The sequence below is a fragment of the Quercus robur genome, chromosome 2 (genome assembly GCF_932294415.1).
Source record: "Quercus robur chromosome 2, dhQueRobu3.1, whole genome shotgun sequence".
In the NCBI taxonomy this organism is placed as follows: Eukaryota; Viridiplantae; Streptophyta; class Magnoliopsida; order Fagales; family Fagaceae; genus Quercus; species Quercus robur.
The window spans coordinates 53,956,920-54,101,098 of record NC_065535.1 but is presented as its reverse complement, the minus strand read 5'-3'; the positions used below and the strand labels follow the sequence as shown (position 1 = coordinate 54,101,098).

The window sequence follows — 144,179 nt, the reverse complement described above, 5'->3', positions numbered from 1 at the left end:
AAAATGTTACTAAAATTAAAATGTAGAAGGTTTAAGAAAAATAATAATTGGAAAAAATATTTTGTGATCTTAAATTCAAATTCAAATTAGGTATCCAAACAATGGAATTTCAAACCCTTCTTTGTATAAGAAGACCCAAACAAGGAATTTTAAAATCAATAGATTGCAAACCATGGCATTTTAAATCCATTGGTTCAAAATAATCCAAATCCAAATGTTGCTATCCAAATGAATTTCAAATATTTCAGTCATATTTTAGGTTCTAAAGGTAATTTGGTCATTTTTTAGGTTTTAGGGGTTTTCGGTAATTTTTTAGGTTTCAAGGGCATTACGGTCATTTTTTAGATTCTAAGGACTTTTTTTTTTTGTCATTTTTTATGTTCTATTGGTATTTCGGTCATTTTAAGGTTTCAAGAGGTACTTTGATCATTTTTTATGTTTTAGGGTCATTCAGTCATTTTCTAGGTTCTAAAGGTATTTTGATCATCTTTTAGGTTCTAAGAGTATTCTGGAAATTTTAAGGTTTCTAGTCATTTCGGTCATTTGTGGCAAAAGTACTACCATATGTGATGTTGGTACTACTTAATTTGATAATGGAAACCTCAAATGTGAGGAAAAAAAAGAGAGAACTATGGAATGTGACAAAAGTACAATCACATGTGATGTTCGTACTGCCTAATGTGATGATGAAACTATTAAATGTGAGTAGAAAAAAAATTAAAGTACCATCGAATATGAGAAAAGTACGGTCAAATAAGATGTTAGTACTGCTTAATGTAACAATGGAACCAGCAAATGTGAGGAAAAAAAATAAAGGAACCACTGAATGTGACAAAAGTACAATCTCATGTCATGTTGGTACTACACAATTTGAGGATGGTACTATCGAATGCGAGAAAAAATACGACTACAACTGAATGTGGCAAAAGTACAGTCAAATGTGATATTAGTATAACCGAATGTGACACAGGAACAATCACATGTGATGTTGGTACTGCACAACATGAGGATGGTATCATCAAATATGAGAAAAAAAATAAGGGAACTATCAAATGTGACAAAATTACAGTCACATGTGATGCTGGTACTGTACAATGTGAGGATGGTACCATCAAATGTGAGAAAAAATAAGAGATCTACCGAATGTGAAAAAAGTACAGCCACATGTGATGTTGGTATTGCATAATGTAAGAATGCTACCATGAAACGTGAGAAAAAAAAAAAAAAGAGAACCACCAAATATGACAAAAGTACAGTCATATGTGATGTTGGTACTACACAATGTAAGGATGATACCATCAAAGGGGAATCTGGCTGGGATCTCTCAGAGGGGAATCCTCGGGAACCCCTAAAACTTGCAGAGCAGCAAACCACCCGGCCTCAAAACCCAACCTTCGAGCTTGGTTAACCACTGGTTCCGCGAAATTCTCGGCATCGGCAAACCCTTCGTTGTACCATTTTTCTTTGTAAGCCTCCAAAGCTGCCTTCAGGTCGGCAAGTTCCTCAGCTTGGGCCGTGTTTAAGCTAATTGCTTGAGCCAGCTTGACATCTGTTTCATTCTGCTTAGCCAGGAGTTCTACGCACCTCTTCTCCGCCAAAGCTCTATTCCTCAACTACCTTTAGTTTTTCCTTAGCCGTTTTGGCAGTTGTCTCCCGTGCCTCCCTCTCTCGATCAACCTCCTCGGCAAGATCATTTGCACGACCATCCAGAATATGGGCCAATTGAGCAGCCTAACAATGACAGAAATTAGTATGGCAACGAAATGAAGAGGATGATAAGTAATTGACAAATAGAGAGTTACCGTGATAGTATGCCACTGTAACCTGCACCCCACGGACTCTTCCAACCCTTCTTCGAAGGCATGTACATCATCGGGCAGAAGGAGACCCATGGCCAAGGTCTGAGTAATGCGGCCCCCCTCACCTTTCTCCCACATTCACACATAGGCAGTTGAAAGCAGAGGCTTGCTGTCTAGCAGAAACTTAGGCTTCCACGCCGGCACGGCTTGTGAGGAGGACGCAACACCTGATCCGACCTAGGTTTACGGCTCCTGAATGACGATACCTCCTGTTGGTCGGGGAGGAGTTTGAGTGGCTACATCTCCCAGACCCGTGGACAGCTGATTGGCGGCCCTCTGCCTTTTCCGGGCTCGTCCAGCTTGAGGAGGGTGGGGGCTGAATGGCTTGCCACGCACCGGGTACAAAATGATCAATGGTCATGGTCTTCCTGGTCATCATGTCTTTGCCGAGAAAGGAATCGGTGGCCGATAAGTTTGTTATGTTAACTGCAAGATGCTCGGCTTCCTCTACAGGGGCCTCAGGTTCAACAGGGTTCTTGGGGTAAGCGGGTCCTTGAACAAGAGCTTTTTCTTGGACAGCCTCGTGAGCTAACTCTCGGAGACGCCGAGACACGCGCTCCGTAGACTCGTCCCGTAGAGGCGCTAGCTCATCCAAGCAGGTGTAACGCTTTCCAAATTCCCTTGCCTCGCCAATCGTAAGTTTCGGCGGTAGAAAATTCGCATACCGAACATCTATATACGACAAAAGTGGGCTGTCAACTAACAGCGCCTGTTTGAAGGACTGCCAGGTAGAATAAACAAGTTCTACCCCGAGGATTAGATGTAAGGCTCGGAGCTGTCCATACTAATGCACAAATATCTTGGAACGAAGGATGAAATTCAAGTCTCTGTCGTGGACTGCTCTAATGTCCGGGACGAACAATTTACCCTTTGCAAAGGAACGAGATACGATATCAACAACTAGTAATAAAAAGTTACTTCAATAAAAAGAAAAGAAAAAGAGAAACAGTTAAGTTAGAGATTGGTACGAACCCACTTCACGCTGTGAAAGGGGGGCAGGGGATCTCCCCGGCAAACCAGTTGTTGCACACCCGGATAAACTCCTCAGCGGAGTTCCTATTCGAATCAGGTAGGCATGATATCAGCCGTACCCGATTATCCCTAGTTTTTAAGTAATAGTTGGAAGTTTTATTCGCACGAAGATTGTACATGTGGTTTATGTCATGGTGATCCAACTGTAAATCAAAGGTGTGGTTCAACTTATTAACGTAGCTAACTACCTGGTAAAAATTGGGAGAGAGCTAGTCGGGGCACAGCCCGTAGTACCTAAGTGTGCTGGTCAAAAGAGGGTCCATGGGGAACCTAACCCCACTTTCTAGAACTGCCATTAAAGGGAAAAAAGCTGTACCATGCCCTTTGTGGAGAGCGATTTCGCTCTCGTGGCAGTAAACCACTTCTACGTCACCGGGGATATCAAACTTTTGCCTAAAGGTGGCCAAAGCCGCCGAGGCCTCCAGGAGAAAAGAATAACCCATTTTTGAAACTAATACTGAGAAAGGGAACTCATAGAAAGAAGTTGAAGAAAAAGGAAAGGGAAGAGAACTTATTTTGGGCTCTAAGGAAGAAAGGGACTCTGGGCTGGTGAGTAAGCGCTCAAAGAAGTGATCGGCAGAGAGTATGCTCAAGAAATAAGAAGTGAAAAAGTGAAAGAATGTTCTAAAGAGAACTATTTATAGGAGTGGAAGAGGACATGGGAACATTTAATCAGCAATAAATAGGCACGATTCACGAAATACCCTACGAATGCCAATGATAACTGACACGCGCGCCGCTTTGATTCACGAACCGTCAGGCAATAATGACAACTGAACCTGGTGCTCCGGAATAGTGTGTATTTTGAGAAGAGCATTAATGGGAAGCCATAACCACATGAGTCCCTAGCTGTAGGGCTTTCGAAACAAGAGGGCCTAGTCGGTTCCTTGATTCATCCCGGCAGCCGGGCATGAATCAAGGGGGGGCTAATGTACGGCACCGAGGTACCCAGACTCAATTAGGCCCTGGGTTCAGACCCAATAGCACGGCCCATTTTTCAAATCTCTGCTTTAAACTACCTTCATAAACTGCGAGTTTTAATCTCGTCCCCTAACCGGTGCTCGGCATAAATTTCCCGAACAACTAAGAAAGTCTTTTATTCAGAAGTACCATAGGGTGCTCGGCAGTTCCCAGGAAACATCACTACCGGGCATATTAGCTTGAGTTGGAACCAAGTTCCAAAGCCATAATCTCAGCATTCCACTTTCACCGAAACACCCACTTACAATAGATAATATTGGACCTTTGATTGCATTAACAGTGGCAGTAATCATGACCTCCTCACTAACTTAGAGCTATAAATAGTAGAAGTTGGGGAAGAAAAGGGGGTGGAGAAAAAAGGAGGAAAAAACAAGAGAAAGGGAAAGAGAGAGAAGGAATATCACTTTGAGTCTCTGTGCCGAGAACGACCTAAAGTAGGAAATCCTAAAACCCACCTCATAAATAAGTTGTGAGCCCAAGTGAAGTTAGGCCCAATAATTTCATTTCTGGCACGCACATATATATATATATATATATTTCATATCATTAAAATAAAGAAACGTAAATAACCATTTCATAGTTACTAACAATCAAAGTAAGAAATTATCTAAATACTTAAATTTTAGAAATCTAATTTGTTGGTCAAAATAAATTGAGAAAATAAATCAATCTAAAAATATTCAAAGTTGTATAGTTTCACTGTATTGTTCGCTTTTAAAAAAGGATAAAACTTAGGTACAGTACCCTAAGTGTTGCTCCTTAGGTTCCCCTTTTAAGATTCAGCCATGTGGTTGCTTAACTAAAAAATACGCTTCCATCCCATGAGAAAAATCCATATGGTAGAATTTTAAAAGGGGAACCTAAGGAACTACACATAATTACTGTACCTAAGTCTTGCCATTTCAAAAATATATAGAATTCAACATTTGTTTCTCTATTTTTCTAAGTTCTTAAATGACAAAAACCCCGGGGGGGGGGGGGGGGTGGGGGAGTTAAAACAAAACCTACCCTTTAAAATTGTTATAAAGTCAAGAAATGGGTGAACAAGTAGAAAAAAGAGTGGAGGCGTTAGGGTTATAATACATTATCATGGACATTAAGTATTTATTATTATTATTTTCTATCAAATGTAAGATAGATTGTTATGAGAAAAAGGAAAATTTTGGGATAGTAAGGGAGAAGAACTCAAAAAAGTGTTATGAATGCTGAATAATGGTGAAAAGTGAAAATTGAGATAAAGTAAGCTTTAAAAAAAAATTGAGAGATTGGTGTGTTAGGAGTCTTTTCCTTGTTATTTTAGTGATAAACTGGTTTGTTACTCTTTAGAGAGAAAAGTTATGGATACAATAAAACGTCACAATATTTTCACAAAACTGAAGTCTCTTGTTATGAAAATGTTGTGATAATTTGTCGTTTACATAAAAACAACTCTTATCTCAATTTGCAACTTAGTCAGTGGCATCCATCAGAAGTGTGTGCAGCTACATCCCATCCCAACAAGTAGGGATATGGATCCATTAAGAGCCTAAAACTCAACCTCACCAAATTTTGCAACTTGGCACTGTCTCACAATATAGGGATGGACTCATCACTAATCTCCTTACCGAGATAGTGGAAAAAACATAACAAATAACAGTGCCCACATGGACCACTAATGACCTTTACTCATTTAACATCTTACGTGGAATCACCCATCATAGAGGTTGGGCATTAGCCACAGTGTCACAACTTGGGTATCAATCCAATCCCCCAAGATGTCTCACTTATTAGCCTTCTTGCTAGTGGTTTGGTTAAAGGATCAGCCAAGCTCCTTACAAACCTCACAAAGTCCAAGGACATAATACCATTATCAATAAGCTGCCTCAGAACTTTATGCCTTAATCGGATATGTCAACTTTTTCCATTATAAATTTTGCTTTTAGCACGTGCTATAACGGCCTTGCAATCACAATGAATGCAAATAGAGGCAATAGAGTTAATAAATAGAGGCATATCAATAAATAGACTCCTAAACCACACAACTTTGAAGCTAGTCTTCTCTAAGGCCCCTAACTCTGCTTCCATGGTGGATCTCACTATGCAAGTTTGCTTGGATGACTTCGAAGAGACAACCCCTCCAACTAGTGTGAACAAATATCCACCTGTTGGCTTTACCTCATCTGTATCAAAGATCCAATTAGCATCAAAATATCCTTCTAAAATAGGATAACCACAATATGACAAACCAAAATCAAGAGTCCCTTTTAAATATCTCAACAATATAAATATTGCATCCCAATGCTCAATACTAGGATAATGAGTGTATCTACTCAATCTACCAACATCATATGCAATATCAGGAAGACTACAATTTGTCAAAAATAATAAATTTACGAATAATTTGTGCATATTTATCTTGTGAAACATTAGCACCACAATTTTTGACCAAGTGCACCTTTGAGTCATACATTATAGACATAGCTCACATATCAAAGTGTTCAATTTTTTTTTCTCCACATAATAAGATTGTGATAGTACAATGCAATCATTGCCCTTAAGAATCTTGACGCCTAAAATAACATTTGTCTCAACCAAAATATTCATATCAAATTTAGAGGCAAGAAAAGATTTAGTATCATACACAACATTGTGGCTAGTTCCAAATATAAGTAAGTCATCAACATATAAATAAATAATAACACCTTCATTATTATTAAACTTATTATATATGCATTTATCCTCACCATAAATCACATATCCATGTGTAAGCATCATATATCAAAAATTTCATGTCATTGTATAGGTGCTTATTTTAATCCATACAATGATTTAACCAATTTACAAATTTTATGTTATTGTCCAAGGACAACACAACCCTCAGATTGCTCCTTATAATTTTTCTTTTTCTTTCGAAATCAACTATTAGAAAAATAGTTTTAACATCCATATGATGTATAATAGGTTTGTAAATAGATACAATGACAAACAACATTCTTATAGATACAATTCTAATAACCGAAGAATAAGTATCAAATAATCAACATGATACTTTTGCTTATAGCCCTTAGCTACCGAGCATGACTTATACTTATCTATGATCCTATTTGGTTATTAATTTTTTTTAAACACCCACTTGCAACCAATAGGCTTATTAACCTTAGATGGAAGCTCAACTCATTCCAAATATGATTAGACATAATCTAATAATTTGTTAAAAGCGTCTAACCATGATAGTTCATCAACAAATTTAATTGCATCATAATAACTTACATGTTCATCTTCAACAATATAGGTAAATAAATTTTTACCATAATTCTTTTTCTTTCTAGCTCGCTTACTTTTTCTCAATTCTTGCACATCACAACAAGATCATTAGAAGTATCAATAGTTCATGAAACATATTTTCCATATATTCCCAAGGAAACATGTAATTAAAGAAAGTATTTTTAAGATTTAATAATAGTATTAAATTCTAAATACATCACTCTTGATGAAAATAATTCTATATCATGAACTATAACAAACATAACCAATAAACACACAATCACATATTTGAGAATCGAGTTTTCTCCTCTTAGGTTCATGTAGCATGATGTTAGGCAAGTACTCCCACACTTTGATGTATTCTCCTTTTTAGATTTTGGTAACATCTTAGCCAACTACCCCCACAATTTGAGGTATAAAAAGTTAGGCTCACGTCATTCTCAACTTCATTTTTATATTTTATAAAAATTTCCAAAACTTCATCTTTGGTTCTTAATAAACAAAGCTAAGTAAATATAGAATGTTCATCAACAAATATTACATAAAATCTCTTACTACCTCTAGTCATTGAGTGTTTTAAATCATCCAAATTAATATGTACAAAAGTAAGTTGTTTGGTACCTCTTGTTATGGATTTGCAAGGTTTTTATTTTTTTATTTATTTATTTTAATTTTAATTTTTCTTATTTATTTCAAATTTACAAAAACATATCCACCATCTCAAAACAACACATGTAGCCAATAAAAATACGTATATATATATTTTCAATATCACTCTTGCATTTGGTGGTTAAAAGGAATATTTATTCCCACTAAATCTTATCCACTAGCCCAAAATACTTGCTGGATCTTTATATATATAAAGAAAATTTTAATTATTTTCCATAATTTCTCAGTTCATATATATGTGTCAAGAGATATAAAAATGATAGCACTTATACATAGAGCCGATAGCCTCTAGCTACTAGAAACCACTCTTAGGAATATTTGTTGTGGGGTGGTGAAGTTCGAGCAGTTTGGGCTGTGGGCCATGCCGAGGACGATAATGTGCCCGAGGATGACCAATGGGATTGTTGGGCTTGGGTTAATGGGCCGAGCATAAAGGAAAGGAATGATGGGTCAGCTCTAATTTCCAAAGACCAGGCCACCTCGGGAGAGCTTCAGGGAAGTAGCAAGAAACTCAGTCAATCATGAAAGACGAAATATCTGGGAAGAAGGCTACCACCACCACATTAAATACATTGCACCTAATGAACTAACTGCATTTATGGAGAAATGATACCTGAATAGTGGCAACTCAGCTTCCAGCTACTAACAAAGCTTCTAGGAGGTCCTGATGGGACAAGCATCCAAATGACTTTCTGCTAAATCAACAGGTGGAGGGCTGAGATGAAGGGTGGTCAGACTATATAAGGAAGGGATCACCATGAAAAGTGGGCATGTAATCTGAGAAGCAAGAAAAAAAGAAGAACACATTGTATGGAGATAAGCTTGATTTAATATAAGAAAATCTCATCCTTAGACTTGACCGAGGAGCTCTATTTCCATTATTTTTTCTTATTGTCTTGAATCTAATCAACTGTGATCTACTCTTTTTGTAAAACTGTTCCCTGATTTAACCTATTCTCTTACAAATATATTGTTTTGGGCTTGTTGGGCCATCATCCATTGTTCTTGGTGGGTTGTGGTTCAAATCTCAGTCCTTAGATCTGTAATTTCAAAAGAATAAGACACATGATATTTTGTAACCACAATTGTATAATAAGAATGTTTAATCATTCACAATTTCTTTTTCGCACAATCATAAATGATTACTTGAATATTTTGGCACGAAATATAATATTAATTAAATTGTGGTATCATTGTATCTTCATTATGCAATAGGAATACAAGGTTGATACGACACCATTGTTCTCACTTAACAATAGGATTCCTTTTCCATAAGTCTACACTATTTCTTTTTCTTTCACAATTGTGCCAAATAATTAAGTTTTATCTCATTTCTCATAAAAATTATTGTTATCAATTTTTTATGAATTCCTAAAAACATTTCTCAAAGCACATACATTTTTCTTCAATCTCATGTTCCTCATATTTCAATAGACATAAAACAATTTTACAAAATATAATAAACATATAGTATAACATAATTTATCACACAAATTGCAAATGCAATAAGTTAGTATTCACATTTCAAGACAATGTTACATAATATTATTCACATATTAATGAATCAAAAATCATGTTTGGATGGACATCATTATTTTTTCTTTTCAAATTCTTAGTCCACCAAATTGTTTAGACTAAACATATAGCAAAAGAAACTCCACAAAAAGATATAAGTAATTATATCTAAGAATATAACTACTAAGATTTTTTCTCTACAAACATAATATCATATGAAAGTGTTGAGGTCTAAAAAAGATCACAGTACCCAAGCCCAAAGAAATAAGTGCAAGGGGGCTACGAAAGAGAAGAAATGGCAGGCCCAAGAGGTTTGAAGCATAAAGAAGGAAAAAGGGAGGCCCAGAAGCTTATGAGAAAAAGAAGAAAGAAAAGGAAGAGAAGCCCATGTCAGGGGATTGAAGAAGAAAGCTGAGCCGGGATCCTCAACAACCACCAAAAGGCTCGGATCCTCCTAGGCGTATAAACACAGTCAACGACAGATTAAGACAGTTCGAAAGAAAAGGACAAAAAAGAAACACAAACAGAGGAGAAGCCACAAGCGCCAAACGACCCAGCAAGAAAAGAAGAAAGAATCAGCGACCTCTCATGGCGCAAGTGGGAAGCGCCTCGGGGAACCAGAATGGAGAAGTATAAAGAAGGGAATAGCAGCGGACGACTTTTAAACCGGCAGAATGGGATTCCGCCCGTCTGAGAAAAAAGGTAAAGAAGAAGAACTGCCAAAAGTGGGATTGAGAAAGGCGTGACCTCAACATGTCCCGAAATAGGTAGTTAGCCATAGACTTTCAAAGAAATCGAAACTAAAGGAAGGAAAGGATGAAAAAACAGGGAATAGAACCTGCTGAGTGATGGGCACGATACTTGCCCTGTTAACTAAAGGACAAAATAAGGGAACCAATGGTTTCCCTGGGACTTCAGAATATCACTATAAAAAGGGGGGAAAGGTTGCGAAGAAGGGCAGAGATTTTTGGAGTGAAAGAACTATTGATAAAAATTCTCAAAGAAGAGAAAACTCAGGGAAAATTAGTAACATTACTTCCCAGTATCCTAAAAAAGCCACATTGCACATACTCAAATTTAAAAAGAATCAAACTTTGCAAGTCTTGAAGGTTGGAATAACTATTCAAGACTGTAATTTTTGAGCTTGCTTGAGCCTTGTATCACGTCTTAGTGAGCGTATTGTAACCATAATAAAGAAAATTCAATGAAATAATTTCTACTGATTTAAGGATCCTTATAATGTTACTTTGTGCTTTGTTATTTTATTCTCTGCATTGAATTTGCTGTTTTGATTTGTTGTTCAATACAAATATCCTTGTTTGTCAATTTATGTGTATTGTAGGAAGCATGCCATGTGCACTACTTGATTCTTAAACAGCCTATTAGCTGCGGTGAATCAAAGCCCGGTCCACCAAACCACAACTATTCGGCCTGGGATCCTTGGGCCTGAGTGTTAAGAAAAAGGCACTCTCACAGAAAGTTCAAATAGTGTCTAAAACATTAATGAATGTTTAGACCCCCAATTTTAATAATACCAACACAAGCTTATACACAAACAATATATGTGCGGAATAATGAATATAAGCTATAACCAAATAGGTAAAACACTCTATACCATAATTAATCACAAACACAGCAACAATTAAATATAAAGAGTAAGGGAAGAGAGATGCAAACACAAAGATAATATTGGCACATGTTATTGAAGAGGAAACCAAAAAACTCGGCGAAAAACCTCTCTGATGCCCTTCAAGCAGTCAAATGATCCACTAAAGAATAAAATTGGGATACATGAATAGCAGAAGACCCTCCAAGCATAATCTACCTAATGCACCTAAGCCTTCCAAGCTTCTTGTTTTAATAGGGTTACGCCTAACCTTGTTTTCTTTAGCTTCTCGGATCCTGCAATAAGCTCATTGCATCAACCAAACAATTTGGTTATCTCCGAACTGCTTCCCAAGCACCAAAATACCTCCTCACTAATATGGGTATGGTGAGATAAGGATTTGGCAAAATGTACCTCTCAAGGATATGTCAATGGAGATGGTGAGAGTAGAGGAATTTGGAGAATCAAATGACAAAGATTGTGGATGAGTCAATCTTGTTTTTCTCTAGGGTTTCTCTCTCAAAATTCTCTCTAGAAGTTTTCTACATTTTGTGGGTATAAGGGTATTTATAGTAGTGTATGTGAGGAATGTGAAAAGTCAGTTTTCATCCAAACAGGGCATTCTGGTGACTCAGCCTCGTGAGTGGAACGAGTGGCGAGCTAACTGCCTGGCCAAACTGTACATTTTGTTCTGTAGTGCTCTAGCTGTCATGACCCTTCAGTTCCCTACATGCTTCACACGTGTGCCACTTTGACAACTTGCAAGTCGTGAGTCAATCGCAAGATCTAGTCATGAGACTCCTTTGATTGCACACATCTTGAGTTTTCTTCATACTCTCTCACACACAACCCTTACATAAATCTCACCTAAATACAGGGTATCTAATTGCTAAAATACAAGCAAATTTGGCACAGAATAAAGCCAACACTTGATTAAATAAATTCAACCTTACATCATACCACAATATAAAATTTCATAATCAATGACTTGTTTATCCACTTTGAAACACAAAAATCAACCTTTAAGATTGTTGGGAATATTTTAGTGAATAAACAAGTTTTGATACGACAAATAATATCCTAAATAATTAGCAAGAATATAAAATAAGAATAGATTAGAACAATCTCACAATGCTATACAATCACACTACGAAAACGTTGCCCTTAAAGGTTGATTCATACCACCCGAAGGAAAACTTTGTGTGACTGGTTCTCTTGGCCAAACAACCTCCCAAGATTATACTATAGCAATAACCTTCATGATGGACAAACTTCCACTCACGAAGATTCAAGAACAACCCTCCATTGCCTTTCCTTTAAACAAAAATATAATTGTCGAAAAATATGTGGAAGAGTAATATAATAGAATTGTGTATATCTAAATATAGAGTAGTAAAATATGACTTATAGGAAAGGGTGTGATGATGGGTATTATATAGGCTATTCATGACAATAATGGTCTACAGTTATTGGTTACTAATAACCCATAAAAGCCCAACGACTATATTATTTATTATTGCCCAACGGCTATTTTACTTAAAAATTCGCAATGGCTTGAAAATAAATAATAATAAAAGTGTTTGAAACACACACACCCACATCAACACAAAACACATCCACTTAGTTTATTTTTACCATTAGCATCCAAAGTCAGTGTTTTAATACATGTTAAGAATTCTTAGAATGAGCCAGCAATTATGAACCATCGCATGATAACAAAGTAAATGTTTAATACATGTTAAGAATAAAAGAATTGAAAGTCAAAGATTTCAATTTTTGCATATCTCCTCTTTGATGAGAAAAACCTTTTATTGTGACAGTTTTTGGTTCTCATTAAAATGATAAAATATGTAGATTGAAGTGGCTTTTCATTCTTCTTCTCATAGTCATGCTCCAGTTCCTCCATCGCATAAATACCTAATGATTAAATAAAACCTAAAAAGCAACAAATGATTAGAAATCTAAATGGGAAACAGATACATATCTACAATTGTACAAAAGAACCATAACTTGTTCGATAGGTTATAAAGAACTTTCAGAATTGAAAAGATGGCTTTAGGAATCGGATCTTGCTAATTTGCTCTACTCAGGAGATTGGCTTCAACAAAAACTTTTTGTATTTGACAGTGAAAGAGAGCCTGGGAAACAGAAGAGAGAGATTGGCTGAAATGGTAAGAATGAAGATAGCCAGAGAGAAGAGAATGAGTCACATAATACCATAGGTCAGGTATAAAATTATTTTTGGGCAAATTACACTCCTCTCCCTTGAGATTTGAAGAAATGACACCCCCCTCCAAACTTGAAGGGAAAAATATATTTTCCCCCTTGCAATTCATTTGACCAAACTAACATAAATTAGAGTTAAAAATGTTGTATTAAACTGCCCTTTGATTAAGGGCGAATTTGAAAAACTATTCTCCACTTATCCTTAAATTTACCCATTATTTTTTTCATGAATCAGTCGGGTATTAAATCAAAATAAATAAATCCAATTAAAAATGAAAAAATAAAAATGTTGATGAGGTAAATTGTGAGAGCTCCAAATCTTATGTGTTAAACTCTAATGAGGTAAAAAATAAGTCAAAAGCTTTGGTTTTATAATGTGTGTGTCTATATATATATATATATATATATATATATATATTATGGGAAATGTTAATCAATACCCTAAAAGCATTGGTTTAGAAACTATTTTTAGAAATATTTTATGAGAAAATTATAAAGCAATTAATTTTTTGTTGACATCTTTTTATATTTCTCATAAAAGTGGTGTCAAAACTCTCCAAGTGTGGTTTATTAACAATTTTCTTAGGGCATCCATTAACATGACCCATAAATTATAGATAAAAAATCAATAGCTACCTCATTTATAAGAGTATTAGCATTAGTTCGTGCAAAAATTTATGTCTATTTTAGCATAAAAAATTATTTTTTCTATTGTACACACTCATTTTTCAAAATACCACACATCAGATTCACTTGTACACTATATTTCATTAAAATAACAAATATTTTTAATTGTTTCTCTTTCTTCACACACAACAATCACTATTCATTTTCTTCCTTCATCCTTGGGATATGTAAAGAAAAAAAATAAAAAAATAAAAAACTAAATGCAAAAATGAATAGTGTCAATATAAATTTATATAGTTACTGTAGCAAATTTGTAAATTTATATAATTATACAATAACTAATGTGGGTCAATTTTAGGCAAAACTAGGTAAATTTTACACATTTTTATATTATATACTAACTAATGTAAGTACTCTAAAATGTTTAAATTTTGAGTTTTTTATACTTAAATTATGCGTAAAAGATGAGCTTATGGATCAAAAAGCAAATAACATCTGATTGATAAGAAATTTGACATGAGTATTAGGAATATTGAGAAAATATAATTTAGTGATGAAAATTTTAAAATATTAATTCGATAAAAAATTAGTAGGTGGCGTAACATTATTTAATGTTAAATTAGATGTAACTTGATCTAACCTAAATAGAACATTAATTATTTAAAGTATTCTAAAAAAGATAATGAAGTAAACCTTTCCTTAAGGTTTACACCACATACTGCTTTATAATTAAGTACTGCGAATACTAATGATAATATTTTGAGAACAGTGGATGAAAGTGATGATTGAAACAATTCCGAATCAAACAATTCTTATTAGAATAATTGTAAGGTTGAATTTAATCAACCATGTGTTGGCTTTATTCCATGACAAATTTGCTTGTAATATAGCACTTAGAAACCTTGTATTTAGGTGGGAATCATGTAAGGGTAGTGTGTGAGAGAGTGTGAAGAAATGCTCAAGACAGTGCAGTGAAGCAGAGACTCGCGGCTAGGACTCGCGGGTGGCTCGCGGCTTGCAAGCCGCCAAAAGTTGCTCACGTGCAGAGCATGCAGGGGAGCTGAACAGTCACGCCACCTGGAGCACTACACGACAAAAATCCAGACTGGTCATTAAGTTAGCTCGCGACTTGAACTCGCGACTCAGTCAAGTCGCGAGGTCAAGTCGCCAGCCAGCCCTGTTTTTGGAAAAACTGACTCTTCGTATTCCATTCTCACACCAGTATAAATACCCTTCATTCCCACAAGATATGGGTGGCCATTCAGAAAGAAAAACCCTAAGAGAGGTTTCTTCAAAACACCCACCCAATTAGAGAGAGCTACTCATTCTTAGAGAGAAATCTTTGTAGTCTCTTCTCATTCCCTCTCTCATTGTCATACCTATTGAGAGGAGATTTCTATCCAAACACTACCCACACCCATTCAGAGTGTTGAGTGTTTTTGGAGCTTTGGGAAGCATTGGAGGATGCCAAGGATGGTGGATGCTACGGTCTAGTAGCGGAATCTGGTAAGCTAGAAAAGAAAAAGGTTCGGCGCAACCTCGTTGGAGCAAGAAGCTTGGAGGGCTTAGGTACATCGGGTAGATTAGGTTTGGAGGGTCTATTGCTGTTCATGTATCCCAACTACATTTTCTAGTGGATTATTGACCGCTTGGAGGACGGCGGAGAGGTTTTACGCCGAGGGCTTCGGTTTCCTCTTCGATAACACATCGTGTGTTGTCCTTGTGTTTGCATCTCTCTTCCCTTTATCTTTGCCTTTTATTTTCTGCTGTGGATGTGATTTATAATTGGTTTAGATTGATTTCCAATTCTGTTTATAGCTTATGTTCATTTTCCGCACACTAGTTGTTTGTCATAAAGTTTGAATTGGTTATTTTGTATTTGGGGGTCTAAATGTTCAAGGGTGTTTATACACGTTTTTGAACTTTCAATTGGTATCAGAGCGGGTACACTTGTTGTGGTTTAAATACCTAAGTGTGATCCTTGACCCCTTGTGTTTATTTGCCATGGATTGTGCTTTGTATGACTCTTTGCATGATTTGGTTGGTGATGAATGTAACATGCCACATGTTTGTGAAAATGCCTCTATGAGTGTTAATTCTCATAAGTGTGATGACATGTTATTTGAATCTATGGGTGTTATTGACAAACTCTTGAAGAAAAATGCTAAGAAGTTTCAAAAGAATTTGAGCAAGTTATTTTGTGAAAAGGATGATTTGATTGCTAAGCTCAATGAATCCAACAAATTGGTTGAGAAATATAAAAAACTTGCTGAAATTTCTCTTGAAAAGCTGAAAGAGTTTGAATGTTTGAATATGGACTTGGATGCTAAACTTGTTTTGTCTAACAAACTTGTTGATGATCTTAAATGTGAAAATGAATCTCTTAAGATGCATGCCAAGTGTTTGATTGCTGAACCCATTGATAAAATGGATGATAATATTTGTTGCAATCATGTTGTGGTACCCGATTTTGTGCCTAGTGTGTGTTCTACCTTAAAGGACAAATCGGCGTACATTCCTCCACATAAAAGAAATCAAAAGGTGGAGAGAAAGACTGTTAAGTCAAAACCTTCATTTAGGTCTCAACCTAAGGCTTTGGATGGATCTAAGTTTGTTCCAAATTGCCACCATTGTGGTGTGATTGGTCATATAAGACCTCAATGTCATAAGTTGAAGAGGGAACAAAACCATGTTGCTAGATCCATTCCCAAAAAGCCTAGTGGACCTAAACACATTGTTTGTCACCATTGTGGTGCCTTTGGTCATCTAAGACCTCATTGATCTAAGTTTCATGCTTTTAAAAGAATCAAAAGAAAAGAGAAACTTGAGCTTTTTGGAAGTGCTAAAAAGAGTAAACCGGTTTTGAGTGAAAATAGCATGTTGTTAAAGAAAATGTTTAATGCTCTTAACTCCTTGACTATGTGCATCTCCGGTTCTCATTCTTCCAACCCTCGTCTTGCTTCTCTTGAAACACTCATTCTAAACAATCGTTCCTTTTGGATGAGGAAGGGTTCATATGGTTGAGCTTGTGCTCTTTTTGGTCCTTGATCTAATTCTTTCGATCTTTGTAGGACCCTTCTTGCATTAAATGTCATATCATCATGCATTTTGTGCATCTTGCATTTATTTGTATGCATTGTTTTGTTTTTGATCTTACTTTTATATTTCAGTTTTGTGTGAGTAAAAAATCCAAAATCACATAAAAAGTGAAAAATTCAAAAAGCTTGATCGTATATGTTTGAGCACATATCACATGTGAGTTTGGCCTTGTACCTTTGTACAAATGGCTTTGTGCATTTACGAGCTTAGCTTGTTATTTTTGCACTTATATCTTTGTGGGAAAAATCTTGACATCTTTGTGTGATTGTTGTAAATCGATCTTCAAGCTTGTCATGAATGATTAGTCAATAGTCATGTTGGTTTTGATACATGCGTAGACTTGTGCTTATATCTCTTCCCACTCTTTTATTTTTATTGCTTAAAGAGCTCAATAAATCTAAATCTCAAAATGAAAAGAGATAATGAGCTGCAAAAGCCGTCGCACATACTAGTATTCGACTAGGAAAAAGGGAAAGCGACTTAAATGAAATTGTATGATGCCCAAAAAGCCAAAGGCTTGTTCATCAAATTGAAATATCACAAATTTCAGGCATCGATCTCAAAATGAGATGTTTTGATTCAAATTGATCAAATGTTATGAATTGTAAAGAAGCCAAATGAAAAGCTTCATCATATGTAATCATTTTCTTGTGGGAGGTCATATATGTTCATTTCTATAATTGAGATAGACCACTTGACTTAGCACTAGTTGTGTATGACTTGATTGAATTGATCATTGAAGCTTCACTCTAGACTAAGGACTATTCCACATTTGATACACACACACAACACACATGTCTAATGTTCAATGAATGTCTTATTCATTTGTTAGATTGTACTTGTCTAAATGTGATGTGTGTGTGCTCAATCTTATATGGATTAATCCAAAAATATTTTTGATCATTTTATATGTTTTTGGAAGTGATTTTTATCACTTTTTGTGTTTATGTTTAGTGCTTACTTTGTTTTTCAATGTTTAAACATGTTCTGAATTGAAAAACAGGTGTCAGAGTTTTTCGCGGCTCAGCTGGCGACTCGCCAGTCGCGAGCTCATCCAGAAGCTTTTGGCGACTCACTCGCGGCTCACTCGCGACTCGCGAAAATTTTCGCGGCTGAAACTCGCGGCTCGCGGCTTGCTCGCGACTGAACCTCGCGACTCCCCCAGTCGCGAAATGCCCAGAAACAGCTTTTTAAAGGTCTTTTTGTGGGAAACTTGTTTTAAACCTCTCCCATCCTCTCTAAAACCCCTCTTTCAATATTTTTACATCAAAATCCAACCAATTTGAATGGTTTTTCATTCCATTAACATTTCTAAGGTAATTATAAATTCTTTTCATTATTTTTGATCCTTGGATTATGTTTTGGAGAGTTTTGTGCTCTTGGTTGGGATTTTTATCATTGGGGTTGGGAAAACTTAATTTTTGTCAAATTTCTTTATGGGATTGGTTTCTTTTGTTGATATGCATTGGATGTTGGCCCCTTGTGGCAGAAAGAACATGTATTAAGGGTGGATTTCATGATGTTCATGCATTGTTTCACATTATTGTTCATAGTGTGCATGCTAGGTGTTTGATAAAATGCCTCTTAGACATTTTCTCGCTTGTTTGGACTCCGATGAGTACCAAACTTTGGGGTTTCTCATGTTTCCTCATTAGGAACATGTTTGGTTCATTAGTTGTGTATTTTGCACACTTTGCCCCACATGTGCATTTTTCATGCATTGGTCATGCATTGCACTTAGCCAACTCTTGCACACACTTTTGTTACCCTTGTCATGCATTGGTCTTTACCTTATTTCTTCATCCTAGCATGTCATGTTTACCTTATGCTTTGTAGCATGTTACTTTGTCTTAGTTTTGAGCTTCATTTTCTCATTCATCTTGCACCCCTCATGCATCATTATCATTGTTCGTTCATTCATCTCTTACCCTCTTTTCTCCTTGACCCTTTGTCTATTCCTGACAAAAAGGGGGAGAGTATACTCTAGAGAGTATTCCGGAGTGTTTTGTCATTTCTATATGACTCTTGTTATGACTCTTGTGCACATCCTTAGGGGGAGAAATTCTATTTCTCGTGCACATTTGTAGGGGGAGAGATTTTCCATAGTGGAGATGCATATACCAAGGGGGAGAAGACATTGTGTTAACTAGAAAACTTTGTTATGTTTGTTTTCTTGTTGGCTTTATGGTGCTTTGAGTTATGCTTTGTTGTTCTCATTGCATCATGTTTGTGCTTTGGACATGCATACTTCCTTATGCTATTGTGCTTCATTGAATGCATGTTCGGATGATCAATTGCTTTGCTATGTGATCATTGTAGTCATTTCTATATGACTGTTTTGGTGTTTGATCAAGTTGCTCATATGTTTTACATCATGTTTACTTGATCGCAATTTGCTTGTTACATTATACTTGTCCTTTTATTACTTGCTTTACCTTGAGGGTCTAATGTGTTTTGTGCAAGTGTTTCAGGTTACAAGTATATATGTTCCAAGTGCATCACAGCTTCTCATCACTTTGAAGGGGAGAAACTTTATGCACTTTTAGTTTATATTGTTTAAGTTTTTATTCAATATAATGTGTTTGTACCCATGTGCTTTTGTAAGCTTTTAGGGTTATTGTTTTATGCATAGTTTGTAGGCTTTATGGTATGTACCTTGCTTAATGCTGCCTTTATGCTATGTTGAAATCAGTACTTTAATCTAAATGTTCTGCATTTTGGTTTATGTACTGTCACTCTTGTGCCCTTGTAGGATTGTTCCTAGATGCATATGTCTTGTGTGTTATGCATTGGTTGAGTGTTGAGCATACAAGTGTCTTGCCTTGTGCTTGTTAACTTGTATGTCCTTGTGTTCATTCCAAGTGTGAATGAGCACTGTGATCACTACCTTGTGGTGTTCACTTGGTTGATCAAGCCATGGTTTGTTTCTTAACTCCATCTTTGCTTGATCACATATTGCCTGTTTCATATGCATTTATAATTTTCTGCTTACAATGATCATGGTGTATTGTTGTGTTTCAGGAGTATTATGTTCATATGATTCAAGTGCTTCACAGCTTCCAGATTTAGGTGTGAGTGAGTTTTGCCATTGTTTCCAAACTCACGTTTAAGTCTAGAGTCTGTTTTAGGGTGTTTTGTCATGGAATAGCCAAAAGGGGAGATTGTAAGGTTGAATTTAATCAACCATGTGTTGGCTTTATTCCATGACAAATTTTCTTGTAATATAGCACTTAGAAACCTTGTATTTAGGTGAGAATCATGTAAGGGTAGTGTGTGAGAGAGTGTGAAGAAATGCTCAAGACAGTGCAGTGAAGCAGAGACTCGCGGCTAGGACTCGCGGGTGGCTCGCGGCTTGCAAGCCGCCAAAAGTTGCTCACGTGCAGAGCATGCAGGGGAGCTGAACAGTCACGCCACCTGGAGCACTACACGACAAAAATCCAGACTGGCCATTAAGTTAGCTCGTGACTTGAACTCGCGACTCAGTCAAGTCGCGAGGTCAAGTCGCCAGCCAGCCCTGTTTTTGGAAAAACTGACTCTTCGTATTCCATTCTCACACCAGTATAAATACCCTTCATTCCCATAAGATATGGGTGGCCATTCAGAAAGAAAAACCCTAAGAGAGGTTTCTTCAAAACACCCACCCAATTAGAGAGAGCTACTCATTCTTAGAGAGAAATATTTGTAGTCTCTTCTCATTCCCTCTCTCATTGTCATACCTATTGAGAGGAGATTTCTATCCAAACACTACCCACACCCATTCAGAGTGTTGAGTGTTTTTGGAGCTTTGGGAAGCATTGGAGGATGCCAAGGATGGCGGATGCTACGGTCTAGTAGCGGAATCCGGTAAGCTAGAAAAGAAAAAGGTTCGGCGCAACCTCGTTGGAGCAAGAAGCTTGGAGGGCTTAGGTACATCGGGTAGATTAGGTTTGGAGGGTCTATTACTGTTCATGTATCCCAACTACATTTTCTAGTGGATTATTGACCGCTTGGAGGGCGGCGGAGAGGTTTTACGCCGAGGGCTTCGGTTTCCTCTTCGATAACACATCGTGTGTTGTCCTTGTGTTTGCATCTCTCTTCCCTTTATCTTTGCCTTTTATTTTCTGCTGTGGATGTGATTTATAATTGGCTTAGATTGATTTCCAATTCTGTTTATAGCTTATGTTCATTTTCCGCACACTAGTTGTTTGTCATAAAGCTTGAATTGGTTATTTTGTATTTGGGGGTCTAAATGTTCAAGGGTTTTTATACACGTTTTTGAACTTTCAATAATATTAAAACACAAGTGTGATTAGAAAATACTAAAAGTTGGAACAATGTACGTATATTTTTCATAATTTATTATATACATTTAAATATTATTCAAAGAGGATTTTCTAAGAATAATTATAATATATTGTAAACAATTTAACAAAGCAATTCAATATGATTAGTTTTAAAATATACTTTATGTTGAGAATAGTTATCTTATAATTTTGTAATATTTATTCTTTTTAAATGTAAAATAATTTTGATTTCATTCATAATAGACATATACATATTAATAGACATTCCATTCATAATTCCATTTTGATTCCATTCGTGACGGTGCCATCGCAGCATAAGCAATCAGCTATGCAAGGTTGGTCAATGCCTCAATAACTGAACCTGGCTTGTCGTTGGGTAGGCCCCTGTTGATTAAGAATGGGATGTGGAGTTCTAAGTCAAATCACAACTACGATGTGAATTGCTATTTTTGGGGGTGGGTAATATGGGAAATTATGAGGTGGTTTGTGGTTAATGGCAGTGATAGCTGGGGCTGTTGGTTAAGGGATTGTCATGAGTCTGGCCCATATGGGTCAAGTTTGATACGGGTTTCGAGCATGGGGTTTATTGGCCATAATGGGTTTCGGATTGGCATGGGCTTGGTTAGTTTGAGTAAATTGGATTAGATGAGGGTTGAAAGTTCAAAAACGTGTACAAAACACCTTTGAACGTTTAGACCCCCAAAAAATAACTTAACCAATACAAGTAATATGTCAAACAACTAGTGTGCGGAAACTTAACATATGCTATAATACGAAATTGGTTAAATACTATCTAAACCATAACAAAATAAAACCACAGCAGATAATATAAAGGCAAAGATAGAGAGGAAGGAAGATGCAAACACAAAGACAACACCCGATGTGTTATCGAAGAGGAAACCGAAGTTCTCGGCGAAAAACCTCTCCGCCGCCCTCCAAGCGGTAATCAATCCACTAGAAAATACAGTTGGGATACAAGGACAGCAATAGACCCTCCAAGCCTAATCTACCCAGTGCACCTAAGCCCTCCAAGCTTCTTGCTCCAACGAGGTTGCGCCGAACCTTTTTCTTTTCTAGCTTCCCGGATTCCGCTACTAGACCATAGCATCAACCAATGAAGATTGGTTCCTTCCTAACTGCTTCCCAGAAATCCAAACAACTGTCTCACAGTGAAGATGATGGTGAGAACCAGGTTTGGTATAATGCCTCTCAAGGATTTGACAATGGAGAGGAAGAGAGTAGGGGAATTTGAAGAGACTCTAAGGTATAGATTGTGGGTGAAACAATCTGGTTTTTCTTTAGGGTTTCTCTCTCAAAATTCTCTCTGGAAGCTCTCTTTCAATCGTGGGTAAAAGGGGTATTTATACTGGAGTGGGAGAGGAATGTGAAACGTCAGGTTTTACAAAACAGGGGTGGCTCGCGGCTTGACTAAGTCGCGAGATCCAGTCGCGAGTTAACCGTATGGCCAGTTGTCCTGTTTTGTCCTGTAGTGCTCCAGCTAGCATGACTGTTCATCTTCCAGCATGCTTGGCACGTGTGCTGCTACTGGCGACTTGCAGCCGCGAGTCACCCGCGAGTCCCAGCCGCGAATCTCTGTTTTCTTGCACACTCTTGAGCAATCTTCACTCTATCTCACTCACTACCCTTACAACAAACCCACCTAAATACAGGGTTACTAAATGTTGAATTACAAGCAAATTTGGCACGGAATAAAGCCAATTAGATGGTTGAATAAATTCAACCTTACAATCTCCCCCTTTGGCTATTCCGTGACAAAACCCTAAAACAGACTCTAGACTTAACATGTGAGTTGGGAACAGTTGAACAAAACTCACTCACACCTAACTCTAGAAGCTGTGAAGCACTTGAATCATATGAACATAATACTCCTGAAACACAACAATACACCATGATCATTGTAAGCAGAAAATTATAAATGCATATGAAACAGGCAATATGTGATCAAGCAAAGATGGAGTTAATAAACAAACCATGGCTTGATCAACCAAGTGAACACCACAAGGTAGTGATCACAGTGCTCATTCACACTTGGAATGAACACAAGGACATACAAGTTAACAAGCACAAGGCAAGACACTTGTATGCTCAACACTCAACCAATGCATAACACACAAGGCATATGCATCTAGGAAAAATCCTACAAGGGCACAAGAGTGATAGTACATAAACCAAAATGCAGAACATTTAGATTAAAGTACTGATTTCAACATAGCATAAGGGCTGCATTAAGCAAGGTACATACCATAAAGCCTACAAACTATGCATAAAACATTAACCCTAAAAGCTTACAAAAGCACATGGGTACAAACACAAAAACATCCTGAATAACATCATCAAAATATATTAAAGTTTAAACCAAGAGTATAAGTAATGAGTTAGAAACAACTATACACAAAATACCCAAAAACATAAGCATATATAAACAAAGTTTCTGAATTTGATAACTTTGACAACTCCCCCTCAACACATTACTCCCCCTTAAGATTTTCTTTTCTGCTTTTCATCATCAATGACATCTCCCCCTTTTTGACCGGAATGGCCAAAGGGTCACTGGTTATGCTGAGTGGTGAAGCTGTCAAGTTTTGCAGACAAGACATCAATCTGGTCCTGCATGGCTCTCATCCGCTCAGAGTGCTCCGTCTGGACTTCCCTGATCCCATCAAGTCTTTCCAGAATGATTTGGAAAGCATCTGGAGGTGTATCTGAAGAAGTTGAAGCTCTAGACCTTTTGCCACTCCTCCTGGGTGTTGAGGTTGATGCATGCCCTGCAGCCTCTGCTTCAGTCTCCATTGGGACACCCTCTCCTTCATCACCTTCATCTTCTTCTCCTGGAAGCCTAACACTTATCCTTTTGCAGGTAAGCTTGTTAATTACAGAGGGTGTGGACATGGGATTGATGTCTTGAGGGATTGGAACACCCTTCCTTCTAAAAATCCTCATTAGCAAACTGGGGAAGATCAATTTAGGCCTAGAGGTGCTTCTTGTCTCATCCACAATGGTGTCATATATGTGGGAACTTATGTCTATGAAATTCTTTTCTTTGAGATCCATCAGAAAAACTGCTCTAGCACAATTGATTGTAGGCAATTTCTTAATGGGATAGAGGTTAAACATCATGATTATTGTTAGACACCTCATGTCCACTAGAAAGGCAGTGGTATTCAAACATTTCCCTTCTCTCTGCCCACCTATCCTTTGTTGAACTGTTTCAATAGAAACACTCCTATCCTTGTAATTGATAAATTCTTCATCATCTAATCCTTCAAGCCCTAATGCATCATCTATGACATGAGCATCCAAAACGAATTCTTTACCTCTCACCCAGCAACTTAATTCATTCTCCTTTATCATAGCATTTGAGTAAAATTCCCTAATTAGGGGTTCACACACAACAGGGAAACCACTCAGAAGCTTTTCCCATCCTCTTCCTTCAAAACAGCTGGGAATAAAGGTTTGTCTTAAGTCCTCCAAATCTACAAATCTTTCTTGAATAATTCCTGCATTCAAGAAGTTATCCTTGTATCTCTCAAAGTGATGAACTGACCTAAACAGTTTAGAATCCATTTTTAATCTTTTGTCAGCCTTCTTTGCAGTAGATTTCTTCTTCTGAGGTGAGGGAGCCATCTGTGAACAATCAGAAAAGGCCATAACAGCATAGAACAATATATGTGCAGAACTAGTCAGTACCATGTAATTAACAAAGAGATATCATCCATACAAATGAACTTTGAACACTTAAACAATAAGCTACTTAATCAATCACATGGATAAACCAAGCCTAAGATAGGAAACACATGAACAACATGGAGAAACTATCCTAAAGGCAGATATATGTCATTGAGACATATAATGAAAAAAATGATATGACACACAATCAGTATTTTGAGACTAACAGAAGCTCCCAACAGATTAACACAATAAAACATGCATATTTAGCACAGTAAGACTCACAGCCTCAAAAGGAACAAATAGAAACAACTCAACAGCTCAAAGTTCAGATTAAAATAAAAGAAACACTTAGCTAAGCATAAGATGAAGAGCAATAAGGAAACAACTAAGATCACATCAAATACTAGCAACAGCATTCGCAAGCTAAGCATGAACAAGGAGCAAAATCCGAAACACAAACCCATTTCTAAATCACAAACATATGCGAAAAATCAAAGGGAAAAGCACAAAATCAAGTATAAAAGGGTGCAAAACTGAAAACCCATACCTGTAACTTGACGATTTTGAGCTACAAGAATACAACAATGGAGATTGGAAATGGGCGCACGGAGTGTTTGGGAGGGAAATAGTATAGAGAGAAGATGAACAGTCACAAAAGTTCGAGGGAAAACTGAAAAGAGGTTTAAAAACTGCTCCTATTTCTGCAAAACACGCGATTTTCGCGACTTGATTAAGTCGCCACACAGTCGCCAGATCAAGCCGCCAAAACACTCAAGGACAAAAAGTTGAAAAAAATTTTCTAAGTGTTTTTCGCAACTGGAAGGTCTACCCGCGAGTGAGTCGTGAGCTGAGCCGCGAAAATCTCTGAGTGAACCTCGCGATTGGACCTTCCACTCGCGAACAAGTCGCCAAAAATGACCAGCGAAGATGCGACTGAGTCTCGCGACTTGACATACCCACGACTGAGCCGCCAAAACAGGGCAAAACTGGATTTTTGAAATTTTCAGATTTTTTAACAAAATACTTTCCAAAAACACCTAAAACACTCAAAAATCTTTTTGTGCTTGAATTAACAAAGATTGAGCATGTAAAAACATATTTCATCAAGTACAATCACACAAATGAATATGGCATTTATTGAACATAAACTTGTGTGTTGTGTGTGGATATCAACAATGAGATAGTCCTTCGTCTAATGTGAAGCTTCAATGATCAATTCAACCAAGGCATACACAATTAGCACTAGATCATGTGACCCATCTCAATTATAGAAATATGTATATATGACCTCCCACACAACTTGATAACATAACTTGGAGCTTATCATTTGACTCCACTTTCAATCATAACATTTGATCTTTTTGATCTTTTGAGGCAATCATCTCTCATTGTGAGAGTGATATATGACATTTCACTTTAAAGAACAGGCCTTTGGCCTTTTTGAATGAACATTCACTTTAATATAAGGTCGCTTACCCTTTTTCCTAGTCAAATACTAGAATGTGCGACAGGCTTTTGCAGCTCAATATCTCTTTTCATTTGGAGATTTACATTTGGTGAGCTCTTTTTAGCAAAACAATAATAAAAAGTGGGAAGATATATAGACACAAGTCTATGCATGTCTCAAGATCAACATAACCATTCACTAATCATTCATGACAAGTTTGAAGATCTATATACAACAATCACATAGATTTCAAGATTTTTCCCACAGTGATATAAGTGCATGAAAACAAGCAATGCTCGAAAATGCATAAAGCCATTAGCACAAAGGTACAAGGCAAAACAAGTTTTAAGACAAAACTCAACAAAGTCAATCAAGCTTTTTGATTTTCTAATTTTTTATGTGATTTTTGGATTTTTGACACAAGAAACAAAAAGATTGATAAAACAAAATTAAAAATATTCACAAGAAGACAAGCAAACACCCAACATCAAAAACAGCAAGCAAACCAAACACACATAGTCGCAAAGCATAGGAAGTATTAATGCATGGACATGTTGTAATGCTTATGCATGAGTACCCTTTTTCACCCACACGTCACTTGCGTTTGGGGTGATTTCCTTATAGGATTGGGTACGGGAGTTAGGGCTTTCAAACCTTCGTGAGAAGCTTTCCAAGCAGTTGGTGAATGCACCAATCATTTTCATCACGTTCATCATTCCGGGATCTCCATTTTGATCTCTAGATTGATCACCTGCCCAAATTCTCCTATCATTTCTGGGTCCTCCTGACCTTTGAGGAGTTGCACTGTTCTTTGCTCTCAGCTTTTGGCAATTTGGTCAAGTATGCCCTTGAAGTCCGCAATAATGGCACACATAAGTTCCTCTAGGACCTCTTTGTGGTCGTGGACGTGACTTGGCACGAGATTCAGACCTGCCCACAGATTGATTACGGGGATTCAACATCCGTTGGTTCACCACATTCTTTTTCTCCTCCACCTCGAGCTTCTTACCAGTAAGATCAGCTACAACTGGATCTTTGGCCTTTACAAACTTCACTTCTTTAGTGACATTTCCAGATGAGCTACTTCCTCCGGTATATCCCAATCCGGATTTGTCTGAAAAGCTCTTTTGAGATGATATAACATCATCTAGCTTCTTGGTGGTGACCCTCTCTATTTTAGCATTCGCTTGCACAACCTCATTCTCAAGAAATCTCACTTTTGTGTAAGCTTCGGACAACTCACCATTCAATAATTCTATCTCACATTTGGCCTCCCTATATCGAATTAGGAGACTTTTGTAGTCCTCCTCAGCCTTCTTCATTTTTCTCACAGCAGCTTTGGCCACCCTTGTGTACTCACCCGACTTCTCCAAGAGTGAGTTATAATTCTCTTGAAGATTTGCTGCGCTTTCATCTTCTTCAGCATCTGATTCTTCAACAATTCCTAGTGACTCATCATCACTATGTTCTCCAAGGTCTCGTACAAGCAGATTTAACTCATCCGAAGACTCAACATGAGCAATAGTCATAAAAGCTGAATAGTTCCCCTCTCCATCACAGCTCTCTTCAGATTCTGAGTCAGACGAATCCGAGTCACTCAAGGTCGTGGCATACATTTTACCTTTCGATTTCAAATAATTCGGACATTCCTTCTTAAAGTGTCCATGCCCGTTACATTCGAAACAAGTGACACCTTGTGTGGGTTGGGATTCTTTTCCATCTTTCTTTTTGAAATCCCTCTTCTCCCTTCCAGAACTTTGGAATTTTCTTTTATCATCAAATTTGCCATTATTTTTGAATTTCAAAAACTTTCTGAAATTTTTGACAAGGTAAGCTACATCTTTGTCAACCACATTTTCTCCCGATGAGTCTTGATCTTCCACCTTCTCATTAATGGTCTTTAGAGCAAGAGATTTACTCTTCCGTTGATTGGGCAGTGACATCTCATAAGTCTGCAGAGAACCAACCAGCTCTTGTACTTTGATGTCATCAAGGTCCTTGCTCTCTTCAATTGCTGTCACTTTAGCACGAAAACTTTCCGGCAATGATCGAAGGATCTTCCTTACAATCTTTGAGTCCTCCGTTTTCTCCCCCAAGTTGAACTTACTGACAACCACCTCATTTAGCTTTCCATAGAAAGAGTCAAAAGACTCATCCTCACTCATTTTGAGCTCCTCAAACCGAGTGGTCAGCATTTGTAACTTGGTGTCTTTCACTTTCTTCGTGCCTTCATAAGTGGTTTCCAGAATCTCCCATGCTTCTTTGGCAATGGTAATGTGAGAAATCCTGTGAAATTCATCTGGAGACACACCACAGAAAATAGCATTGAGTGCTTTACTGTTAGCATTAGATGCAGCAAGTGTTGCCTTATCCCATGTGGATTTGGCTGCCTCAGGTTTGGTCCAACCAATCTCAACAGCATCCCAAACGGATTCATCAATAGAACACAGAAAAGCTCTCATGCGAACCTTCCAAAAAGCATAATTACTACCATCAAAATATGGAGGTGCATTTAGGGATTGAGACCTATCCATCTCAAAAGGGGTCAAGGATCACACAATGGTAATGAAACCAATAGCAGTGTACCCGCTCTGATACCAATTGAAAGTTCAAAAACGTGTACAAAACACCTTTGAACGTTTAGACCCCCAAAAAACAACTTAACCAATACAAGCAATATGTCAAACAACTAGTGTGCGGAAACTTAACACATGCTATAATACGAAATTGGTTAAATACTATCTAAGCCATAACAAAATAAAACCACAGCAGATAATATAAAGGCAAAGATAGAGAGGAAGGAAGATGCAAACACAAAGACAACACCCGATGTGTTATCGAAGAGGAAACCGAAGTCCTCGGCGAAAAACCTCTCCGCCGCCCTCCAAGCGGTAATCAATCCACTAGAAAATACAATTGGGATACAAGGACAGCAATAGACTCTCCAAGCCTAATCTACCCAGTGCACCTAAGCCCTCCAAGCTTCTTGCTCCAAAGAGGTTGCGCCGAACCTTTTTCTTTTCTAGCTTCCTGGATTCCGCTACTAGACCATAGCATCAACCAATGAAGATTGGTTCCTTCCTAACTGCTTCCCAGAAATCCAAACAACTGTCTCACAGTGAAGATGATGGTGAGAACCAGGTTTGGTATAATGCCTCTCAAGGATTTGACAATGGAGAGGAAGAGAGTAGGGGAATTTGAAGAGACTCTAAGGTATAGATTGTGGGTGAAACAATCTGGTTTTTCTTTAGGGTTTCTCTCTCAAAATTCTCTCTGGAAACTCTCTTTCAATCGTGGGTAAAAGGGGTATTTATACTGGAGTGGGCGAGGAATGTGAAACGTCAGGTTTTACAAAACAGGGGTGGCTCGCGGCTTGACTAAGTCGTGAGATCCAGTCGCGAGTTAACCGTATGGCCAGTTGTCCTGTTTTGTCCTATAGTGCTCCAGCTAGCATGACTGTTCATCTTCCAGCATGCTTGGCACGTGTGCTGCTACTGGCGGCTTGCAGCCGCGAGTCACCCGTGAGTCCCAGCCACGAGTCTCTATTTTCTTGCACACTCTTGAGCAATCTTCACTCTATCTCACTCACTACCCTTACAACAAACCCACCTAAATACAGGGTTACTAAATGCTGAATTACAAGCAAATTTGGCACGGAATAAAGCCAATTAGATGGTTGAATAAATTCAACCTTACAAGGGTGATTGTGGATAACGAGTTTGTAATAAGGAGGCTTCGAAGGGAAGTTGCTTTGGTGAGTTGTTTGCAGACATGGCAAAATAGGCAGGCCAGGTTTGGGTTTGGTTGATTGGTATTTTTTAAAATGATTTAAAAAAAAAAAAAATGTATTTGCCACTTTGTAAGTCATGCAACAAATTACTTGGTGTGAAATACATTATTCTAAATTCACCACTCATATCAAGAAAGAGCACAATTCAACAAATTGATACTTAATAATTATAAAATTATACAAATCCCAACTTTTCTAACCAAAACAAAATAGCATAAATATAAAGGAGTGTAGTCTAGCATTTGAAAATTTAATTAAAAACAAACACACAAGTTTCCCTTCTACACAATATCAATATCCCAAAACATATAACAAAATTGCGAATGCCCTATTGGATAGGTAATTTGACAAAGAAAAAAAAGGTAAATTACAATAAATCCACCTGTAGTTAGACCCATTTTCACTTTGCCTACTCATAGTTTAAAACTTGACACTTTACCCACCTGATGTTGACTCCGTTAATCTTCCGTAACCCATCTCTCCATTTGCTATTAGAAAAACACATTTTTAAGCATAAACAAATATAACAAGAATAAAAAAGCTAGAGTTTTAAATTATGAATTGGGCAACCAAATTTACACAATTTCAAGCTAAGCCCAGTCCCTTCACCGTCACAGTCGTAGTCGACCAGTAAATTCACTCTCCCATTCTTCTCTTCTCATCTCTCCTCAATTCTTTCTTTCTTTATCAAATTAAAATATAAAAAATGTAATCAATGTATAAGGATAAAAGAAACCCATTTATCCAAAAAAAAAAAAGATAAAAGAAACCCGCTACAATAACAACTTTTAGATGCAACATCTTTATAATGTGCCAAACCTCACTTGAACCACTAGCCCTTCTATGCAGATGGATGAATATGTGTAACAGATAAGAAGTGCAGTGCATCAAGTTAGCTGGGTGCGATTTTCATTGGAGAGAAGGAAATTGAGGGACAATAGGGGTTGGGGAAGAAATCTAGGAAGACATAGCCTACTCATGGTAGATATATGCTTTGGGATTTTTTTTTTTAAAGATTCAGGTAATAGGTTTGATGTTGGAAGGTTCCTTTCTTTCTTTCTTTGATGGTGTTTGGTTGTGTAGAAAAGACCAAAAGTTAGGAGAGAGACAAGCTAAGATCAAGGTCAATCCACGGCAATAACAAACCAAACCCACCCTTAAAAAGTGTTACTGGATTTCTCTCCCTATCTTACACTCTGATCTATCACCTAGGAGCGATCACCATGACACCAAACCCATGGCTGATCTACCGTGATCCAAATCCACAGCTGGATTTTTCTTTACCTCACTCTTCAGTTGTTGGCTTATCTCTATCTCACTCTCTTTTGTTGATAACATTGCTAGTTGTTTTGAGATGTTGGTCTTCTTGTAAAATTTGGTTCAAAATTTTGAGTTGTTGTGAGATTGTTGATATCATTATAGATTAAAAATAATTTCATTGAGCCCTTTGATTGGTGTGTTGTTCCTCCACTTTGTTCTCATTGAAGTTCATGAGCAATTAAAAACCCTAACTTTTATTTTTTTTATTTTTTTTTATTCTTGTTATATTTGTTTTTGCCTAAAAACGTGTTTTTCTAATGACAAATGGAGAGATGGGTTACGGAAGGTTAACAAAGTCAATCTTAAGTGGGTAAAGTGTCAAGTTTTAAACCACGGGTAAACAAAGTGAAAATGAGTCTAACCACAAGTGAGTTTACTATAATTTGCCCAATAAAAAAACATATAAGAAATTTACAAATCTTGAAAACTATTTTCATAATATAATATCTTGAAAAACAATCTAACATTTTTGTTTAATTTTAGATGCATTGTAGTTGTCACTCTATTTCAATTAGGGAATATACATCAAAATTTGATTGTTTATTCATTTATACATTGTCGCTTTTAATAGGCTTGTGGAGTGACCATCACTAAGTGTATATATATATATATATATATATATATATATATATATATGAAACTCCTTATTAAAGGCTCGAACCTAGGCTCTTGCCCCTTCCCCACAGATCCCACCCCATAAGAACTTGTACTTATGAAGTGACTATCATGGTAAAGGTGTGTGATGGTCTCTTTTCATACTTAGCAATGCTTCTCGTACATGTCTATAATTTCAAATATATGTTTTTTATTCTACTACAGCTAGGTTATCTTAGCGTGTAATTTATCATTTAATATCTAAATTTTTTTACTTATTGCCTTATTCAAGTGAGAATAATGCCCCAATAATGCATCTTTCAATTCGCTTGAATGCAACTAAATAAACGTCTCATATATGTATATGAATGGCGTTATCCATAAAACATTAAAAATTATATGGTTTCTTAATAAAAATAATAATCACGTGGCACTAGAATTATATTTATCAATTTAGTTTTTTTTTACAATTTTTTTATAATAAAAAAACATGTCGGATCACGAGTCAACTTGTTTTTACTTCAAATAAAAATATAAATGTTCAAGTTGGGTTATCTGTTATCGGGTCCCAACTTGTTTTTCCATGTCTAGTTGTTGGGATTAATTGAATGGTGAGTTTGAGTTCAGAAAATAAAAATAAGGGAAAAGAAAAGAGAAACAACATGACCACCTAGAACTTGCCAATCCTAGGCTTCACCACCCGAGGGTGCTTAGAATCACCACCAAGATTAGCGAAACATCTCTAGTAAAAAAAAAAATTATTCAAATTGCTCCACTCAAACCATTTCATCTTTCTAATAAGTTTCCAGGATTATATTAAGGCGCAATTACAACCCAAAGAATCCTCAATCATAATAAAAGCTAAATTCAAATTTCAAAAATAAAATCTGATATCTTAAAAGCGCACACACATAACAAATTCTGAAATAATTTTGGTTGTGCTCGTTGCATGACAAACTGTCATCAATTGGCACCATAATAATAAAATTCTTGCAAACCACATATAACCCTTGAGCATGCCAAACGATTATTACTCTGGGACAAGGTACCTTGTGTTTCCGCTTTATGCAACGGGTGTTCCACTGCGTGTGGTGGTTGAAACAGAAGATCATTTTCACTCCTCTAAAACAACTTTCACGACATCTCGGCGTACTCCAATATCATTAATATAACGATTGACACAGTATGTGCCACAACTTGCCACCAGACGAGCAACGCTGGTAGCTGCATATCCAACTGGTGAAGAACGGGCTAGAAACGCAACTGGTACAGAAAGGATAACACCAGCAGCAGCTTGAAAGGTTGCCGCCTGACCACTCTGGCCCCCGTCAACAGTAGGAATCACTTTCCAGCCAGTTTTGCAGCATAATGCAAAGTCTTCACAGTTGTTCTTCATAACATCATAGACACCAAAGCCCTTCCGGAGGAAATAAAAGGCACGATGAATAACTTGTTCTTCTGACTCAGATGAAGCACGAGTGCAGGTACCTCCACGCGCTTTGGCAAGAAAGAAAGCTGGTGTGACACCATACTCATAGCGGTAGACATCTCCACCTGAAAGAAAACAATCTATACAAGAAGAGATGACTCCATCACTCCTTGATTGATCACTACATATTGGGCATGGATTGTCCAAAGGATGTTGAGGTAATGAGCTCCCAATTATGTGGTCTAACCCAGTTCCCGTACCAATTTCCTGGCCTTCTCCCCGAGTAAAGTGTATAACATTTCCCTTGTCAACATATATCCCTGTTGTTACAAAGTAGAATCTAGCTGTTTTTACTTGAAATAACTAAAATTGTAATATACATACATCAAGCAAACTAGAAATCAACTCTTGCTCTATCGTTCATCTCAAAAAAGAAATCAACTCTTGCTGTAAAAACAATTTCCAAGAAAAGACGATTGCGTTCATTCAATCAAACACAAAGAACCCTTTAACTGCTAGTATAAGTGTATAACCCTTCTGTTTTTCAAATTACTGCTCTACTGATATAATTAGATAAAGGTAAGTATTGATTAGGATTTCGGCATTGTAATCAACCCCAACAGTTCAACTATAGTCCTACAAAAATGTTAATTTGAGGCCAATTCCAAGAGCCCTTAATACCACTACGTCCATTACAAGATTATTAAAAAAATATGTATAGTTACCATTTCGAGATGCACAAAAGCATTTCCAAGTGAAAAAGACATAGGACACATTGAAAATATAGCATCTAATTGGGTTTTTGCTAGAAAATATAATAAATTATTAAAAATAGTATTGTGGTAAAATTCTTTGGGAGAATAGTCTTTCAAAACACAATTTCGGTTATATCACATCTTGCACTAAAATCATATTTTTAAAAAGCAACAAAATTCAAGATTTCAATACTTAAATTCGTCATTATAAATAAAATAAATATTAGTATTTTTTTTTAAAAAAAATCAGCACCTAATTTAATGGAGCCATATTAACTTTATTTGTTTTTGTATTGTGTTCTTTCCTGAAACATTGGAGAGGTATGTCCCACAAACGTAACTCCAGTTTCAGAAATAGTAGTAAAATTTCCATCAAAATTTGTGATCAGGGTTGACAAAACAAACGAGAAATATGAGAAAAACAGATCCTATTATGAAGGAGTAAAGCAAATGCAGGAGTAATTACTTAGATACTAATCAACCCCAAAATACAAAAATAAATAAAAATGATGATTATAGTCAGAAAGGAAAAGAGGAAGAAATGGAAAGGGCACCGTGGTGGGAGTAGGTATAGGCGAGTCTATAGGAGTAGATATGATCCCCAGGTTTTAGATCCTCCCTCTTGATCTTGTTCGTCAACACTCCCATTGCTTTGATCTTTCTCTCTGCTCTGCTCCCTTGTCCAATGCGCGCAATCGCTTCTTTCTCCTGTAAGGGCTTCCTTTCCTTTACTTCCTCTTTCCTTCTTTTTCTTTTTTTTTTTTTTTTTTTTTTTTTTTATATTTTAAATATACACTCTTTGTTTTTAAATTTTGATTTTCATCCCTTAAATTTAAAGTGAAAATTAAAATTTAATGCTTCAAAATTTTTAAAAGTTATTAGTTTCGCTTTACTATCTGATTACACCTAAGTCAGTACTCACATGGATGGTATCAATTAATCGTAAGTGTTTATTGGGTTTTACTTTTTATTTTTTTTCCTCAATCCTTTCCAGTATTTCGAGATGACTGTATATACAGGACATACATTTCCAGTTTGTCCCAAGATTTCAATAATCTACCATGTTTAGCGCTAGGGAGAGTGTATATATAGTTCTAATTGAATTGAGCTATTTATAAACAACTCGGGTTTGACTCCAGAAAAAATTTGTTTATGTTCATTTACTTAGAAAACAAATCAAACTCAAACCCAAGTTTAGGATCAATTTAAAGGTTAAACTCAAGCATAATAATATAAAGCTTGATTAACTCAATTTAACTATATATTGTGTGTGTATATATATATATATATATATTTTGAGAAACAAACACACACATACAAGGGAGAGAGAAAGGTACATTATAACTCTACTAAAAAATCATGGTAACTTTTAAGGGAGGGGGACAAGTTATACTACACACAATACACTTTCTTAAGTAATGTGGAACAATTACCCATTCTTTTCTTTATATGTTTCTATTTATGTGTATAAACATATAAAGAAAATATACTTACATACACTTGATAGTTGTGTAAAATTGTAAATAAGTTCCTAAGATATTTTCTTCTCAAAAAAGTTCATGAGATATTAAATTAGTATTAATAATTTACTGATGATATAAATAGTTTGTTTTGCTATAAAAATCATATAACTTTTAACAATACAAGGTTAGTAAGTTTAATTTTTACAAGTTCATAAAAGAAACTCATTCTATTTAAAGTAACTCTAATAATATAATTTCAACTATATAATTTATTAATTATTAGTATAGCTTTGTGAAAGGATAAGAAAAAATAGCTGTGATATTTACTGTATAAAGGAAAAGAATAAAGTCAAAAATTTTTTTTTTTTGGGAGAAGAAATAAAGTGAACTAAGTTTGAACATGTAGTCTAGTTTGTTTTATAAGCTTGAGCTTGACTTGTGTTCAAATAAATTTAAATAAATAGTCACGAACATTTAAGACTCAGCTTATATACAGCCCTACAGGTCTGGCTAGAGATAGGGTGCAAAACTCTCAAAATGAGTGCCATGTCATGGCATTGATTTAAGTGTGACTTATTTCTTGCCACATATTTAGCAAAATAGAGGCACAGGTTGCTACATCCACAATATTTTACAGTAAATTTTATGTGGTAATTTGTTATTAATTCTTATCTAGGTTCATCATTGATATCATTTTTTACTTACCACTTACAATTCACTAGATAAGATTTTTTATGAAATTATTATGACAGTGTTGTATCTCTTGCATTTCACAACCTAAGAAAATAATAGGAGAAACAGTAAAAATTTAAAGAAAATTAAATTTAAAATAATTTTTGTTACATTTTTTATTATTATAAAAGATTAGAAATTTTTTTATTACGTTTTAATTTTAAGATAATTTTGTTATTAACATACTATCGTGCATGACATGTGATAACATATTCCATCCATTTAACTAACCAAAATCTAACATAATGATTGATGACTAATTTGATCATTTCTCTAAGGGATTAAAAACTTCAAATTGGAATAATATTTGGTTTGATTTGACTTAAAGTTCAAAGGGGTATTTGTGTATTTTACCTTTAAATTTTCTACAAATATATCAATTACTAAGTGGGGCTCGAGTGTTTTCTCCCTGGGCCCACTAGATAATTTTCTTTCCAAAATGAAAAGAAAACTTGGCAAGAGAAATATGATGGCTGAATGACAAAAATACCCACGTGCAAATTGCAAATGGGCTTCAGAACGTTGCTTCTCTTTTTTTTTCTTACCCTTTTTCCCTACTGGGCGTTTGCCTCTTCTCACTCTTTTTTTTTTTTTTTTTTAATTTTTTTTTAAGTACATTGCCTCTTTTTTTTTTTTTTTTCTTTTCCTTTTTTTTTTCTTTTGATTTCCTGAGGCTGTGGCGTGGTGCTTTGTTTTGTTTTTGTTTTTGTTTTTTTGTTTTTTTTGTTTAACTAGACATATATTTTTTTTTCTAGACATAATTTTTATTTTTTAATAAATTTGAGTGATTATTATTATTATTTTTTGGTTGCTTGTCATGTTTTTGTTTTAATTCAACATCATTTTTTTAAAAAGGATATATGAGTAAATTTATACGAACTCATTGTGTCCATCCTTCTACTTTTTCACTCTCAACCAAACAAAAAGAAGGAAAATTAAAATAATTTCTATTATCCCACTTTTTTTTTATTCTTTCATCATTTTCTATCCTCCAACCAAACGAACCCTAGTGTGGTTTATATGGGTCTTTTAAGAACATTTAATTTTTTTAAATCCAAATGTCTCTCATTTATCTATAATTTTCTACAAATTTGAAGGAATTGGAGGATTTAAATAAAAAATGATCTTTTTGCATGAGCCTTAAAACAATCAAAAAAAAAAAAAAAAGTTGTTCTCTAAGTTCTAACACAATCTCTCGTCACCGTAAGTATGATTATAGAAATACGCATAGTAGCGACAAAGGGGTGGTGGCGCAATTGGCTAGCGTGTAGGTCTCATAGTTCGTTGAGTTATCCTGAGGTCGAGAGTTCGAGCCTCTCTCTCAACCCAATATTGTTATGTTTTAGGTTTTCCGGTTACATTGAGAACTGACAAGGGATTTCACGTGTGCAACTTGTCAATATAATAAAATATTTATAAAAAAAATTAAAAACATACATAATATTCTCCATTCAACATTAATGTTCACAATATCTTCAAATCACATTCTTAAAAATATGGTAACAGATATCTGAATGAAACACTATCTGGCACTGCATGTGTTTTGATGAAATGTGGAAACATACCCAGTAATAAGAAATTCTTCATGTGAAATTGGTGTTGACTTCAGAAAACCAAAATTCTTAGGCTCTGCTTAGGAGAATGGAATGGAATGAAAAGAATATTTTTAGAATATTCTTCCCTCTCTCTTGCTTGAGAGTTTTAACGGAAGGAATGGGAGGGAATGGAATGGTTAAGAGGGAATACTCATTCCCTCCTAAGCCCTCAAAATCTCAAATTTTTGTTCCCCCAAATTGGGAGGAATAGGAGGGAATGGATTTAGGTTTAATGAAAATTTTATTGAAATTCCTAAATTACCCCTTGAATCTTAGCCCTCTATATTCTCAACCAAACCAGCCGTACCAATATTTTTGCTCTCTCTTTGTTGCTCCTTTCTCACGCTGTTGCTAATCACAACCAGCCATACCAATATTTTTGCTATCTCTTTGCCGCTCCTTTCTCACGCTGTTGCTAATCCCAACTATGAGTTTTTCAATTGTTTTGATTTCATTGATTTATTTACTATTAAAAAGTTTTTCAATTGTTTTGCTTTCATTGTTTGAATTGTTTTGTTTTGTTTTTGTTTTTGTTTTTTGTTTTTTTCCCTTTCATTCCCCTGTATTCGGTATGCTGGAACAGGGTACATATTCTGTAAGTTACATGAAACAACCATGTGATATGATTAGATTGTTATCATCTTCGTGAAAGCTTTAAACTGATCTCTAAGCAAATGAGTGGGTGATCTCTAAGCAGAGATTTTACCAAGCTCTGCTTTAGAGCACCCACAATATGAAGCTTTGTTGTATTTCATTATGGCTTTTGAATATGAAGCTTTTCGCATGTTAATCTGTTAATTAGTCAAGCATGACTTCTAGTTGTAGTGGTGGCTTGCCAAACACCTGTTTGAACAGGTTTAAATTGCTTATTTGCTTATTGGCCTAAGAATTTAGTCATACCAGTTGTATATATCAACAAACACAGCATAGAAAAAAAATATATATATATATATATATATATTTTAAATGTAAATATATATACTCCCATTGTTTGAATCTCCCCAGTTTACCCGTTTATGTTGAGCTAGGCATAAAAGCATGTAGACGCAACCAGCATTTAAAGCTATAGTTTTAACATTCCATCAGAAGAGTCATGCTGAACTGTTGAAGCAAAATCCGATACTGAAACATAGTGAAAGTTTGTACATGCAATGAAAATCAATTTGCTTCATCTAGTTTTATGTTGATGCTGCTATCACTGTAGATGGAAGAAGAAAATTTACTATTAAACCTGTTTGAACAGGTTTAAATTGCTTATTTGCTTATTGGCCTGAGAATTTAGTCATACCAGTTGTTTCCGAGCCCCTTTTTTGGTATCTTTATTGTTGGTCCCCAATGTGACCTTTAGGTATTTAAAACTGATAAAAATAAATAAAAAAAATAAAAGCAAAATCCAGAGTCTTGTCATCCCCTTTTGTCTTTTTATTTTGGTCTCTTGAGAAAGAAAGACATGTCTTGAACCAAAGGATTTAAGAGGCAGAATCCAAAGTATTGAAATGGCTTGAATTTTATTTAAATGCTATCTTGCATGAATTGTGAAAGAAAATGGCAAGGAACAACACCGACTTGAACTATATTCATGCATAGCCAAAATGTTTGACTCCATAGGCAATAAACGGAAGCATGACTATGTTAGAAAGTATGGATTGATCAACAAAGTCAAAGATATGCAATTCAGCATGTAAGCTTGCGTGAAGAAACACAACACTCATGCATTAAATGTTGCATGGATTGCTTGGCCACTATTGTTGACTTCCTTACAATAGAAGTCTCTCATGTGCTGAAATTTCTGATATTTTGGCTGAACATCTAGCTATAAATAGATGTGAGGAAGAGATAGTTCCTGTGTGAGACAGAGAGATAGAAAAGAACTTCTTCTGTGTGTGCACCAGAGTTAGGAAGTTGATGTGTCTTGCAATTTGTCTAAATACAATAGGGTGTTCTCTATTTTTTTGCTCCATTATGTGTGCTTTAATTCCTATCATTGTCTTTTGTGTTAATGAATGCTAATGTTTATAGTTAAACAGTTTTATTTTTAAATTAGTTGTAACACATTCATAATTAGTTAGACTAATAATGTAAATATTTTTTTAGAACTTGTGCCCATAATTTTTTAAGTTGGATTGATAACATAACTATTTTTTTACATAGATGGATTTGAATGATGAGGTACTTAAGACCATAATTTTTTCGGACTTTATGCGAAAACTAGCCTTGGTTCATGCTGCATGCCGTTATTTGTGTTACATTATCCATCAAAGGCAACGACTAAAAAGAAGACGTGTTACCCACATTCCTACACAATCAACCATAGAAAAACAAAAAGTTCGTGACGAAATAATGTCTCGACTTAGGAATAGTGAAAAATACTATGATGTAATACGCATGGGTCCACAAGCTTTTCAAGGTTTGTGCGACATTTTGCGGAGAGATGGTGATCTTCAAGACACACAGTGTGCCACGGTTGAAGAGCAAGTTGGCAAGTTTCTTCACATACTAGCACATAATCAGACGCATTGTACAATGTCCTTTTTTTGTCGTTCCCGTGAGACTATAAGTTGCCATTTTCATAACGTGTTAAGATCAATAATTATGTTAGAGGATCAATTCCTTTGACAACCTGATGGAACCCAAGTGCCACTTGAAATACTACAAAGTAGTAGGTTCAACCCATATTTTAAGGTAAATATATCATGGATATAATTTATATTTGATAGTAGTTTAGTACAAATATATTTTAAGGTAGAGAGATAATGTTAATCTCAGGATTGTATTGGGGCACTTGATGGAACGCATGTTCGTGTCAAAGTGTCTAATGAGGATGCACCAAGATATCGGGGTAGGAAGGGTTACACAACACAAAATGTGTTGGCAGCATGCTCATTTGATTTAAAATTCACATATGTATTACCAGGTTGGGAAGGAACTGCTTCAGATTCAAGAATAATAAAGAATGCTTTAACTAGAAACGATAACTTGAAAATCTCACAAGGTAAATTTAATTCAAATACGTATTAGGGTGTATTCTTTATAATTAAAAAATTTGTAGTATATAATTAATGGTTATTATTGTTTATTAGGTAGATATTATCTTGTTGATGTGGGATACATGAATAGAAGTCATCTGATTGCACCTTATGGGGGAGTGCGTTATCATTTAAAAGAGTACTCTGTTCGTCCCCCTGAAAATGCTAAAGAATTGTTTAATTTGCGACATGCATCATTGTGCACTGCTACTGAAAGAGCATTTGGTGTACTTAAAAAGAGATTTCTTATCATAGCAAGTACTACAGAGCCTAATTATTGTGTTGACACACAAAATGAAATCATTTTAGCATGTTGCATACTTCATAATTATTTAATGGGTGTCGATCCTGATGAAAGTCTTTTTGCTGAAGTTGATGAAGAGGTTTTGCATTCTCATTGTGAACGTGTGGCCCCTACTTCAAGAGAAGATGATGAGGATGCTAGGCAAGGAGATATTATAAGAGATTCTATAGCATTAGCCATGTGGCAAAACTATGTCCAAATGTGATAGCTTTTGGGTTTATTGTTGTCATGTTGTTTAAGACTATGCTATGTTTCAATTACTTAGACCTAAATGTTATGCAAATTTCTCTTTTCATTTTGATATTGCTCTCTATCTTTTGATAATTAATATTAATATTTACACAATATTTTATATGTGTTTTTTGTCCTATTAATTATAGCATGGGTAAGATATCAAAGAAGAATGGTGGAGATCCAAGCAAAGAAGTACAATGGAGTAGTGTTATGGATGATGCTTTAGTGGATGCTTTTTTACATCAGGTGATCATAGGTGGTTAATGGAACTTTTACCTCTAAGGCATATGATGACATAGTGAAAGAGTTGGTTGAAAAATTTGACATGGAGATTAATAAGGATAAGGTGAAAAATCGACAAAATACATTGAAGAAGAATTTTCATGAATGCTATGACATATTTAAAGATGGATTGAGTGGTTTTGGATGGAATGATTCTTTAAATATGTGGATAGCTGAACCAGAAGTTTGGGAGCCACTCATAGCGGTAAATTACCATTTTTTGTGAGTTTAATTTTGTATTACATAATTATATCTGTTTAACCATTTGTATTGGTTTGTAACAGTCTAAACCTGCAGCCAAGAAGTGGATGACAACACTTATACCTAACTACTCTAAGATGACACAACTTTGGGCTAAAGATAAAGCAAAAGGTGATCATGTTGAAACTGCAAAGGAGAAACGTGCTAGGTATGCTGCATCTACCACTATTGATGAGATTGATAATTTGATATCTCAAAATGAAGTTTCTTTGGAGAACTTTGAAGTGGAAGATGATTAGAGGTCACCAGAAATTAATGTTGCACATTCTCGAGTGTCATCACAAGATGCAATGTCTTCTAAAAGCAAGAAAAGACGATTGGCAGAAGATGATGAACTCGGGAATGTAATTTTCCAGTCATTTGATAATGTATCAAAGGCAATTGATAGGGCGACTGAGGTTATGACAAAGTGCTTTTCAAAGTCATATGCAGCAGAAGTTCACGCAGCTTTGGGCATATTGGACTTAGATCCAATATCAAAGACTGAGGCCTACATATTTTTGATGGAAAATCCAACATATAAGGAGATGTTCTTTGGTTGCCCAGATCATGAGCGCAAATGTGTCTTATTGACATTGATGTCTAGGTCTAAAAATTTAAAAAGTGTGAGATTTTTTGGCCAACCTTAGTTTTGGAATGGATTATGTTATTTTGTTTTGTTTTAGCAAGACTCATTACTGGAGTTTTTTTTTTTTTAAAGATATTTGTTTGCATTGTTAGAGAATATTTATTCTGTTAAGAATAAATATGTGATGCGTGAATTGCTTTACAACATAGAAATATACATGACTTGTTTTTTAGCTACAATAAAATTTTCTTTTTTCCTTAAACTAGAATTATTTTAGTTTTATATCAGGAAATTGATATGTTAATAGTTCTATCACCTCTGGTCTTAGCGTGATGCAATCTATTCACATTGAAAAACTATATTGTAATTCAATAATCTAACACAGACCCAATTGTGGCTAACTAGTTTCACATCATCCACTAAATTCTAAACATTTCAAAGTAATTATAAGTTCTCATTGATTATTTTTTATGTTTTTTAAAATGAGGGGTATAATAGTAATGTTATTATAAAATGATTCCATTCCATTCCTTCCAATGTCACTTCCAAACGGGGTTACTTACTTTCCATTCATTTATTTTATAACATCCAAACACGATTTTTAAATTCCATTCCATTCCATTCCTTTTTACTTTCCATTCCATTCCTTTAATGATCATTCCATTCCATTCATTTATAAACTCCCAAGCGGAGCCTTAAAGTCAGTCTCACTTGAAGAATGCTATTTCCTTATTCAAAAAAAGAAAAGAAAAAGAAGTAGCATTCTTCATGTGAAATTGACCATGATTTGTTTTTCATTTTTCTTTTTATGAAGCTAGTACCAAAACATTGGAGTGATAGAGATTTCTCATTCGCTAACTTGACATTCAAAGGGTTTTTGGTCGGTACCATACCGATGCCTTCTGTTTAGTTTTATTGTTCTCATTCACATGTACCCATTAGAATGACTTGGATCCTACAACTCACTGATGATTTTAGCTCATCATCAGAAACACTTCATGCAAAAACTCTCAACTTCAATGAATGGTTACTAAGAATTGAATATAATAAAGTATGAAAACTAACTATTGATCATGAACAAGAACAAAATTGATTGAAAACCAATTAATTCTTGGAATTGAAGTAAGAGAAAACTGTTTAAAAAAATTAAAATTTAATTTTTTGGCACTTGGTTCAGTAAGATAATGCAGTACATACTAGGTAAATCCGAAGGCTCCCACTTGCACACGTTAACTTCAGGTATGACATGAACTTGGGAGCCATTGCCTTCCATTTTGAGCCTCAGATAGTGACTCACAAGTTCTTCATCGGTTGGGTGGAATCTGAATCCCACTGGCATCGATTCCATTCCTTTAATGCTTGTCATTTTTCAATAACTTCAACTTTCATTAATAAGAAGAGAAAAATATAAAAACAAAAACAGATTTTAATACATTATTAATCATACATCTCGTACTCTATTACCTTGCTATTTAAATTTTTTTTTCTTTACAGTACTATTTTAATAATGCATCCAACTTCTCATACTTAATTCTTTTAGTAAGATTAAAAATAAATAGGGATGGAATAAAATAATAATATTTAATTAAGATATAGAAATTGCTACAATAGACATCTATGATGTTAGAAAAACGCAAAAATCTAGCATTAGGTGTGGGTATTTAGCACCCAAAAAAGGAAAAAAAAAAAAAAAAACATTAGGTGTGGTTTTTTTTTTTTTTTTTTTTTTTTTTTTTTTTTTTTTTAAAAGCAATTGGTGCTACAATAAAATGAAAAATAACTAAAAACAAGTTTTAGAGCATTGAATTTCCTCTAAAAAAAAGTTTTAGAGCATTGAATTTCCTCTAAAAAAAAGTTTTAGAGCATTGAATGGGAATGCACTAAAATCCTATTTTCAAAACTTGAACTAAAAAAGTTGCTAGATAACTGAATGTTATCAACGTAATATCAATTTAAATAATTTTTATTAAAACTATAGGGGCTTGGGCCTGGGTGACCAAGGCCTAACACTGTGGGGTTAGGATCAATCCACCGATAAATGTGCAAGGGTCTAAGGATAGTGTTCGGGAAACCCTATTGTGTTCAGGTCAGGTTAGGTCCAATACAAACTAATAAACCAGGGGAAAGTTGACAAGGGGACGGTCAAATTCAGGTTGGTAATCGAGCATTGTTAGTGCCTTTGAGAGACTTGCTACTGAATGTTATTTGGTGTCTAGAACAAGTTTTAAGAGAATCATCAGAAAGCATGATGCTTTCTTGGGATTCTGGCGAAAGTGGAAATATGTGTAAATTGGTGAAATGATAATGATAAGTGCCCCACTAAGGAGAGACTATAAAAGAGGGATAAGAAGGCAAATAGAGAGTTAGTTGGAAAAACACTGGAAGGAACACAGGGAAAACACGAAAAATAGGAGTAGACACAAGGAAAGGAGGTAATACACACAAGAGGGAAGGGAGTGTGAGTAAACAAAGAGGGAGAAGAACGACAAAAAGGGGAGGTGTGTGGATCAAAAAGGGATTTTTTGGAGAAGGATACAGCTTGGACTGACTAGCTGGAGCTCAGGGCTCTACCTGTAGGATCGCCACAAGTAAGCCCACAAATAAATAAATTAGGGCCCAAATCCTTCATACTATAGCCCAAGCAGGTTTGGGGACCACAATTGGCGCTGTCTGTGGGAATCCCACTTAACTTGATGCTTCGAGCTAGCTTGATACTATCCAATCATGGAGGGCTTGCATGTTGGAGAGGGTTCTGTTGAAGGAAATCATTCAAGGGCCTCCTCAAAAGGTCATAGGAGGTTGGAAAGGGAGTATAGAAACGAACAGCAACACATGCAAGATGGACACAAGACAAGGCTAGATTCTGATAAAGGATCTTCACAGGGGGAATGAACTGTGTCTTATATCCTCGAGCGGTCTCATTGCAGCGATCGGGTACGAGAGCTGAAGAATTTATGAAAGCAAGTTAATGACTTGGAGGTTGAACTGAAGGGCCGACACCGTAGAAGAGACTGAGAGGATTCCTCTGACAACCTCGATTACATTGCGGGAGGATCATCTCGAGGTAGCAGTTCATGACGGTCAAGAGACAGGTCTTATGAAACCATGAGGCATCATCGTGAATCTCCCCATCGTGAAAGGTTCAGGAACCATAATGCCAAGGCGATTCACCCAACCACCGTTCACTATTTATGATGGAAAAACCAATTTGATGAAGCATGTAAGTCACTATATTCAAATAATGTCGCTCTATTCTCAGAATGATGGTTTGATGTGTAAGGTGTTCCTATCTAGTTTTGAGCCGACGGCTATAAGGTGGTTTAAAGGTTTAAGGAAAGGGTCTATCTGAAACTTTGGGGAGTTAATGCAAGCGTTCGGAGTGTGATTTATAACATGCAGTAAAGTTCCTCAGTCGATAGTTACTTTATTATCCATGAGGATGAAAAGTGGGGAAACCTACCGATCTTATGTGAACAGGCATTGAGAGCTGTACAATGAGATAGAAAGGGGGAATGAGCGGGCAGCTACTAGCACCTTCCGACTTGGTCTCCCCGAGGAGTCAGATTTGAGAGATTCTTTGACCATGCGGCCTCCCATGGGCATGCACTAGCTTATGAGAAGGATTGAAGAGTATAATAGATTAGAGGACGACTAACTACAGGGCAAAGGTAAAGCCCTGGCTTCTTTGCAATACCGTAAGGGGTATTGTCCCAAGAAGTTTCAGCAAAAACCTAGGAAGGAGCCTAGGGCCCCTAGTGTAGGCTCAACACCGTAGATCGAAGGAGTTAATGTGACTTTCAAGGAGCCTGTCTATAAGATCCTTGAGCGCATTAAGAATGAGCCTTATTTCCAATGGTTGGAAAAGATGGGTAGGGACCCGACGAGAAGGAATCAGTGCTTATATTGTACTTATCATAGAGAAAAAGATCATACTACCGAGCAGTGTCGCATGTTGAAGGATCACTTGGAGTAGCTTGTAAAAGCAAGGCATCTTAAGGAATTTCTTGTCGGCAAGAAGGAGCAAGCATAGGCTAGGGATCAGGAAATCGAAATGACCATGTACTTCCCCCTCCCTTGGGAGTTATTGAGGTTATTCATGTAACCTCTAAGGGAGTAAGTGTAAAGTTGTGATTTACAACTATGTGTTTTGTTGAATTTAATTCTGTGCTAAATTTGATTGTAATTTTATTCAATCTTTTGTACCCTGTATTTATTTTGGGATTTGATTGTAAGAGAGAGAGAGTGTGAAGACTTAAGCTATTGAAGACTGAAGAGGTTTTCGTGAGTATCTCGCGACTTAGCATCTCGCGAAGTAATGCATGTGCCCTGCACATGATGAGAATGCGAAGAGTCAGTACAAATGGAGATAGCTGTGTCTCGCGAGTATCTTGCGAGTAAGGCCTTCCCACGAGACAACTGCGAGACATTCTGTTTTGCCAGACTGTGCTATTTCATACACACTTTCTGTACCCACACTATATATACCCATATTACCCACAAATGTAAAGGAATGCTTCTGAGAGAAAACCTTAGCCAAACACCTTAAGCGTTAGAGATTGTTATACCCACAATCCTCTACACAATAGCTTCTAGATTTTCCTCAACTCTTACCTCTCCATTTCCATACCATTGAAAGGTTGATAGCCCAAACACTTACAACACCCTTTTAGAGTGTCAAGTGATCATTTGGTGCTGCTGGGAAGCATTGGAAGAAGCCAAGGATGGCAGATGCAACATGGAGCTTGTTGCGGGATCCGGAGAGCTAGACAAGACACGGTTCCGAGAAATCTTGTTGGAGTAGGAGCTTGGAGGGCTTAGGTACAGTGGGTAGATTAGGCTTGGAGGGTCTCTTGCTAACCCATGTATCCTAATTAATTGTCTAGTGGATTGATTACCGCTTAGAGGGCGGCGGAGAGGTTTTTCGTCGAGTTCTTCGGTTTCCTCTTCGATAATACATCGGTGTGTTATCTGTGTTTGCATTCTTCTTCCCTACTCTTTTACATTTCATTTTACTGCTATGATTATATGAATATGCGTTAGAGTAGCTTGTTTGTTTATCTGCTTGCATTTACACTATTCCGCACTTAGAATTAAGTTAGTGTAAAATCTATCGAGCCGTAACTTTAATTTAAGGGTCTAAACAACTCTTGTTTTTTTAACACATTTTCGAGCTTTTAGTAAATTTGAATAGTCGAAAGGGCATATTAGTGACTTTGCCTGAAGCAGACGTTACAGATCGACTTGGGAAGAGGCCTAGGAGGATTTAAATCCCGATCACTTTTAGTGAAGCAGATTTGGAAGGAACGTCCCAGCCACATGACAACGCTTTGGTGGTGACTTCTCGGATTGGCAGATTCCTAGTAAAGAGGGTCATGGTAGATCAAGGGAGTTGAGCTGAGATCATGTACCCCGATCTTTATAAGGGATTGGGGTCGAAACCAGAGGACTTGAGCAGATATGACACCTCACTTGTAGGGTTTAATAGCAGGGTCATGACTCCTGAGGAGCAGATAAAACTCTCGGTGGTGACAAAAGGAAAAGAAGTGGAAGTAAATTTTATTGTGGTCAACGCCTTCTCGCCATACAAAGCGATTTTAGGGCATCCTTGGATTCATGACATAGGGGCAGTACTATCAACACTACATCAGAAGATCAAATTCCCTACTGAAGATGGGGTCGCGATAGTCTGGGCCAATCAAAAAGTAGTAAGGCAATGCTAGGTGGCAGCAATAAACCATGAGATTAAGCAGAAGGACCAAGTTGATCGAGAGCAGTTATAGAAATTACCGATAACCGAGGGTCTAACAGGGGTAGACAGTGCAGAAGAGTTGGTCCAGGTATGAATTATGTTGTATTCCGACAGGTATTTCCGAGTAGGAAAAAGCATGTCAGTAGAAGATCGAGTGGAAATTCTATTATCGTTGGTGCAAAATTTGGACGTGTTCGCATGAGGTTCGTACGAAGTACCCAAAGTTTACCCAGCTTTTATTATGCATAAGTTATATGTAGACCCTCTGGTCCCACAAAAGAAGCAAAGACCGATGAGGTCCATAAAACCTCATGTGGAAGCAGTGAAGGAGGAAGTGGAGAAACTAAAACGGTCGGGGGCCATTAAGGAAGTGTTTTTCCTTTAATGGTTGGCTAATTCGGTGGTGGTGAAAAAGAGGAACATAAAATAGAGAGTTTGCGTTGACTTTAACGACTTAAACCAAGCGTGTCCGAAGGACCCATTCCCGGTACCAAAGATAAATCAATTGGTGGATGCCATAGTTGGACACTAGAGGATGAGCTTTTTGGACGCCTTTCAAGGTTACCATCAAATCGCTTTGGCACCCAAGGATCAGGAGAAAAATTATTTTATTACGCCTAAGGGAAATTACTACTACACAGTGATGCCTTTTGGGCTGAAGAATGGGGGGCCTACGTATCAGTGGATGGTTACCCGCATGTTCAAGGATCAGATCGGGAAAATGGTGGAAGTTTACATTGATGACATAGTAGTGAAGACTAAGAAGAGTGGAGGGTGTGCACGTGACCTGGTTAAGGTCTTTGAAATATTAAGGCAGCACAAGTTACGCCTTCATGTAGAAAAATGTGCTTTTAGAGTAGGATTAGGCAAGTTCTTGGGTTATATGATAACCACACGAGGCATAAAGGTGAATCTCAACCAGATTACAACTATTCAACAGCTGTGCCTGCCCAACAATCCTAAAGAAGTGCAAAAACTTACTGGGGTGATGCCGCCTTGAATAGGTTTGTATCAAGATCGGTAGATAGATGCAGATCGTTCTATCAATTGTTGAAGAAGTGGAAGGGTTTTCAATGGATGGAGGAATGTGATATGGCATTTAAAGACTTAAAGTCTTACCTAGCTAGTCCACCTATTTTATCTCGACCTAAGCCCGAAGAGGATTTATATATGTATTTGGCAAAATCCGATCATGCTTTTAGTTCAGTGTTGATTAGACAATAGGAAGGGATCTAGAGACTGGTATATTATCTCAGCAAAATGTTGGTGGATGCAGAGACTCGGTATTTGCCGCTAGAGAAAATGGCAGTGGCACTGGTGCATGCTATGAGGAAACTACCGCATTATTTCCCAACTCACACAATATGGGTATTGACCGAGCACCCCTTATAGTCACTTTTGAGGAGGTTAGATTTCACTGGAAGGATAGCAAAATAAGGGTCAAGACTGGGAAAATTTGACACACGGTACAAGCCAAGAAATTCCATTAAGGGCTAGATGTTGGCAGACTTTGTGGCTGAATTTACTTCTTCTTTAAGAGCTTCTGTTGGAATATGTCAAGTCACGGTTGAACAGTGGCAAGTGTACGTGGATAGTGAATCTAATGCAAGGGGGTCGGGGGTTAGAATTGTAATGGTGTCTCCTGAGGGATTGAGATTGGAAAAGTCACTCAGATTGGGCTTTCGCGCTTTGAACAATGAAGCTGAATATGAAGCCCTCATTGCTAGATTACGGGTGGTACAAAGGCTTGGTGCTGAAGGGGTAGAAGTGTTCTCAGATTCAAGATTAGTAGTGAGTCAAATAGAAGGGAGGTTTGAGGCAAGGGACAATCGCATGTCACAATATTTAAAGTTGTTTGGATCTTTACGGGCGAACTTCCAAAAAGTTAGAGTAGGTAAAGTGCCGAGAAGTTAAAATAGTCATGCCGACTCCTTAGCCACATTGGCTTCCTCTTCAGATAAATGCATTCCCCGAATGATTTTTGTGGAGCTATTAAAGCAACCGAGTATTGAGCAACAGACGGTGGTGGCAGTTGCATCGGCGGAGGAGCCTAGTTAGTTGGATCCTTATGTTGCGTTCCTATCTAATGGGTCTTTGCCGATGGATGGGAAAGAGGCAGAGAAGGTGCGAAGAACGTCAGCTTGTTTTTGGTTATTTGAGGATAAAAAATTGTATTGACATTCGTTTGGAGGTCCATTCTTATTATGTATTCACCCGAGCAAGACCGTCGAGCTGCTAGCTGAGCTTCATGAAGGAATATGTGGAGGGCATTCGGGGGGAAGATCACTTGCCCACTGAGCTATGACTTAAGGATTTTGGTGGCCGAATATGCAACGAGAAGCAACTGATTATGTAAAAAAATGTGATCAATGCCAAAGACACCCTCCTATCCTACATCAACCGAGTGGAAATTTGAACCTGGTCACTAGTCCTTGGTCCTTCGCCCAATGGGGGCTAGATATAATTGGACCATTCCCTCGTGCGCCGAGGAACAAGAGATATGTAGTGGTAGCAATGGACTATTTTACCAAATAGGTAGAAGCCAAGGCCTTGGCAAACATTAGGGATGTGGGCGTGAAGAAATTCATATGGAAAAACATAATTATGAGGTTTGGGGTTCCCTGGGTACTGATATCCAACAATGGGCTTCTGTTTGATAGTAAGGTTTTCAAAGAGTATTGTGGTAATCTCGGGATAACCAACAGGTACTCATCACGGGCATACCCTTAGAGCAACGGGCAAGCAAAGGCAATGAACAAGATAATAGTTAATGGCTTGAAGAAGAGGTTGGAGGGGGCGAAAGGTAATTGGGTTAAAGAGTTGCCGAACGTTTTGTGGGCCTACCCAACAACGCCTAAGAGATCAATGGGTGAAACTCCCTTTTCCATGACGTATGGTGCAAAGACAGTTATACCAATAGAGGTCGGCTTGTCAAGCATGAAGGTGACTGATTTTGCACAAAGCAGTAATAATGAGTGTATGGTAGGAAATTTAGACGCCTTGGAAAAGAGGCGAGAAATGGTAGCCGTACGGCTTGTAGACTATCAGCAAAAGTTGGCTTAGGGATATAACAGGAATGTGAGGCCTCGGGGCTTAGTGGAAAGAGATCTCATTTTGCGAAAAGCTATAGGAAGTATGAAAGATTAGAATGCAGGTAAGTTGGCTCTGAATTGGGAAGGACCTTACAGAGTAATAGCAACGGTCGGAGCAAGAGCTTATTACTTGGAAGACATGGAAGAAAGGCCTTTACCTCGACCATGGAACGTCTGTAATTTGAAGAAGTATTATCAATAAATGAAGAAGAAATGTTGTAAGATATATCTTAGGTTGTAGATAAGTGTAAATGAAGAAGGTGGAAAGAGTTTAGCTGTACTGTTCAGAGTTTTGCTAGCATTTTTCTAAATTTTTCTAAGGACAGAAACTTGGCCTCGGCCTGATTCCGGTTACCGACCAAGTGGAAACCTTAATAAAATTTTTTTAAGGACAGAAACCTGACCTCGGCCTAACTCCGGTCACCGACCAAGTGGAAACTTTAATAATTTTTTCTAAGGACAGAAACCTGGCCTCGGCCGAACTCCAGTCACCAACTAGGTGGAAACCTTAATAAATTTTTCCAAGGATAGAAACCCAAACTTGGCCTAACTTCGGTCACCGACTAGATGTAAACCTTAATGAATTTTTCTAAGGACAGAAACCTAGCCTCGACCTGACTCTGGTCACTGACTAGGTGGAAACCTTAGTAAATTTTTCTTAAGACAGAAACCTGGCCTCAGCTTAACTCCGGTCACTGACCAGGTGGGAACCTTAATAAGCTCCCCTAAGGACAAAAACTTGGTCGTGGCATAATCCCAATCGTTGACCCGGTGGCAACTATAATAAACCCCCTTAAGGAGAGGGACTCATTCTTAACTTAAACTTTTTCACCAATAAAAAAGAAAAAAAGAAACAAAAGAAAAATGTGTAGTAAATCAATTGCCTAGTCGGGGAATGTTAATGCATTGCTTGTGTTACCAAACATCAACACTTAAGGAAATAAATTGCCCGTGAGAAAGGGGCTCAGTCATGCAATCACACTATAAGAAAGCAAGATAAAGAATTTGATCAAAGGAATTTAAAATCATCAATATTAAGCAAACTTAAGGAAGTTCAGTATACAAATACCAATTAATCAGTCAATTACACAGAGTTTTGGCCAAGATATGGCAAAATAAGGAAAGAAAATACATAGTTGAAACGGTTTAATAAAATTAGGTGTTTGGGTTGCTGGGAGTGACAGGGTCGGTTAAAGGAGCTTCACTGGTAACGGGAGGGTCTGAGCCTAGAGTTGGTTGAATAGCAGCCTGTGTCATGGAAGGAGCAGTCATTGCCGGGTTATCTTCATTAAGCACCACCACATGAGAGTTAATCTAGTGAGACAACTCCCTCATTTCAAAGCTTTTAGCACCCTCCTCCTCTTCACTGCTATCCTCACTTTGTTCTTGAGCTTATGCCTCAGCCTTAGAGTCCTCGGGTAGCAGAATTTGGTTAGCACTCCTGAATGGGGAGGTATTGGGGAGACCGATAGTGTTCATTGCAGCCATCCAACCCTCTATGAACCTGAACTTTTGAGCCTGGAAGATCACTGATCCAGTTGAGTTCTCGACATCTCTAAAACCCTTATTATAGTAGGTTTGCTTCCGAGTCTTCATCGTATTCTTCAGGTTGGCAAGTTCCTTATCACGAGTAAAGACAAGGCTTGCCGCCTCGATAAGCTTAACTTTGGTCTCGCCAAGCTTGCCTTGAAGATCTTCTGCTTTCTACTCAACCAATTCCCACACCTTTTCGGCTGTGGTTGCTCATTGCTCCATTATGTTCAATTCCAAGGTCTTCTCTTTTAAGTTCGCCTCAGCTACTTGTTTTAGGGCTTTCTCTTTGTCTGCCTCCTCCATCACGCCCTTTAGTCGACCCTCCACAACATGAGTCAATTGGGTAGCCTAAGACAATAATAAAAAAGATCGGGGGTCAGTATACTTTGAGTACTAAAAACTTATAGAGATTAAAATGTATGTACCTACCAGTAAAAAAGGGGGGTAGGAGAAAAGAAAATGAGTAAACGAAAACAATAAAACTTGTACGGCACCGAGATCCTAGGCCCACACAGGCCCAATCCCACACAGGCCCTGGGCCGAGTCCCATACCAGCCTTGGGCAAAGGTCCAGCAGAAAGGTCCAGTTGTCCTGCGCCCTTCTTGGAGCTTCCTTCATGTACGAACAAGCATAGGGTATTGAATTCCGAGAGGTGATCGGACAAACGTTCCCGGTCAAATATACGAACTGTTCCCAGGAAATTGTGATATTCCCAGGGAACTGAGTTGCCGAACATAGTCGGTCAAGATGGAGCCAAGTTCCAAGATCATAAATGCTGCACTGCCCTTTCACCTAAACATCCACTTCGATCAGATAATATTGGACCTCCAGTAGCACTAACGGTGGCTGTAATCATAATCTCCCCACTAACCTCAGCTATAAATAGAGGAAAGTTGGGAGAAGAAGGGGTTCAGAAAAATTGAGGGAAAACAGTCAAGAAGAGAGAGAAACTGAGTGTTACTTTGAGTCTCTCTGCCGAGAACGACCCATTGTAGGAAATCCTTAAACCCACTACAAATAAATTGTGAGCCCAAGTAACCTAAGGCCCAGAAGTCTTGTACTTGGTTCCTACAATTGGCGCCCACCGTGGGGCCCTCCTACGAAGCTGTGGTTCGAGTGAGACTCAAGCAAGGGAGATGTCTGAGGAGCGTTCAGGAGGGCATGTTCCGAGCAATTCCACAGGATCTTCTCGGGGATCGACGTGGAGGGAGAGAAGGCAGAAACGGCTGGAGGATAGGGAGCATCCAAGAGGAGAGGAAAGGTCCGGATTGGGAGAAGGATCGGCCCAGACACACCGGACAATTTCAGGCCTCTCAGCACATCGGCAATATGATGATAGAGACCGAGAGCTAGAGCGGTTACGCAGATTGGTAATGGACTTGGAGCTGGAAGCAAGGGGCCGGCGCCACGAAAGGAACCACAACCCCCAACCCAGGAGAAACCGTGGCGAGGAGGGTTCCAGCCGATCTGTTACGCAACAATACCGAGACCGATCACGCTCTCAAGAGTCACATCGACACTCCCGAGAGACGCGTCGTAGACGGGACCGTTCCCGATCGCATGGATATGATAACCAAGGATCAAAGTCGCCAGAGGAGCGGCGGCACCACAACGCCGCAATGGACGCCATAAGCAGAGCCTTGCGGATGGCAGCCCGGTCTCCATTCTCCGATGAGATTGAACGGGCACCCATGCCAAGCAGATTCACGTGACCACCATTCAATTCCTATGAGGGGAGGACAGACCCCGTGGAGCATGTCAGTCATTACATCCACATGATGTCTTTGCATGCGCACAACGATGCATTGATGTGTAAAGTATTCCCCTCTAGTCTCGGCTCTACCGCACTGAGATGGTTCAATGGGTTGCAGAAAGGTTTTATACACAGCTTCGCCGAGCTGATTCAGGAGTTCGGCAGCAGGTTCGTAACATGCAGCCGAGTGCAGCAGCCGGTCGACGCATTGCTTTCCATGAAAATGAGGGTCGGGGAAACCCTTCGGAGTTATGCCAGCCGATACTGGGAACTCTACAACGAGATTGGTGGAGGAAACGAGAAAATTGTGGCTAACACCTTCAGGATGGGGCTCCCCGAAGATTCCGAATTGCGGGAGTCGCTGACAAGAAGACCCCCGGAGGATATGAGGCAATTGATGAGACGCATAGAGGAGTACAAACGCCTGGAGGATGACCGGCTGCAAAGCAGGGGGAAAGCTCCTTTTACGGGGAGATCTCGGCAAAGCATCTTGCCACCAAAGCCGAAAAGAGACTTTAGAATGCAGGAACCAGAGGTGCAGATCGAAGGGGTTAATGTGGTGTTTAAAGAGCCCGTGCACAAAATCTTGGAACGGATCAGGAACGAGCCATTCTTCAGATGGCCAAACAAAATGGGGGGCGACCCATCTCGGAGGAACCAAAACCTATACTGCACCTATCATAGAGAGAAGGGGCACACCACCGAGCAGTGTAGGGTATTAAAAGATCATCTCGGACAGTTAGTGAAGGCAGGGCACCTGAAAGAGTTTGTAGCAGATTCCATTGACCGGGATCCCGGGCAGGGCGCCCAACAGAAAAGGAACCCCCTTCCACCACCCTTGGGGGTAATCGACGTCATTCATGCTGCACCAAGAAGAGCAGCAGCGGCAAAAAGGGTAATGACAGTGGCTTGCGCGGAGGGAGAATCGTCCAAGAAGAAAAAGAAAGTTGGACGGCTGGCCATCTCGTTCGGAGAAGATGATTTGGAAGGGACGATCCAACCTCACGACGACGCTTTGGTGGTGACAGCCCGGATAGGCGGATTCTTGGTGAAGAGGGTGATGATTGATCAAGGTAGCGGGGCTGACGTCATGTACCCGGACCTCTTCGAAGGGCTCGGGTTAAAGACCCAGGATTTGGCGAAGTATGACACGCCATTGGTCTCGTTTGACGGGAGAGTTGTGATTCCCGAGGGGAAAATCTCTCTCCCAGTGGACATGGAAGGCAAGAAAGTTATAGTTATATTTATAGTAGTCCGATCATTCGCACCTTACACCGCAATCTTGGAGAGGCCGTGGATTCACGCCATGGGGGCTGTTCCGTCCACCCTTCACGTGAAAGTAAAATTTCCTACTGAGTATGGAGTTGCAGAGGTAAGGGGGAATCAACAGGTGGCGAAGCAATGCCTTGTAGCCGCGGTCCGGTGGGAAAAGGAATAGCTCGGTCAAGCTGAGAATGCCGAGAAAGAGACTGCATAGCAATTACAGAAACCCCGGGAAGCTGGGGCGGACGTTGCCGAGGAGGTGCTGAAGGTAAGAATTCTCCCAGATAGTGACAGATATTTCCAGATAGGTACAAGCATGAATGACCGGGAAAGGGTAGAGATGTTGTTGTTCTTGTTGCAGAACATAGATGTCTTCGCATGGAACCCGTATGAAGTGCCCGGCGTAGACCCCGAGTTCATTGTTCACAAACTCAACGTGGACCCATCATTTCCCCCGAAGAAGCAAAAGCCGAGAAGAGCATCAAAGGAACACGTCGATGCAGTAAACCTGGAGGTCCAGCGACTGAAGAAGGCCGGGGTCATAAAAGAAATATTCTTCCCGAGATGGCTAGCAAACATTGTCGTAGTGAAGAAGAAGAGCGGTAAATGGAGAGCTTGTGTGGACTTCACGGATTTGAACAGAGCGTGTCCCAAGGACCCATTCCCGATGCCCAAGATTGATCAGCTAGTAGATGCCACGTACGGGCACCCGAGAATCAGCTTCCTGGACGCTTTCCAAGGCTACCACCAGATTGCCTTGGCGCCCGAGGACCAAGAAAAGACAGCATTTATATCCCCGAACGCAAACTATCACTACGAGGTCATGCCGTTTGGATTGAAGAATGCCGGGGCCACCTACCAGCGTATGATGACAAGGATGTTCCGAGAAAAAATTGGATGCACGGTTGAAGTTTATATCGACGACATGGTGGTAAAAAGCAGAAAAGAGTCGCTGCATACTGAAGACCTTCGGGGAGTATTCGAGATACTTCGACGGCACAAGCTGCGCCTGAATGCCGAAAAGTGCACTTTCGGAGTAGGGGCTGGCAAGTTCCTGGGTTATCTGATCTCCACTCGGGGAATAGAGGCTAACCCCGACCAAATAGAGGCCGTCAATCGCCTCAAACCACCGAGCAATCCTAAGGAGATGCAAGTGCTCACTGGAATGTTGGCCGCCCTGAACCGATTCATCTCCAAGTTTGCCGATCGCTGCCGGCCATTCTATCAACTTCTGAAGAAGTGGAAGGGGTTTCAATGGGACGAGAGCTGCGATGAAGCTTTTCGAGAACTAAAGGAATATTTGGCAAAGGCGCCGAGGTTGACGGCCCCGGAGCCCGGGGAGGATCTGTTTATGTACCTTACAGTCACCGATCATGCCGTAAGTGCTGTGTTACTAAGGGACCGGGGAGTGCAAATGCCGGTGTATTACGTGAGCAAAACCTTGGTCGATGCCGAGACAAGGTACCTGCCTCTTGAAAAGTTAGTTTTAGCCCTGGTGCACGCCACGAGGAAGTTACCACACTACTTCCAGGCACACACAGTGTTCGTCCTCACCGAGTATCCATTGCAATCACTGTTGAAGAGATCCGACTTCACAGGACGGATTGCTAAATGGGGGACTCGGTTGGGATCGTTTGACATAAGATACCGACCTAGAAGCTCGGTGAAGGGACAGGTTCTCGCCGATTTCATCACGGAATTTACACCCAAGAATGAAGGCAAGGTAATCTGTAGTGCGGAGATTCGCCCGTGGAGGTTGTTTGTGGACGGCGCATCGAATGCTATGGGGGCCGGCGCTAGTATTGTCATAATCACCCCTGAAGGTATGCGACTGGAACACTCCTTCAGATTGGGGTTCAAAGCCTCGAACAACGAAGCTGAATATGAAGCCCTACTGGCCGGGTTGAGGGCAGTATTGCATCTGGGAGCAAAGGACGTGGAGATCTACTCGGACTCTCGGCTGGTTGTTTATCAGATCACTGGGGACTTCGAGGCTCGGGACCCCCGAATGAAAGCTTATCTAAGTATGGCAAAGCAGACTATCGGTCAGTTTGGAACGGTAAAGATATCCCAGGTAGCCCGGTCACAAAACAAGCACGTTGACTCTCTTGCCACGTTAGCCTCATCGGCTACCAAGGACACGCCGAGGCTTATCACGATAGAACTTATAAGGGAGCCAAGCATCTGTGTGAAGAGTGTTCTCGACCAGGCCGGAGTAGAGGTTGCGCAGGTGGCGGTGGCCGGACCATGCTGGATGAACCCGATCATAGACTTCCTTTCCAAAGATAAAGTTCCAGAGGATGAGGCCAAGGCCAACAAGATTCGACGAATGGCTCCCAGGTACTGGTTGTCTTCAGACCGAAAGTTGTACAGAAGGTCCTTCGCGGGCCCCTACCTCTTGTGCCTGCATCCTGAAAGAGTCAAGGAGCTTCTGACCGAGCTGCATGAAGGAGTGTGCGGCGGGCATGCTGGGGGACGATCCTTAGCACACAGAGAAATGACACAGGGGTTTTGGTGGCCACAGATGCAGAAGGATGCCGCCGAATACGTTCGGAGTTGCGAACAATGTCAAAAGCACGCCCCAATGATCCATCAGCCGGCAGGACGTCTAAATCCTGTCAGCAGCCCGTGGCCATTTGCACAATGGGGGCTTGACATCCTCGGGCCATTCCCCCGAGCAACGGGGAACCGCCGTTTTGTATTGGTGGCTGTAGATTACTTCACAAAGTGGGCTGAAGCTGAAGCCTTGGCCAATATCCGGGATACTGACGTGAAAAAATTTGTATGGAAAAACATAGTTACAAGGTTTGGGGTGCCGAATTCGCTAGTGACAGACAATGGGCTACAGTTCGACAGCAACGCTTTTCGGACCTTTTGCAGCGAGCTCGGCATCAAGAACAAGTATTCAACCCCGGCATACCCACAAAGCAACGGCCAAGCTGAAGCGGTAAACAAGACTATTTTGAACGGGCTTAAGAGAAGGTTGGATGGAGCGAAAGGAAGATGGGCAGAAGAACTACCCAGTGTTTTATGGGCCTACCGCACGACCCCCAGGAGATCCACGGGGGAAACCCCGTTTTCTCTGGCATACGGAGCAGAAGCAGTGATACCAACCGAGGTGAGCTTATGCAGTGCACGGGTCGCCGGGTTTGACCCCGTACAGAACGCCGACCTGATGATGGAGCATTTGGATTGGCTAGAAGAGTGCAGGGAGGCCGCGACCGTACGGCTTGCCGAGTATCAGCAGAAGCTGGCCCAGAGGTACAACCGAAATGTAAAGGCCAGGGAATTCCGTGCCGGGGAACTAGTGTTAAGAAGGGTAGTGGGGAACATGAGGGACATGGCTGCAGGGAAGCTTGCTCAGAGTTGGGAGGGACCATACAGAGTCACAGCCATTGCGGGTGCAGGGGCCTACTACTTGGAAGACCTGGACGAGAGGCCGCTCCCCCGACCATGGAACGCCAACAACCTGAAGAAATTCTACGCATAATCGTCGGTATAAGCCAGAACTTGTATTCCATTAAGATTAAAAGCGTGATGAACATTTTTGTATATGCTGTTTTTGACTCTGTAACCGCACACCAAGAGAATCGCCAATAAATCTCTAAGGACAGAAACCTGACCCTCGGCTCGATCAATATCGCCGAGCAGGTGAAAACCTTACAAATAAATCCTAAGGACAGAAACCTGACCCTCGGCTCGATCAATATCGCCGAGCAGGTGAAAACCTTACAAGTAAATCCTAAGGACAGAAACCTGACCCTGGGCTCGATCAAAATCACCGAGCAGGTGGAAACCTTACAAACAAATCTTAAGGACAGAAACCTGACCCTCGGCTCGATCAAAATCGCCGAGCAGGTGGAAACCTTACAAACAAATCTTAAGGACAGAAACCTGACCCTCGGCTCGACCAAAATCGCCGAGCAGGTGGGAACCTTACAAATAAATCTATAAGGACAGAAACTTGATTCTCGGTTAAAATCAAATATCCGAACAAGTGGAAACCTTACTAACGAATACTCTAAGGACGAAAACACAATTCTCGGTTAAACCAAAACCTGAGAAAAACCTAACCCTTTTACAAATACTAAGTCCAATAGCGTTCTCAAATTACCCACAGCGCCGCACAACAGGTTTTCAGGGGTACCATTCTATTAAGCGGCCACAGCACTAGCATGATTCAAGCAAAACACAAATAGATATAAATTCATTCAACAAATTGAAACAGAAAAAGAAAACGGACTACTAATTAAACAAATAAAGGCAATCGTTTAGCCACCACACCCCGGTGACGTGGGCAAATAAAACCAATAAACTAAGGCAATTGTTCAATCACCACATCCCGGTGACATAGGCACATAAAACCAATAAAATAAAAATAAGCTAGTAAATAAAAGTAAAATCAGCTGGGAGGTTGGGTTGGCGGTGTCACTTCCTACTGGACTGTCAGGGGAAAAGGCGGGCCCTCACCGAGAAGCTCCTGCACAGTAGGGATGCTCGTGGCCTCCATTTCCTCGGGCTCGGCGTGAGAATCGATTTGCTCAACCAGCTCCCTCATACTGGCCGTCTCCTCCTCGTCAAATGCAGCGGGGGCGTCCTGGACGGCAGGTACAGGGTTCGGAAATGGAATTTGGCCGGGGTCTCTCAGCGGCGAATCTTCAGGAACTCCCATTGCCTGAAGAGTGGCAAATCACCCAGCCTCGAAACCCATATTCCGAGCCCGAGCCACCACCGGCTCTGCGGAATTCTCGGCATCGGCAAAACCTACGTCATACCACTTTTGTTCCGCGGCCGCCAAGCCTGCCCTGAGATCGGCTATCTCATCGGCATGGGAAGTGTTAAGGCTGATGGCTTCGGCTAATTTGACTTCCGTCTCATTTTGCTTGGTCAGGAGCTCCGCATACCTTTTTTCGGCCAATGCCCGGTACTTCTCCGCAGCAGCAGCCTTCTTCTCAGCAGACTCAGCAATTTTCTGTTTTTCCTTAGTCATTTTCACTGCTGACTCCCGCGCCCCCTTCTCGCGCTCGTTTTCCTCATCAAGCTCCCGGGCCCGGGCAGCAACAATGTGAGCCAGTTGAGCGGCCTAGCAAGCACGGAGGTTAGAAAAGAAACAAAAGGAAATCTATATGAAGGAGTAGATAGACAAAAGAATTACCGCAATGGCGTGCCACTCTAACCGGCGCCCCACAGACTCCTCGGACCCATCCTCGAAAGCGTGCACGTCCTCGGGAAGTTGGAGAGCTTCAGCCAAAGTTTGGGCAATACGGCCGCCCTCGCCCTTATCCCACATCCGAACAGAGGCGGTTGAGGGCAATGGCTTGCCGTCCAGAAGGAACTTTGGCTCCCACGCTGGAGCCACTTGGGAGGAGGACGCGCCCCCCGTGCCAGCTTCGGTTGGCGGCTCGCGGATAACGATTCCACCCGTTGGTCGGGGAGGAGTCTGGACTGCGGCATCCCCCGGGCCCGTGGAAGGTTGCTCGGTTACTTTCTGCTTCCTACAGGCCCGTCCGGACTGCGAAGGGGGAGGAGGCTGAGACGCTTGACCCCGACCCTGAGTAGGTGGGGGCTGGTTGGGCTGCCGGGAACCAGGCACGAACCGGTCGAGGGTCATGACTCTCCTTGCCACCATTCTTGCACCGGGTTGGATCGCTTCAGCTAGCAAGGCAGCCGCTTCTATCACTTGCTGTTGAGGCTCGGCGGGTGGATTCTCGGGATGGGGCTGCTCTTGGGCTTGGTCCCCTTGCTGTATGGCTTCGTGGGCTCTCTCTCTAAGGCGCTGAGATACCCGTTCCGCGGACTCGTCTTGCAGGGGAGCTAGTTCGTCTGAGGCAGTGAACCGCCGACCAAATTCCCTCGCTTCCCAGGTTGTAAGCTTCGGCGACAAAAAATTTACGTACCGGACGTCTATGTATGATAGCAGGGGGCTGTCAACTATCAGTGCCTGCTTGAAAGGCTGCCAGGTAGAATAAACCGGCTCCACTCCGAGGATCAAGTGTGAGGCCCGGAGTTGTCCGTCCCAGTGCACGTATATCTCGGAACGGAGGACGAAGTTTAAATCTCTGGTGTGGATGGCTCTGAGGTCCTGAACAAACACTTTGCCGTCTGCAAAAGAACAGGTGACGCATTAGTCTTTAACAATAAAAAATTTTTACTCCAATAAGAAGAAAAGAAGAGGCGGTGGAAAGCAATTATATGAAGGGGATGGTACGAACCCACTTCACGCCGTGTAAGGGGGCAAGGGATCTCCCCGGCAAACCAATTGCCGCGCACCCTGACGAACTCCCCGGCGGAGTTCCTGTTTGAATCGGGTAGGCACGATATCAGCCGTACCCGAGCATCCATTGTCTTTAGGTAATAATTGGTGGATTTGCTCCCACAGAGGCTGTACATTTGGTTAATATCATGGTGGTCTAACTGTAAGTTAAAGGTGTGGTTCAACTTACTGATACAACTAACTACCCGGTAAAAATTGGGGGGAAGCTGGTCAGGGCACAGCCCATAGTAAGTGAGTGTGCTTATCAAGAGGGGATCTACGGGGAACCTGACCCCGCCTTCTAAAATGGACATCAAAGGAAAGAAGGCTGTACCCTACCCTCGGTCGAGTTCCATATCACTTTCATGGCAGTAAGCCACGTCCACGTCATCGAGAATATTAAATTTACTCCTAAAGGTGGCCAAAGCAGCCGGGGATTCTAGAAGGTAAGAGTAACCCATCTATAAAGCCTAAAACTACAAAAGTGAACTCAAAGAAACAAAGCTGAAGGAACAGGAAGGGGAAGAAAGACTTACTTTGGGTTCTAAGGAGGAAAAGAACACTGAGCAAGCAAGCGCACAGAAATGTGGTCGGCAAAGAGTAAGCACTAAAGATCAGAGGCGAAGGAAAAATGGAATGGTGTTCAGAGAGGGACTATTTATAAAGCCAAAAAGAAGTGGGGGGAGAAGAAACGTTTATTCAAGCAATAAATGGGCACAATTTACGAGTGACCCAGCGATTGCCAAACGTAACCGATTCGCGCGCCGCTTCGGTCCACGAACCGTCAGGCAATAATGACGACTGCGCCTGGCGCCGCGAGACGGCGCGTCTTTTGAGAATATTAGTAAAAAGTAACAGTCATAAGTCCCAGACGAGAAGGTTCCCGAGGTCAAAAGGCCCAAACAGCTCCTTGATTTTTCTCGGCGACCGAGTATGAATCAAGGGGGGGCTATTGTACGGCACCGAGATCCTAGGCCCACACAGGCCCTGGGCCCAGTCCCATACAGGCCTTGGGCCCAATCCCACACAGGCCCTGGGCCGAGTCCCATACCAGCCTTGGGCAAAGGTCCAGCAGAAAGGTCCAGTTGTCCTGCGCCCTTCTTGGAGCTTTCTTCATGTACGAACAAGCATAGGGTATTGAATTCCGAGAGGTGATCGGACAAACGTTCCCGGTCAAATATACGAACTGTTCCCGGGAAATTGTGATATTCCCAGGGAACTGAGTTGCCGAACATAGTCGGTCAAGATGGAGCCAAGTTCCAAGATCATAAATGCTGCACCGCCCTTTCACCTAAACATCCACTTCGATCAGATAATATTGGACCTCCAGTAGCACTAACGGTGGCTGTAATCATAATCTCCCCACTAACCTCAGCTATAAATAGAGGAAAGTTGGGAGAAGAAGGGGTTCAGAAAAATTGAGGGAAAACAGTCAAGGAGAGAGAGAAACTGAGTGTTACTTTAAGTCTCTCTGCCGAGAACGACCCATTGTAGGAAATCCTTAAACCCACTACAAATAAATTGTGAGCCCAAGTAACCTAAGGCCCAGAAGTCTTGTACTTGGTTCCTACAAAACTCATTGCTATGTTGTGCCATTTTAGTTTAAGGATAAGATCTACATCCTAGCAGCCCGATTAGTGTTCTAGGTCGGCGGGTAGCAACAAAGCCCTCTCGAGACTGTTAGACACTTGTCCCCCAAGGCCGCTTCTCCAAGTCCAAATGTATGAGTCAAACGGCAAAACCTTTTCCCCAAAATGGAAAGTACATTCCTATCCGGTAGAGGGATTGGAGGAGGTAGAGGTCACACGAAAACCGATGATGGTCAGTTGAGTCACGGGCCGTGTCTCCTAAATGGTCCTGTTGGTCAGTTAAGTTACTGCCCGACCTGAGGCTGGAGTAGGGAGCTGGTCAGCAGGAGGGGTGCTAGACTTAGTTGTGGCATCATCGGCACCCCTCAATCTCTTTCTTCGTTGACAGAAAGGCGGGGGGGGGGGGGGGGGGTTGTCTACTGAGAGGTAGGATAAGGGGCAACCTGGCTCCCAACGGGCTGTGTGGTTGGAAACCAGCTGTCCAAAGCCATGTTATGCTTTTGAACCATTCTTGTAGTCGAGTTTATAGGAACAGGTTCTTTCGCAACCGGGGCTTCCGCGATAGGGCCTTCTAAAAGGAGGGCTTCTACTAGAATATGCATTGCCAGACCCTGAAAAACATTATCACCCAAACCATCACGTATAGGTTCAAGTGAATCTTGTCTGACTATTCTAGGCCGTTAGTGTCTTGCCTCACCGCTGGTAAGTCTGTTCGGCAAAAATCCAGGCAATCGGACCTCGAGGTAAAACAAAAGTGGGCTACTGACTGTCAAAACGCCAGAGGAATCTTGGTAGCTCGTATGAGATGGCACACAAACCAGGATCAAATGGGATGCTCTTAATTGCTCGTCGTAATGTAAGAATATTTCCAACCGTAGGATGAAATTAAGCTCCCGAGCTCGTACCACACTTATATCCAGTTGAAATTTTTTGGAAACTGCAGTAGGGAATGGAGAATGAGTTAATAAAAATATATAACCAAAAAAAAAAAAAAACTTAAGTGAAAAACACACACGGTATGGTCATGTTAAGGAGTCGGAAAAGAAGGTACCGACCTATCTAACGAGGAAAGGTCGGGCAAGTCAGTTCGCCATTCAGCCAATTCCCACTCACATTCATGGACTCCCCTGTAGAGTTCCTATTGGAGTCACGAAGGCAAGATATCAATCTAACCATAATGTTTCGGGTTTGAAGGTAGTACCCATTCTTCAGGCTCCCCATAATGGCGTATAGGAAATTAATATCATGGTGGGTAAGGCTAAGGCTATATAATTGATTAAGACGCTCCACAACTGACTACCCTATAAAAATTGGGTAAACACTAGTTGGGGCTAAGCTCGTAAAAACGAAGGTTCTAAGCAACAAAAGATCTGTTGGAAATTTAACCCCACCTTCTAATATTGACATTAAAGGAAAAAAAGACTACATGGGGTAACCTTTGGTCTTCTATGTCTCCCTCGTGATAGTATGATAGGTTAACGTCATGAGGGATGTTGAACCTAGCTTTAAAAGATTCTACATTGGCGTTAGTTCTTAAGAGATATGAGAAACCCATTTTATTTTCCTATCTAATTTACTAGGAGATAGATAGAGGGAAGAGGACTTACTGAGTGACTTCTTGATGATAAGGATGGTCTTGGAAGGAGTTTTAGGGCTTGGGAAGAAAGAAGAGACAAGACTTTGAACTTGAAAAGAAATAAGAAAATAATAACGTAAATTGTGTTAGTATTTATAGGAATAAATGTCATTTAATGTAACTGGAAAAAAAAAAAAAAAAAAATCAATACTTACCGTCGTGTCTCTTCACACGTGCCTCGGTAATCGAAGCATCAAATCATCTTGATCGTCCGATGTCACAGATGTTGCCACGTGCGCATAAAGAGCGAGCTGTCATGATTGCTACATTAATTGATCGACTGTTGATCTTCCCGAGATGTAACTGTCGTTTTGAAAAACCTAACCGACCACCAAACAGAAGAACCTCGATCCTATCTCCATTTTGAAAGCTCGAAAATGTGTTAAAACACAAGAGCTGTTTAGACCTCCAAATTAAAAATTACGACTCGATTGATTTTACTCTAACTTATACTAAGTGCAGAATAGAGTAAATGCGAGCGGATAAACAATATAACTACTCAAAGCCATATTCAATAAAACACAGCAGTAATATGAAAGCTAAAAGAGTAAGGAAGAAGAATGCAAACACAAGATAACACGCCGATATGTTATCGAAGAGGAAACCGAAGTACTCGGCATAAAACCTCTCCGCCGCCCTCCAAGTAATAAATCGATCCACTAGACAATCAGTTGTGATACACGAGTAGCAAAGACCCTCCAAGCCTAATCTACCCAATGCACCTAAGCCCTCTAATCTCCTACTCTAATAAGGCTTCTCGGAACCGTGTCTTGTCTAGTTCTCTGGATCCCACAATATGCCCGATTGCATCTGCCAAAGCTTGGCTTTTTCTAATGCTTCCCAGTAGCATCAAAACCTCACTTGACACTTTGAAAGGGTGTGGTAAGTGTTTGCGCTATCAACCTCTCAAGGATATGAAAATGGAGAGGAAAGAGTTGAGGAAAAACCACAATAGATTGTGTAGAGAAATGTGGGTATAACAATCTCTAATTCTCATGGATAGTGGCTAGGGTTTTCTCTCAGAAGCACTCCTCAACATTTGTGGGTAATGGGGGTATATATAGTGTGGGTATAGATAGTGTGTATCAGATATGACAGTTCAACAAAACAGAATGTTTCGTGAGTATCTCGCGAAAGGCCTTACCCACGAGACACTTGCGAAAACCAATTGTCTCCATCCTGTCCTGACTCTTCGTATTCTAGTTATGTGCAGGGCACATGCTTCACTTCGTGGGAAGCCTACTCGCGAGCTACTCGCGAAAACAGCTTTAGTCTTCAATTGCCTTGAGTCTTCACACAATCTCTCTCACACACAACCCTTACAAATAGAACCCATATAAAATACAGGGTACATAAGATTAAATAATATTACAATCAAATTTGGTATGGAATTAAAGCCAACATAAACTAGTTGTAAATTACAACTTTACACACTTCATGAAAATGGGATCGTTGGGGGGGGAGGGGGCTAAATGTTGGGGCTTGGGCCCAGGTAACCAAGAGCAGCCCATGTGACCAAGGCCCAACACTATGGGTATAGGATCAGTCCATTGATAAGCGTGCAAGGGTCTAAGGATAGCGTTCGGGAAATCCTATTGTGTTCAAGTCAGGTCAGGCCCAGTACAAACTAATAGACTAGGATAAAGCTAATGAGGGACAATCAAATTCAAGTCGGTAATCGAGCACTGTTAGTGCCTTTGGGAGATTCACTACCGAATGTTATTTGGCGTCTGGAACAAGTTTCAAGAGAAATGTCAAAAAGCATGATGATTCCTTGGGATTCTGGAGAAAGTGGAAATGCGTGTAAATTGGTGAAATGATAATGATGAGTGCCCCACTAAGGAGAGACTATAAAAGAGGGATAAGAAGGAAAATTGAGAGTTAGTTGGAAATCACTGGGAAAAAAATTGGGAAAACACTGGGAAAGACACTGGGAGGAACACAGGGAAAACATGGGAAATAGGTGTAGACACAAGGAAATGAGGTAATACACACAAGAGGAAAGGGAGTGTGAGTAAATAAAGAGGGAGAAGAACGACAAAAGGGGGAGGTGTGTGGATCAAAAAGGGGTTTTTTGGAGAAGGATATAGCTTGGACTGACTAGCTGGAACTCAGGGCTCTAATCGCAAGTAAGCCCACAAATAAATAAATTGGGGCCTAAATCCTTCATATTATAGCCCAAGTAGGTTTGGGGACCACAAAAACAAGAATTGATAAAATATACTACGACAGGTGATTTGATAAAATATTGTTCACATATGAGCTTTTATTACACATTTTATGGCAGGTATGAAATTATTTATGGGTTGAGGAGCAAGAATTGATTCCTCAAATCGATTGTCAAAATTGGTCTATATTTGGCACTTTTTAAACCAAAATTGTGGAAATTTTTGTTGTTATTTCTACAAATAATCAGTTATTCAAAATTAAAATAGATAAAATCATGCTTAAAATGAATTATGTGACAAGAAGATTAGGTAGATTAATTATATAATATTATTAATTGAAAAGTAGATATTAGTGAAATCTAAATAAATAAACTTAATTAATAATTTTCATTTTAGGAGAGATAGAAATAATTTTGCTTTTTTTAGAAGAATAATTTTGCATTTCAAAAGAAAAGAAGAATGATTTTTTAAATGAAAAACTTTATAATAGTATATTTTAAATAGAAAATATATCCCATTTGGAATTTTTCTCTTTAACCAACAATATCGAGCCACCCTTGACATCATACACTCAAAGATTCATTTGATGTAATCTCTTTTTAATTGTATTCTAGTTCCCCACCTCCCCCCCCCCCCCCCCCCCTTTTTTTTAATGAAGAATTATATTCAAGTTAAATTTAACAAAGCTGCCCTTGTACTTGCAAAACTTGGCAAACAATGGAGAGGAGGAGGAAAATGGGTGTTGTAGGGGCTTGGGTCGGGTGACCATGAGTGGCCCATGTGACCAAGGCCCAACATTGTGGGGATAGGATTTGTCCACAGATAAACATGCAAGAGTCTAAGGATAGCATTCAGGAAACCCTATTGTGTTTGGGTTAGGTCAAGCCCAATACAAACTAACAAACCAAGGGACAGCTGACGGGGGGGACGGTTGTTGACACTCCATTTTGCAACCCGTGTTTAACCTTACATGGAGGATAAAAGGGTAATTTCACCTTGGACATATGCATCTTGATTCTGGTCCTTGGATCCTTAATCTCATTTCACCAAAATGATCTTGATGTTGTAACGATCAAATCGACTGGTCATAATCCTTAATTAGACCATCAGATTGAAAGTTATCATTAAATCAAGTTTTAATGGCTGAGATGCACTATCACAAATTGAATCTAACTATATGTGATTATGAACAATTGATTTCAATTGGTTATAGGTATAATAAATTTGAGATCGATGATTTGTCATAATTTGATTGGTTAGGACTACATTTTATGGTAGGGTTGTACATACCTAATTAACTAGATAGTTAAACATTAATTATTCAATGAGTAATTTGTGCAATTATCTTTTAATTAGAGTAAATTTGGAACCAATTAAGTCTAAAATGGGAGTGATTGGAGCCATTTTATGTTAATTGAGAGCTAATTTGGGACCTATTAATGTTAATCGTGCTGAAACCATTTTCTAACAAATGACTTCTGCTCACCATTTCATCGATATCTCTCAAAATATTTTGAATCTTTGAATGAGGTTAATTTTCCAGAAACTAGACAACCGGGGCTTCAATTTGAGCACAAGAATGAGACAATTCCAATCAAAATTGAGGTAGATATGATTTTTCGAAATTGGCTCTATAGGCTGCTAGAGCAGCTACGGGAAAACCGAACTTTGCTTTCTTCTCACTCCCATCAATCTCCACATTTAATGCACCAGATTTTCCCAAAAGCTAAAATGAGGTCAAGGTTCATGATTTTTTGTCAACCCTCATTAAATGGCATTCCATTCATATTTCCTCCACCACTACTATATAAACCCCCCTCTCCTTCTTCCCCTTTCTTGAGTTCTAGTGAAGTTGAGTAGTCTTGTCATATCTTGGTCTTCTTGAGACTCAAGGTATTGAGTGAGACTCACTCTCCCTCTCCCTCTCCCTCTCCCTCTCCTAACTCTTCTTTTCCTCCACCTTTAGGACTTCCATCAAGAGTCCCCTCCTCCACCATATGAATCTTGCATGAAGGTATAATCCTCTTCCCTAATTGTTTGTTTATGTTGCCATGATGAGAATTTAAGATTAAACCATGACAATTCCCTTGAATATGTTTGAATGTTTTTAATTGTTCTTATGGGTTCTTCACATATTCTTGGTTGTTCATTACATGTTCATGCATATCACTAGATTTAATCTTAAATCCACATCAAAAATATGAAAAACATGTTTGTTTAATAATTCTTTCAAATCCTTGAATCTAGGTTATCACCATCCACACACATTCACTAGAATTTATTTTTCAATCCAAATGCAATACTTAATAAATTGAATTAGGGTTTATCACATGCACACACATTAAATTCAACATGTAAATTGATTGACATATTGGATGATGTGATATGAATGTTGGCCACCATAGTCTAGAAGACCAGTTTCACCAAGTAAGGTGGGTGCCTAACACCTTCCCACCTTGTAACATAGCCTCCGAGTTTAGATCAAGGGTTAGTAGATTAAATACTTATCCATGTAATTTTCGATTTTTAGATTATAACTAGGAAACAAAGCCCTGTACTTTATCTTAGATTGTATCTAAGACCAAAGCCATGTAATTTTCCTATGATCAATGTAAATTCAATTACAGATTAATAAAATGAGGAATTTTTCAATTTTTGGTTTTCTTATTTATTCCAATAATTAAATAAGTGGCGACTCCATTGTAAAACCCTTAATCTAAAAGGGAAATATAACTAGTCGAACCTCCATTTTGAGAGACAATAACACGACTCCACTCATTTACGTGGGTTTGGCCCAACATTCCATAAAAATGGGCCGCCGGGGGCATGGTCTCTCACAACGGTCAAATTCAGGTTGGTAACCAAGCACTATTAGTACCTTTGGGAGATTCGCTACCAAATGTTATTCAGCTTCTAATACAAGTTTCAAGAGAATCATAAAAAAACATGATGATTTCTTGGGATTCTGGCAAAAGTGGAAATGCGTGTAAATTGGGGAAATGATAATGATGAGTGCTCCACTAAGGAGAGACTATAAAAGAGCGATAAGAAGGCAAACACAGAATTAGTTGGAAAAACATTGGGAAGAACACAAGGAAAACACGGGAAAGAGGGGTAGACACAAGGAAAGGGGGTAATACACATAAGAGGGAAGGGAGTGTGAGTAAACAAAGAGGGAGAAGAATGATAAAAGGGGGAGGTGTGTGGATCAAAAAGAGGTTTTTTGGAGAAGGATACAATTTGGACCGACTAGCTGGAGCTCGGGGCTCTACCTGTAGGATCACAAGTAAGCCCACAAATAAATAAATTGGGGCCCAAATCCTTCATACTAAAGCCCAAGCAGGCTAGGGGACCACAAGTATTCTTTTCTACATTCGTATATTGCGCTTAATGCAAAGAGATTTAAAAAAAAAAAAAATACAATAGAATTTCAACATATGACGTTGCTCAATAATGAATCAATGATTGCTTTTATTATTTGGCTATAACACTAATTAGTTTTTGCTGTAGACTTTACTATTTTTTTTTATTAGATCACAAGAGACATTATTAGTTGAACTAACTAAATCCACCAACTAGACCCTTTTGGATATACACTATTGTTAGTTTCTTTAAAACCTTTTCTCCTCTCTCCATGTATGTATATTAAAAATACTTAGTATTCTAAAAAAAAAAAAAAAAACCCACCAACTATTCCGTACTTTTAATTTTATTGGTAGGTTGAGTTCACCATTCATAACTTATCATATTAACAAATTATGAGAGAAGTAATTTTCCAAATTTAGAAATCTATAAGTAGGAGCACCATTTAATCTATATATATATATATATATATATATATATATTTATATCTTTTGTTTGGTTCATGAGAAAAATAAAATGATGAAAAATGTAATTTGTATGAATTTACTATTATATTCCTATTACATAGTATATAAGAAGTAACTTTTAAAAAAAAAAATTATATAACAAAATATTACTTATTACTAATTAAATTAGTAAAAGATGACAAGTATAAAAGTTAAACACATCACACTTACGATATAATTTTATTTTTCTTCACTAATCCATTTTGTTTATAACCAAAAAAAAAAAAAAAAAAAAGTGATTAGTTGAATTTGTTAAATTGAAGCTCCATGTACACTGATCAAAAAAAGAAACTCCATATACAAAAAGAATTAACAAAAAATGACACCTCATAATTATTACATTATTTAAACTTCTTTCCCTATCCATTCATTTTATAATTTACATATAATAAAAATAATTTGATTAACTAAATTTAAAGAAATATGTTAGTTTAACATTTTATCTCAACTTCTTTCTTTGTCACATCAGTTATGATAGTCTAACTGATTCTCTTGGCCAAACAACCCCTCAATATTAGACTACAGCGTCAACCTTCACGATGGATGCACTTCCATTCACAGAGGTTCAAAAACAACCCTCTATTACCTTTCCTCTAAACAAAAATATAATTGTAGAAAAATATGTGGGAAAGTAATATAATAGAATTGTGTATATCTAATTATAGAGCAATAAAATATGACTTATAGGAAATGGTGTGACGATGGACATTATATAGGCTATTCATGACAATAATGGTCTATAGTTATTGGTTACTAATAACCCATAAAAGCCCAACGGCTATATTGTTTATTATTGCCCAACAACTATTTTTCTCATTATTTTCCAACAACTATTTTACTTATAAATTCCCAACAATTAAAAAATAAATAATAATAAAAGTGTTTGAAACACACACCCACACCTACACCAACACAAAACACATCCACTTAGTTTATTTTTACCATTAGCATCCAAAGTCAATGTTTTGATACATGTTAAGAATTCTCAGAATGAGCTAGCAATTATGAACAATCGCATGATAACAAAGTCAATGTTTAATACATGTTATGAATAAAGGAATTGAAAGTCATAGGTTGCAAGTTTGGCATATCTCCTCTTTGATGAGAAAAACCTTTCATTGTGACTGTTTTTGGTTCTCATTAAAATGATAAAATATGCAGATTGAAGTGGTTTTGCATTCTTCTTCTCATAGTCATGCTCCAGTTCCTCCATCGCAGGGATACCTAATGATTAAATAAAACATTAAAAACAACAAATGATTAGAAATCTAAATGGGAAATAGATATATATAACTACAATTCTACAAAAGAACCATAACATGTTCGATAGGTTATCAAGAACTTTCAGAATTGAAAAGATGGCTTCAAGAATCGGATCTTGCGAATTTGCTCAACTCAAGATACTGGCTTCAGCAGAAAACTTTTTGTATTTCACGGTGAAAGAGAGCATGGGAAATAGAAAAGAGAGATCGGTTGAAATGGTAAGAATGGAGACACCCGGAGAGAAGAGAATGAGTGGCATAATACCATAGGTTAGGTATAATTTATATTTGGACAAATTACACTCCTCTCCCATGAGGTTTGAGGAAATGACACTCCTCCAAACCTGAAGGGGAAAAAAATACTTTCCCCCCTTACAATTCATTTGACCAAACTAACATAAATTAAAGTTAAAAATGTTGTATTAATCTACCCTTTGGCTTAGGGCAAATTTCAAAAATTATTCTCCACTTATCCTTAAATTTACCCATTATTTTTTTCGTGAATCAGTCAGGTATAATATCAAAATAAATAAATTCAATTAAAAAATAAAAATAAAAATGCTGATGTGGAAAATTGAGAGAGCTACAAAGTTTTTGTGTTAAACTCTAATGAGGTAAAAAAAAAAAAGTCAAAGTTTCGATTTTATAGTGTGTGTATTTCTCATAAAAGTAATGTCAAAACTTTCCTAGTGTGATTTATTAGCAATTGCCCTTGGGCATCCATTAACATATATAACCCATAGATTATAGATTAAAAATCAATAGATACCTCATTTATAAGAGTATTTGTATCAACTTGTGCAAAACTTTATATCTATTTTAGCATTAAAAATTTATTTTTTCTATTGTACACACTCATTTTTAAAAATACCATACATCATATTATTAATTGTACATTATATTTCATTAAAATATCAATTTTTCTTTATTTTTTTCAATTTCTTTTTCTTTTTTCACACAACAATCACCATTCTTTCTCTTTCTTTATCATTAGAATACGTAAAGAAAAAATAAAAAACTAAATGCAAAATAAATAGTGTCAATGTAAATTTACATGGTTACTGTAGCAAATTTGTAAATATATATATAATTATACAATGACTAATGTGGGTCAGTTTTAGGCAAAATTGAGTAAATTTTACACATTTTTCTATTATATACTAACTGATTTAAGTGCTCTAAAATGTTTAAATTTAAGCTTTTTATACTTAAATTATGCATAAAAGATGAGTTTATGGATAAAAAAGAAAATAACATCTTATTGACAAAAAATTTGGCATGAGTATTAAGAATATTGAGAAAATATAATTTAACGGTGAGATTTTCAAAATATTAATTTAATAAAAAGTTATTAGGTGGTATAACATTATTTAATGTTAAACTGGATGTAATTTAATCTAACTAGAAAATTAATTATTTAAAATATTCTAAAAAAGATAATGAAGTAAACCTTTCCTTAAGGTTTACACCACATACTTTGCTTTATAATTAAGTACTGCGAATACTAATGATAATATTTCGAGAGCAGTGGATGAAAGTGATGATTAAAACAATTCGAATCAAATAATTCTTATTAGAATAATATTAAAACACGAGAAGTGGGATTAGAAAATAGTAAAAGTCGGAACAATGTACGTATATTTTTCATAATTTATTATATCCATTTAAATATTATTCAAATAGGATTTTCTAAGAATAATTATAAATATATTGTAAACATTTTAACAAAGCGCGCAATTCAATATGATCAGTTTTAAAATATACTTTATGTTGAGAATAGTTATCTTATAATTTTGTGATACTCATTCTTTTTAAATGTAAAATAATTTTGATTCCATTCATAATAGACATATACATATTAATACACATTCCATTCATAATTCCATTTTGATTCCATTCGCGATGGTGCTATCGCAGCATAAGCAGTCGACTATGCAAGGTTGGTCAATGCGTCAATGGTACTGAGCTTGGCTGGTCGTTGGTTAGGCCCTTGTAGATTAAGAATGGAATGTGGAGTTCTAAGTCAAATGACAACTACGATGTGAATTGCTATTTTTAGGGGTGGGTTAAGTGGGAAAAGATGAGGTGGTTTGTGGTTAATGGCGGTGGTAGCTGGGGCCGTTGGTTAGGGGATCGTCATGAGTCTGGCCCATATGGGTCACGTTTGATATGGGTTTCGAGCATGGTGTTTATTGGGCATAATGGGTTTCGGATTGGCATGGGCTTGGTTAGTTTGGGTAAATTGGGTTAGATGAGGTGATTGTGGGTTACGAGTTTGTAATAAAAAGGCTTGAAAGGGAAGTTGCTTTGATGAGTTGTTTGCAGGTCGTTTTTAGGTTTGGTCGATTGGTATTTTTTTAAATGATTTTTTTTTTTTTAAATGTATTTGCCATTTTGTAAGTCATGCAACAAATTACTTGATGTGAAGTGTATTACTCTGAATTCATCACTCATATCAAGAAAGAGCACTATTCAACAAATTGATACTTAATAATTATAAAATTATACAAATCCCATTTCTTCTAACAAAAAAAAAAAAAAAAATAGCATAAATACGAAGGAGTGTAGTCTAGCATTTGAAAATCTAATTAAAACAAACACACAAGTTTCCCTTCTACACAATATCAATATCCCAAAACATATAACAAAATTGCAAATGTCTTATTGGATATGTAATTTGATAAAGAAAAAATGGCAAATTACAGTAAACCTACATGTGGTTGGGCTCATTTTCACTTTGTCTACCCGTGGTTTAAAACTTACTTGATATTGACTCTATTAACTTTCCATAACCCACCTCTCCATTTGCCATTAGAAAAAACACATTTTCAAGCCAAAAAAAATATAACAAGAATAAAAAGGCTAGTGTTTTAAATTAGGAATTGGGCAACCAAATTTACACAATTTCAAGCTGAGCTCGGTTCCTTCCATGTCACAGTCGCAGTCCACCAGTAAATTTGCTCCCCTATTCTTCTCTTCTCATCTCTCCTCAATTCTTTCTTTCTTTCTTTTTTATCAAATAAAAATATATAAAAAAAAAATGCAATCAATGTATAAAAAACAAAAGAAACACACTACAATAACAACTTTTAGATGCAACATCTTTATAAAGTGCCAAACCTCACCTAAACCACCAACCCTTCTATGCAGATGGATGAATATGTGTAAGTGTGTAATGGAGAAAAAGTGAAGTGCAGCAGGTCAGCTGGGTGTGATTTTCATTGGAGAGAAGGAAATTGAGGGACGATAAGGGTTGGGGAAGAAATCTAGGAAGACATAGCATACTCGAGGCAGATATATGCTTTGGGATTTTTTTTATTTTTTTTATTTTTTTAAGATTCAAGTTATAGGTTTGAAGTTGGAAGGTTCCTTTCTTTCTTTTCTTGGTGGTGTTTGGATGTGCATAAAAGACCAAAAATTAGGGGAGGAACAAGATGAGATCAAGGTCAATCCATGACAGTAACAAACCAAACCCACCCTCAAAAAGTGTTACTAGATTTTTCTCCCTATCTTACACTCTTCGATTGTTGGCTTATCTCTATCTCACTCTACGACACCAAACCCATGGCTGATCTACCATGATCCAAAGCCACGGATGGATTTTTCTTTACCTTACTCTTCGATTGTTGGCTTATCTCTATCTCACTCTCTTTTGTTGATAATGTTGCTGGTTGTTTTGAGATATTGGTGTTCTTGTAAAATTTCTTTCAAAATTTTGAGTTGTTGTGAGATTGTTGATATTGTTATAGATTAAAAATAATTTCATTGAGCCCTTTAATTGGTGTGTTGTTCCTCCACTTTGTTCTCATTGAAGTTCATAAGCAATTAAAAACCCTAGCTTTTTTATTCTTGCTATATTTGTTTTTGCCTAAAAATGTGTTTTTCCAACATCAAATGGAGAGGTGGGTTATGGAAGGTTAAAAAAGCCAATCTCAAGTGGGTAAAGTATCAAGTTTCAAATAATGGGTTGGCAAAGTGAAAATGGGCCTAACCACAGGTGAGTTTATTGTAATTTGCACAAGAAAAAAACATATAAGAAATTTATAATCTTGAAAACTATTTTCGTAATATAATATCTTGAAAAAAAATCTAATATCTTGTTTAATTTTAGATGCATTTTAGTTGTTACTCTATTTCAATTAGGGAATATACATCAAAATTTCATTGTTTACTTATTTATACATTGTCTCTTTTATTAGCCTTGTAGAGTGACCATCACTAAGTGTATATATGTATAAAACTCCCTACTGCAACTAGAGACTTGAACCCTAGCCTTCCCCATCTCATAAGAACTTGTACTTATGGAATGGCAATCATGCTAAGGGTGGGTGATGGTCTCTTTTCACACTTAGCAATGCTTCTCATACATGTCTATAATTTCAAATATATGTTTTTTACTCTACTGCAACTAGATTATCTTAGCATGTAATTTATCATTTAATATCTAAAAAGTTTTACTTATTGCCTTATTCAAGTGAGAATAATGCCTCAATCATTCATCTTTCAATTTGCTTGAATGCAACTAAATAAATGTCTCACATATGTATATGAATGGTGTTATCCAAAAAAACTTCAAAAAAATATATGATTTTTTAATAATAAAAAATAATAATCACGTGTCACTAAAATTATATTTATCAATTAAGTTTGAGTTGTGCATTGTAAAACTCAAAACAAACAAGTAAATCAACTATGTATTAATTTAGTTTTTTTTTTTTTTACAATTTTTTTATAATAAAAAAATGTGTCAGGTCACTAGTCAATTCGTTTTTACTTCAAGTAAAAATATACATGTTCAAGTTGGGTTATCTGGGTCCCAACCTGTTTTTCCATGTCTAGTTGTTGGGATTAATTGAATGTTGAGTTCGAGTGATAACAGTTGTGGGGATCAAAAAATAAGAATAAGGGAAAAGAAAAGAGAACATAAGTCCTAGGCTTGACCACCTAGAACTTGCCAATACTAGGCTTCACCACCCAAGGGTGCTTAGAATCACCACCAAGATTAGTGAAACATCTCTAGTAAAAAAAAATTATTCAAATTGCTCCACTCAAATAGTAAGGTTGATAATCAACCATTTTGTTGGCTTTATTCCGTACCAATATGCTTGTAATTCAACATTTAGAAACCCTGTACTTAGGTGGGAATCATGTAAGGGTAGTGTATGAGAGAGTATGAAGAAAAGCTCAAAAGTGTGCAACTCAACAGGGCCTCATGACTGGCTCGCAGTTGGCGAGTCGCCAAAGCAGGCACACATGTGAAGTATGCAAGGGAGCTAGAGAGTCACGCTAGCTGTTGCACTACAGGAAAAATCTTCCAGTCTGGCCAAACAGTTAGCTCGTGACTCGGACTCGTGACTCGATCAAGTTGCGAGGCCAAGTTGGCAGAACACCCTGTTTGTTACAAAACTGACTCTTCACATTCCATACACACCCTATTATATATAGACCCTTATACCCATGAAATGTAGAGAGCTTCCAGAGAGAATTTTGAGAGAGAAACCCTAGAGAAGAATAAGATTGACTCATCCACAATCTTCATCCTTTGATTCTCCAAATTCCTCTACTCTCACCCTCTCCATTGTTACATCCTTGAGAGATACATTAGCCAAAACCTTTTCTCACCATACACATATCTGTATGAAGGCTGTTTGGTGCTTGGGAAGAAGTTAGGAAGGGACTAATTGATATTGGTTAATACTATGGGCTATAGTGGAATCCGGTAAGCTAGAGAAGACAAAGGTTCGACATAACCTCGTTGGAGTAAGAAGTTTGGAGGGCTTAAGTACACTAGGTAGATTAGGATTGGAGGGTCTTCTGCTGTTCATGTATTCCAACTTCATTCTCTAGTGGATTATTGACCACTTGGAGGGCGGCGGAGAGGTTTTACATGAGGACTTCGGTTTCCTCTTCGATAACACATCGCTGTGTTGTCTTTGTATTTGCATCTCTCTTTCCTTAATCTTTGCCATTTAATTTCTACTGTGATTGTAATTTTATTTGGTTTAGATTGTTTTATTAATTCTGCTTTAAGCTTACGTTCATATTCTATACATACATTGTTTTGATAATAAGCTTGAATTAGTAATTTGTAATTTGGGAGATCTAAATGTTCAAGATGTTTTACACACTATTTGAACATTCACAAACCATTTCATCTTTCTAATAAGTTTCAAGGATTATATTAAGGCGCAATTACAAATCGGTGTACGTTCCTCCACACAAAAGAAATCAAAAGGTGGAGAGAAAGGCTCTTAAGTCAAAGCCTCCATTTAGGTCTCAACCTAAGGTTTTGAATAGATCTAAGTTTGTTCCAACTTGTCACCATTGTGGTGTGATTAGTCATATAAGACCTCAATGTCATAAGTTGTAGAGAGAACAAAACCAAGTTGCTAGATCCATTCCCAAAAAGCCTAATGGACCTAAATATATTATGTGTCACCATTGTGGTGCTTTTGGTTATATAAGACCTCATTACTCTAAGTTTCATACTCTTAAAAGAATAAAAAGAAAAGAGAAACTTGAGCTTCATGGAAGTTGTACTAAAAAGGGTAAACCGGATTTGAGTGAAAATAACATGTTGTTAAAGAAAGTGTTTAATGCTCTTAACTCCTTGTCTATGTGCATCTCTGGTTCTCATTCTTCCAACCCTCATCTCATTTCTCATGAGACACTCATTCCAAACAATCTTTCCGTTTGGATGAGGAAGGGTTCCTATGGTTGAGTTTTTGCTCTTTTGGTCATTGATCTAATTCTTTCGATCTTTGTAGGACCCTTCATGCATTGTATGTCATATCTTCATGCATTTTGTACATCTTGCATTTCTTTTAATGCATTGTTTCTATTTTGATCTTACTTTTATATTTCAGTTTTGTGTAAGTAAAAATCCAAAACCACATAAAAAGTGAAAAATTCAAAAAGTTTGATTATATATGTTTAAGCACATATCATATGTGAGTTTTGCCTTGCACCTCCATACAAATGACTTTATGTATTTACGAGCTTAGCTTTTTCTTTATGCATTTATATCTCTGTGGGAACAATCTTGACATTTATGTGTGATTGTTGTAAATCGATCTTCAAGCTTATCATGAATGATTAGTCAACAGTCATGTTGGTTTTGATACATGCATAGATTTGTGCCTATATATTTTCTCACTCTTTTATATTTTTTGCTTAAAGAGCTCAACTAATGTAAATTTCAAAATGAAAAGAGATGATGAGCTGCAAAAGCTATTGCACATACTAGTATTTAACTAAGAAAAAGAGAAAGCGACTTTTATGAAAAATGTATGATGCCTAAAAAGCCAAAAGCTTGTTCATCAAATTGAATATCAAAAATTTCAAGCATCGATCTCAAAATGAGATGTAATGATTCAAAATGATAAAATGATATGATGTATATAGAGCCAAATGAAAAGTTTCAAAATAATGTTATCATGTTTTGTGGGAAGTCATATATGCATACTTCTATAATTGAGATAGATCACTCGATTTAGTACTAGTTGTGTATGATTTGATTGAATTGATCATTGAAACTTCACTCTAGACTAAGGACTATTCCACATTTGATACACATACATGCCTAATGTTCAATGAATGTCTTATTCATTTGTTCGATTATACTTGTTTAAATGTGATGTGTGTGTGCTCAACTATATATAGATTAATCCAAAAAGTTTTTTGATAATTTTATATGTATTTGGAAGTGATTTTTATCACTCTTTGTGTTCATATTTAGTGCTTACTTTGTTTTTCATTATTCAAACATATTCGGTGTTGAAAAATAGGTGTCAGAGTCTTTCGCGACTCATCTCGCGACGAGCGAAAATTTTCGCTACTCGCTCAGTCGTGAAACACCTAGAAACAACTTTTTAAAGACCTTTTAGTGGGAAACTTGTTTTAAGCCTCTCCCATCCTCTAATGGTTTGAATGATTTTTCATTCCATTAACATCTCTAAAGTAATTATAAACTCTTTTCATTGATTTTGATTCTTAGATTATGTTTTAGAGAGTTTTGTGCTCTTGGTTGGGATTTTCATCATAGGGGTTGGGAAAACTTAATTTTTGTCAAATTTTTTCATGGGATTGGTTTCTTTTGTTGATTTGTTTTGGATGTTGGCCTCTTACGACAAAAAGAACATGTATTAAGGGTGGATTTAATGATGTTCATGTATTGTTTCATATTGTTGTTCATAGTGTGCATGTTAGGTGTTTGATAAAATATCTCTTAGGCATTTTCTTCCTTGTTTGGACTCCGATGAGTACCAAACTTTGGGGTTTCTCATGTTTCCTCATTAGGAACATGTTTGGTTCATTGGTTGTGTAGTTAACACATCTTGTCCCACATGTTCATTTTCCATGCATTAGTCATGCATTGCATATAGCCACCTCTTGCACACACATTTGCTACCCTTGCCATGCATTGGTTTATACCTTGTTTCTTCATCCTAGCATGTCATATTTACCTTATTCTTTGTAGCATTTTGTTTTGTTTTTTGTTTGAGCTTCATTTTCTCATTCATCTCGCACCCTCCATGCATCATTATCAGTGTTCGTACCTTCACCTCTTGCCTTTGTTTCTCCTTGACCGTTTGTCTATTTGTGACAAAAAGGGGGAGAGTATACTCTAGAGAGTATACCAGAGAGTTTTTGTCATTTCTATATCACTCTTGTGCACATTTGTAAGGGGAGAAATTCTATTTCTCGTGCACATTTGTAGGGGGAGAGATATTCCATGGGGGAGATGCATATACCAAGGGATAGAAGACATTGTCTTAATAAGAAAACTTTGTTTTGTTTGTTTTTCTTTATATTTTTTTTTTCTTGTTTACTTTATGGTGCTTTGAGTTATGTTTAGTATCTATGCTTTGTTGTTCTTATTGCATCATGTGTGTGTGTTGGTCATGCATACATCCTTATTCTATTGTGCTTCATTGAATGCATATTCAGATGATCATTTGCTTTGCTATGTGATCATTGTAGTCATTTCTTTATGACTGTTTTGGTGTATAATCAAGTTGTTCACATGTTTCACATCATGTTTACTTGATTGCAATTTACTTATTACATTATACTTGTCCTTTTATTACTTGCTTTACCTTAAGGGTTTAATGTGTTTTTTGCAAGTGTTTCAAGTTACAAGTATATATGTTCCAAGTTCATTATAACTTCTATGATTCATGATAGGGGGAGTGATATGATAGGGGGAGAAAGAGAGAAAGAGCGTTATGTTATATTAACTATGTTTTTGCTTTGCTCATAGTTCTTGAATACTTAGCTATTTAATTCATTACTTTATTTTGGTACCCATGCTTTGTAGCGTAGTACTTGTTGATTAATATTATGAATTTTCTTTAAGAACATCACTCTTGTGTTCTTTGTTGGATTTTATATCCTTAATGCAATTACCTTGAGTTGTTGCATTGGTTGAGTGTTGGACATGCAAATGATACTTTACATTGAGCTTATTAGTTTGCATGTTCGAATGTTCATTCCTTGTGCAAATGAACATTGTGGTCACTATTTATAGTGATTGTTCGTTTTTGGTCAAACCATGGTTTATTGCTTAATTCCATTTTGCTTGATCGCATTGTGCTTGCTCCATATGCATTACAAGTTTTCTGCATACAATAATCATATTGTGTTGTTGTTTTTCAAGAGATACTTGTACTTATGGTTCAAGAGCTACAAGGATTCAAGAGTTAGGTGCGAGTGAGTTTTGTTTAATTGTTCGCAACTCACATGTTAAGTCTAGAGTTTTAGTTAGGGTTTTGTCACAGAATAGTTAAAGGGGGAGATTGTAAGGTTGAATTTAATCAACCATTTTGTTGGCTTTATTCCATGCCAATTTGCTTGTAATTCAGCATTTAGAAACCCTGTATTTAGGTGGGAATTATGTAAGAGTAATGTGTGAGAGAGTGTAAAGAAAAGCTCAAAAGTGTGCAACTCAGCAGGGCCTCGCGGCTGGCAAGTTGCCAAAGTAGGCACACGTATGAAGCATGCAGGGGAGCTGAAGAGTCATGCCAGCTGTTGCACTATATGACAAATCTTTCAATCTAACCAGGCAATTAACTCGCAACTCAGTCAAGTTGCGAGGCCAAGTCGCCAGAACACCCTGTTTGTTACAAAACTAACTCTTCGCATTCCATACACACCCTACTATATATAGACCCTTATACCCATGAAATGTAGAGAGCTTTCAGAGAGAATTTTGAGAGAGAAACCCTAGAGAAAAACAAGATTGACTCATCCACAATCTTCATCCTTTGATTCTCCAAATTCCTTTACTCTCACCCTTTCCATTGTTACATCCTTGAGAGGTACATTAGTCAAAACCTTTTCTCACCATACCCATATCTGTGAGGAGGATGTTTGGTGCTTGAGAAGCAGTTAGGAAGTGACCAATTGATATTGGTTGATGCTATGGGTTATAGCGGAATCCGGTAAGCTAGAGAAGACAAAAATTCGGCGTAACATCGTTGGAGCAAGAAGCTTGGAGGGCTTAGATACATTGGGTAGATTAGGCTTGGAGGGTCTTCTGCTGTTCATGTATCCCAACTTCATTCTCTAGTGGATTATTGACCGCTTGGAGGACGGCAGAGAGGTTTTACGCTGAGAACTTCGATTTTCTCTTCGATAACACATCGCTGTGTTGTCTTTGTGTTTGCATCTCTCTTCACTTAATCTTTTCCATTTAATTTCTGCTATGATTATGATTTTATTTGGTTTAGATTGTTTAATCAATTCTGCTTAAAACTTATGTTCATATCCCGCACATACATTATTTGATAATAAGCTTGAATTGATAATTTGTAATTTGGGGGTCTAAACGTTCAAGGTGTTTTACACATTATTTAAACATTCACAAACCAATTCATCTTTCTAATAAGTTTCAAGGATTATATTAAGGCGCAATTACATCCCAAAGAATCCTCAATTATAATAAAAGCTAAATTCAAAATTCAGAAATAAAATCTGATATCTTAAAAGCTCACACACATAAATTCTGAAATAATTTTGGTTGTGCTCGTTGCATGACAAACTCATCAATTGGCACCATAATAACAAATTCTTGCAAACCACACAACTCTTAAGCATGCCAAAAGATTATTACTATAGGACAAGGTACCTTGTGTTTCCGCTTTATGCAGCGAGTCTTCCAGTGCATGTGGTGGTGGAAATAGAATATCATTTTTACTCCTCTAAAACAACTCTCATGACATCTTGGCGTACTCCAATATCATTAATATAACGATTGACACAGTATGTGCCATAACTTGCCGCCAGACTGCCAACACTGGTAGCTGCATATGCAAGTGGTGAAGAACGGCCTAGATACGCAAGTGGTACAGAAAGGAAAACACCAGCAGCTTGAAAGGATGCTGCAGCTTGAAAGGATACTGCCTGCCCACTCTGGCCCACTTTAACAGTAGGAATCACTTTCAAGCCTGTTTTGCAGCATAATGCAAAGTCTTCACAGTTGTTCTTCATAACATGATAGACACCAAAGCCCTTCCGGAGGAAATAAAAGGCACGATGAATAACTTGTTCTTCTGACTCAGATACAGCAAGAGTGCAGGTACCTCCACGAGCTTTGGCAAGAAAGAAAGCTGGTGTGACACCATACTCATAGCGGTACAGATCTCCACCTGAAAGAAAACAATCTATACAAGAAGAGATGACTCCATCACGCCTTGATTCATCACCACATATTGGGCATGGATTTTCCAAAGGATGTTGAGGTAATGAGCTCCCAATGATGTTGTCTAATGCAGTTCCTGTACCAATTTCCTGGCCTTCTCCCCGAGTAAAGTGGATAACATTTCCCTTGTTGACATATATCCCTGTTGTTACATAGTAGAATCTAGCTGTTTTTACTTGAAATAACTAAAATTGTAATATACACATACATCGAGCAAACTAGAAATCAACACTTGCTCTATCGTTCATCTCAAAAAAGAAATCAACTCTTGCGGTAAAAACAATTTCCAAGAAAAGACGATTGCAATCATTCAATCAAACATAAAGACCCTTTATCTGGTAGTATAAGTGTATAACCCTTCTGTTTTTCAAATTACTGCTCTACTGGTATAACTAGATAAAGGTAATTAAGCATTGATTCGGATTTCAGCATTGTAATCAACCCCAACAGTTCAACTATAGTCCTACTAAAATGTTAATTTGAGGCCAATTCCAAGAGCCCTTAATACCATTAGGTCCATTACAAGATTATTAAAAAAATATATATATTTACCATTTCAAGATACACAAAAGCATTTCCAAGTGAAAAAGACGTAGGACACATTGAAATTATAGCTTCTAATTGGGATTTTGTTGGAAAATATAATAAATTATTAAAAATAGTATTGTGGTAAAATTCTTTGAGAGAATAGTCTTTCTTTAAATTTTGCATTGAAATCGTGTTTCCAAAACACAATTTCAATTATATCACATCATGCACTAAAATAATATTTTGAAGACAACAAAATTTAAAATTTCAATACTTAAATTCATCATTATATGCAACACGATGCTGAAAAGGATGAAGAGGAGTGTGCAGGGAAGCGTGGTAAGTTTGGTGAGGACTCTCAATCAAATGAAATGACGGGGGTGCTGGAGCACCCTTGCCGAGCATAATGAGGCTGTTAAGTTGGAACTGCCAAGGGCTTGGGTCCTTAGGAACTCTTGGACGGTTCGAAACCTTCACAATTTGGTGAGGGATCAAGCTCCCACTGTGTGTTTCCTAATGGAAACAAGACCTGATAGAGATGGTTTTGAGAAACATTTTAGAGAACTACCTTATTCCAAACAAGTTGATTGTTAAAAGGCCTGATTCTGGAGGAGGTTTAACATTGATTTGGAAAGCGGAGGTGCAATTAGAGGTGATAAATTACACAGAGAATCATATTTTGGAAAAGGTAATAGAGGATGATGGTTTTTAATGGTTCCTAACTGGATTCTATGGCTGGCCAGAAGCTTGTCAAAACAAAAATCATGGGCTCTCTTAAGGCATCTATCTTCTTTTGTGGATGGGCCATGGTGCTGTATTAGGGACTTTAATGCTTTTCTACACTCATCATAAAAGATGAGTAAGCATCCACCACAGGCATGGAGGACTTCGGGGCTGCTTTGGAATTTTGCAATCTGGTCAACCTAGGATTTCATGGTTACAAATTCACTTGGAATAACAAGTGACCAGGAGCAGCAAACACTAGAGAGAGACTGGACCGAGCTATTGCAAACAGGGAATGGAGAGACAAGTTCTCAACAAGCACTGTGACTCATATGTTCTCTCATGCTTCAAATCATCTACAACTTATTTTGCAGTTTGGGACAGATAAGAGATTTAGAGGGAGAGTGGCACGGGGTTTCAAGTTTGAAGAGGCATGGTTATTATGGGATGAATGTGAGGCAGTGATTGGAGAGGCATAGGCCAAAACCAGGGGTGGAGGTTCATCTTTAGCCAATACCAGAAACAAAATTGAGAGCTGCAGGGCAGATTTACAAGCATGGGGCTCTAGCAAAACACATCCTTAAATTGCCAAGAATAAAAGAATGCAAAAACTTCTTGAAGTGCTAAACTCCAGTGACCCCACAGAGGCAAACAGAGCTAAATTTTTGGCAGCAAGTAAGCAACTTGATGATCTTCTCCTTAATCAAGAAATATATTGGGCTCAACATTCTCGACTACCTTGGTTAAAATATTGAGATAGGAATACAAAATTCTTTCATTCTAAAGCCTCACAACAACGACGAAGGAATTTTATTTAGGGCATAAAAGATCAACTGGGTGTGTGGGTTGATCAAATTGAAGATGTAGCGGATGTGGCGACAAATTATTTTTAGAATATATTTAATTTAGGTACATGTGACCAGATGGAAGAATGTCTCAATGCAGTTTCTCACTAAATGACTTTAGATATGCAAGAAGTTCTGTCCAATGAGTATGGTGCTGAAGAAATCACAGTAGCGTTGTTCCGAATGGGACCAACCAAGGCTCCTAGTCCTGATGGTATGAATGCTCTTTTCTACCAAAAATTCTGGCATATTGTTGGTAATGATGTGATTAATGTTGTTTTGGATTTTTTGAACACTGGTAATATGGTGCCTGATATTAATTATACTCATATTGTTCTCATCCCTAAAGTTAAGTCTACAGAAAAAATGTCAGACTATAAACCCATTAGGTTGTGTAATGTTATTTATAAAATAATATCAAAAGTGTTGGCTAATAGACTGAAGTTGATTCTACCCCAGTTGATTTCACCCACCCAAAGTGCTTTTGTCTCGGGCTGCCTTATTACTGATAATGTACTTGTGGCCTATGAAACTTTGCATGCCATGCATAGTAGAAAGAAAGGTAAAAAAGGTGCTCTTGCATTGAAGTTGGATGTTAGCAAGGACTATGACAGGGTTGAGTGGTCTTTTCTTATGGGCATGATAATCAAGTTGGGTTTTCTTGAAGGGTGGATTGATCGTGTCATGAGTTGTGTCACCACCCCCCTCATTCTCAGTTCGCATTAATGGTAAGGCAGATGGTAATATTCTGCTATCTAGAGGGCTCCATCAAGGAGACCCTCTATCTCCTTACTTGTTTCTTTTATGTGTAGAGGGATTTACATCAATACTAGCTAAAGCAGAGGAGGTTGGAAGACTTCATGGAGTATCCATTTGTCGGACAGCACCTAGCCTATCAAATTTACTTTTTGCTGATGACTCCCTTTTGTTTTGTCAAGCCAATTAGGAAGTGAAGGTGATTATTGATTTTCTAAATCTGTATGCAACGGCCTCTGGGCAATGCATCAATTTAGACAAGTCTTTAGTGTTCTTCAGTGGCAATACTACGGGTGCACAAAGAGACTGGATTACAAATGCCTTGGGAGTGAAGGAAGTGGAAAAGTTCGAATCCTATTTGGGGTTGCCCACCTTGATTAGCAGGTCAAAATACCAAACCTTCTCATTTATCAAAGAAAGGGTTTGGAAAAAAATATAGGGATGGAAAGGGAGATTGCCATCTAGAGTTGGAAGGAGGTGCTACTAAAAGCAGTGGCCCAATCAATTCCTACATATACAATGGGAGTATTTCAGATACCGGTGAAGCTTTGTGACGAGCTTAATGCGATGTGTGCAAGGTTTTGGTGGGGTCAATGTGGAGATGACAAGAAGATTCATTGGAAGAGTTAGGATTAATTGGTTCAACCAAAGAAGGATGGTGGGATGGGATTTAGAGACATTCGAAGTTTCAATCTTGCAATGTTGGTAAAGCAAGGGTGGAAATTGTTAATTGATCAAGGATCTCTTCTCTATAAGTGCTTTAAGGCAAAATACTTCCCTAGGTGTAGCTTCTTGGAAGCAACTGATACTCCAAATAGCTCATATGTGTGGAAAAGTTTAATTGCGGCCCAGCCAATTTTAAGGAAAGGATGCTGCTGGAAAATGGGTAGTGACACTTCCATCCAGGTATTATCAAATAAGTGGATTCCATGCCATCCAACAAACAAAGTACTTATTACATCGAATGAAGAGGAGTGGGAGTGGCGAATCTCAAATTTAATTGACTGGACAACTTTTTAGTGGGATAGAGATTTGATAACCTCGGTGTTCCAAAGGTTTGATGCAGAGGCTATTTTCTGAATTCCCCTAAGTAGAAGGTACGTACCAGATGTGCTGGTGTGTTTGCATAACAAGAATGGGATATACTTGGTCAGATCAGGCTACCAAACAGCTAGGATGTTGCTGAAAGAGGCGAGTTGTGTGGGAGAAAGCTCTGTCCCAGTATTAATCAATCAAGTATGGGCAAGGATTTGGAAGCTCCATGTTCCTAACAAAATAAAGGTGTTTGGGTGGCGAGCATGTCAAAATATACTGCCTACATGTGAGAACCTAATTCAACGACGAATTATCGAAGATGACATCTGCAATATCTACCAAAGATTCCCAGAAACAGTGATTCATGCTTTGTGGGAGTGTGGAGCAGCTCAGGACGTGTGGGCTGGTTGTCCAGTTCAATCCCTACAAAAATGCTTAACTTGCCAAAAGGATGTTCTGTAGTTGTTTGCAACTTTGATGCTCAAGCTTTCTGAGGATGATTTCAAACTTTTTTTGGTTCAATGTTGGTTGATTTGGAACCAACGTAACTCGGTTTTGCATGGGAGCAATCTGCAGGAACCAACTCAGCTTAATGCAAGAGCCAAGAATTACATAGATGAGTATAAAGGAGCCCAAACTCAGCTGGAGGTTTCAGTGTCAAATTGACAACCACAGGCATGGCAGCCACCCGAAGATTCTGTCTACAAACTCAACTTTGATGCAGCAGTTTTTATAGACATGGCAGCATCTGGAATTGGAGCGATGATTTGGAATGACAGAGGAGAGGTCATGGCAGCGCCAAAAGGTCCTGTGGTGACAGAAAGTGAGGAGGCAGAGGTGTTGGCGTGCAGGAAAGCTCTAGAGTTCGCGATGGAAGCTGGTTTTTCTGAGTTGGTAATTGAAGGAGACAACATTAATGTTATGCAGTCCATTACCTCAGCAAGGATCAACTTGTCTTAGTTGGGCAATATTTATGATGATATTCGCTGTATTGCTAGCAATCTCCGACATATGGAAAAAAAGAGAATCCGACGAAGTGCAAATAGGGTTGCTCACTCCTTAGCTTGCTATGCAAGGATGTAGAATATGGCTTGAATTAGGAGTTTAACTCCTTGTTGGATTTAGATAATAAAGGAATTTTATTCCTTTTAGGTTACTGTTGTTTGAAGTTATCAAGCTCTATTAGAAGTCTTGTCTACCACTTGATTTCGAATTCTATTTTGAATAGGAGTGATTAACCTTTTGTGCATAAAAAAAAAGTCTAGTCCTTCTTGGTTTTGGATATACTAGCCAACTCAAGTCTCCTATATAAGCATAATGCTACTATGGAAAATTAGAGAGAGAGAGTGTGTGTGTGTGAGAAAAAGAGGTTTTAGCTTAGTTTGGTTATTTGATATTGTGGGTTGCAATTTAGAATAGCGAGAGAGGTTTGTTGCCGCTTGGTTTTGGTTCTACAATTTAGTGTTTTGCTCTCTCTTGGTGTGTTGCAAATTTTGGATTTGATTTGCGGCTCTCTCTTTGGTTTGTGCGCAATTCGTATTTGGTATTTGTGAACCTTTAGTTCTTTGGTTTGTATTTGGTTCTTTGGTTTTTTGTATTTGTGAGAGAGAGCTATTTGAGTGTATTTGGGATTTAGGTTTGTAAGAGTGCCTTACACCAATTTGTATTATCCCAAATTTGATATAGTGAAATTTGTTCGTCGTTGCCCGTGGATGTAGGCTATTGCCAAATCACGTAATTCTTAGTGTTTTGTGTCTATTTTCTTTTGGATTAATCTTTTTCGTTCCTATTGTTAGTTTGGAAATATTTTTCAAGTCTAAAATATTTTCACAATCAATCTTTGGTTGGTAATTTGAGTTTCCGCTATTTTACAATATAGGCATATAGATGAGGATATTGTATGGTTAGAAGATTCACCACCACCAACCTTAGAGGCTTTGTATGTGGATTCTCTATCTATTTCTGATTGAATGAAGTTTGAGTTTTCTTTTCCCAAAAAAAAAAAATTCGTCATTATAAATAAAATAAATATTATTTTTTTCAAAAAATCCGCACCTAATTTAATGGAGCCATATAAACTTCATCTGTTTTTTTGTATTGTGTTCTTTCCTGAAACAGTGGAGAGGTATGTCCCACAAACGTAACTCCAGTTTCAGAAATAGTAGTAAAATTTCCATCAAAATTTGTGATCAGGGTTGTCAAAACAAAATAAACGAGAAATATGCGATAAACAGATCCTATTATGAAGGAGTAAAGCAAATGCAGGAGTAATTACTTAGATACTAATCAACCCCAAAATACAAAAATAAATATAAATAAAAATGAAAATTATAGAGAAAGTAAAAGAGGAAGAAATGGAAAGGGCACCATGGTGGGAGTAAGCATAGGCGAGTCTCCAGGAGTATATATGATCCCCAGGTTTTAGATTCTCCCTCTCGATCTTGTTCGATACCACTCCCATTGCTTTTGCTTTTGCTTTGATCTTTCTCTGCTCTGCTCCCTTCTGCGACTCTCTGAATGATCAATGAAAACAATAAAGACAAAAATTCCCACACCCCACTGAGAATGAGAAAGTATAATTGCTTGTGCAATGCAATCGCTTCCTTCTCCTGTAAGGGTTTCCTTTTCTTTACTTCCACTTTCCCTTCTTTTTTTTTCTTTTTTTAACGGACTTTTTGTTATTAAATTTGATTTTCAATTCCTTAAATTTAAAGTGAAAATTAAAGTTTAATGCTTCAAAAATTTTAAAAGTTATTCGTTTCACTTTACTATTTGATTATAACTAAGTACTCACATGCTATCTTTTTTTTCTCAAACCTTTCCAGTATTTCGAGATGACTGTATATATAGGACATTTCCAGTTTGTCTTAAGATTTCAACAATCTACCATGATTAGGGCTAGGGAGGATGTATATATAGCTATAACTGAATTGAGCTATATTTATAAATAACTCGTGTTTGGATTCAGGAAAAAACTGTTTATGTTGATTTACTTAGTAAAGGAATCAAACTCAAACCCAAGTTTAATTTCAATTTAAAGGAGCCAAACTCAAACATAATAATATAAGGTTTAATTAACTCGATTTAACCATATATTGTATATTTATATGTATAAACATATAAAGAAAATATGCTTATATACACTTGATAGTTGTGTACAATTATAAATAAGTTCATAAGATATTTTCTTCTTAAAAAAGTTCCTAAAATATTAAATTAGTATTAATAATTTATTATTGATAATATAAATAGTTTGTTTTGCTGTAAAAATCATATAACTTTTAACCATACAAGGTTAATAAGTTTAATTTTTACAAGTTCATAAAATAAAATAATTCTATTTAAAGTAACTCTAATAATATAATTAATTTCAACTATAATTTATTTATTAATTATTAGCATAGATTTGTGAAAGGATTAAAAAAAAAAAAAAAAAAGTAGTGATGTTTACTGTATAAAAGAAAAGAATAAAGTAAACTTTTTTTTTTTGGGAGAAAAATTAAAATGAACTAGGTTTGAACATGTAGTTTAGTTTGTTTCATAAGCTTGAACTTGGCTTGTGTTCAAATAAATTTAAATAAACAATCATGAACATTTAAGACTCAACTTGTATATACTATGTAGCCCTACACGTCTGGCTAGAGATAGGGTGCAAAACTCTCAAAATAAGTACCCATGTCATGGCATCAATTCAAGCCAGGGGGGGGGGGGGGGCGAGAGGGGGCAGGTGCCCCCTCTAAACTTTCAAATTTTTTTACTTATAATATTATATTGACCTAAAATGCCTTATTTGCCCCCCCTGACACAAAAGACAAAAAAAAAAAAAAAAAAAAAAAATCAATTCAAGATACCTTTTCTCAGTAGACTTCTCCGCCTACTACAATTCTAATATATAAAACAAATGAGACCCATTTAATAATGATTAAAAAAAAAAATCTCTACATTGAATAGGATAAGAGTCTGAACACACTACACAGTAATTTGATGGACTTTTAAAAACAAAAACATACAACTATAATATAAAACAATGGATCCCACTTGGTAATGATTAAAAAAAAGATGTTTCATATTCATTAGTTTACTCATTAGTGATTTTGGCATTGATCTTACTAATTGCAACAGCTACTGTTGAAATAGCTTTTTCGACAATGAACATAATTAAAAATCGATTACGTAATCAAATAGGAGATTAATAGATGAATGATTACTTAGTCACATATATTGAGAAAAATATATTCAAGACTATTGAGTGTGAAGAAATCATGTAGCGGTTTCAAAATATGAAAAATTATCGAAAGCAATTGAGTAAAATAAGCTAGGTGTAAAAAAATAAATTAAAGTTTACATTTTATGTTAGATTCTATATGACAATTACATTATAATATAGTACTTTATTTATTTTGTTATTAATATTGATTAATTTTTTACTTTCAATCTTATCTTTTAATCTTGCCCCTCCTGACCTAAATTCCTGGCTCCGCCACTGATTCAAGCGTGACTTATTTCTTGCCGCGCATTTAGCAAAATAGAGGCACAGGTTGCTACATCTACAAAAATTTTCACAACAAATTTAATATAGTAATTTTTTACTAATTCTTATTTGGGCTCATCGTTGCCATCACTTTTTTACCTACCACTTACAATTCGCCACATAAAATTTGTTATGAAATTATTGTGAAAGTGTTGTATCTCTTGCATTTCTCAACGTAAAAAAAATAGGAGAGAAGTAAAAAATTTAGGGTGTGTTTGTTTGGAGGTGAATTAAGGTTGGCGAAAAACTTTGGAGAGAAAATGAAAATGAAACTTTTTGCAGTATGCTTAGTTGGGTAGAAAGGGAGGAAAATAAATTGTGGAATCTAAATGTTTTCTCTCTGAACTCAATAAAATGTTTTATCTCCTAAATAGAAAGAAAATTGAGTAGAGGAGTACATTGCCCCATGTGCACATTTTTCAAGTTTTTATTTTTTCCACGAGGCAGTAAGTTGCACTTTTCTTGTTTTCTTTTTTCCTTTTTTTCTTGGCAGTTGCCTTTTTTTTTTTCACTAGGCAGCACCGTTGCCCTTTTTTTGTTTTTCTTTTTTTTGGGCTGTTGCCTCTTTGTCCTTTTTTTTTTTTTTTTTTTTATTTTCTAGGGCCTGGCGTGCTCTTTCTTTCTTCCTTTCTTCCTTCTTTCTTCTTTTTTTTTTTTTTTTTTTTTCCTTGGGCAATAACATTGCCTCTTTTTTTTTTTTTTTTTTTTTTGGACATGATTTTTTTTTTAATAAATTTGGGTGATTGTTCTTTTTTTGTGTGGTTATTTGTCACTCTTTTTTGTTTTAATTAAGTATCATTCTTTAATAAGGGTATATGAGTAAATTTATTCAAACTCATTTTTTCCATCATTCCACTTTTCCACTCCCAACCAAACAAAAATGAGAGAAAATAAAATTTTTTTTATCTTCCCACTTTTCCATCTTCTCACCATTTTCTATCCTCCCACTTTTTCACCCCTCCAACCAAACTGACTTTTAAAGAAAATGAAATTTAAAATAATTTTTGTTAGATTTTTTTATTATAAAAGATTAGAATTTTTTTATTACGTTTTAATTTAAAGATAATTTTTTAGTAACATACTATTGTACACAACATATGATAACATATTCCATCCATTTAACTAACCAAAATATAACATAATTGTAGGGATAATGGGCCCAGAAGTTCGTTACCTGTTTATATATTGGGCTTGTGGCCCAATCCGAGGACGAGGGTTCGTTCGAGGAAGAGATATCTTTGTCAAAAGAGACTGCGTTAGTAAGTAGAGAGATTGGTCTTGGTCATAACAGTTCAAGGGGTGGGCCAAGGATAAGCACATCCTCGGCTAACCAATGCGGAGGTCCAAAAAGATTGTCCGTCGTTCCAGGTAACGTTCCAAGAAGTTCTGTTGGCGCGAATATGTATTGCAGTGACATCAGACAGGGAGAAATCTTAAAAATATCTTAGGAGAAAACTACTGCATCCGCATTAAATGCACTGTAGATTTGAATAAAGCATGTCCGAAAGGCCCTTTCCCCATGCCTCGAATCGACCAACTAGTGGATGTCATTGTAGGTCATCCTTGGATGAGCTTTTTGGATGCCTTTCAAGGACACCATCAAATACCTCTAGCTGTGGATGATTAAGAGAGGACAGGTTTTGTCACACCTATTAGGAATTACCATTACAAAGTGATGCCCTTTGGTTTTAGAAATGTAGGCGCTACCTACCAAAGGATGATGATCAGAATGTTTGAGCCACAGTTAGGGAAAAACATTGAGATTTATATTGATGATATGGTGGTAAAGAGCAAGGCAGAGTCCGAGCATATAAATGACCTCGGGAATATTTTTGATATCTTGAGAAGACATAAGCTTCGACTTAATGCTTCCAAGTGTTCTTTTGGTGTCGGATCAGGGAAGTTCCTGGGATACATGGTCACACACCGCGGAATTAAAGTTAACCTCGACCAGATTAAGGCAATCAATGATCTGTGACCACCTCAGAATCCCAAAGAGGTCCAAAAGCTTACAGGAATGACCGCTGCCCTAAACTGGTTCATTTCTCGATCAGCAGATAGGTATAGGCCTTTCTTTTAGTTGTTGAACAAGTGGAAGGGGTTCGAATGGACCAAGGAATGTGTCCTGGCTTTCTAGCAGTTGAAAGAATATCTGTCTCAGCCACCCATCATGTCCAGACTCGAGGTGGATGAGGTTTTGTTTGCCTACATCGCAGTGGCCTTCCAAGCAGTAAGTTTGGTGCTAATACGGGTTGATAATGGTGTACAGAGGCCGTTTTATTATGTGAGCAAGTTACTACATGAGGCCAAGGTCCGTTACTTACCACTAGAAAGGGCCATTCTAGCAATGGTACATGCTACGCGTAAGTTGCCCCACTACTTCCAATCACACACAGTTGTTATCCTTACCCAACTCCCACTCAAATCTTTACTTCGAAGTGTTGATTACACAGGGAGAATTACAAAGTAGGGCACGATTCTAGGGGTTTTTGACATCAAATACATGTCTCGCACCTTTGTCAAAGGCCAGGTCCTTGCTGACCTGGTAGTTGAGTTTATTGAAACCCCTATTAGAAGAGAAGGTAGAGGAGCAGAACATGGATGAAAAATCGGTTGGAACAATCTCCGTACAAAAGCCTTTGTCCTGGAGGGTTTATGTTGATGGCAGAGCGAACCACAGGGGATCTGGAGTGAGGCTAGTCCTCATATCTCCAAAGAGGATCATGATTGAGAAATCCCTTAAATTGGGCTTCTCGGCTACAAACAATGAAGCTGAATATGAAGCTCTGCTGGTAGGGATGATCATGGTTCAGAAAATGGGTGGAAAAGTTGTAGATGTATTCTCTGATTCGAGGTTGGTGGTGGGCCAAGTCCAAGGAGAGTTGGAGGCCAAAGATCCTAGAATGCAGGAATACTTGAGCCAGGTTAGACATTTACAATCTGGGTTTGAGTCTTTTAATCTATCACAAGTTCCTAGAAGTAGAAATACCCATGCAGACTCTCTTGCCACACTGGTAACATTCTCGGCTCAAAGTTTACCTCAAGTGATCCTTGTAGAGGACTTATTCAAAGCCACTAAGATAAGAGGAAATGAGATCTGTATTCATCAAATAAGGGTGGGTCCTAGCTGGATGGACTCTATTGTACTATTCCTTAAGGAAGCTGTCTTACTCGAGAATAAGTTTGAGGCTAACAAGGTATGAAGAAACGTTCCTCAGTTTTGGTTGTCCGAGGATCAAAAGTTGTATAAGAGGTCCTTTTCCGGCCCCTATTTGTTGTGCATACACCCTGCAGCAGTTGAGCTACTCCTGGAAGAATTACATGAAGGAATTTGTGAAAGCCACACTAGGGGCAGATCTTTGTCTCACAGAGCCCTCACACAAGGCTATTGGTGGCCAAATATGTGGAAAGAAGCATAAGACTACATGAAGAAGTGCGACCAATGTCAAAGGTTTGCACCAAACATTCATCAACCAAGAGGAGTCCTCAATCCTCTATCCAGCCCTTGGCCTTTTGCACAGTGGGGGTTGGATATTGTAGGCCCTTTCCCTAAAGTAGTAGGGAATAAAAGGTATTTGTTGGTCGACACAAACTACTTCACCAAATGGGTTGAAACTGAACCACTGGCAAATATCAAGGACATGGATGCCAAAAAAAATTTCTAAAAAAATATTGTCACACGGTTTGGAATCCCCCATACCCTCATCTCGGACAATGGACTTCAATTTGATAGTAGAGCCTTCAAGAGATACTGTTGGGATCTAGGAATAAAGAACAAGTATTCCACTCCGACCTATCCACAAGGAAATGGGCAAGCCAAGGCTATCAATAAGGTCATAGTGAGTGGGCTTAAAAAGAGATTGGATGATGCAAAGGGAAAGTGGGTGGAAGAGTTGCCACACGTCCTTTGGACATACCAGACTAGTCCTCATAGATCCACTGGGGAGACACCCTTTTCAATAACTTATAGGGCCAAGGCTATTATTCCTTTGGAAACTGGATTCCCCACATTGAGAACAAGTTCTTTCACTCTGAGCAGCAACGATGGGCTATTGGAGAAGAGCTTGGACTTAATTGAAGAGCGTAGAAAAAATATCATGGTTCAATTGGCCTACTACCAACACAAGCTCATGCAGGAGTATGATGCCAACGTAAAGCTAAGGCTACTAACAGTTGGAGACTTGGTTTTAAGAAAGGTAATAGGATCTGCAAAGAACCCAGCATGGGAAAAATTGGGACCCAACTGGGAAGGGCCATATCGTATCACATCGGTGGTCTAAATTGGTGCGTATTATCTTGAAAATCTAGAGGAAAAGGTTGTACCACGCCCCTGGAATGTACATAACCTTAGAAGATATTATTATTAATGAAGGTTTTCTTAACCCTATTTGGGTTTATTATATTGCGTATCATGTGCTTTTGCTATCTATCTAAGTATCAAATAGAATTTTGGTCATGTCTGACTCATCAGACTGCATACCTTAGGTAAATTGGTATATTTTAATCACTGTTCTAAGTATTAAATAGAACCTCAGCTATGCCTAGCTCCTCGGACCTCATGTTTTGGGAAAATTAATACTCATTGACATTTATCTAAGTATTAAACAGAATCTTGGTCATGCCTGACTCCTTAGACCACATACCTTGGGCAAATTAATATCTTTCAATCTCTGTTCTAAGTATTAAACAGAACCTTAGCTATGCCTGGCTCTTGGGACCACATGCTTTGGGGAAATTAATACTCTTTGACATCTGTCTAAGTATCAAACAGAACCTTAATCATGCCTGGCTCCTCAGACCACATACCTTGGGTATATTGATATCTTTTAATCATTGAACTAAGTATTAAACAGAACCTCAGCTATGCCTGGCTCCTCGAACCACATGTTTTAGGGGAAATTAATACTCTTTGACATCTACCTAAGTATCAAACGGGACCTCAGTCATGTCTGGCTCCTTAGACCACATACCTTAGGGAAATTGACATCTTTTGATCATTGATATTTCCTATCATCTTTCACTAGTGTTTGGGCAAAGCCTAAGTTTTTCTCAGACTTTTTGGATTACATACTTAAGGTAAGATAAGTACTTCCTATTGATTACTTAAATATCAAATATGATCAACTACTCCAAACAGCTAAGATCTTCATTGTGGTGACAAACTCAAGTGGATGTTCATAAGCACCACTTAAAGCATTTATAGGCTTATCTATATTTGTTTAAAGATTGATTATCCCTCTGCTCCTTCAAACTTACTAATAAGTAGGGATTAGAGTAAGTTTAAACCTGTATACGAGTCATATTACTGTGTATTGTTCTTGAAATTATACCTTGCCAAGATGGTGGACTTCGTAAATTTCACTTGTTTTGCTGCTGATCATATGAAATGGGATAAATTTTCCACTACTCATGCAGATTAGTGATAGAGGTTTTACCTTATTACTACTTTCATTAAGTGTTAGAAAAAATAGAAATCATATCAACTCCAATATACGAATCATAGGAAGAAAGAAAATACTCACAACTTTCACTAATAAAGGCTTTAAGATAAGGCAGATCAAGTAAAAATAGGTAACTTGATTACACATTATGAAAAACAAAACAAAACAAAAAATAAAAGGGAAGAGAGCTTTGCAAAAGTCAACTTCTTTTTTATTACAATTTTTCCTTACGGAGGGGCCTTAGATTGCTGGGCTGTAGCCTCCGAGGATCTTTGGTTAGTACGTTTGAGGTCACCCTTAGCAGGAATTGGGAGAGTTGCAAGGACAATCTCCATCTTGGATGCCTTATTATCTTTAGTGGGATCCTAGGGAACAGCCGGGGGTGTGGTGGCATCAGGGGGCACACCCTTGATAACCTCGGCCTCTTTCTCATTCACCCCCGACTGCTCAGCCACCTTTGGAGGGTTGCTAGAGGAGGGAAGGGCCTTCTCAGATCTGCTCTTCTCTGGATCGGCCACCTCTGAAGGAGTCTCTGCCTTAGAGCTGCTGGAGGAAGGAGGGCAGATGGCTTCAAGGTAATAGACATTTTTTGCCTTCCTAAGTGCAGAGGAAGCCTCAACCCCAGTTTGGTTGAGGGCTTCGTCCCACACTTGGGTGCAATAAAGCCTACATACCCCTAGGACCTCAGCCCTAAAGGCGACCTCAGTCTCGGCCACCCCAACGTCATACTCATGTTGCTCAGCCTCCTCTCTAGCTTTCTCTGCCTCCTCCCTAGCCTTTTCAACTTGAGCCTTGGCCTTCTCGACCTCTCCAATTTTTTCTTCAGGGCAATGATCTGCTCCTTAGAGGCGGCCAGCTGGTCCTCGACGTTACGCAGAAGCACCATTTGGCCTTTGGCTTGCTTTTCCACAGTGTTCAGGGCAACGGTGGCACTTTTTCTTTCCTTCTCCTCCTCTTGCAGTTTGCTCTTCAGCTCATAATTACTTTTTTTAGACACGTGGAAGGCATCCACGGCTGCTATCCTCCTCCCCTCTTCCTCCTTCATTCTCCAATAGGAGTGGTTCACTATCTCTTCGGCCCTAAAGGTGGCTTGGATGGCCTTGAAAGGAAGAGGAGTACAGTTATAATAAAAATAAAAAAAAATAAAAAAAAAAAAACTTAACTTAACCTAACTTAAAAACTTGCTAACCATGGCCAAGTCCCTTTTGAATCCGAGGAAGACTTCATGCTGCCTCATAGATCTGAGGTCAGCCATGTCATTGGATAGAAGCAGGGATTTCTCCACTACATCAACCACATACCCAGCCGTGCCTTGCTGGAAGTCTCGAATGGAGGCATCACTAAGAAGGGGAGCTCCATCCAACTCCATACAAGGGGCCCAGACAGGGGCTGCAGTCCGGTGGTCAACCCTTCCTTCCCCCTCAGCGGCGGACCTCATTTGCATCATCCGGGTTTGCTTAGCCCCCCTTTGAGGTTCGGTCTCTTGGAGAGGTTGTTTTTTCCCAACCTCTATCACGTCCTTCCCTTTCTCCTCCCTTTTCCTCTTGTGGTCGGCTGGATCAGGATGGATTTGTTGGATAGGTGGAGGAGTAGGGAGCTTGGTTTGAGGTGCCTTCCCTGGAGCATCCCTCCCTTGCTGAAACTCCAACAGCTCTTGGAGTATGGACCTCTATTTGCGTTGGATGCCCATTTCAATAGAGGTGTCAAGAGCTTCTTGGTAAGGACTAGCCGAGGCTAAGGAAGGAGGGCCAAGGTCAACAAGAGAGGTTTCTCAGAATAAGATTTGGTCGAAGATGCCAAATTCGTCCTCGGAATTTGACACTTCTACTACTTCTTCTTCTTCCTTCTCCTTTATCAAGGCAAGATGAGAAGAAGTTCCCTCCTCGATTGTATGTTGTGGTGGCTGCGTGACCCTAGTGATGCCCTTTGGAATCGAACATGTGGCAAGTGTGCCCTCTGGGACTGAACCGGTAATAAGACACCCTGGAGTAGCTACACTAATCCTTTGTAGACGCGGGACTTTTGCACGCACTTCGGTGCTTGGAAGGCATTGGAGATTGGCATGTAATCCAGAATAAGGTGAGCAGCCCTTAGTTGTCCATCTGTGTGAACAAACACTTCGGCCTTGAGGATCCTGTCTAGGCTTGCCTGATTCACGAGGCTGAAGTTGGGGACGACAGCGTTTTTTTCTACTACACCATTGGGAAGGACAAAAAATGTCATCAGCAAACAAAAAACAGAAAAACAAAATACAACAAAACAATGCGAATTACAGAAAATTTAGGTACAAGTAAAAAAGAAAAGAAAAACGTAGAACATTTAACTTCAAACGTAACCGTCCTAGGTCTAAGACCCCACCTGGCTATCCCTCTCTCGTCAGGCAAGGAAGGCCATCGTGCCAATCCCCTGACACGATTAGAAGTCTTTTTTCAAGCCTTTGTTGGATTTGAGCAGTCACTGATTGAGTCTAATTTCAGGGTACTTAGATTTCAGGTAATACCCCTGCTCCTTTAGGTGATGGAGGTTGTAGACCCAATTAACATCGTGGTAGGTAAGGTCTAACCCCATCCTTTCATTGAGGGCATCTACAGAACCTAGGATTCTAAACATGTTTAGGGCGCACTGGGTGGAAGCTAACCTATGGGCCCTAAGATGATCCCTGGTTATGGTACCCATAGGGATCCTCATTCCACCCTCTATGAAGGCAATCATCGGGATTACTACCTCTCCTTTTTGCCTGTCTTCGTGTTATTGTCCCTCTTTACAGTACCTAATGCCTACTCCTGGGGGAATCCTATATTGAGCCCTAAAGTTTCCTATCCCCTCCTCGGAGTCTACTAGACTCTTAAATCTACCCATTTCTAGAAGGGTTTGGAGAGAACTAAAGAGGTTGAAAGGAGAGAATGGAGCCAAGGAGAGGTAAAGTACGAAAAACAGAAAAATATATGGAAAAATAGAGTGTGGAGATTTGTGAAGACTTACAGAAATAAGGAGGGTATCCTTGGACAGACTTTTAATATTTGAAGTGACACGAATAAGTTAAGAGAGTTGGCAGGTTCAGTGTATGAGCGCTAGAGCTAAGTGAATGCTAAAATAAGATGAAAGATTGATTGAAGTGATATTTATATCAAAGAGAAAGCTACGGAGCGGGAAAGTTCCCACCGAAGTCCCAGCAGAGTTCTCAGCCGTTGGATTTGCATCACATCGTAGAACGTGGGGGACATGCGGGAAAGTTGCACTTTTCTTGTTTTCTTTTTTTCTGGGCAGTTGCCTCTTCTCTTTTTTTTTTTTTTTTTACTAGGCAACACCATTGCCCTTTTTTTGTTTTTTGTTTTTTTTTTCTTTTTTCTGGGCTGTTGCCTCTTCTTTTTTTCTTTTCTTTTTTTCTATTCTTTTTGTTTCTTTTGATTTTCTAGGGCCTGGCGTGCTCTTTCTTTCTTTCTTTCCTTCTTTTTTTTTTTTTTTTTTTTGGACAAGACTTTTTTTTTTTAATAAATTTAGGTGATTGTTCTTTTTTGGTGTGGTTATTTGTCACTTTTTTTTTGTTTTAATTAAGTATCATTCTTTAATAAGGGTATATGAGTAAATTTATTCAAACTCATTTTTTCCATCCTTCCACTTTTCCACTCCCAACCAAACAAAAATGAGAGAAAAGAAATTTTTTTCTATCTTCCCACTTTTCCACCCTCCCATCATTTTCTATCCTCCCACTTTTTCACCCCTCCAACCAAACAGACTTTTAAAGAAAATGAAATTTAAAATAATTTTTGTTAGATTTTTTTATTATAAAAGATTAGAAATTTTTTTATTACGTTTTAATTTTAAGATAATTTTTTAGTAACATACTATTGTGCACAACATATGATAACATATTCCATCCATTTAGCTAACCAAAATATAACATAATTGTAGGGATATTGGGCCCAGAAGTTCGTTACCTGTTTATATATTGGGCCTGTGGCCCAATCCGAGGACGAGGGTTCGTTCGAGGAAGAGATATCTTTGTCAGAAGAGACTGCGTTAGTAAGTAGAGAGATTAATCTTGGACATAATAGTTCAAGGGATGGGCCGAGGATAAGCACATCCTTGGCTAACCAATGTCGAGGTTCGAAAAGATTGTCTATCATCCCGGGTAACGTTCCAGGAAGTTCTGTTGGCACAGATATGTATTACAATGACATCAGATAGGGAGAAATCCTAGAAATATCTTAGGAGAAAACTGCTGCATCCGCATTAAATGCACTACAGCTAACTCTCTGGTCGCATTAATGTGGAGGTGATGCCTAAACAATGGATTTCAGCCATACAGCTACTGCATGAGGACTTATGGGGATTGCTGATGGGATAAGTATCAAGACCAATCGTCTGGAATGCATGTGAAAGGTGGAGATGAAAAGGAGAGGTAGTTTAAAAGAAGAAGGAGGGCACTGAAAGAAGCGATCGGAAAGGAAAGAGAAAATTATTGTAGCATCAAAAACTGATTTTGTAATCAAATCTGATAGAAATATATAAGAACAAATCTCCTCGAACTTTGCCAAGGACAATTTTCCTTATTATAAACCTGTCCATTTACATCTTCCTATCTGATAAACCTACTTTTGTGTTTGTCTAATTCATTAGAGCCTAGTTTTCCAACACATTCTCTACAAATTCATTGTTTTGGGCTTTTTGGGCCTCAGTCCATCTACATGTTGGGCTAGAAATTCAAATCTGGTCTTTACAATAATGATTAATGACTAATTTGTTCATTTCTCAAAGTTTAGGGATTAAAAACTTCAAATTGGAATAATAGTTGGTTTGATTTGACCTAAAGTTCAAAGGGGTATTTGTGTACTTTACCCTTAAATTTTCTATAAATATATCAATTATTAAGTGGAGCTCGGTGTTTTCTTCCCGAGCCTACCACATAATTTTCTCCCTAAAATAAGAAGAAAACTTGGTAAGGAAAATCTGATGGCTGAATGACAAAAAAGCCCATGTGCAAGTTGCACACGGGCTTCATAATGTTGTTGTTGTTGTTGGTTTTTTTATTTTATTTTATTTTATTTATTTATTTAGTCTTTTGCTTTACTAGGTGTTTGCCTCTTCTCTTCTTTTCTCTCTCTTTGTCTCTCTTCTTTTTCTTTTTTTCTTTTCTTTTTTTTTTCTCTTTTGATTTCTTAAGGTTGTGGCATGGTAATTTGCTTTTTTTTTTTTTTTTTTTTTTTTTTTTTTTTCTTTTTTAACTAGACATGATTTTTTTTTGACATAATTTTTATTTTTTTAATAAATCTAGGTGATTGCTTTTTTTCTTTTTCTTTTTTTTGCTTGTCACTTTTTTGTTTTAATTGTGTATTATTTTTTAATAGTGGTATATGAGTAAATTTATACAAACTCATTTATTCCATCATTCTACTTATTTCACTCTCAACCAAACAAAAATAAGGAATATTAAAATATTTTCTATCTATGCACGTGACACCCTTGGATTCCATCACACACATTTGTCAAATCTCATTTATGAGCTTGTTCCAAAAGTCTTCAAAGCTAGCTTTCTCATTTATTGAGAAATGACCAAAGCTTGGGAGATGTCTGACTAGTCTTAATGAGAAGTGATGCAAGGCGTGTGGGACACGCTGACGAAAAAAAAAACAAAAAAAAAAAAAAAAAAAAAAAAAAAAAAAAAAAAAAAGGCCATTCGGCCTTGTGGGAAGCTGAAGCAAACAGAGAGCCATTTTGGCCATTTTTGTGTGAGTTCCAAAGTGAGCAAGAAACACAGAAAAAGAGAGTTTCAGCTTGAGAGGTGCAATCCGAAAAGATAGAGAGAAATACAGTGAGAGTGTGAGAGAGTGAAAAAGAAAAAGAAGACATTTTTCTTTGCTCAAGCTACACACAAGAAAGATAAATTGGTGGAATTCTCTTAGATTTTTTGAGTGCTACAACTATGGAGAGGTGAAGTATTCAAAGGAATATTTTGTTACTGGTTTTGTGGTGAGATTGCATTGACTCCTTGAGATTTATTTGTTGTGTATCCAATTTATTGTGGACTCAAGTCTAGCACAAACTTGAGAGTTGTAATCTCTATTTTATGGTGGATATTTTTCGGAGCTGCCTTGTGATTTTTTACTCTACACCGAAGGGTTTTCCACGTAAGATTTGGTGTTCTTGTGTGGTTGTGTTTATGTGGTACTTGCTGGAATTTTTTGTTTCCATGATATTGCTATTGCGTGATAGTTATATATTTTATTTCACACATAGACATTGAGGGGATTTATGATTTTTCTACAACATTATCCTCGAACTTTTCTATCCTCTCGTTATTTCTATCCTCCCACTTTTTCACCCTTCCAACCAAACGGACCCTAATATGATTTATATGAGTCTTTTAAGAACATTTAATTTTTTTAAATCCTAATTTCTCTCATTTATCTACAAATTTGAAGGAATTGGAAGATTTAATGAAAAGGGATCTTTTTGCATGAGCCCTAACACAATCAAAACAAAACAAAAGTTGTTCACATAAGTTTTAACACAGATTCTCTCTTGTCATCGCAAGTATGATTATAGAAATAAGCACAGTAGTGCCAACAAGGGGTGGTGGCGCAGTTGGCTAGCGCGTAGGTCTCATAGCTTCGTTGAGTTATCCTGAGGTCGAGAGTTCGAGCCTCTCTCACCCCAATATTGTTATATTTTAAGGTTTTCTGGTTACATTGAGATCAGGGATTTCACGTTTGCAACTTGTCAATAACTCAATATAATAAAATATTTATATTTATAAAATGATAACAGATATCTGAATAATTAAAACTGAAACACTATATACCTACATCTGGCACCGCATGTGTTTTGATGAAATGTGGAAACATACCCAGTAATAAGAAATTCTTCATGTGAAATTGGTGCTGACTTCATAAAAACAAAATTCTTAAAGTCAGTTTCACTTGAAGAATGCTATTTCCTTATTCAAAAAAAAAAAAAAAAAAAAAATACCATTCTCCATGTGAAATTGACTATGATTTTTTTTTTTCTTTTATGAAGCTAGCACCAATTTCCCATATGACACCACTTCCCGAATAAAGACCACAAACAAAAATATACCTATCAGTATATTGACAAAATACACAAAGAGTGGACTAGATTCATTGCCTAGTAGAGATGTCTCTTGGAAAATGGGATAACCCTTCGGATCACTGCCAGCTGACCCATCTCTTGTTGATTTCAGGATTTATTTTGCCTTGAGCAATTTTCTGCTCTTCGTTAGACTCCGTAAAGGTTTTTTCCTTAGGCAGATCAACAGTAATACTATGTCCTGAAGCACTCTTTGGCCTGCAAAAGAAATTCATATAGAGTCCAAATATAACAGCTAGCATATAAGCAACCTGAAACAAATTTTGCTACCTTCCCATTTAAGAACGTCTCATTAGAGACAGAATCTATTCATGATGTGATGTGCTGCAGCTTGATTCTATCAACTCTTCTTGGGATGATACTGCTTTAATTGAACTGCTACGCTTCAATTGGAATCTTCTCCGAGCAGCTGTTTGTCCTACGACACGGTGGGATCTTCGGTGATTTTTAGATTTGGGGTCTCTTATCTTGAGAGGAGATTCTAGACTAGATTCGGAACCAACTCTTGAAATGGAACATATGAATTTAGCTACATCTGCCGCTGGACTGACACAGGGAGCATCAAGTCCCAAGAAATCATCATGAAGGAAACCATTTGTTTCTTCTCTGTATTGGCAATGGTTAGAAGAGGAAACAGTTCCACTTTGAACCATAGACATTTGCCTGTATTCTTTAGGAGCAACATGTTCGTTAAACAATGTTGAAATTCCCAGAAAGTGGTCACACTGTAACATATAGAAATGAGTGGACAAGTTAATTTTCCAAGTTTCCTAAACAACAAGGTCCAAAAGCAGAAGTTGTGAAAGCCTACAGTGCCAGTAATGCAGAGAGTATAGGTGGTTCACTCATATGGAATGAAAATTTTGAGCTCTTTGACGTTTTGCACGAGTCAACCTCCTATTCTTTCTGCATTACTTATTCATATTATTACAATGTTCCTGGTAATATTCTGATATAGAGATTTAAAGTTCATTAGCTATATGAGATTCTCCAATAGCTGTTGGAGAATATATGCTTTTTACCCGTGCTTGGGCTGTGTCAGTGTCCGTGTCACTGAAGTGCAGTATTTCTTCACAGGAGTACTCATCCTGGTCAACAAAAAGTGAATGGACAAACTTTGTTTGATCCTCTTCATGTTCATTCTGATCAGACTGAAATTGCACTTCATTATGGCCGTTGGTAAATGTGGAATCCATGAAAGAGGGTTCCTGCTGATTGTATAATGGAAGCTGTGAGGAAGACGCATCATAATTCTGTGGCTGCTGCAGCAGCTGTAGGACTGATTCCAAGTCTACTTCTGTGTGATCATATACCTGAATAAAAAATAGCAAACAAGCAGACATTAGTTCCAAATTTGCTTCTCATGGTCCATATAAAGTAGTTGAGATTGAAAATATTCAGGCATGCTCCTTTTTACCTCTGGATTTGTATCTTCTGGCACTGGATTTTCAAAATCAGAAGCAACATAGCTGCTTTCTTCACCTTCGTCGCAGGTTGTCACTTTAGTTTTCTCATCCATTTTTTTCTTTAAGCGACAGAGGACAAAGTCTCTCTGCACAAGTGAATGAACTGATATTACTTTGTAGTAGTAGATAACAAAAGTTTCAGAAAAAACAAGAACACAAATTTCAAACATCTAAATCAGAAGCATATACCTAAATTCTTCTAATCACATCAATCACAGTCTAGGATGACATAGGTGTCCATCAAGTAGTAGTAATATACTTTCTGTTTAAGAAATGTTAGTTTCTATGGATACAAACAATGAAATTCAGAATCCCTTGTTGTGAACAATAATGATGAACATCTTAGCAAAAAGGCCATGAAGTTTATGGTAATGCACAAACAATCATCCAAAACCAAATCTATGAGTGTGATTATAACTTAAGTACGTGAGGTGAAAAATAAAATTTCACCAATTATCTTTATAATGGACTTATATGGTCAAACACCACATTTGGCCCCTGAAGTTTATCCATTTTTATAATCTGGTCTCTAAAGTTTCAAACCTAATAATCAACTAGGTACTTTATTTGACAATGAAATAATGAATTTGAGTGGGGCTTTTATAATCTTATTGTTTTTGTAATGAAATATTACTATATTTTCTAAACTTCTTACAAGTGTCAAAAAAAAACAAAGACTAGTTTATTTTTTGGGGTCAATTCATATTTTTTGACGGGGTTAAACTCTAATAAAATTTTGATAAATAATAGGTATAAGTTACTTAACACAATTAAATTTTTTCTTAGGGGAAGGGTGTTAGGACATATGTGAATCATGTTAGGAACATATGTCAATATAGAATTGGCTAATCCTTTGACAAAACGCACTTTACTTGTAATTGGGTAGATCTACAATGTGTTTAATGCTTTAAGGAACAAGGTTTCAAGTTCATGTGTTAAAGCCCTGCAAGTCTGTCCAAGAAACAAGTGAAGAAGTGCTAGATTTTAAAGCTCGACAGCTAGCTCGATAAATAGCATCTATCGAGGTTTAAAAGGCAGTTTAGCCCGATGCTTGACAGCTGCTCGATAGATACCCTATCTATCGAGATTTAAAAAAATCAGTTTTTCAGATCTAATTTCATTCCAATCCGTGTATACATGTTTGGGCTTTCTTTTCTCACAACCCTAAACATATATAAGGATTGTGTTAAGGGCTGTCACAGCGGATGCACATCAATGCAAAAGTTTTTCATAAGCATATTGTGAATCAGAGACAATTTGTCCTAGTTCATCTTTCTCTTCAAGAAGCTGCTATATTTGTACACCATAGGGTTTTGTAACCAAGGAGTTTCGTGATCTTCATTGTGTTGATGAACTGAAGAATTTTGCAGCCAACATCTTTCTCAAGTTGGTGTGTAAGCCGCGTATTGGGATTTGTTTATCAATTGGTTAGTCACTAGTTAATCACATACTGGGAGCCGTGCATTGAAATGAGAGATTGTCACTACAGAATAATTCTAATTAGGTATTGGGGTAAGGGTTCAACTGTAGGTTGGTATAAGGTATTGAGATTCCTTTACTTGTAACCGCTTGTTGTTATAATAGTGGATTTTCAAGAATGGTGACCTTAAAACTACCTGGTGGAGTTTTTGTCGTGTAAGTTTTCCCCATTCGTAAACAAATCACTGTATCAACTTTATTTTTTACTACATATTAACTTAGTTGGTGATTTATTTGAGCTACCACGCGTATTACATGTTAATTAACTTAATTAAGTCACTTGGTTAATTAATTGGTTAATTTACTTGGCTAATTAATTGGTTAATTTATCACAATAAGTCAATACATTCTTGGTCTATTAAGTGGTATCAGAGCAGGCATACTCTGATTAGATTTTAATCTTTGCTATGTGATCCATTGACCCCTGTTTGTCATGCATAGAAGACAGTCTCTTATTATACCTCCTTTATTTAATGGCACTAACTATGCATACTTCATGAGAGCTTTCTTGTAGTCATTAAATGAAAAAGTGTGACAAGCTGTGGAGATAGGCTGGACCAAGCCAAAGGAAGCGTCGGCCCACTAGGATGATGCTAAGATCAAGGCGGCTAATTTCAATAGCAGGGCATTGAATGCTTTATTTAGTATGGTCACGAATAAGGAGTTCAAAAGATATACTCTACTGAAACTGCAAAAGAAGCATGGACCATCCTCCAGACAACCTATGAAGGAACTAAGGCCATCAAAGATTCAAAGTTTCAAAGGCTTACTACAAGCTTTGAAGAGATTAAGATGGAGGAGGATGAGACTTTTGATGAGTTCTATGCCAAGTTGAAGGACATAGTGAACTTTGCATTTAATCTTGGGAAAACCATTCTCAAACCCAAGATTGTTAGGAAGGTGTTTAGATCTCTTCCAAAGAAATTCAATGCCAAGATCACTGTTATTGAGGAATCAAAGGACATTGACCAAATTCCTTTGATAGAGCTGGTTGGCAATCTACAGACCTATGAGTTGGGTTTGACAAGGATTGGGAAAGCTAGTAAGGGCAAGAGTATGGAATTGAAGGTTAAAAGCAGTGACATTGATGAGTCTTCAGACGATGAAGATTTTAAGATGAAATCTTATATCACCAGGCAGTTCAAAAAGTTTATAAAGAATACCAATGCCAAAGGATTTGACAAAGATCGCAAGCAATCCAGTTTGACTCAATTCAAGAACCAAGACAAAGGAAAGAATGATGCTAGGGATAGAGGTCAATACACTGTTCCCTCAGGACTAAGGTGCTTTGGGTGTCAAGGCTTCGGTCATATGAAACAAGTGTGCTCTACGTATCTCAAGACCATTGGGAAGAGCAAGGCACTTACTGCTACTTTGAGCGACATCGAGCCTGAAGATGATTCTGATAATAAGGATGATGGAATCCTAAATGCATTTACTGCCACTATAAATCCTGTTGAGGAGATTGTAGAAGATGTGGATGAAGAAAAGGACTTGGTGAAGTCTAAATTTGAGAAGATGGATGAATAAGATGACATCCACACAGCCTATGCAAAATTATGCAAGGTCTCAGAAAAGCATGAAAAATTGTATAGGTTGGCCACCAAGAAACTCAATGAAGTGGAGCTTGAACAAAAAGAAATCTCCATGAAGTTTGATAAAGCCAATCAGACCATTAAAGCACTGAGATTTGAGAATAATTTCTTAGCTGAGAAGACCAAAAAGCTTGAGGCAGAGTTGTTTCAAATCAGAGCTCAGTTGGAGAGGACTTCAAGTGCAAAGCTTAAAGAGATGCTTAGTCTTCAGAAATCTGCTTTCGATCAAACTAGTTTAGGGTATGATTTCTCTTCTCCTAGTATTGCTTCTACTTGTACTACTGTTTTTGTTTCTTCTACTAATAATGTTGAATTTGAGAACAATGATGTGAAAAATGTGTTAACTAGTGAGAACATAGACAAGGGTAAATCTATCTTAAGAGCACCCCCTAAGCTGGATAAGAAAGAAATAAAAATCCTAGGGCTAAGAAGGGAAATACTCAAAACCCTAAATAGAAGAAGCAGCATCTCTGTCGTTACTATGGAGCGACTGGACATACTCGACCTAATTACTATAAGTGACTAGCCACTCAACAGAGCAATAGTATGATCTCATATGGAAACCAAAATCAGTTTCCATCCTCCTTTGCTCCTCTTGAATAAAAAAGAATCAAATTGTTTTATATATGATTGCAAGCGTGTTTTCTAGGAAATGTGTGAGTTATAGAATGTACCTCAAAGGTGATAATCCCCATCAAGCAGTTATGATTGTGTGTAAGTTAAAGTGATTTTCTCATATCTTAAATCGTCATAATATGTAGACACTTATACAATCTTGTGATGTTTTTCATACACAACACGCAATATTCTTTACTACTCTTGATACATGTGCATGTACAATATGATTTGGTCATCAAAAGGGATACATGTGTTAATATATGCTCACTAAATTGTCTTGACTTATTTTTGAAATATAAAATTGGTTAAACTTGTTTTGTGTGTGTGTGTGTGGATCTAAATTCATGACATTTTTCTTGATGGGAGATGTTTTTGAGAGGTTAAAATGTTGTTTGGATCTTTGATTGAGTAGCATGTTTGATTGCATTCATGTCTGTGTTTTTCTCTTCTTTGAAAAACTGTTTTTAAGGCTTCTCGATAGCTCCTTCTGACAATTTTAATTCTCGATAGCTCTTGACACCTCTCGATCCATCGAGAAATTGGGATTTTTATATAAAGAGTCAGCGCAATTTCCATTTCATTTTTCTTGATCTCTCTTGATCCTTTCTAACTTCTCACCTTCCCAAACACTTCTCTCTCACTCCAAACCTCATTCCCAAGTGTTTTTTGGCCTAAATCAAGCTTTCCTTCTTTGGTAAGGGTTCTTAATCCTTAATTCTTCATGCATTTCATGCATTGGACCTAGGTTTTTGGGTTTTTAAAGAATTTTTGGGGTTTTTCAAAATTGATGAAGTTTTTTGTGAAATTTTTGGGATGGGTGTTGTGTAAACGATCCTAAATGTTCATGCATTGCATCACATTTGCATTTTTAACAATGGTCATGCATTTTAGATATGTGATTACTATGTTAAAATGTTGTGTGCTGGTAGGATTGGATTAGGCTGAACCCATGATGTTTTTTCTATTGCATGTCACATGTTCATGCCTTTTTCATACATACGTACCAATTTTGTTTCTATCATATTGATATTAAATTGTTTGGTACTTTTCTGCGTCTCTCTCTCTCTCTCTCTCTCTCTCGATTAGTTACTCTATGGCACCTAAACGAAAATCAACTCCGTCCCGAAACTCTCTTTGTTCTGGGGCTTCTTCTTCTTCTTCCCCTTATGATTCTAATCTATCTCACATTCGGTTCCATGATGATAAAGCCCGTAAGGACTTTTTGGAGAATTTTTCACGACGAGGCATTCATTCGAAACACCAAGTCATTCTATCAGACTTTTCCGATACTGACCTTCCCACTATAATCTATAGTAGGGGTTGGGAGTCATTATGTGGCATCCTAGTCACTTGTCCCTCCGTGATCATACAGAAGTTTTACTCCAATATACACGAATTTGATTATACAGTACCTTATTTTATCACTCACAATCGAGGTACACGCATTGTAGTCACTCCAGATCTTATATCTGAGGTGCTACATGTTCCGAGGGTAGAGTTTATTGACTACCCCGGTTGTGAGCGTCTGAGAACTATGTCCAAAGACGAGCTCTCGTCTCGCTTTTGTGAGACACCCTCATCTTGGGGTGACCGTCAAAACACCCCTTGCTCGAGCTTTGCAAAAGGTCTGAGATTCCTTAACATGGTGATGACATTCATTCTCCATCCTTTGTCTCACTGTAACTCTATCACAGAGCCTCGTGCTCGATTTTTGTTGTCTCTCCTTGATGGACTCTCTATAGACTTTCCTTTTCACTTCATTATTTCCCTCATAGATGTCTATAGGGATATTGCAACTCATGATAAGCTCATTTTTCCTTCGGTTATCACCCAGATTTTTTGCCACTTTTCTGTCTCCTATCCAAAGTTCACACATTTCTCTCCTATGTGTGCCATAGATGCTGCGACTGTTAGACGAAGCGGCCACAGACAGAGGCAGTGACTTTTCCGGCTTCTTCTACTCCTTCCACATCCGCTCTTTTTTCATTAGCAGGTGGTATGACCCTCGAGGTGGTCATAGCGCAACTGTAGCGCATGGATGCTCGCCTTGACACACTCAGTGATAAGTTGTGTTAGGTGAACACCCGTGTCGGCCGTATTACTCGACGACAAGCTCACCTTGGTTGCTTTGTAGAGTCTCCCTCTCCTTCTCCAGAGGCATCTGAGGATGAGGATGATGATGGTGACTACAACGACGATGATGATGAGGATGCTAGCTCTTCTAGTGATGATGACATGATTGCTTGATTTACTTACCCTTTGTCATTCGTGACAAAAAAGGGAAGTAGTTTTGGGATGAGAGTAATCATGTATTTAGGGAGAGAGTTAAAATAGAACATTTTTGTGATAAGGGGAGTTGTTTTTTTTTTTCTTTTTTTTCTTTTTTTTTTAAAGGATGTAGTGAAGACTTATGTATTTTTTTTCCTTTTCTTCTTTTATAAATACATTGTTCTTATTTTGTGATAGCAAACTTTGTACTTATGATATATATATGATGAGGTTGTTATCACAGTTCTTTCACCTATCTCTACGTGTGTTATTTCTTTTCTCTCTTTATGCACATACTTCTTATATATTGTATGAAATCTTTTATTTCTGTTTCACACTAAGATGCCGTGATGAATTTTGTTTAAAGTGTTTCAGAAATTCAGGTTGTCAAAGTCTTTCTTGCCAAGAACTCTCTTCTTGCAAAGTTTTTCAAGAGTTTGTATTAGGATAGATTTTATTGTATTCAACAAATGAATATGAGTTGAGTGATTTATGACTTCTCTCATATGTTCACTTGTTTGTTATGGTTTTGTCACAGATTGCCAAAGGGGGAGATTGTTAGGACATATGTGAGCATGTTAGGAACATATGTCAATATAAAATTGGCTAATCCTTTGACAAAATGCAATTTACTTGTAATTGGGTAGATCTAGGATGTGTTTAATGCTTCAAGGAACAAGGTTTCAAATTCAAGTGTTAAAACCATGCAAGTCTGTCCAAGAAACAAGTGAAGAAGTGCTAGATTTTAAAACTCAACAAATAACATCTATTGAGGTTTAAAAGGCAGTTTAGCCCGATACACGACAGCTGCTCGATAGATACCCTATCAATCAAGATTTAAGAAAATCAGTTTTTCATATTTAATTTCACTCAAATCTGTGTATACATGTTTAGGCTTTCCTTTCTCACAACCCTAAACATATATAAGAATTGTTTTAAGGGTCGTCACAGCGGATGCACATCAATGCAAAAGTTTTTCATAAGCATATTGTAAAGCAGAGACAATTTGTCCTAGTTTATTTTTCTCTTCAAGAAGTTGTTGTATTTGTACACCATAGGGTTTTGGAACAAAGGAGTTTCGTAATTTTCATCGTATTGATGAACTGAAGAACTTTACAGCCAACATCTTTTTCAAGTTGGTGTGTAAGCCGCGTACTGAGATTTGCGCATTGATTGGTTAGTCACGTACTGGGAGTCATGCATTGAAAGGAGTGATTGTCACTACAGAACAAGTCCAATTGGGTATTGGGGTAAATGTTCAACTGTAAGTTGGCATAAAGTATTAGAATTCCTTTACTTGTAACCGTTTATTGTGATAATAGTGGATTCTTAGGAGTGGTGATCTTAAAATCACCCGGTAAGGTTTTTGCCGTGTAGTTTTTTCCCATTTGTAAATAAATCACCACGTCAACTTTGTTTTTCACTGCATATTAACTTAGTTGGTGATTTGTTTTGCTACCACACGTATTGCATGTTAATTAACTTAATTAATTCACTTGACTAATTAATTGGTTAATTTATCATAAGGGGTCAATACATTCTTGACGTATCAAAGGGATTTAGCCCCTTAATCCCAACATAGTTTCATCCCAACCAGCTGCTCACTTTTTATCCATTTGTGCAGCTCACTTATATTTTTTAAGACAACTTTTCCCCCCTTTTTTATCATAAACATGCTCTGTAGTGTAAGGGACAAATTGAAACATTTTACATTTTTTATAGAACAGTATAACAATCGAATGGGAAAATTGGGAAAACTTTATGGACCAAATATGGTTTTGACCCCTTATAATAGAACCCATCAACTCGCAACAAGAGAACTCTGTTACCAATTATCTTAAATACATGGTAATCTTCTAATTGCACACACAGTAAAACATGTAAAACAAGGAAAGTACCTATCATAATCCCAATAAAATGAATAATTTAACATCATGTTCATGTGTGTACCAAATTAAGAGCATTAACATGAACACCACCAACCTGGCAAGGAAGAGTTACTGTTGGTTGGTACTCGTGCATAACCCAGTTGGTCCTGACCCCATCACGAACACGACCTCTATGGAACACTAGAGTCTTCTTTGTACCAATCACATCGTCAGTGCCTTTAGCTCTGATCTTCCTGTCTTTACCTGTGACTTTCCAGTACCCGGATTTGGTAGCCCTGTTCGTTCTGTTACTGTTGGAGCTCTTGTAATCCCGGGGACTAAAGAAGAACCATTCTTGATCATCTGACTTGATCACTGAGAACTCTGCACAACCATGAAACAAGCAAGACCCTTCATTACAAAAGGACCCTTTTTTTTTCTCAAAGTCTCTGTTGGAAACACTTCATGCAAAAACTCTCAACTTCAATGAATGGTTACTAAGAATTGAATATAATAAAGTATGAAAACTTACTATTGATCTTGGACAAGAGCAAAATAGATTGCAAACCAATTAATTCTTGGAATTGAAGAGAAAACTGTTTTAAAAAATTAAAATTAAACTTTTGGCACTTTGGGTCAGTTAGATAATGCAGTACATACTAGGTAAATCCGAAGGCTCCCACTTGCACACATTAACTTCAGGGATGACATGGAATTGGGAGTCATTGCCTTCAATTTTGAGCCTCAGATAGTGACCCACGAGTTCTTCATCGGTTGGGCGGAATCTGAATCCCACTGGCATCGATTCCATTCCTTTAATGCTTGTCATTTTTCAATAACTTCAACTTTCATTAATAAGAAGAGAAAAATATAAAAACAAACACAGATTTTAATAAGAGGAAGAAGAGATTTAGGACTGAGCTAGGAGCGAGAGCCATCAATAATGTCCTAGAATTGTTCGTATTTGTGTGTATATATATATATATATATATATATATATTGCATTTGACTTGAAACTTTCCCTACAAGTCTTCTGCTCAGCTTAGTATACAAGTTACCCTGAGCTCTGACAAAGAAAGAGAGAGATTGACACGTCGTCCAGGTTTTTTTTTTGTTTTTGCTGAAACGTAGTCAAGTATTATACCTATAAAGGTAAATTTTGCTAAATAATATATTTTTAATATTTATTATTTAATTCACACTACTTTGAAATTATTTGAAAATCAAAATCTAGCGTATTTCTTAAAATCATTATACACTTCCAGAAATGCAAAAGATTATTTAATTAATTAAAAAAAGATTTTCACCACCAAAAATCTATTTTATTTATTTTACATTAGTTTAATATTGTAATACATTATTAATCATACATCTCATACTCCATTACCTTGCTATTAAATTTTTTTTTTCTTTACAGTACTATTTTAATAATAAATTCAACTTCTCATACTTAGGGTCCATTTGGATAGAATTTATTTTGCTGAAACTGAAATTGAAAACACTGTAGCAAAATAAATTTTAAATGTGTGAATAGTGCTGTGAGACCTATTTTTAATAAAAAAAATTGCTGAAAAGTGAAGTTTGTGGGTCCCGTACACTATTCACGGGACCCACGGGACTGATAAAAGAGGCTGAAAAGTCAACAATATAGGGCTACTGTTCATGAACAGTAGCCGCTTGTCCCCCTAAACATCATAGAAGTTTGTGGGTCCCGTACACTATTCACGGGACCCACGGGACTGATAAAAGAGGCTGAAAAGTCAACAATATAGGGCTACTGTTCATGAACAATAGCCGCTTGTCCCCCTAAACGTGTGCGCAGCAGCAGAGAAAAAAAGAAAAAAAAAAGAAAAAAAAAAAGAAACGTAAACGTAAAACGCAATAGCCGAATCCAAACACATACTTAATTCTTTTAGTAAGATTAAAAATAAATAAGGGTGGAATAAAATATTAATATTTAATTAAGATATAGATATTACTACAATAAACATCTATGATGTTAGCAAAATGCAAAAAATCTAGCATTAGGTGGTTTTTTTTTTTTAATTTTTTAAAGCAATTGGTGCTACAATAAAATGCAAAATAACTAAAAACAAATTTTAGAGCATTGAATGGAAATGCACTAAAATCCTATTTTCAAAACTTGAATTAAAAAAAGCTGCTAGATACCTGAATATTATCAACATAATATCAATTTAAATAATTTTTATTAAAACAATATTAAATTTTGCCAAAATATGAATATTGGAATAAAAATATCCAATAAATTAGGTTCTATAAAAATTGAAACACATAAAATTATATTGGCCAATGAAACACAAATAATATTGTCTTTTTAAGGACAATTAATTTAATGCAACTATATTTTTAAATTTTTTTGAAGAACCTAGGGCATGTTTGGTAGACTGTAATAAGCGCTATAATATAATAGTTATTCATATGATTTAGTTATTTTTTAGTTTGGTTACGTTTTTATTACAAGGAATAATCATTCCTTATGAATAACTATTCTTCAGAATGAGGAATAATTATTCCTCTTTAAAAGGTTGTATTAGCAATTCCTTGGTAAGTGCAATAATTTAAAAACTTAATATATTTCCAAATAAACAAACTATCCATATACATCTAACAATTATAAAAATAAAAAATCATAAAAATAACATATATCTCTCTTAAATTTAAAAATAACAATTTTTAAAGAGATATAATTATATGAGTAAGATATTTCCTAAAATAAATGTTAAGTTTCATTCCAATGTAATAACTCACAACCAAACTAATGAATAGGTCTAATTATTACATTACAACACACTTTATTACAAATAATAAAAATTACAATCCATGTTGTAATCTCCATTCAGTGTACCAAACATACCCCTCATGTACTACAACAAGTGATTTGATAAAATATTGTTCACATATGAGCTTTTATTAATCATTTTATGGCAGGTATGAAATTATTTATGGGCTGAGGAGCGAGAATTAATTCCCCAAATCGATTGTTAAAATTGGTCTATATTTGGCACTTTTTAAAACAAAATTGTGGAAATTTTTGCTGTTATTTCTGCAAATAATAAGTTATTCAAAATTAAAAATAAATAAAATCATACTTAAAATGAATTACGTTACAAAAAGATTAGGTAGATTAATTATATTATTAATTGAAAATTAGATATTAGTCAAATCTAAATAAATAAACTTAATTAATAATTTTCATTTTTGGAGAGAGAGAAATAATTTTGCATTTTAAAAGAAAAGAGGAATGATTTTTTAAATGTAAAACTTTATAATAGTATATTTTAAATAAAAAAAAGACCCCCTTTGGAATTGTTCTCTTTAATCAACAATATCAAGCCACCCTTGACATCATGCGCTCAAAGATTTATTTGATGTAATCTCTTTTTAATTGTATTCTAGTTCTCTCCCCCCCCCCCCCCCTTTTTAATGAAGAATTATATTCAAGTTAAGTTTAACAAAGCTGCCCTTGTACTTGCAAAACTTGGCAAACAATGGAGAGGAGGAGGGAAATGGGTGTTCTTTTTTCAATTCGTATATTGCGCTCGATGTAAAGTTAAAAAAAAAAAAAAATACAATAGAACTTCAATATATGACGTTCCATAATAAATCAATTATTGCTTTTATTATCTGGCTAAGACACTAATTAGTTTTTGCTATAGACTTTATTATATTTCTTATTTGATCACAAGAGACATTATTAGTTGAACTAACTAAGCCCATCAACTATTCCATACTTTTAATTTTATTGGATGGTTGAGTTCACCATTCATAACTTATCATATTAACAAATTATGAGAGAAGTAATTTTCCAATTTTAGAAATCTATAAGTAGGAGCACCATTTAATATATATATATATATATCTTTTGTTTGGTTCATGAGAAAAATAAAATGATGAAAAATGTAATTTGTATGAATTTACTATTATATCCCTATGGGCAAAACTTAGGGCGATGGGAGAAAGATGTTTTTGGTAATGTTAGGGTGGAGTTGAACCATTTGAAAAAGGCCCCAGCTAAAGAAGAGAGGGCAGCCATGGTTAATGGAAACAATTATAGGGTGAGACAACTTAAAAAAGAGATAGAGGTGTTGAAAGAGATAGAGGTGTTGCAAGATAGGAAAGCAACGATGCGGGCTCAACGTTCAAGAATACTATGGGCAAATCAAGGAGATAAAAATTCTAAATATTTCCATTGTTGTGCCACAAGGAGATTCAAGAAAAAATCAATGGATGGTATTAGAGATGAGGGAGGGGTGTGGAGAACTAGACAAGAAGAGATTGGTGAAGTTATGGTGAACTATTATAAGTCTCTATTTGCATCAACAGAGGGGAATGTCTCCACAGGTATTTTTGATTGTGTGCCCACAGTGATAGATGAGGAGATGAATGACAGTCTGTGTCGAGAGTTTGAGGCTTGTGAAGTAGCTACTACCCTCCAACAAATGGCACCCCTCAAAACACCTGGACCGGATGGTATGCCCCCACTATTTTATTAGCATTTCTGGAGCACGATAAATTAGGATGTCACCTCTTCCACATTGTCATGGTTGAACTCAGGTACCATACCAACCACCCTAAACCATACTTTTATTACTCTTGTTCCAAAAATTAAATCTCCTGAATATGCTCACCAATTTCGTCCTATCAGCCTATGTAATGTTCTTTACAAAATTTATTCCAAAGTTCTTGCAAATCACCTAAAAAAATTACTCCCACCCATTATCACAGAACACCAATCAGCCTTCACTAAGGGTAGATTAATTTCGGACAATATTTTGGTGGCATTTAAGACCTTACATAGTTTACAAAAAATTAAGGGGGGGGGGGGGGGGCAACTATGGTTATATGGCACTTAAAGTTGATATGAGTAAAGCATATGATCGAGTGGAGTGGTCTTATTTAGAGGGGATAATGAGGAAGATGGGTTTTAGGGAGAGGTGGATAAATCTTGTGATGGGTTGTGTGAAAACAGTATCCTATTCTGTTTTGGTGAATGGAGACCCATGTGGGATGATTTTTCCTACAAGGGGAATTAGGTAGGGAGACCCACTCTCTCCCTTCCTATTCCTTCTTTGTACGGAAAGGCTGAATGGTTTATTTAAAAGAGCTAAATTACAAGGTGTTATCCATGGCTACTCACTTTGTAGGAGGGGCCCAAAACTAACACATTTGCTTTTTGCAAATGATAGTCTCATTTTTTGCAGGGCAACAATGGAGGAGTGTGGTAATGTCTTGGACATACTAAAGGAGTATGAAGAAGCCTCGGGACAAAAAATGAATAGAAGTAAAACCTCCCTATTCTTTAGCAAGTCTGTATCGGTGGAGGTGAAGCATGGAATCAAGATGGCCATAGGAGTTCCCGAAATCTTGCACTATGAAAAATACCTTAGGCTGCCCTCTTTAGTTGGAAAAGGAAAAAAAGAAAGTTTTAACTACATAAAGGAGAAGGTATGGCGGAAGCTTCAAGGGTGGAAGCTAAGTTGCTTTCGCAAGCTGGAAGGGAAGTGCTCTTAAGGCAATCGTACAAGCAATCCCTACTTACACTATGGGGTGTTTCAAATTGCCGTTGGGCTTATGCAATGAGATTGAGACTCTAATTAAGAAATTTTGGTGGGGCCAAAGAGGTGACTGAAGGAAAATCCATTGGGTTAAATGGGAGGAAATGACAAAATCTAAGGATATTGGAGGAATGGGCTTTCGAGATCTTGCTATGTTCAATGATTACCTCTTAGGAAAGCAAGCATGGTGACTCTTGCATGATAAAACCTCACTCTTCTATAAAGTATTTAAAGATCGTTTCTTTCCAAATTCAACGATTATGGAGGCAACCGATTCAAGGATGGGGTCCTACGATTGGAAGAGTATCCTTAGAGGAAGAGACATCATTCAAAGAGGGGCATTATGGAGGATAGGAAGTGGATAAAAAATGAACATTTGGCAGCAACGCTAGCTGCCAAGAAAACACCCAACGCAGCTGCTAACTTGCCCCTTAGAGATTTTTGAAAATCATACTGTAGCTTTGCTCATTGATCCAATCACAAGAAGTTGGAATGAAGAGTTTTTGGATGGGTTATTTGTGCCTAAGGATGCTAACTAATTAAAAAAATCCCCCTTAGTCATAATGCAGTAGAGGATAATCTATACTGGCCTTATTCTCCTTCCAGAAATTACTCATGTAAATCTGGATACAAATTCCTTAAAGAAGAGGCAGAGTTGCTATCAAATCCACATGCCCCACCAATCTATGAGAAGCAGGTTTGGAAGGAAATATGGCAGATGCAAGCTCCTCTAAAGATTAAAAATTTTCTTTGGAAAGCATGCCGTAACGCGCTGCCGACTAAACAAGTACTAATGCGAAGAAAAATCGTAGAGGATCCAATGTGTGAGAGATGTAAACAGGTAGTAGAGGATACGTTACATGCATTATGGTCGTGTCCGAAACTGAATGTGGTGTGGATTGATCAGGGAACATGGGATTTAGGTATGAAATTGGCTTCATAGGTGTTAAGGAGTTGTTGTTATGGATGATAGAGGAAGGAAAGTCACTGGAGTTGTTAGCATACACGGCCTGGAATATTTAGAATCAAAGGAATAAGGCGTGGTTGAACTTGCAAGGAAGTCTACTTCATCAAGTTGCTGAACTTGCAAGGAAGTCTACTTCATCAAGTTGCTGAACAGACGAGGGCAAAGATGGTGCAATACCAAGATGATATATAATGTTCAGAAGCGCAAGTGGTGAGTAACGGGAATGGAGGAAATAGGTGGAGAGCTCCGGCAGCTAGGTTTGTGAAAGTAAATTTTGATGGAGCAATTTTTGGTGACTCAAGTATGTCAGGTGTAGGAGTTGTGATAAGGGACACTAACGGTGCTGTTTTAGCCTCTTGTGCAGAAAAAATTGGCCACGCATATAAGGCAGATGAGATAGAAGCCTTGGCTACACTGAAGGCTTTGACTTTCACACATGAGCTAGGATTCCTAAGCGTTGTACTTGAAGGTGATGCTTTGGGTTTGATTCAAGCATTGAAATCACAGGAGTAGAATCTGTCTCCGTGGGGTTTGCTGGTAGAGGATGTGAAAGCATATGGGACTAAGTTTAGGAGAGTATTGTATTCTCATGTTAAGAGAAATGGCAATAGTGTTGCACATAATCTGGCCAAACATACTATACGCATACCAAATTTTTAAGTATGGATGGAGGATATACCATCTCATATTGTTCCGTGTTTACATTTGGATGTAAGTTATTTACATTAATAAAATTACATAAGTTCATTCTAAAAAAATAATAATAATAATAAAATAATAAAATAAAATAAAATAAAAAACAAACAAACAAACAGACATTAAAACATAATGCTCCGTCACTTTGCCTTTTCTTTTTCTTTTTCTTTTCTTTTTCTTTTTTTGACTGGCCTACTATGAAGAACCAAATAAAGTCAGATCTACCCCACCAAACTTCTTCTGCTAAGTCTCCTCCTTCAAAGACATGATCACGTTTTTAATTTTTTTTTTTTTTTGGCTTTTTATTCTTTGGCTTTTTAAGATTTCAAATCTGTCCCAACAATTTTGTTTAATATTTCTTTGGCTTTTTATTCAAATCCTCTCCTCTTTATTACTTACCCAGCAGTGGCAATCTACACTTCCTCTCTCAAAAAAAGTTTCTTCTCATTATTGATCAACAATTAATCATAGGAAATAAGGGGCAAGCCCATTAACCAAAAATTTAGGCCATGGATCAATAAGTTGAACCCAAATCAACAGAAACACGATAAGAGAGAGTGATTGAGAGTTGTTCCTTTCAATTGACCACCACGAACCCCTTCGTAGCCACCACGCCCCGCTGTCTTTCTTCATTCTCTTAGCCTGGTTCTCTATAAAAGCATGGGATTTCATGTGGGTGAAAAGTGAAACCACTTTGCCTCCACACATGGTGGCCAGAATCAATGCGAGGCATGGTTGTGAAGGGGTCTTGCCAGAAATTTGTTTAGTTTTAGGCAAAATTTTTGTTTGAAATCTGTTTGTTTCTTGGGAAAATAAGGGTGAAAGTGTTTGAAGCTATCTGGTTTTCACGCATGTGAGGGAAAAGATGAGAGAAAGCAGGGGAAAAAGGGGAAGAAAAAAAAAATATGGAAATTCCTTGTAACGTAGTTTGCTAAGTTGTATATTTTATACACATGGTTTAAATTTAAGAGGGGAACCTAAAGTATTGCACCTAAGGTACTGTACCTAAATTTTACCATTTTCCTATTACATAGTACATAAGAAGTAACTTTTTTTTAATTATTATATAAAAAATATTATTTCTTACTAATTAAATTAGTAAAAGATGACAAGGATAAAATTTTAACAAATCACACTGACTATATTATTTTATTTTTCTTCACTCATCCATTTTGTTTATAACCAAAAAAAAAAAAAAAAAAAAAAAAGAGTGATTAGTTGAATTTGTTAAATTGAAACTCCATATACAAAAAGAATTAACAAAAAATGACACCTCATAATTATTACATTATTTAAACTTCTTTCCCTATCCATTCATTTTAAAATTTATATATAGTAAAAATAATGTGATTAACTAAATTTAAAGAAATGTGTTAGTTTAACCATTTATCTCAACTTCTTTCTTTGTCACATCAGTTATGATAGTCCCAAATTAAAAGAAAACCATCATCCTTAATTACTATTCAAGTACATAAAACCTGATCTTCCTTTGCATTCACCAATTACAAACTCATTAGCTATTACATAAACTCCACCATATACAAAGTTAAAGTGTTTCAAAAGTAAGCAAATTACTTCCTGCATTTTTTAGTACCATACAATTTAACTACTACTACCACACATCACATCATTTAGTAGTCTTCTTCCCAAAGTGAATTTTCAAAAATTTTAACAAAAGATTATCCAAATTCTAAGGAGCGTTTGGTCCATACATCATCATAATAAAATTTTATGCCTATAATAAGATAGAATACCTTCTCAAAAAAAAAAAAAAAAGATAGAATACCCAAAAAATACTCTATTTTTCCTGGATTCTTAATAAGAATTAGGAGAGCGTCAAGTTGGAGGTGATCTAGTGCATGTATTTATCCTCATCAATTTTGTAAATACTTTCTCCTCAAAATAATAATGTGGGAATCCACTCTCTAAGATGGCAAGCCCCTCCTTAGAAATATTATTTTCTTGCTTTATAATTGTTGCCACATTGTAGATTCCAAATTGAAAATTTTCAATTTGTGCTTCAAGCATTTGAGATTGTTTCTTTGGCCATTTTGATGATGTTTCACACGAATACAAGAGAGCATTGAAGAATATGATCCAACATTTGCCATGTTCAATGTATCAAATCTATAAATATTTTCTTGATAGTTAGCAGTATCCTCTGTTTTTCATTGGCAGACTTTTTCCTTTACACTTGTGTGGCGTTTGGTACGGGGTAATGTTTTAGAATTCTTAGGAATGTTTAAAGATTCCCATGTTTGGTTGCAAATCACACTAGGGAATCAAATGCCAGAGGAATCTGAATTCCCCCTTTAACCCCCTTTTAGTAGGAATGTGGATTCCCTTTAAAACAGGTGGGTATCTAGATTCCCAAACTTAATTAAAGGAAATTGTATTTTTTATAAATTGACAATTTTAACCCTTTTTCCTTATCATTTAAGCAATTGAGATAAAATATAAAACAAATCATCAATATCTTTTCCTTTGTTTTTATCTCTTCACACCAAAACAACAAAAACAAGTAGACAACTCTGTTGATATATTCATTAATAAAGTTCTATTTAGGTTTCACATGTGAAAAAAAAAAAAAAAAAAAAAATTATGAAGAAACTAATGGACATTTGGCCACCATTGCATCTTGCTTCAAGATTGAGTCAGAGGAAGCTGAGAGAAGAATGTAAGTATTCAATGAACTATTGTAATTGTTACTCTATTTCAATTAGGGAATATATATCAAAATTTGATTGTTTACTTATTTATACATTGTCGCTTTTAATAGGCTTATGGAGTGACCATCACCAAGTGTATATATGTATGAAACTTCCTATTGGAAACTTGAACATTGGCACTTGCCCCTTCCCCACCCCATAAGAACTTGTACTTATAGAGTGACCATCATGCTAATTTCACACTTAGCAATACTTCTCATACATGTCTATAATTTCAAATATATGCCTTTTACTTTACTACAACTAAATTATCTTAGCATGTAATTTATCATTTAATATCTAAAAAGTTTTACTTATTGCTTTATTCAAGTGAGAATAATGTGTCAATCATTCATCTTTTAATTCGCATGAATGCTACTAAAATCACATATGTATATATGAATGGTGTTATCCAAAAAAAAAAATAAAAACATATATGGTTTTTTAATAATAAAAAATAATAATCATGTGGCACTAGAATTATACTTATCAATTAAGTTTGAGTTGTGCACCGTAAAACTCAAAACAAACAAGTAAACCAACCATGTATTAATTTATTTTTTTTTTTACAATTTTTTTATAATAAAAAAAATGTGTCAAGTCACGAGTCAACTCATTTTTATTTCAAGTACAAATATACATGTTCAGGTTGGGTTATCCGTTATCAGGTCCCAACCTGTCTTCCCATGTAAAGTTGTTGGGATTAATTGAATGCTGAGTTCGAGTAATAACAATTGTGGGGATCAGAAAATATGAAGAAGGAAAAAGAAAAAGAGAAACAACATAAGTCCTAGGCTTGACTGCCTAGAACTTGCCAATCCTAAGCTTCAACACCTGAGGGTGCTTAGAATCACCACCAAGATTAGCGAAACATCTCTAGTAAAAAAAATTATTCAAATTGCTCCACTCAAACCATTTCATCTTTCTAATAAGTTTCAAGGATTATATTAAGGCGCAATTTTATCCCAAAGAATCCTCAATTATAATAAAAGTTAAATTCAAAATTCAGAAATAAAATCTGATATCTTAAAAGCACATATACATAACAAATTCTGAAATAATTTTGGTTGTGCTCGTTGCATGACAAACTCATTAATTGGCACCATAACAATCAAATTCTTGCAAACCACACATAACTCTTGAGCATGCCAAAAGATTATTACTCTGCGACAAGGTACCTTGTGTTTCCGCTTAATGCAGCGAGTGTTCCACAGAGTGTGGTGGTGGACACATAAAATGGTTTGCTCCACTCAAACCATTTTTGCTCCTCTAAAACAACTCTCATGACATCTCGGCGTACTCCAATATCATTAATATAACGATTGACACAGTATGTGCCACAACTTGCCGCCAGACCGGCAACACTAGTAGCTGCATATCCAAGTCGTAAAAAACGGGCTAGATACGTAAGTGGTACAGAACGGAAAGCACCAGCAACAGCTAGAAAGGATGTTGCCTGCCCACTCTGGCCCACGTTATCAGTAGGATTCACTTTCAATCCTGTTTTGCAGCATAATGCAAAGTCTTCACAGTTGTTCTTCACAACATTATAGACACCAAAGCCCTTCCGGAGGAAATAAAAGGCACGATGAATAACTTGTTCTTCTGACTCAGATGAAGCACGAGTGCAGGTACCTCCACGAGCTTTGACAAGAAAGAAAGCTGGTGTGACACCATACTCATAGCGGTAGAGATCTCCACCTGAAAGAAAACAATCAATACAAGAATAGATGACTCCATCACTCCTTGATTGATTACCACATATTGGGCATGGATTGTCCAAAGGATGTTGAGTTAATGAGCTCCCAATGATGTGGTCTAACCCAGTTCCTGTACCAATTTTCTGGCCTTCTCCCCGAGTAAAGTGGATAACACATCCCTTGTTGACATATATCCCTGTTGTTACAAAGTAGAATCTAGCTGTTTTTACTTGAAATAACTAAAATTGTAATATACACATACATCAAGCAAACTAGAAATCGTTCATCTCAAAAAAGAAATCAACTCTTGCTGTAAAAACAATTTCCAAGAAAAGACGATTGCGATCATTCAATCAAACCCAAAGACCCTTTAACTGCTAGTATAAGTGTAAAACCCTTCTGTTTTTCAAATTACTGCTCTACTGGTATAACTAGATAAAGGTAATTAAGCATTGATTAGGATTTCAGCATTGTAATCAACCCCAACAGTTCAACTATAGTCCTACTAAAATGTTAATTTGAGGCCAATTCCAAGAACCCTTAATACCATTAGGTCCATTACAAGATTATTAAAAAATATAAATATTTACCATTTCAAGATACACAAAAGAGTTTCCAAGTGAAAAAGACGTAGGACACATTGAAAATATAGCATCTAATTGGGCTTTTGTTGGAAAATACAATAAATTATTGAAAATAGTATTGTGGTAAAATTCTTTAAGAGAAAGTATTTCTTTAAATTTTGCATTGAAATCATGTTTGCAAAACACGATTTTGGTTATATCACATCTTGCACTAAAATAATATTTTGAAAAGACAGCAAAATTTAAAATTTCAATACTTAAATTCGTCATTATATGCAACATGATACTGAAAAGGATGAAAAGGAGTGTGCAAGGAAGCGTGGTAAGTTTGGTGAGGATTCTCAATCAGATGAAACAGCGGGGGTGCTAAAGCACCCTTGCCAAGCATAATGAGGTTGTTAATTTGGAACTGCCAAGAGCTTGGGAACTCTTGAATAGTTCGAAACCTTCACAATTTGGTGAGGGATCAAGCTCCCACTGTATGTTTTCTAACAGAAACAAGACTTGATAGAGATGGTTTTTGAGAAACATTGTAGAGAACTACCTTTTCCAAACAAGTTGATTGTTAAAAAGCCTAATTCTGGAGGAGGTTTAGCATTGATTTGGAAAGCGGAGGTGCAATTAGAGGTGATAAACTACACAGAGAATCATATTTTGGCAAAGGTAATAGAGGGTGATGGTTTTGAATGGTTCCTAACTGGATTCTATGTCTGGCCAGAAGCTTGTCAAAAACAAAAATCATGGGCTCTCTTAAGGCATCTGTCTTCTTTTGTGGATGGGCCATGATGCTATATTAGGGAGTTTAATGCTTTTCTACACTCATTAGAGAAGCTGAGTAAGCATCCACCACAAGAAAAATAGACGGGTGACTTGGGGGTGGCTTTGGATTTTTGCAATCTAGTCAACCTGAGATTGCATGATTACAAATTCACTTGGAATAACAAGCGACCAAGTGCAGCAAACACTAGAGAGAGACCGGACCGAGTTATTGCAAATAGGGAATAGAGAGACAAGTTCTCTACAAGCATTGTGACTCATAAGTTCTCTCATGCTTCAGATCATCTACGACTTATTTTGCAGTCTAGGACAGATAAGAGATTTAGAGGGAGAGTGGCACGGGTTTCAAGTTTGAAGAGGCATGGTTATTATGGGATGAATGTGAGGCAGTGATTGGAGAAGCATAGGCCAAAACTAAGGGTGGAGGTTCATCTTTAGCTAGTACCAAGAACAGAATTGAGAGCTGCGGGGCAGATTTACAAGCATGGGGCTTTAACAAAACACATCCTCAGATTGCCAAGATTAAAAGAATGCAAAAACTTCTTGAAGTGCTAAATTCCAGTGACCGCATGGAGGCAAATAGAGCTGAATTTTTGGTAGCAAGTAAGCAACTTAATGATCTTCTCCTTAAACAAGAAATATATTGGGTTCAACATTCTCGACTACCTTGGTTAAAATATGAAGATAAGACCACAAAATTCTTTCATTCTATAGCCTCACAACAACGATGAAGGAATTTTATTTAGGGTATAAAAGATCAATAGTGTGTGTGGGTTGATCAAATTGAAGATGTAGCAAATGTGGCAACAAATTATTTTGAGAAGATATTTAATTCAGGTACATGTGATCGGATGGAAGAATGTCTCAATGCAGTTTCTCACAAAATGACTTCAGATATGCAAGAAGTTCTGTCCAGTGAATATAGTGCTGAAGAAATCAAAGTAGCGTTGTTCCAAATGGGACCAACCAAGGCTTCTGATTCTAATGGTATGAATGCTCTTTTCTACCAAAAATTTTGGCATATTATTGGTAATGATGTGATTAATTTTGTTTTGGATCTTTTGAACACTGGTAATATGGTGTTTGATATTAATTATACTCATATTGTTCTCATCCCTAAAGTTAAGTCTCCAGAGAAAATGTCAGATTATAGACCCATTAGCCTATGTAATGTTATTTATAAAATAATATCAAAAATGTTGGCTAATAAACAAAAGTTGATTCTGCCCCAGTTGATATCACCCACCCAAAGGGCTTCTATCCTAGGCCACCTTATTACTGATAATGTACTTGTGGCTTATGAAATTTTGCATGCCATGCATAGTAGAAAGAAAGGTAAAAAAAAAAGGTGCACTTGCATTAAAGCTGGATATTAGCAAGGCCTATGACAAGGTTGAGTGGTCATTTCTTAAGGGCATGATGATCAAGTTGGGTTTTCCTAAATGGTGGATTGATCGTGTCATAAGTTGTGTCACCACCCCCTCATTCTCAGTTCACATTAATGGTAAGGAATATGGTAATATTCTGCCATCTAGAGGGCTCCGTCAAGGAGGCCCTCTATCTTCTTGTTTCTCTTATGTGCAGAGGGATTTACATCAACACTAGCTAAAGCAGAGGAGGATGGAAGACTTCATGGAGTGTCCTTTTGTCCAACAACACCTAGCATATCAAATTTACTTTTTACTAATGACTCCCTTTGGTTTTGTGAAGCCAATCAGGAAGAAGTGCATGTGATTACTGATTTTCTAAATATGTATGCAATGGCCTCAAGGAATGCATCAGTTTAGACAAGTCTTCGGTGTTCTTTAGTGGCAATACTACGGCTACACAAAGAGACTGATTTACAAATGCATTGGGAGTGAAGGAAGTGGAAAAGTTCGAATCCTATCTGGGGTTGCCCACCTTGATTGGCAAGTCAAAATACCAAAACTTCTCATTTCTCAAAGAAAGGGTTTGGAAAAAAATACAGGGATGGAAAGGGAGATCGCTATCTAGAGCTGGAAAGAAGGTGCTACTAAAAGCAGTGGCCCAATCAATTCCTACATATACGATGGGAGTATTTCAGTTACCAATCAAGCTTTGTGATGAGCTTAATGCGATGTGTGCAAGGTTTTGGTGGGATCAGTGTGGAGATGAAAAGAAGATTCATTGGAAGAGTTGGGATTTATTAGTTCAACCAAAGAAGGATGGTGGGATGGGATTTAGAGACATTCAGAGTTTCAATCTTGCAATGTTGGCAAAGTAAGGGTGGAGATTGTTAATTGATCAAGGATCTCTTCTCTATAAGTGCTTTAAGGCAAAATACTTACCTAGGTGTAGCATCTTGGAATCATTTGATACTCCAAACAACTTATATGTGTGGAAAAGTTTAATTGCGGCCCAGCCAATTTTAAGGAAAGGATGCTATGCAGAGTGGGTAATGGCACTTCCATCCGAGTGTTATCAGATAAGTGGATTGCATGCCATCCAACAAGCAAAGTACTTATTCCCCTAAATGAAGAGGAGTGTGAGTGGTAAGTCTCAGATTTAATTGACTCGACAACTTTTTAATGGGATAGAGATATGATAAGCTCGGTGTTCCAAAGGTTTGATGAAGAGGTTATTTTCCGAATTCCCTTAAGTAGAGAAGGTACGTACCAGATGTGCTGGTGTGGTTGCATATCAAGAATGGGATATACTCGGTCAAATCGCGCTACCATACAGCTAGGATGTTGCTAAAAAAGGCAAGTTGTGTGGAGAAAGCTCTATCCTGGTATCAAATAGTCAAGTCTAGGCAAGGATTTGGAAGCTCCATGTTCCTAACAAAATTAAGGTGTTTGGGTGGCGAGCATGTCAAAATATATTGCCTACGTGTGAGAACCTGGTTCGATGGCGAATTATTGTAGATGACATCTGCAATATCTGCCAAAGATTCCCAGAAACAACGATTCATGCTTTGTGGGAGTGTGGAGCAGCTCAGGATGTGTGGGCTGGTTGTCCAGTTTGATCTCTATAAAAATACTTAACTGGCCAAAAGTATGTTCTGCAGCTGTTTGCAACTCTGATGCTTAAGCTTTCTGAGGATGATTTCGAACTTTTTCTGGTTCAATGCTGGCTGATTTGGAACCAACGTAACTCGGTTTTGCATGGGAGCAATCTGCAGGAACCAACTCTACTTAACGTAAGAGCCAGGAATTACTTAGATAAGTATAAAGGAGCACAAGCTCAGTTGGAGGCTCCGGTGTCAAATGGACAACCACAAGCATAGCAGCCACCCGAGGGATCTGTCTACAAACTCAACTTTGATGCAGCAGTTTTGCAGACTTGGCAGCATCTAGAATTGGAGCGATGATTCGGAATGACAGAGGAGAGATCATGGCAGCATTATTGTCAAAAGGTCCTGTGGTGACAAAAAGTGAGGAGGAAGAGGTGTTGGCATGTAGCAAAGCTCTAGAGTTTGCGGTGGAAGCTGGTTTTTCTGAGTTGGTAATTGAAGGAGACAACATCAATGTTATGCAGTCCATAACCTCACCCCAAATCAACTTGTCTTGGTTGGGAAATATCTATGATGATATTTGCTGTATTGCAAGCGGTCTCCGGCATATAGAAATAAAGAGTATCCAATGAAGTGCAAATAAGGATGCTCACTCCTTAGCTCGCTATGCTAGGCTATAGAATATGGCTTGAATTAGGAGTTTAACTCCATGTTGGATTTAGATAATAAAGGAATTTTATTCCTTTTAGGTTACTGTTGTTTGACGTTATCAAACTTTATTAGAAGTTTTGTCTATTACTTGATTTTGAATTCTATTTGGAATAGGAGTGATTCTTCTTTTGTGTGAGGAAAAAAAGTCTAGTCCTTCTTGGTTTTGGATATACTAGCCAACTTAAGTCTCTTATATAAACATAGTGCTGCTATGGAAAATTAGAGAGAGAGAGAGTGTGTGTGTGAGAAAAAGAGGTTCTCGCTTAGTTTGGTTATTTGATATTTGTGGGTTGCAATTTAGAATAGCGAGAAAGGTTTGTTGCAGCTTGGTTTTGGTTCTGCGGTCTGGTGATTTGCTCTCTCTTGGTGTGTTGCAATTTTTGGATTTGATTTGTGGCTCTCTCTTTGGTTTGTGTGCAATTCGTATTTGGTATTTGTGAACTGTAAAGTTGTAATTTACAACTATGTGTTTTGTTGGCTTTTATTCCGTGCCAAATTTGATTGTAATTTTATTTAATCTTGTGTACCCTGTTTTTATTATGGGATTTAATTATAAGAGTTGTGTGTGAGAGAGAGAGAATGTGAAGACTCAAGCAAATTGAAGACTGAAGAGTTTTCGCGGGTAGCTCGCGACTAAGCATCCCACGAAATGATGCATGTACCCTGTACATGACTGGAATGTGAAGAGTCAGGACAGGATGGAGACAGGTGTGTTTCGCGAGTAGCTCGCGGGTAAGGCCTTCCCGCGAGATACTAGCGAAACATTTTGTTTTACCAGATTGTCCTATCTAATGCACACTTTTTGTACCCACACTATATATACCCACATTACCCATAAATGTTGAGGAGTGCTTCTGAGAGAAAACCCTAGCCATAAACCTTGAAAGTTAGAGATTGTTATACCCACAATCTTCTACACAATTGCATGTGGATTTTCCTCAACTCCTACTTCTCCATTTTCATATCCTTGAGAGGTTGATAGCCCAAACACTTACCACACCCTTTCAAAGTGTTCAGTGAGGTTTTGGTGTTGTTGGGAAGTATTGGAAGAAGCCAAGGATGGCAAATGCAACATGGAGCTTGTTGCCGGATCCAGAGAGTTAGACAAGACGCAGTTCCAAGAAGCCTTGTTGGAGTAGGAGCTTGGAGGGCTTAGGCACATCGGGTAGATTAGGCTTGGAGGGTCTCTTGCTAACCCATGTATTCCAACTGATTATCTAGTGGATCGATTACCGCTTGGAGGGCGGCAGAGAGGTTTTACGCCAAGGACTTCGGTTTCCTCATCGATAACACATCGCTGTGTTGTCTTCGATAACACTCTTTTACCTTTCATTTTATTGCTGTGTTATTATGAATATGGGTTAGAGTAGCTTGTTTGTTTATATGCTCGCATTTACTCTTTTCCGCACTTAGTAAAAGTTAAAGTAAAATCTATCGAGCCGTAATTTTTATTTGAGGGTTTAAATAGCTCTTGTGTTTTTCCACATTTTAAAGCATTCATGAACCTTTGGTTCTTTGGTTTGTATTTGGTTCTTTAGTTTTTGTATTTGAGAAAGAGCCATTTAGGTGTATTTGGGATTTGGGTTTGTGAGAGTGTCTTACACCAATTTGTATTATCCCAAATTTGATATAATGAAATTTGTTCGTCATCGCCCATGAATGTAAGCTATTGCCGAACCACGTAATTCTTGGTGTTTTGTGTCTATTTTCTTTTGGATTAATTTTTTTCATTCCTATTGTTAGTTTGGAGATCTTTTTCAAGCCTAAAATATTTTCACAATCAATTTTTGGTTGGTAATTTGAGTTTCTGCTATTTTACAATAAAGGCATATAGATGAGGATATTGGCACAGTTTGGATCCACGTTTGCTGCGTTTTAAGTTTCTGCGTTCTCCCTTTTTTTTTTTTTTTTCACGCCTTTTCCCCCAACAGGCAGTACTGTTCATGTACGGTACATGAACAGTAGCCGCAACTTTTGACCGGTCTTTCGTGAACAGTGCATCTGTGCACTGTTCACAGACCCACAAATTTCATTTTTTATCAATTTTTTCATTAAAAATGGGTCCCACAGCACTATTCACACATTTAAAAATTATTTTGCTACTATGTTTTCAGTTTTCAGTTTTCAGTTTCAGCAAAATAAGTTCTATCCAAATAAACCCATTGTATGGTTAGAAGATTCACCACCACCGGCCTTAGAGGCTTTATATGTGGATTCTCTATCTATTTCTAATTGAATGAAGTTCGAGTTTGCTTTCAAAAAAAAAAAAAATCATCATTATAATTAAAATAAATATTATTTTTTTCAAAAAATCCGCACCTAATTTAATGGAGCCATATACACTTTATCTGTTTTTTTGTATTGTGTTTTTCCTGAAACAGTGGAGTGTCCCACAAATGTAACTCCAGTTTCAGAAATAGTAGTAAAATTTCCATCAAAATTTGTGATCAGGGTGGATAAAACAAAATAAACGAGAAATATGAGAAAAGCAGATCCTGTTATGAAGGAGTAAAGCAAATGCAGGAGTAATTACTTAGATACTAATCAACCCCAAAATACAAAAATAAATATAAATAAAAATGAAAATTATAGAGAAAGTAAAAGAGGAAGAAATGGAAAGGGCACCGTGGTGGGAGTAAGCATAGGCGAGTCTCCAGGAGTATATATGATCCCCAGGTTTTAGATTCTCCCTCTCGACCTTGTTCGATAGCACTCCCATTGCTTTTGCTTTTGCTTTGATCTTTCTCTGCTCTGCTCCCTTCTGCAACTCTCTGTATGATCAATGAAAACAATAAAGACAAAAATCCCCACTCCCCACTGAGAATGAAAAAGTATACTTGCTTGTCCAATGCAATCGCTGTTTCCTTTTCTTTACCTCCACTTTCCCTTTTTTTTTTTTTTTTTTTTTTAACACACTTTTTGTTTTTAAATTTTGATTTTCATCCCTTAAATTTAAAGTGAAAACTAAAGTTTAATGCTTCAATAATTTTAAAGTTATTAGTTTCGCTTTACTATTTGATTATACCTAAGTACTCACATGGTGTCTTTTTTTTCTCAAACCTTTCCAGTATTTTGAGATTTCCAGTTTGTCCCAAGATTTCAACAATCTACCATGATTAGGGCTAGGGAGGATGCATATATAGCTATAACTGAATTGAGCTATATTTATAAACAACTGGTGTTTGGCTTCAAAAAAAAATTTGTTTATGTTCATTTACTTAGTAAAGGAATCATACTCAAACCCAAGTTTAATTTCAATTTAAAGGAGCCAAACTCAAACATAATAATATAAGGTTGGATTGTACCCTCTCTTTTTTTTTTTGTGGGTACGGTACCCATTTAAATCTGACCATTAATTTAATACTATTTTGATCTTGACCATTCATTTAATTTTAATAGATACTGGTTACTGGTTAAGCAGGTAATATATATAAACCAAAAAAGCAAGAAAGAAAAGAAAATAACAAATCAAATTTCTCTATGCTTTTCCTTTTCTCGTGTTTACACTCTGTCTGATCTTCTTCTAGGTTTATGCCTCTCTAACTTCTTCTCTTCCAATCCAACCACAAGAACCCATACGCTACAGTTCCAGCCATTCTCTTTGCTTCTCTTGTCGTGCGCACTCACAACCTTAGCTCGGCGGCGCCACCCACAATTTTGAAGTTCTCTCTCTACTTAGGATTATACACTAATATGAGTTTATATTTTTTGTCTCTAAATTTTGTGGGTTTATGCTATTGTTGTTTTGTTTGAGTTTTGGTTGTTATATATCAATATGTAACTTTGGCACATACCTTTCGATTCACTGCCTCCTCGTATTAATTGATTTTGAAATTCTGAAATTTTGATTATTTTAATTTTTAAGTCATCCGCAGAAATTACTTTCTGCTTTCAGACACGGTAATATATGATATATATACTCCTAAATATATAATGCCAAAAGGCACAATTGAATAAAAATTCTTTGTTTAAAAGAAAAAAAAAAAAAAATCTTTGACATGCTATGTCGCCAAATTGGCTAGTTGATCAAGGTTTGGTGGCCCATCCATGAATTTATTTTTTTCAACCAACTTGGCGGTAAGAACACCAATTTCAGCATCAATTTTAGATTTATAGATATAGTTAATTAGACACTGTTGATAAAGAACACCAATTTTTTATTATTTTTTTCCACACTAGACCATCAATTGGTGTTGAGTGAGAGAGAACTGTTGTAGGCAGAGTCCTAGCAACCTAGAACTTATAATGCAAATTTATAATCATTAATCATCCAATAAAAAACTTTATGTTCTACACACTTCATGTTCTATGTAAATACTCAATTACTTTGGTTCTTGATCATATTTTGTCAAACTAATGGAAGTATCTCAAATCTTAATTTAAGTCTATGAAAATGGAGAGCAATACCCAATCTAAACAAAAATATAAATATATTTTCATCACTCTTCCCTTTCCTCTCTTCTTACTTTTAAATCAATTTAACCAGTTAACATCTCATTCTTCCAATTTACAAAAAACAACACACTTCTTTCATTGTTGAATTGTATTCTACTATATAAAGTTATATCATTGTTCCACATATGTGCAATAGAGAAGCAAGCTTTTATATTTGGTCGACTTAAGAGATCCAAGCATTCCATATTCAGCCCTGCAAAATAAGCTATACTGATGTAACTTTGTACCAAAATTATGACTACATTTTTTTATTGTATTTTTTCTTTATTTGGCTACAATTAAATTTATTTTAGAATCTCTAAACATAATAACTATTATTTATGAGGTTTTCCTGTCAAACCATATATTCTGATCCCCTCTTCCCCCATAGGACTAGGAGGACTTGTCCTTATTTTTTTTTTACACATATATAATGTTGATGGCATCCCTTTTTCTTTGCCTTATTATTTTACACCAATGTAATTATTCTGTGAAAACTGCTTCTAGAACCAGCCTTGTTATCCAAAATCTTCTTAGGCTTCTCTTGCTAACATGTCAAGTTCTAGCCTAGTTATCCAAAATCTTTTCACGTGAACAGCCTATAGGGTTTGATTATTAACATCTGATTAATAATAATAATCAGTCTAATTGAAGTTTGTCATACACTGGTTCATGGTTTATTATCTAGATTTGTAGTCTTGGGAGAGTTAATTCTTCAAATATTTTTTACACCCAATTTTATAATCTGCTAAATTTATTATCCCCTTCATAATCTTACTACTCCATATGTTGTAGACCTAAAAATCTTGGCTTTCTAGCACCTCAGTTTTTGTACTTTTATGTTAATTGTCATATTATTTGTTCATTTTTAGACCCCTTAAAACATAACCAGATTAACCTAGTTAATTAGCCAAGTAATTACTTAGTCAAATTATTAGATCTAGGTTAACACAAATATATCATATCATTGTAAAGTGCAGAAAATAAATAACACAACGATATGATAACCCAGGAAAACCAAACAGGTAAAAAACCTAGGGAGGATTTAACCTAGCTATCCTCAAGGTAAAACAAATCCACTATGAAAGAATTGAAGTTTACACAATAGCGACTTAAACCACTAACATCCTATTACTACCTCGAGTAGGAAACTTACTACCACGACCACGTGATAGCTTCGAGTCCACGGACTACTTCTTTCTTGAATTCACAACAAGCACAAGTACTTCCGCTTGTATATCTTTAAGCTATTGAAACCGCAACTGAATTGATCATCAAGCACTTAACATAATCTTGATTCTTGATAACCCTAAGTATATGTGAAGGCAAATACCTTTAAATCTCACAAGAGATTCACATACACAGCATAAACAACAACCATAAAACGTGGCTAGGGTTTTTCCTTTTATACTTAAAGCAAAACATAAAACCCTACACGTCAAACGGGCTTGGGCTAAGTTGGAAAATTCTGCAGAAAAACAATCTGCACGAGCTTCAATCGATCGAGTCTAATTTTTGTTCGATCGAGCCAAGCAGATTTACACAGTAAATCCTACAGAACACTCAATTCCAACTTTACACATAAACACAATTTGAGCAAGTCTAAAACATGACTAAAACGTTTTAATCATGGTTTGCTAACATTACAAAATGAAGTACTAATACATTAGTTCCTAATTCCTTAGAACCTAACAAACTCCCCTTTTGGCAATCCGTGACAAAACACAAAACAAATAAAATGCTCAAAGTTTACAATAAACAACCCAATACAATAATATTGCCCAACAAAAACAAATTCAACCTAACTACTATCTATCAGTTGCAAGTGTAGATAACAGCATCACTGAATCAACCTATATATTCCTGTAACACTTAACAAACACATAAATGCATGTGTGGAAAATACAAGTAAAACAAAATAAATTCTTGATTTCACATAAGCATAAACTACAAGACATATATCATGACTAACCTCATAAATATAAATCAATAATCAATGTAGCACAATGTGAAACAAGAAACAGAAATAAACACATCATAGTATCTTCCCCTATCAAAGACAACTCAAATAAAACAAAATACATCATGAGCCAAGAAATATAAATACAAGATGAAGCACCTAGATACAATCTAAAAGCTCCACAGCTCCAAAACAACAGAAATCTCCCCCTATCAACAAAAATCTCATATCCCCTATCCAAATGTACTCCCCCTTTTTGTGAAGAATTGCCAAAGGGCAATCAGAACTCATCATCAAAAGGAGGTGGCGGAGGTGATCATCTAAGACTCTCCAAATCCGCTCATAAAGATCAAAACTCATCAAGCATGTCCACCAAAAGCTGACCATGAGCCACTTGAACGGTCATGACAGTCTCCAACATATGTCGAATGCTCGAATCATCTGAAGTAAAAGGCAGAGGAACAGCAGCAGCAGCAGTCAGATCGACAGACACCTCAGTAGAAGTATCACCTATAGTAGAAGAAGGAGGAGGTGCGACACTAGAAGACTCAACCCTAGGGCATTTAGAGCTTGCTCTCATTTGAGCAGCCCTCTGCCTAAGAAAGGTGGCACCTATAGGAGCAACTATATGAACAAGCTCAGACGCCGGAAACTGCTCTAATCCTAAATGTAGCAAAATCTGATGAATAAAAATCGGAAAGAAAAGAGCATGAGAAGAAGAACTATTCCGATGAACCTCAATCAAAGAACAAATGAAAAGATAAGGAAAACTCATAGGAGCGTCTATGACAAGAGCATACAAAAATGCACATCTCTCTATAGAAATGGTGTGCAAATGAGAGATGGGCCAAATAGAATGGCAAGCGATTCAAAAGAAAAGATAATGAATCTTGGTCAACTTAACAGACGTGATTTGAGGATCAGAACCTCACTGGAAAGAAGTAACAACAATATATGACATAATGTCATCTAGTGGAGGAGACTCATCGTAAGGATAGACAGGATGCTGGACCATAGGCACCCCAAGAGCAAAGACCACTACCATAGTAGTAATAATGTACTCTTCACCCTGTATCCAACTTTTCACCAGAGTGTTGGAATCATAGGAGTGGACAAAGAGGTTCGAGTAGAGCTCTCTAATCAAGGTAGCCGGAGGTGGATGGTTAATATCCATCAACAGTAACTAGCCACTACGCTCAAAGTTTCTCCTAATCTCCAGATTAAGCTCAACTAAAATAACCTTTCTCTCAGCCCATACAAATCAAAGAAGGTTCAACTTCTCAAAAGTTTCCTGGTTTTTCTCACTCAGAAACCTATCACTCTCAAAGGTAGGGGTAAAAGAAGAGGAGGCTTTCCAATTTGCTCTAGTTTTCCTAGTCATGATGCTAAAGAAGGACAAGATAGACACAAAAGAGACAAAGAAGGAAAACAAGGAAAACCAAGGGCAGACTGCAGGTTAGCACAAAAATTATAGAAAATAACAATCTATATGATGCATGAACAATATCAACACATGATGCATGCTCTAATGCAGTGAGAATGAGTTCAATTTGACTTTGAAATTACAAAATTGGCTTTAGCATAGAGTTTATATCAAAAACCCCAAATTGTGAAACCCACTTTCAAAAAACTCAACAATTTGATCAATTGATCATTACACAAGTTATATCATAGAATATAATGATCAAATTAATTAATCCAACAAGCCAATTTCATCACAATATGCTCAATTGAACAAATCCCCAATTCGAGTAGTTTCAAGCCCTAGAAAATTCAATTTTTCACAAATAAATACATTGATCAAATTAATTCACAAAGATCAGTTTTATATCATCCCATAACAAAAACCCATTAATCAATCTTGAAAGAAAAGATTGAAAATATCAAAATTCCCAAATTTTCAAAGGTTCGAAATTTTCCCAATATGCATGAAAAAATGCATGAAACATGCAAATAAATAAAAAATGAGGGGCAAAAGAGTCTTACTGGCCTTAGAAGACAAAAATCTTGCAAAATGTTTGAGGGAAAACGACAAAAAATTGAGCTTTGAATCCTTGACCGACCGAAGAGAGAGAGAGAAAGAGTTTTGAAATAGTTTGAATAGTGATAGAACACGTGAAAACTCAAGGTTTTAAAAAAACACTCTATGGGATTTTCAATTGATCGAAAATTAGATTCGATCGATTGAAAATGCCTTCGATTGATCCAACAGCGATCGAACACCAATCGAAACGAGTAGATTCAAACCAAATTTTTAATCACAATTTTGATCGGTCAAACAACAGGTTCAATCAATCGAAAATCTGGAAAAATCAAATTTTTAAAAAACAGAGCAATTTTATGCAGAAACTCCTCAAAGTATAGTATTTTATGAATAAAATGCATGAGTATGAGATGAAATGCTTTTCAAAAATAGTTGTATTGAACCCAGATCTCCCAAAATTAAGATTTTCAATCAATTTTCCATAAGTTCTCAAACTTCAAACACATTTTGCATTAAACTCAAGGAAGTTTCAATCTTGGATGGCCAAAACAAAATCACACACAATAACATGTACAAAGTTTAGCAAATAGTAACTTGTGTAGTGTGTGCAACTAGTAAAAGCTTGAGATACATATGAGGTGATATGTAAATAGAAATCAAGCACAATTTCTACAAAATTCATCACATAAATTTGAAAGAGACTATCACCTAAAGAGTTACATCATATAATTCTCACATCTCCTAGAAAACAAGTTTGCAATTATGTAAGTTTCTTGATTTGCCTCATAATTTACACAACAATTTTATCTGATTGATTTAATTATAGTTCAGTAATGTACACACCAATTTTAGCATTTAAACTGAGGCTACACCTTATGTTCTTTTTGTGCATATGCTACACTTTCTCGAGTACAAAATCTTATGATATGCACTAAGGTGTTCATGATTGGCTAGTAAACAGTGGTGAGATGGTTATTTATGTCTTTCTCAATAAGTTCAAGTCCGACAATCAAAGGCATGTGACTTTAAGATCAAGATCATGTGATCAAAAACTATAAACATCTTCCCACACAACATGCACTACAAAACTCAAACTAGTAAAGTGTAATAAATAAGCTCATCCAAGCTAAACAAGGTAAATTGACATGTTATGTAAACATAAATTGGTCAACCTTGATTTCAAATCCAAGACAAATAATGCAAAACACATTTTGCTTTTTTTTTTTTTTTTTTTTGGGAAAAGAAATAACAAAAACAATCCTAGAATGAAATGCATGAATGTTATACAATGCAAATCCTAGAAAAACCAAAGAAAACAAAAGTAACAAAGAAAAATGGTGACAAAGAGTAGATCGATGAAGTACAAGGACTATGTCAGAAAAACTTAATTAGATTGAGCCTTTTGCATCCAAAAATTTTTAGATGCAACTCTAGCATTGGAGTTATTATTCATATTAGAATGATGACCAACTCCAGTATTGGAATAAAGGTTTAGAGTCTTTACCAACTCACCAATAAGTACTATAGGATCTTGTGCTTGAGGCATAGGTACTTTTGGCTTATTTGCTTGCTTAGCAACTTGCAATTTGAAATAGTTTGGACGAATGTGCCCAGACTTTCCACAAAAATGACATACTCATGCAGGCCTATCATGCAACTTGTCCTTAGAGAGGATAGAGTTCTTAGGTTTGGACTCTTTAAGATCAACCTTAATCTTCCTAGGAGGTGTGACTTCTACAGGTTTGACAACCTCACTCACAGGGGATTCAGAAGAAGGAACAAAGTTTGTGGAATGGGGTTCATGCACAGAGATGCTTTCTACAAAACCTAAGCCAGTTTTGTCTAAAGGATACTTTTGAACACACAGCATATGACCAAGTTTGGAACTAGCAGACCTATTTGTTTGTTCTCTAGCAACAGATAATTCATGTTCCAAATTCTTAACTTAATCAAGCAAAAGCATGTTCTCAGTCTTTACATTATTCAATAATTCATTAGCATCAAATAGTTTCAACAGCAAATTCTTCTTAACAAGTTCAAGAGATGAAATTTTCTTTAAGCCTAAATCAACACTCATAGTATCCTTTGTAGCAATTTTGCGAAGTTTATTATAGGTTTCTTGTAAATTTGCATCCTCAGAGAGTTCCCCATCAAAAGGGTTCTCTTCAACAGCAACATTTTCATCAACTACAGCAGTAGCAGTGAAAGCAATGAAATTTCCATCCTCATCACTACCAAGCTCATTGTCAAAAATTTCATCATCACTAAGGATTACAGCCATAGCCTTACCCTTAGACCTCGATAATGTTGGACATTAAGATTTCACATGACCATACCCTTGACACCCAAAACATTGTTGACCCATAAAATTATTAGAATGTTGACCTACTTTCTCTTTAGGTTTTTCAGTGTTATTAACCTTAGTGGGATCATTCCTCCTAAAATTTCTAGGTTCAACATTGTTCTTACCTCTTGCCCTTTTGTTGTTGTTCCTAAGAAAATTTCTAAAGTTCTTGGCAAAATAGGCAATCTCTGTAGCAGAGAGCTCATCATCAAATCCACTCACATCAACATAATCAACAGTCTTAAGAGCCACTGATTTGGATTTGCTAGTCTTAGGTAGGTCCAACTCATAGGATTGAAGAGATCCTACAAATTCATCAACAGGGATAAAGTCAACATCCTTACTTTCAATGATGGCAATCACTTTGGGTCTAAAATCTTCAGTCAATGATCTAAGAATCTTCCTAACAATTTTAGGTTGATCATAGATTTCACCCAAATAATATGCAGAATTAACAATATCATTAAGCTTAGCATAGAATTCATCAAAAGATTCATCATCAGACATCCTAATGCTTTCAAATCTAGTTGTTAATTGCTGTAACTTATTGATTTTAACTGCCTTTGTGCCTTCATGCACAGTTTGGAGGATATTCCAAGCAGTATGAGCAACCTCAACATTAGAGATTCTCTTAAATTTCTCCATAGAAACAGCATTAAAGATAGCATTCATGACCTTACTATTAAAGGAGGCTGCTTCTTTCTTAGAAGTTTGCCACTCACTAACAAGAGTAGTGGACTTCTCCCATCCGTATTCAACAGAATTCCAGACTCTCTCATCAATAGATTTTAGAAATGCTTTCATCCTTACTTTCCAATAAGTATAATTATTCTCATCAAAGTGAGGTGGAATAACAAGAGAGTGACCGTGTTCTATGACAACCAGGGTCATGGATCAACTCTTAAATCAAAGGATCTAAAAACTTGAGCTAACCCGCTCTGATACCGCTTGTTCGTTTTCAGACCCTTTAAAACACAACCAGATTAACCTAGTTAATTAGCCAAGTAATTACTTAGTCAAATTATCAGATCTAGGTTAACACAAATATATCATATCATTGTAAAGTGCGGAAAATAAATAACACAATAATATGATAACCCAGGAAAACCAAACTGATAAAAAACTTGGGAAATATTTAACCTAGCTATCCTCAAGGTAAAATAAATTCACTCTGAAAGAATTGAAGTTTACACAATAGCGACTTCGACCACTAACATCCTATTGCTACCTCAAGTAGGAAACTTACTACCACGACCACGTGACAGCTCCGAGGCCACAGACTACTTCTTTCTTGGATTCACAGCAAGCACAAGCACTCTCGCTTGTATATCTCTAAGCTCTTGAAACCGCAACTGAACTGATCATCAAGCTCTTGACATAATCTTGATTCTTAATAACCCTAAGTACATGTGAAGGCAAACACCTCTAAATCTCACAAGAGATTCACATACATAGCATAAACAACAACTATAAAACGTGGCTAGGTTTTTTCCTTTTATACTTAAGGCAAAATATAAAACCCTACACATCAAACGGGCTTGGGCTGAATTGGAAAATTCTACAGAAAAACAATCTGCACGAGCTTTGATCGATCGAGTCTAATTCTCGATCGATCAAGCTAGGCAGATTTACACAGCAAATCCTGCAAAACACTCGATTCCAACTTTACACATAAACACACTTTGAGCAAGTCTAAAACAAGACTAAATTTTGATCATGATTTGCCAACATTACAAAATGAAGTTCTAATACATTAGTTCCTAATTCCTTAGAACCTAACATTATTGATTTCTAATACATTTTCTACACTTGTATATGGACGATGGATTGAGTGGAGTCATTCATCAGGCAAAGTTGGAATGTTCAAGGACAAGGTGGAAGCCATCCATCTACAAGATTTTTGTGGACTTGCTTGTTAAGCATATACAACTTGTGAAAGAGCAAATTACTTTTAGTTGTTATAAAGTATTAGTTGTTGGAAAAATTGAGCTACAATGTTATAGATT

At 37.2% G+C, this 144,179-nt stretch overlaps 4 protein-coding genes and 1 non-coding gene across 7 annotated transcripts; 1 reads left to right on the top strand and 4 right to left on the bottom strand.

Moving 5' to 3' along the window:
- Positions 1–32,772: 32,772 nt before the first annotated feature.
- Positions 32,773–91,066, bottom strand: LOC126714019 (protein LEAD-SENSITIVE 1-like). Of its 3 annotated transcripts, XM_050414009.1 has the most exons (3): positions 90,753–91,060; positions 84,380–84,640; positions 32,773–33,469 (listed from the first exon to the last, which is right to left on the bottom strand). In XM_050414009.1, the coding sequence occupies exons 1-3, from the start codon at positions 90,844–90,846 to the stop codon at positions 33,096–33,098; spliced, it is 729 nt and encodes a 242-aa protein (XP_050269966.1). In that variant the 5' UTR covers positions 90,847–91,060; the 3' UTR covers positions 32,773–33,095. The 3 variants fall into 3 exon arrangements, with proteins under 3 accessions (XP_050269966.1, XP_050269965.1, XP_050269964.1); XM_050414008.1 differs by lacking the exons at positions 84,380–84,640; positions 90,753–91,060 and adding an exon at positions 34,720–34,913 and having other exon boundaries at positions 32,773–33,730; XM_050414007.1 differs by lacking the exon at positions 32,773–33,469 and having other exon boundaries at positions 83,866–84,640; positions 90,753–91,066.
- A 7,656-nt stretch (positions 91,067–98,722) lies between these two features.
- LOC126700558 (uncharacterized) lies at positions 98,723–105,742 on the bottom strand. The gene is made up of 5 exons (XM_050398755.1): positions 105,735–105,742; positions 105,539–105,662; positions 99,547–100,026; positions 99,241–99,456; positions 98,723–99,163 (listed from the first exon to the last, which is right to left on the bottom strand). Exons 1-5 carry the CDS (start codon positions 105,740–105,742, stop codon positions 98,723–98,725), a joined length of 1,269 nt encoding a protein of 422 aa, XP_050254712.1.
- On the top strand, positions 104,928–105,014 carry TRNAM-CAU (transfer RNA methionine (anticodon CAU)). Its single transcript is given in 2 exon segments — positions 104,928–104,965; positions 104,979–105,014. It is a non-coding gene; the product is annotated as a tRNA-Met (tRNA).
- LOC126714017 (protein NTM1-like 9) lies at positions 105,303–115,695 on the bottom strand. Its single transcript, XM_050414005.1, has 6 exons — positions 115,419–115,695; positions 114,874–115,142; positions 106,882–107,016; positions 106,487–106,777; positions 105,735–106,189; positions 105,303–105,662 (listed from the first exon to the last, which is right to left on the bottom strand). Exons 1-5 carry the CDS (start codon positions 115,585–115,587, stop codon positions 105,770–105,772), a joined length of 1,284 nt encoding a protein of 427 aa, XP_050269962.1. The 5' UTR covers positions 115,588–115,695; the 3' UTR covers positions 105,303–105,662; positions 105,735–105,769.
- Positions 115,696–125,683: 9,988 nt separating this feature from the next.
- Positions 125,684–134,343, bottom strand: LOC126714018 (protein LEAD-SENSITIVE 1-like). Its single transcript, XM_050414006.1, has 2 exons — positions 134,077–134,343; positions 125,684–126,601 (listed from the first exon to the last, which is right to left on the bottom strand). The coding sequence occupies exons 1-2, from the start codon at positions 134,168–134,170 to the stop codon at positions 125,865–125,867; spliced, it is 831 nt and encodes a 276-aa protein (XP_050269963.1). The 5' UTR covers positions 134,171–134,343; the 3' UTR covers positions 125,684–125,864.
- Between the last annotated feature and the right edge of the window lie 9,836 nt (positions 134,344–144,179).

Coding starts and splice junctions, on each gene's coding strand:
- LOC126714017 (XM_050414005.1), bottom strand. CDS start 115,587: ATGACAAGCATTAAAGGAATGGAATCGATGCCAGTGGGATTCAGATTC. Junction 107,017..114,873: donor CAGTAACTCTTCCTTGCCAG/GTTGGTGGTGTT, acceptor TCACTTGTGCAG/AGAGACTTTGTCCTCTGTCG. Junction 106,778..106,881: donor CAGAAGATACAAATCCAGAG/GTAAAAAGGAGC, acceptor TTTTTTATTCAG/GTATATGATCACACAGAAGT.
- LOC126714019 (XM_050414007.1), bottom strand. CDS start 90,846: ATGGGAGTGGTATCGAACAAGATCGAGAGGGAGAATCTAAAACCTGGG. Junction 84,641..90,752: donor CTATGCTTACTCCCACCATG/GTGCCCTTTCCA, acceptor ATGTAACAACAG/GGATATATGTCAACAAGGGA.
- LOC126714018 (XM_050414006.1), bottom strand. CDS start 134,170: ATGGGAGTGCTATCGAACAAGGTCGAGAGGGAGAATCTAAAACCTGGG. Junction 126,602..134,076: donor CTATGCTTACTCCCACCACG/GTGCCCTTTCCA, acceptor TTGTAACAACAG/GGATATATGTCAACAAGGGA.
- LOC126700558 (XM_050398755.1), bottom strand. Junction 100,027..105,538: donor CTGAAATCAACAAGAGATGG/GTCAGCTGGCAG, acceptor CAACGCAAATAG/AGGTCCATACTCCAAGAGCT. Junction 99,164..99,240: donor AGCAAGCCAAAGGCCAAATG/GTGCTTCTGCGT, acceptor AAAATTGGAGAG/GTCGAGAAGGCCAAGGCTCA.